The sequence below is a fragment of the Malania oleifera genome, chromosome 5 (genome assembly GCF_029873635.1).
Source record: "Malania oleifera isolate guangnan ecotype guangnan chromosome 5, ASM2987363v1, whole genome shotgun sequence".
Lineage (NCBI taxonomy): Eukaryota > Viridiplantae > Streptophyta > Magnoliopsida > Santalales > Ximeniaceae > Malania > Malania oleifera.
The window spans coordinates 65,659,196-65,803,374 of NC_080421.1; the positions used below are offsets into that span (position 1 = coordinate 65,659,196).

Genomic DNA, 144,179 nt, shown 5'->3' on the forward strand with positions numbered 1-144,179 from the left:
TTAGTTGTGTTTAATGACCTTGCATGTCAGCATGTAGGCCAAACTAAGAGCTTATTCTAATTAGCTCTAAATGCAATTATTGAATGTGGATATGCAAGATGCCTAGAATGCTTCATGTGATAGGCTTAAAAACTTCCATAGTTGGCAACCCTCTTCTTCTTCTTCTTCTTCTTCTTCTTCTTCTTCTACTACCACTACCATTATTACAATTACTAGTATTATTCCAATTTTACGCATGAAGTGCTTTTCAAAAGAGGTGGGGGGGGAGTCTTGTACTAATTATAATGTTAAAGGGAAACACATCCTGAATGGCTTAGGAGTAGTAAAGCTCCGTGCAAGTACCAAGCATTGCTCTTATCCACACCTCACCCTCTTGAGTAAGCATATAGTCGCTAGACTTTCAGAGGAAGAAGGACATAACAAGATACATCCCTATCCTCTTTGAGAATAAAACAAAACATAATATTTCAAAGTGCCATCCACAGCTTCTCGACTTCTTCTGGAAACTCCAAGTTGATTTGTCATCATTATTGCTTGGCCCTAATCACTGCTGTGGTTGCTTAGTGCTTGTTGTGGCACTAGGGTGGTAGGAAGCTCACTAGATGCTATCTTGATAAATTGCTTATACCACCTTTACAAGGAAACATGAAGACATTTTAATTGTTATACTATACTATTCATAAGAATGGCCATCCTACATAATATGAAAATGCCACTTGGTCACATTAGCCACCAAGATTTGTTCAAAACTATTCCTTTACTGAATCCATGATTCATCCTTGTGTGCTCCAATGCCCTCTATGCCATAATATTGGTTTGCAATGCCTATTATGGCTTGTCTTACTAGTCTTCCCAAGTCATGGAAGATGGATGATGGAACATGAGATTGTTGTACGCTTCCTTGCTACATCATCAACACCCTCATTGATTGAAATCATTTACACTCCTAAGTACAAAAGACTGGCCAACTCAAGTCCACCTAACATTATGAGAGAAGGTTTCACAAGTCCACCCTTCTTAACCAAACTCAAACTTGAAATCATTCACTCAAAATCCATCCTCAGATCCTTGGAGTGGATCCAAATTGTGGTGCAAGGCCCTTTGAGCAAATTCAAAACCTTTTAACTAAAACGCACGTTCCTTTTGGAAGCTCAATATGAACATCCTACTCCGAAGAAACTAGCTGAATCTCTTTTAAGAAACTTAACTACAAACATCAAAACTCTTGAATATGGATCCATATTTCTTCCTCACCCGCAAGTATCAAAATTCCCTTTATAAACACAAATGTAACTTCGTGTGCACAAAAACATTTTGACTAAAAAAAGCTAGTGCTTTTCATTTAAAAACTTCAATACACAATTTGATGGTGATCCCCAATTTCTAACTCATGGAAACTCAACTTTGGATTCCCTTAATATGATGGACCTTTTAACAAAAAAAAAAAAAAATTGCTCTTTTACCTGACCCTAGCAACTTGAATGAATAGGCCTCCTCATTCTCCTACAATAGGAACACAATTCTAGGACTATCTTTTATGATATATTGTCTTTGTAATAGTTTCCTTTTTGCCCCTTCACTTTTTGTACATTACTCAATCTTTATCCATAAAATTTGGAAAAAAGATCATACCAATTATTTGATGATGGATCATGCACATTTTAAAATAAAATTAGTGTGCAAAACTCAAACTTGGAGTCCAATAGTTAAGATTAAACTTTAGTGTTCCTTATTCAACTTGAATTTAAGAGCCTTTGAAAAAGTTTTTTCTTGGCTACTTATGAGATCACCTAACACAATATAACACCCTCTGGCAATAGTTTCTAATGCCATCTAGTATGGATAAATCATTGCCATCTTGGAGACACAATATAATGTTTTTTTTTTGGCAACTATTTTGCAATGCCCTTTGTTAAGGATGAGTCAAGGCAGAAGAGATAGAATATCGAGAAATTTCCTTCCATCAATTTCTTAAAATTATGGTCTCACACTGTTATTTTAGTAATTTCTCAACTTGTCTTTCACATCCCTTTAATGGAGGACTTCTCAATTATGCACATCTTGTCTTTGTGAACAACTTCTTCTTCTTCCCTAAGCCCTTCCTAACGAAAATATGCTTGGAAAATGCTTTGATAATGATCCATATTTTGTAGATCAAGGAATTTTACCTTTTGATTATGAAATACAAAAGTTAAGACTATCTCTCTTGACTAAATATTTGATCTCGAATGACAATAAAATAGGAAAAAACTCTTAATATTACCTCATACCCATACCTAAGATCTATGATAGCCTTGAGCTTCTGATTCCCTCATAAAAGCAACAACAAAGGCATTAGTCAACTAAGTTGAAGAAAATTGCAAAACCAATAAAAGTATAGAATGACCAATTGTTGGCTTTTTGAGTCCGATCTTGTTTTGATGCTGACAAAGCATCTGTATCATATGTGTGCACTTAGTGTGTCAACAGGTTTATATTTTTGCATGGACATAAGATACGAGTAAATGGAAACCTAATGGACTTAAAGATTATACATTTCAGGCAAATTTCACGCAAAAGAGTAAAGAAGAAAGAAGACATTTGTTCATTTCGGTTGTAATTACATTTAGTTTTTTATATTATGGTCTGTAATAACTACATCTCATGCATGATAAGTATTAAATGCTCAAGACCATAGGCTGACCATTAGGACCTAAATGCTATAACTTATTCACACATGGTTGAATAAGTGCAAAGACAAAAATAGGGCTTACACAGAAGGTCAACCGACGTTGGATTTTTTGGGCTTAATTAAAAATCTTAGGCCATATAATGACAATAGGAACCATGTCTCTTACACTTGAATGTCACATCCTTTTTCACCAGGGTTGAAATAGCACAAGAGACCAAACAAGACATAAATGCCATTTTTGTGATGTTTCAGGCGATCAAACCTTGGCAATATAAAATGTCTCGATCGACCAAATTGGTTGGAGGTCAACAAGTTGACCAAGCCTTAGCCGATCGAGCGGTTTTTGAACTGACTCTCCTTAGTCGACCGAACATTGGATGTGACCATCCTCACTTTACCCAGCCGACCAAAATGTTAGTTCAATTTGTGCTCGAGCGACTGTAATTCGTAGCTCAGCCTACCGAACCTCTCATCGGGCAATCGAAAGCTCGAAGCTTTGAAAATCGTCTAGCTCAGCCGACCGGCCATTGGCCACGGCCAACCGAAATGGAAAATTGCCTGTGAGCTTTGTGAGTGCTCGTCGGTCGACCGAACCTCTTGGGTTGGCACATTTTTACCTTGGTAATTAGGAGTTAATTTTAATTAAACTTAATCAAACTTTTTCTAAAATTCCCCTTGAGCCCCAAATGGTTATATTTTACAAGAGGTCTATAAATAGCCCCTCATAAATCTTTTTTGAAATGATGCTTTGATTAGAAAATCCTCTCAAACAAAGTTTGTGTTTTTAATCTATCCTTTCTTATTCTTATTGTATTGAAAAAAATTTTAAGAGAGATTTCATTTGGGCATTGATTCTTTATATCCAAGTCATTTCAATTTCTTTCCCATACTCATTTGAAAAATTCCTTTGTGAAAGAAAGCAAATCATTTGTGGGCATTCATTCTTTATGCAAGGCATAATACTCACACTCATATTTATTTATTGAAAATCAATTTTGAGGGTATAGTTAAAGGTTACCCAATATATTTTACTTGATAAATATCTTTGGGGTGATTATGTTCTTAGTGCAAAATTATTTTTGAGCAAGAATCCTAGTTCCCCTAAGCTTTATTTGAAAAACTAGTTTTGGTAAATATTTTTAAGTGAAAATTACACATTCTCACATTGAGCTTTAATTCATATCATCTGTGAGTGCATTGAGCTATATTGTTGTACACATCTACTTAGTTTAGAAGCACATTTGTTTGTACACAAAAATTTATTTGATTATCGGTTGTATTCCCGACGGGTGGTCGAAAGAGGGAGACTTGCCCTGTGAAAAGTCCCAGACTTGCTCAAACCCGGTTAAGAGAGCACCGGATTGGTTTAGACCCGGTTAGGAGAACTACGTGCACCAGCCTGTAAGGTGTTTTAAACGGTGTTGCTCCACCCATAAGCGAGCAATTAGTGGAATCCTCTTGCTTATGAGCTTGAGGCGGGGATGTAGGCAGTATTGGCTAAACCCTGATAACATATTGTGTGTCCGCTGTTTTTATTTTTCCGTACTTTAATTTTCTGCACATATATGTTATTATTTACTACTCTAAATGAATGATATATTGAGACTACTTTAATTGTTATAATATCTGCTCAGTAATTAATCTGTTGAATTGGTATGTGTTTAAACATACTCTAGGTTGTGGTATACTGCTGTTGGATTAGTTGAACTTAGGAAGAAATATTTTAAATTTTCAATTCACCCCCCTCTTGGGAATACACCAATTCCAACACCAATACACCAAATTCATTTCCCCTCAATGTGAACCTTTAAGCTTTAACTGTAATGTTAATGCAACTAGTGTTAATCAAATTTTACTATATCTAATACCTATTATCATGAGTCAATAGGATCCCATAGTCATAAGGATCACCATTACCTAAGTCTGCTAGGACATCACTATGAAAGCACACTTATAAAAAGACAAGATTCCATAAAATGTTGTTTAGACATGCTCATCCAATGTATGAAAATAGTAATGAATCCCATTGCTAATTTTTTCTTGCGTTGAAGTGCTTCCCTAAAGGAACACTTGTTGTAGATATAGTGGTCTTATAGAGGAAACACATCTTAAACAATCTAGGGTTGCACTTTCTTTACACAAGTATTAGTGTTGCTCTATCTTGACAACACACACTCAAGTAAGTACATATGCCACTAAAATTCCATACTTCGAATTGAGGTTTAGTAAAGTTTTTTTGCCATTAGGGGCGTCTTTTCTCCATATTAAATCATTCAATCCTTTCAAATTCAAACCAGTTCTCACATTAACCTTGCCTTAACCTAATTGAAACTCTAAATGTATATCCTAGATAAAATTAAACATAATTGAAACCCTAAGTCACTAACTTAGATCAAGTCAAACAAAATTGAAAATCAAAATTTCCATTTTAAGCCACATCAAACTCGCTAAACCCTAAAGTGCCACATTGAACCTGTTGAGACCCTAAACTGTGCATTGAAACCACTTAAACTCTAAACTACCTTTTCAAATCCATCTAAACTCTAAATTGTCACATCAAACATATTGAAACCCTAACTTTCGGTTGACTTTTTGAGTCTGATTCCTATTTTGATTATGACAAACCACAACATCTCATTTGTGCGTTTAGTCTTTGAACATATATATGATGCAGAAGGCGAAAATAAGGGATGATGGAATTCAAGGAGTACCTAATCGAGCACAAATTTTGACGTATTCCATGGAGTATTAAGGAGTAGAATCATGAAGATTTTATTTATTCTTTAAGTTATAATAGTAATTAGGTTTCAATTTGTATATGCATTATCATATGATTTGAATTGAAGCTTTCACAAAATGATCAAGACCTTAGATTGACCTTAGGGGCATAAACTTCTCATGAAAATATTTTTCCAAAACAAGCTTTTTCAAAAAATAAAAAAAACCCTTCATGTTTCTTCTTTCGCATCGATGAACACTTTTCTCTATCAACAACTTCTTATCTTAAAAAGTGTTCAACATAAAAGTTGTGAGATTTTCTCTTAGTTTTTTGTTGATACTAAGCACTTTTAATTTGGAGTTTTATAGGAAAGGTTATGTTCAAAATACTGAAAGGTGTTCGCAGCATAAAAATTCCCTTCATGTTTCTTTTGTTTCATTGATAAGAAATTTTCTCTATCTAAAACTCCTTATATTAAAAAGTATTCAACATGAAAGTTGTGGGACTTTACCAAGAACGTCCAATTTGGAGTTTTATATAAAAAGTTATATCCAATACACTTAAAGATGTCCGCACAGAAAGCTCCCCAACGGCCGAAAAATGGCTAGTTTTCAAATTAAATTATATTTTAATACCCCAACAGCCATAAAACAGCTAGTTTTGGATTTTGCCTATAAATACAAGCCAAAGAAACTTAAAAAATTGAGGAGAAACATTTTGAGAGGATATCTACACTTTCTTTGTTTCTCCCTCATTTTTCATACCCCATTTGTGCATTAAATTTCATATTTCTCCTACTCTTTCACTTTGAAAATTCTTTTTGGGAGAAACTGTTGTGGGTTATTGAAGGAAGCTTGGAGCATATATATTTCTACTTCAAAGGCTTCTTTTTCTTGAGGTAATTTTGAAAAGGCTTGAGCATATATTCAAGTTTATATATATTGTTTGAAGACCTCTACTTTTTATTCTTGTTGGTTTTCAAAGATCAAATTTCTCCTATGCTTCTTGAAAATATTTTTGGAGAAAAATATTTTGGAGGTTTTATTTAGAAAGGTTAGAGCTTATATTCAAGTTTATATATATAACTTGATAGCCTTTTTATTATCATGTTCTTAAAATATCAAATTTCTCCCATACCTTTTATTTGAAAATATTTTGGAGAAATTTACTTTTAAATTGTCTTGAAGGCTTAAGCATATATTTGAACTCATACATATATTGCTATAAAGCCTTATTGGATTTGTTTTTATAAAGGTCAATCATTTTTAATGAAAACCCTAACTTCTCCTATTCATTTATTTGGAAATATTTTTATTGGAGAAAATATATGGGCTAGTTCAAGAATGCTTTGAGCATATATATATATTCATTGATATATATATATATATATATATATATATATATATATATATTGTGCTTGAGAAGCTTCTTGAAAATGGCTTGAGCTTATATTCACTTTCATATATTTTGCTCGGAAGCCTTATTTAAATTAAATTTTAAAGGTCATTTTTATAAAGAAAATCATTTTGTATACTCTCATTGGTTTACTTGAAAAATATTTTGAGAGGAATACCATGCTCTATTTTAATATCATATGAGAGTGCATTTTAGTTCTTCATTGAGTATATCTTTGCTTAGTTTGAGAAACACTTATTTATACGCAAACTTTTATTATTTTTGTTGTATTCCCTATGTTGGAATTGGTGTATTCCCAAGAGGGGGGTAAATTGAAAATTTAAAATATTTCTTCGTATATTCAATGTCTAGTAGCAGTAAAACACAACCTAGGGTTTATCTATATAATCGTAAACCCAATCAACGCATGTACAACATATAATGAATTAGGCAAACAAAATACATGTGTTGATAATGAAAGTGTAGAAAATAAATTGTGGAAATATAAAGTACACACACAATATATTATCGGGGTTTGGCCAATGCTGCCTACATCCCCGCTTCAGCTCGCAAGCTCGAAGATTACCACTATTGCTCACTTAACAGGTGGAGTGATACTATTACAACCAGCAACACAAAGAGCAACCAGGTCACAAAATGCAGACTCCAAGGTTTAGACTGAAGAAGAAATGCTGCAAGGTTCTACCAAGTGACCCTTAGAGGCAACCAGGTTGAGACATTGAAGCTGATTGAGCCAAAGATACCGAGAGTCTCGACCAACTGCTTGACTAGGGGGACCATGAAGGGCGACCAAGTCGTGTTCCTGAGATTTCCTAAAGATCAAAATCCTGCAAGTCTCGACCATCAACTCGACCAGCAAGACCCAATGGTGCGACTAGGTCAAGAGGATCTTAAGTTGAAATCTTGATTTCCCGCAAGCCTCGACCAGGGCATGACCAAGGGAAAACAGGGGTGCAACCTGGTTGAAAGCAATGTTCTTTTGCACTAAATTTGCTGCAAACTTTCCTATTTTGAAATTCAAACATTGTACTCCTTAATGGGTATAAATACTAGCTTCGAAGAAGTTCTTAAGGTTCCTCTTTGGCCTCTTTTGGGTTAGTGGCAGACCTAAAACGTCATTAAGAACCAAGCTTAGATTTGATTTACTGCTTTCAATTTACTTTTTTGTTATGGTTCTCTATTGTATTCTTGATTGTTAGTGACAAACTCTTGAGTTTGCAATAAGAAGCCATCTTTACTATTTTCCTTTTCATGCTTTCATTTAAATTATTTCATTTTCATGCTTTGATTTAAATACCATGCTTTTACTTTCATGCACTTTTAATGTTTGGATTGTGATGAAGTCTTAGAGATAGGATAGCACTACTATTGATTCAGTCAGATATACGTAGTAGGCTACAAATACTAAAAAGATTTTTTGTGATCGTTGAGATAGGATATACTCCGGTTCCCAATTGTGCTCCAGATGATTGGTGCACTTGCTACCCTATGCCCTCGAACGGCTCCTTTCACTATTTAGCCTAATACGGATAGCTAAATGAACGTAGTTTGCGCACACGACAATATAAGTCAAATTCATAACTGAGCACTGCTTTATAGGAGTAGAGTTAAAGTTAAATTTACATGCTTTCATAAGGTTGTTAGAAAACCCTAACAAAATCTCTCCTTTTCACTTTCTTTTACACAAAGCTTTAATAAACTAGATTGGAAGTGGTTCATAACTGCACTTCAATTCCTGTGGATTGACACCCGACTTTCCCACTTTCTACATAATTTGGGATTAGTTAGGTTTTATAAATTGTATTTTTGGTAGTTGAGGATCTCAGCCTTGGTGAGCCTACCAAATTTTGGCACCGTTGCTGGGTGAAAGCTATGGTGTGATCTCAAGAGGGGGGTGAATTGAGTTTTAAACTTTTTGACTAAATTAAATTTACCATTCCTTACAAATCATATCCCTTTCGAAAATATAAATGTATATGTAAAATGATTTAAGTAATAAGTACAGACATACACATGTGGAGCACATCTCATTTAAATTAAATGTATGAATGCAAAATATTTATAACATTAAATGAACAAGCATACACATACAAAATTAAAAGTTCGGAGATTAAATGAGATAGAGAGAGACACACACAAGATTTGTTATTGAGGTTCGCCCAATCCTGCCTACGTTCCCACCTTAGGCAAACCTCCAAGGATTCCACTAACTTGCTCACTTAAACGAGTAGAGTAGAAGTCTTTTACACTTCTCCTTATGGGACGAAGTCTCCCTATCTCACTTACCGGGCGGAGCCAAACCTGTTCTCCTTACAAGGCGGAGTCTCCCCAGCTCAATTACCAGGGTGAGCCAAACTAGCTCCTCCTTACGGGGCAGAATCTTCCCAGCTCAATTACCATGCTGAGCCAAACTGGTTCCTCCTTATGGTGCGGAGTCTCCCCAACTCAATTAACCGTTACATAAAATAATTTTGTACAAAAAAAATTCTTGTCAATACAAGCAGAATTGTACATGTTAAAAACTAATATGCACTCTCATATAATTTAAAATGAAGCTCGATAGAGTATAGGTTTTTCTCTCAAAAATATTTTTCAAATAAAAACATGAGAGTATAGAAAATGAATTTCTCTTTTGAAATGACCTTTAAAAAAAAAATCAACAAGCCTTTCGAGCAAATATGCATATGATAAAATACATGCTCAAGGCTTTTCTCAAGAACCTTTTCAAGCCAATATATATCAATTAAATATATACTCAAAGTTCTTGAATAACCCAAGAAGTTCTTCTCCAAAAATATTTTTAAATAAAAATAAGAGAACTTGGGTTTTCTTTCTAAATGATTGGCCCTAAAAAATAAGAAGACTTAAGAGCAAAATATATATATGAGATTTAAATATATGCTCAAGTCTTACTTGGATAAAAAAAATATTTCTCCAAAAATAATTTTTACAAAGAAGAGTATAGAAGAAATATTATCTTTGAAAACCATACAAAGGCTATCAAGCAATAGATATATATATATATATATATATATATATATATATATATATATTTATAAACTTGAATATAAATGCTCAAGCTTTTTAAAACAAAACCCCAAAATATTTTTCTCCAAAAAGGATTTTCAAGAAGTGAGTGTAGGAGAACTTAATCTTTGAAAAATACAATAATAAAAGGCCTTCAAGCAATATATTTATGAATGAAATATAAGCTCAAGCCATTATCAAATAAAACCCCAAAAAAATATTTTACACCTAAAAGAAATTTTCAAATGAAGAGTAGAGGAAAAACTTTGATCTTTGGAAAACATGAAAATAAAAAGGCTATTAAGCACAATATATATGAAAGATAATATATGCTCAAGCCTTTTAAAATAAAAATACCTCAAGAAAAAGGTCAATCCTTTTAAAATAAAAATACCTCAAGAAAAATGTGCCTTTGAAGCAAAAACAAATAAGTGGATATATGCTCCAAGCTTCCTTCAATAACCCACAAAATTTTCTCCCAAGAAGAATTTTCAAATTGAAAGGGTAGGAAATATGAATTTTAAGGCATAAGAAGGGTTTAAAAATAAAGGGGAGAATCACAAATATTTTTCTGAGCTTCCCAATGATTCTCCTAGCATTTTCAAGGTATTTAAGGCTTGTATTTATAGGGTTTTCAAAGATATGGCCGTTAACTAGCCGTTGGGGTATTAAAAAATTATTTTATTTGAATTTTTGACCATTTTTTTGGCTGTTGGGACACTTTCCTGAGAAGGTCGGTCGACTGAGGCAAAGCTTCAGTTGATTGAGGCCTGAAATCTGAGAACTTCGGTTGACTAAGGCTTGAAATCCGTGAGCTTCAGTCGACTATAGTGAAGGTTCGGTCAATCAACCTTAGGTTTTCTGCGCGGACACCTTTCAATTTTTTTGCCATAAATTTTTCTATAAAACTCCAATTTGGACGTTCTTGGTATCAATAAAAAGTTAAGAAGAAATCACAAAACTTTTATATTGAACACTTTTTAAGATAAGAAGTTATGGATTGAGAAAAATACCCATCAATGAGACGGAAGAAACATAAAGGGAATTTTTCTGCTACAGATACCTTTCAATGTTCTAACCATAAATTTTTCTATATGACTCAAAATTGGACGTTCTTGGTATCAACAAAAAGTTAAGATAAAATACCACAACTTTCATGTTAAACACTTTTTATAAGAACGAATGGATTGAAAAAATCACCCATCTTTGGTGTTCGATCGATTGGCCGGTTGACCGAACCCTTTGTAAAAATTGGTTTTTGCCTTTTTTTAACTTTAAAATCATTTTAAAACCTTTGTATAAGTTATTTATGAAAAAGGTTTTTCATGTTACTTGGAGGTCTTATGGTCAATCTAAGGTCATTTGAGTTTCAATATAAATCAAATGAACATGCATGCACATACAACTCTAAGTTACTATTATAACCCAAAAAATAAAACAAAGTCTTCATGCTTTACTCATTTGCAATCTTATGAAATATGCTGAGGTATGATCGTTTATGTCCTTTTACATCTTTCATATTGCATCAATCACTTGTGCTTACAAAGATAAAAACATGTTCATACACTAGGCACACAAGTGAGATGTTGTGGTTTGTCATAATCAAAATAGGGATCAAACTCAAAAAGTCAATACCGAGGACTAGGTAATGGTTATAAACCAATTTCTAGTTTAGCGTATTATTGTTTTATTTTCCTTTTATTTTAGTTTTTGTTTTATATATTGAAGTATTGATTCTGTGTGCTATAAGTGTGTATGCTGGGATTGCGTTCTTTGTATCCAGAGTTGGTACCTATAGACCCCGAGATTGAGAGATCTCGTAGGTCCCTTAGGAAACCCACTTCGAATCCCGAGTTTGCTGAGTCATCCAAACCCAAAATAATGGTCCAACGTAATCCGGTTCCCGTTGCTCAAAATTTGGAACCCCAAGTTCCCACCAACCTGTGGTGGTGGAGCAACCAGTTAGGCCTCTTAGGGACTAAGGTTGGTTAAGGGTTGTCATCCGATTTATTTTGTTTAACTCGTGCCCTATTTAATCATCAAGTTTTACTAGCTTACCAAGATTTTTTTATTAAGAAAGGTGAAATTTTGCTCTAGCTTTGGTGCTAAATGCAAACTTGTCTCTAGAATTTAGCCATGTGAAAAGATGACATAAAAAATTGGTGGGTTTGTTGGTGGTGGGAATTGGAAATATGAACATGGAATTGCACATTATGGGTGGAATTTCTTAGTCATAAGGTTGAAGGTACATTCAATTTTTGTTAATTAATACTCGTCTACTATTGGGAGACATCTTTTATAAGATCTGATGTGATTTGTGTATTGTTCTTCAAACTTTCTTAGGATGCAACTTGTGGAAATGCTAATGTTTAATAAGAATTGTACAAAAGAAAAAATACTCCCTAACACAGCTTATTGTCATAAGTTTGAAAAATATAGAATCAGACACTCCAAATATGGAGTTAAGGCTGCCTAACATCCGCCCTTTAGATCTCGTTAATTACATATAGGATCATCTTTGTGCGGTGATGAGTTGCACTTTTTTATGGGACTTACTTTGCATTGCCAATAAATGTATAATCTTGTGCAAGTTTTGGCCCAAAAAAGTAATAATTTTATATGAAACGTGGTTGAGTTGTGCAATTTTATTTTGCATGATTTTGTTTTTGTGACTTTCTAGACTTGCATTTCATAATTTATCTTGTGTGTGTTCATCGTCTTTTATTTCGTTTTCTCAGAGGTTGAATAAATACTTGATAAAGAAGCATATTGACGCATGCTTAATTCTTCTTGTACGTGCATTTCAAGTGCAACTGAGATATGGCTTTTTATGTCTGCCCAAGACACTAGGTCGAGCAAGCCCACTCATGCTTCCGTCCCCTATTGAGTTTCTGCCTAGCAGGTGTATTTTTGGTAAACACCAAATTTCTCGTAGAGTTAATTGTTTGGTTAAGATATGCCTGTAATTATACAGATACACACAGAGTTATAGTATTGGCTACAACTACCTTTTGAAATTAAACTATATGATTAATTATAGAATCAATATTATAATTCAAAAATTTACGTACATAATTTTGTAAAATTTCGAACACCACAGTTTAAATACGTATGTAATTATGCAACTATGAGTGTACGCAATCAATTCAGTTTGATTATGAAAATCAATTAATATGCATGCATGTGTGTATGTAATTATATACGTCTATAATTATACAGATACATTCATATTTATAGTATTAATTATTTTTTGAAATTAAATTATATAATTAATTACAAAATCAGTAGTATGATTTCAAAATCTATATGCATAATTAATTGGTTAAAATATTTTTGAAAACATGTATAGATATATAATTATATTATTGAATACAACTATTATTTTGAAATTAAATTATATAATTAATTATGTAATCAAAACTATAATTTGGAAATTTATACATAATTTTGAAATTATGGACACCTCAATTCAAATATGTACCCAATTGCTCAATTATAAGTATACACAATTGGTTCGAATTGGTTATGCAAACTAATTAAACTGTATGCTTGCATTTACATAATATTTTTTAATCGACCAATAGATCAAATTACCTTCAAAGATGATGGGAAAATATGTCAAAGATAATGTTTGAAAATAATTAAAAGTTATACCTAAAAGTTTCACTCTGCATTTAACAATTGATTTCGCATGCTTTAAAATGAAACGAGTAATTGGGTTGACATGTCTAAATGGGTATGAATCATAAACTGATCAAATATTTTATATATATATATATATATATATATATATATCATAAATAGGTAAATAGATGGCAAATGACCCAACTTATTTGACTCTACCTCTCGAGTCATTTAACATTTTTAATTATGAGTCGGTTATAATTATTGGCAAGTAGAAAAAATAGGGCCCTGCTCTCTTTACTCGATGAGGTGTCAGCCTAGCCTTCCATGAGAAGCAATTTCCTGGTAAGAAAAGATGTTCGTAATGCGCGTTTTTATTTTTATTTTTTGATAATCTGGAAACTTCAGCCACCATCGCGCCACTTTAACACTGTGATGCGGCACCAAATTCGAAAGATAAAAACCACTCGTCCAATGACGCACCCCGATAATCCACCCCCTTAAATGCATTGTGGGGACTGTAGTGGGTCACAATGCATGACTCTAGTGGGTCACAATGCATGTTGCTAGCTTTGTACTTATAAATCTAGCCCAATAATTAGGTAGAGGCAAGAATAAAGGGGAAGGCTAGCTGCATGGAGAATAGTAATCCTGAAGGGGTTGGGACACATAACAATAATGATCATAATAATAAGGAATATTTCCAGAGTCCTTTTGTCTTTTTTTTTTTTTTAATTCAAAACTCTATTTTAGCAAAAGCTCGTCTCTCACAATCATGCGTACCAGAGGCCGGTCCCCAACCCTAAAGATGGTGATATGATGATATTCCTAGCCCTGCTATAATATTTTATGCCGCGCATTAGCATCAGGCTCTAAACGCAATCATAGTCATAGTTGCCCTCGTTATGAACCTTCTTGATTAACATCCATCGCTATATAAGGATTCTCATTTAACAAAGCCATGCGTTGGCATTTAACAACATACAACATTTGCAGAATTAGCCAAAAAACCAAGAGCAGATGTTGAAGAGAGGTGCCGTCGCCGTAGCAATACTGCTCCCGAAGTCCGGTGTAATGGTGGGATGGTGCCGGGATCGCCGGCGACCGAGGCGGCGGAGGTGCGGCACCATAAGATTGGGAAATAAGCGGCGGGGGTTCTGCGTGGTGACGCGCCGGGTGGTGCAGTGGGAGCTCATGCTGGGATCGCTTCGGATGCTAAAGAAGATTGTTATGATGATGTTGTTGAATGGAGGGTTCGCTTGCTCCCCTATTTTCCGTCACCAACTCTTTCCCCTGTGTTGATTCTTCCTTTTTATTTTGTTTGAGACGAGGAGCACTGTGTCAACTGTTAATAACTATTTCTAGTGGGTGCTTTTCTTTTTTCCTTTTATCGTTTAATAAAATATTACTAGAAACTCATATTGTGCACGAAAATTTAAAAAATAATTTTTTAGTCTAACAATAACAGCAAAACAAAAAACTTCATTTTTATTTTATAGGTGTATAAATATGCTTTTACCTTAATTTAAGAATAACAAATTTTATGTCCCCTCAACATCGATATCCCATTAAATAAAAACTAACCATAGGCAGGAGTGGTTCTTCCCAATAGGGGCCCTAGACGAATGATTTAATTAGGTGTCCTTAATATTTTATTTAATTTTTATTTTTATTTAAAATTAATTTTTTTAGTTACATCAAGTAATGTTAGCTGCACTGCATGTGTACTCCACCCCCCAAACACGTGAATTCCATGAAACTAACAGAGATGGAGAATGATGAATGCATGCATGGGGATGGGGTAACAAATTAAAAAATAAACAGTTAAATTAAATCCCAGGGGCTAGAGAGAGAGGTCATGCGCAGGTCTATAATCTATATATACATATAGGTGCATAGACTTTATTATGTGCAGGGTACTGAGTATTGACACAGTAGCTAGTAGCTCTTGAGATTCTTTGTCAAGTCTCCTGGTTTGCAAGTTTCCCCTTAAATAATATTTATATTATTATATTTAAAAAAAGTTGAGAGCCCCAAAAATAGGCAAGCACTTCAATGGCCTTAATGAAGAGCCGGCCCTGACCATACGCACACAACATGTGCATGCTTCATAGCTCTCTATTTTTAAAAAAACTTTTTAAAAATTAAAAAGAACAAAAAATTTAATAGTACTATAAGAACATTTTGGAATAGTTGTAAAAGGTTATAGGGGTATTTTGAAATAATTATAAGTGGATAAATTTGACATTATTATAAGGGTATTTTGGAATAGTTGTGGATAGTTAAAAAGAGTATTTTGAAATAATCATGAGCAATTATAAAGATAAATTTGATAATTTTAAAATATGACGCTGAAGGAAGAATCTCTTTATATTATTAGAGATAGAGATGCATTGGCATAATTTTGAAGCGTCAACTATGGATGTACCTATATCATCTTTTTGATATTTAAGAAACACTATACCTAAAATTACATGCATAGCTCATATTTGGAAACAATGCAAAATAAAAATACTATTATATTTGTCTTATGTTGGTATAATTCAGTATTTAAAATATAAATTTTTAATTTTAATTTTTAATTTTTTAAATTTATATAAAATATAATAAAAATTATATTAATTTTCTTCCCTAATCACACAAATTTAAATCTAAACTTCAAATTTCATATTCTCAAATCATATTCATACATCCTCCTAAAATTACTTTCATGTACAATGTATCAAATGCCCGAAACTGTGACTATTATCTCACAATAATATTTGTCGAAGAGTAAACTTGACGGTGGCAGCAAAATTTGACGACGGCTACCGCACCAACCAGTCGCTTCTGTTGATCAGCGGCCACCAACCTCACCAATCAGCCCACAAACGTTGATTTATGATTTGCTATAAATAGATGTGTGTGTGTGCAATGTAGTGTGTGGTGTTGAGAGGGTGAATAATTAGTGAGCTAGAGAGAGGGAGAGTTGTTTTTGAATCCTTTGTATTTATTTTCCAGATTGAATTAAATTGTTTTTTTCAATTGAGTGCAAATACTCACTAAGTTATTCACACTCTAGAGAGGGAGAGTTATTTTTGAATCCTCTGTATTTATTTTCCAGATTGAATTAAATTGTTTTTTTTCAATTGAGTGCAAATACTCACTGAGTTTCAGTCACAACTAGTGACTGAGCGTCCCCTCCACCCATCAGTGGTATCAGAGCGTCCAGGTACACCGAAATTCGCCAAACAAAGTCGAACAGAGGAGAAATTCAATTTTTTTCTCATATTTGGAGTTGCTCAAAATTTAAAATTGAGCCTACCATTGTGAAATTCGCGTCGGGACGATTTCAACGGTGAAAACTGCGTCTCAAACGGAGTCCGGAAGACTCCACACGCGCTCACACGCGCCTCCAACAAACTCAGCGTCCTCCCCATGCGCCGACGAGGATTCCAACTACTAGCTTCACGTGCCCTATGCACCCACATGCGCCTTCCTCACCCAACTAGTGAGATCCGACCTGACCACTCCATCTGAGACCCGGCCTAGCACCGCGGCTCCAACCCCGCGAGCATGACTTGACCCGCCTTCCGACCTGCGTCCAGTCGCCAAAAACCAAAATCGGTTTCTAAGGTTTTTCGACCTTCTGAACACATTGGTGGCATCATATTTTCCAAAATAAATCCCCATCTCTCTATTTTTTATATATTAAATTCAATGGCAAACGGTGCTATCCAAGTGGTCATTCCAAAGTTGATCCGAGAGAATTATGACAACTAGTCTATTTAAATGAGAGCCCTTCTAAGTACTCAGGATGTTATGGACATCGTTGAATATGGGTACAGAGAAAGCCCATCAAAAGAAGTCGAAACAGTTATGTCCAATGCTCAAAGAATGACCTTGCGAGTCAATCAAAAGAAGGATTGCAAGGTAAAATCCATAATCTACCAAGGCCTTGATGAGGTCACATTTGAAATTATCACCTCCACCAAGACATCCAAAGAAGTTTAAGACTCTCTCCAGCGAACACACAAAGGTGTAGACAAAGTAAAGAAGATTCGTTTTCAAACATTGCGATGTTATTTCGAATCTTTAAAAATGAAATCTACTGAATCTATTGTTGACTACTATACACGAGTTATGGTAGTATCAAATCAATTGAGAATAAATAGAGAGACTCTCAATGACGAGAGCATTTGTGAGAAAATTTTGTGATCTCTGGATCCAAAATATGATTATATAGTTGTGACCATGGAAGAAACAAAAGATTTGGAAACCATGTCCGTAAAAGAACTTGTGGGTTCGCTCCAAGCCCATGAGCAGAAAGTCAACAGAAAGAGTGATGATAAAGCACTGGAGCAAGTCCTCCAAACAAAGTTGTCCCTCACTATAGATAGATACAACAAAGGGGGGACATCACAGCAAGGAAGAAGACGAGGCCGAGGATCTTGTGGAAGAAATTATGGAAATTTTGACTCCAGAGGAGGTGGCAGAGGCGGAAGAGGTCCCATTGGAGAAGAACACAATCAATAGAACTATGTCCCACGAGGCAGAGGACAAGGAAAAAAAAGGAGACACAATAATCGTCCAAACGTAGACAAGAGAAACATTCAATGCTACAACTGCCACAAGTATGGACACTACAGCAATGAGTGCAGAGGAAATCCCCAAAATTATGAAATAAATGAAAATGCTAACTTTGCAAAAAAGGAGAAAGCCGAAGGAGAATCGTTGATGCTGATGGCACATAGTTCAACCAACCAGGACCAAAATGTTTGGTACCTTGACTCTAGAGCCAGCAATCACATGACTGGAAGAAAGAATCTGTTTAATGAACTTGATGAAAAAGTTCAGGGAGAGATATCATTTGGTGATCTCTCTAAAGTCCTAGTTCGAGGAAGGGGAAATGTCCTAATCAAGAGAAAGGATGGAGACCATGCTTATATCTCCAACGTGTACTATGTGTCAGCCATGAAAACTAATATACTTAGTCTTAAACGACTTGTGGAGAAAGGCTACCAAATTAGCCTTAAAGATAAGCAGATTGTGATAACAGACGCTCGAGGTAAGCTTGTTACTCGAGTACAAATCGCAAAGAATCGAATGTTTCTGCTCACCATCCAACATGATATGCCAAGGTGTTTAAGTGCTATCATCAAAGACAAAGACTGGCTATGACATCTAAGGTATGGACATCTAAATTTTGAAAGTTTGAAACAGTTGAAAAGCAAGAAGATGGTGAAAGGCTTACCCAACATCCACCACCCAAATGTGATATGTGAAAGTTGTGTTATGAGCAAGTAACACAGAAACAGCTTTGGAAAGCAAGCCAATTGGAGATCTATCATGCCGCTCCAGTTAGTACACACAAACGTGTGTGGTTCATTGAGACCATTTTCAAAGGATAGAATCGATATTTCCTCACTTTCATCAACGACTACAACAAGAAGACTTGGGTCAACTTCGTGACAAGGAAATTAGAGGTGTTCAACAAGTTCAAAGAGTTCAAAGCTCTCGTGGAGAAACAGAGTGGCTATCACATCAAGTCACTCCTATCAGACCAAGGAGGAGAGTACAAGGACAAAGCTTTCCTGAAATTCCTTAAGTAATGAGGGACTCAAAGACAGTTCACACCGACCTACACTCCCCAGTTGAACAGTGTAGCTGAAAAGAAGAATCGCACAATCCTTAACATGGCCAGGAGCATGTTAAAGGATAAGAATGTGCCCAAGAGTTTTTAGGTAGAAGCAGTGTCATGTGCAGTCTATCTACTCAACCGATGTCCTACAAAGAGTCTTGATACAAAGACACCACATGAAACCTGGAGTACTCACATGCCCAGTGTGAGTCATCTTAGGGTGTTTGGCTCCATAGCCTACGCCAAGATCCCAGAAGCAAGAAGGAAAAAGTAGGAAGATAAAGGAGAGAAGTGTATCCTTGTTGGATACGACGATAGAACCATGGGATATCGACTCTACAATCTCATCAACAAGAAAGTCATTCACAATCGGGATGTCATTTTTGAAGAAAATGAATCCTGAAAATGGGACCAGACTGAATCTTCCAAAGATTCGGAATTGACACTTGAAGGAGAAGAACTTACACAGACAAGACAAGTGGCTATCAAGTCACAAGTTCTCGAGTTGTAGACACTTCCACATGGTTCACTACAGAGGAATGAAACTCCATCACCAACTAAGCATGAAATCTCAAACATGAGACCTAGAGAAGCTCGAAATCTAACTGACCTGTATGAAACTACAAAACCAAAAGAAGAGTATGTTACTCTATACTGTTTGTTGTTGACTAGTTACCCGGTTAGCTTTGAGGAAGCTAACGAAGAAGACAAATGGAGAAAAGTGATGGATGAGGAGATTCAATCCATCGATAAGAACAAGACTTGGGAGTTGACAAATCTCCCGAAGGGCTACAAAACTATTGGTGTGAAATGGGTCTACAAGACCAAGAAGAATGCTCAAAGAGAAGTTCAGAGATACAAAACAAGACTTGTCGTCAAAGGCTACAAGCAGAAAGATGGGATTAATTATGGAGAAATGTTTGCCCTGGTTATTAGGCTTGAAACCATTAGATTACTAATTTTACGACTAGTATAAAATGGGAAGAAGATTTACCAGCTGGACGTGAAATCAACATTTTTGAACGGTTTTCTGGAAGAAGAGATTTATATCGATCAACCACCTGCATATATGAAGAAGGGCAAAAAAGATAGAGTGTACAAGTTGAAAAAAGCAATCTATGGCTTGAAGCAGGCACCTCATGCATGGAACATGAGGATTGATGACTACTTCCAAAAGAATGGATTTGAGAAGTGTCCCTACGAGCATGCGCTATACATGAAAATGGAAACAGATGCATGCTAATTGTCTGCCTATATGTTGATGATCTGATCTTCATTGGCAACAATCCAAAGATGTTTGCCGCTTTCAAAAGGAGCATGGTCAAAGAATTTGAAATAATGAATATTGATCAGATGGCTCATTTTCTTGGCATAGAAGTCATGCAAAGTGAGAAGAGAATCTTCATCTCGCAAAGTCACTATGTAAAAGAAGTACTGAAGAAGTTTACGATAGACAAATACAACCCTATAACAACTCCAGTTAAAACAGGATTGGAATTCAGAAAGAATGAAGAAGGAGATGTTGACTCCACATATTTCAAGAGTCTAATTGGAAGCTTGAGGTATTTGACATGTACTAGACCAAACATTCTCTATGGATTTGGATTTGTCAGCGGATACATGGAGACTCATGACCAGTCCTATCTGAATGTAGCAAAGAGGATATTCCGCTATGTCAAGGGTACCATCACTGATGGTATGTTTTATTCATCAAGAGGTGATTGCAAACTTATCGGCTATTCAGATAGCGATTGGAGAAGAGATCTTGATGAAAGAAAAAGTACGACGGGATTCACATTTTTCATAGGAGATATAGCGTTTACATGGTCATCGAAGAAGCAACTCATCGTAACGCTATCATCATGTGAAGTTGAGTATATTGCTGTCAGTTCAATTGTTTGTCATGGTATATGAATTAGGAATGTACTAAAGTATTTGAGATTTTTTCAAGATAACCTCACAGAAGTCTACATTGACAACTGATCAGCAATTGCACTTGCGAAAAATCCAATTTACCATGAAAGAAGCAAACATATTGATACTCGGTATCATTTTATTAGGGAGCATGTCAAGAATAAAGTAGTGGAGTTGATATCTTGTAGAACATATAATCAGAGTGCTGACATTTTTACAAAGCAACTCAGGAATGATATTTTTACAATACTGAAGACAATACTCGGAATACAAAATTAGGAAAGTCACGTTTAAGGGAAAATGTTGAAAAGTAAAAAAGACGATGATAGCAAAATTTAACGATGGATGTTGTACCAACCAACCGCTTCTATTGATCGATAGCCACCAACCTCACCAATCAGCCCACAAACGTTGATTTATGATTTGCTATAAATAGATATGTGTGTGTGTGTGTGTGTGCAATGTAGTGTGTTGTTGAAAGGGTGAATAACCAATAAGCGAGAGAGAGAGAGAGAGAGAGAGAGAGAGAGAGAGAGTTGTTTTTAAATCCCCAGATTGAATTAAATTGTTTTTTCAATTGAGTGCAAATACTCACTGAGTTTCGATCACAACTAGTGACTGAATATCCCCTCCACCCATCAATATTTTGTTAAATTTTCTTACAAAATTATTAAGATTATAAAATTATATTGTTAAAATAATATGAGCATTTTAATATATTTCAATAAAAATATTAGACCTAAACATGTCATGATAATGATACGAAGTAAATGCTTTAGCTTGTGTCATGGTTATTTCTTAGAATAAGATTGAATAAAATAAGAAATTTGGGATCGAATAGAAAGAAATTTGGGATATTTTATGTGTGTGTGTGTGTGTGTGTCTATATATATATATATATAGTGTTCTTCTTATCCCCCTCGGAAAATCTAGCAACCACATCTACTAATGAAAACAGAAAAATGGAGAGGAACGAGAAGAAAATGATGGTGAAGAAGAGAACCACTCATGGTTGAGGCTTATCCTTCTCACATACTTTATTCTTATGGAAAATACATTGTAGAGATTAGTTCCCACTGGGTTCCTAAGATGCCATGCGCACACTAAAATAAAAGCCTTCCACGTTGGCAGAGGATTGTACAAAATAATGGATATCAGAACAGTATTTGAAGTATAATAACTATAGTAAAATAATTTAAAGCTTACTGTTTTTAATAAACTTGGTCAAAAATTCAATTTATCACAGATGGAAGTTACCCTCAGAGTTGCACTGAACATTTGTATACCGCTACATACTTCAAGTCAATAGTTATATTGTCGATGACATCAATCCTTGAAAACTTAATCACCCATTAGAGTGATTAAGAATGGAACCCACAATATGAAAAGAATGCATAACGAAAAGAAACTAAAAATTGTCATTAAAAGCTAATCTTACATTTGAAACCATGACGTTAAAATTTTGAATTTAAAATCTAAAAACCCAATAGAACTGGACATGAATTTTGAACCTAGCACGTAGTATCGCACCCCAAGCATGAATGAATGCGAATCTAGTGAGAGGGTATGGATGAAATCAGAGTAATTAATTACAAGGCAGTCTGCAGTATGAGGGTTTACGCTCAAACGTAGATTTAAAAAAATATAAAATAAAATACTGTGGTCTGCCATCTTTTACCAAGACTCGTTCAGTTGAACAAGTGGGCTGTGTTAACAGTGGGGGAATATATATATGTTCACCACTTCACCTTCAGGGACTGCAATTGCAAAATATTTTATCATTTTGATCATTTTATGATCATAAAGACACCCCAAAATGATTTAAAAAATCAAAACAATCACCCTAAGAAACGGTGCTCGACTTGCTTACAGGGGAAAAAGTTCAACTTCAAGGATATTCCACTTCTATTCTTTTTTTTTTTTCTTTCTTCCTACAACAAAAGGTTGCTCCTTAAAGCAAGGGTAAGGTTGCTCTTTATGACCAGTTGATCATGGGTTCAAGTCCAAAGATATAGTCTCTCTGCAAAAAAATAGGAGTAAGGCTGCATACACTGCGACTACTCTGTTCCTACCCTCGCAAAGCAGGAGTCTTGCGGCTCAAAGAACCATAGTTGTCAAAATATTCTATATACATACAACACATTCATGATAATGTGTTCTCATGACTAGCGTTTTCCAAAGTAGGAAAACTTCGGCTGTTTATCTCCTGCTCTCTCAAAGTTTCCCTTTTTTCTTGGTGAACACTTATCATTGCAGTTGTAAATAGCAGGATACGAATCAGCTGAAAACTCCTCATAGTCCCGCTTGGGATGAAACAGGAGATCTCTCTCATGGTGAAGTACAGAAACAGTGGATTTCGAATCATCCCCGGCTTCTTCAGCAGAGCATGCAAGTTTTCTGGTGTCTACAGTTTCCACTCTCAAGCTTTTCACCTGATTTGTCCTGACAGATTTTTTAAATGGATCCTCAGCTTGGGTCAACTCTCGTTCATTTTCATTTTCCTTTTTTGGAAAGTATTTTGTTATTGAGTTTTTCTCCTCAGTCTTCAACTGTATCTGCATGCAAGGTGTGACACTAATCAGTACAGAATGCTTTCAGAAATAAATCAGTAGTAGGGTATATCAGGAATAACATAAAATGCATCATCAGCAATTTTTAGCAACACCTTGGTCAAGCAGGTTGGATGATAATCGCTTGCAAACCTAGTTTCAAATAAGGTGTAAAAAATACAGAAATATAATAGAAAATGTACTCTCATAGTATGCATTTCCTCGTTATTGTTATGCACGTTATATTGAACTAAGTTGGCAGTTTCACTAAATCACTGTTGTACATTACTTGGAGCACAATCTTGTTAACAGCAAAGATTGAGCCTGAACTAAAGCCTTTACGGCTGAAAGAAAGAAATTGATTGAAGTACGAGGACGACAACCGTCTCAATTAAAGCAACCAGACACATTTTTCCCATGGTTAAACAGATGTACTCTGATGTAGATGACCTTAGAGGAACAATGAAGATTGGATCCCACACTTTGATACAAATGGCTGGATATTATATCTCAAGACAAAGTACCACAGGCTAATTAATCACCACCTTTGGTGATATTCCTTTTGGCAAATAAATCTTCGGTGAGGCTGTTTCAGATACTTGTTACTCGCTTTGCAGTGCCATGGGAAAATAAAATATAGAGATGGGATAAGGATTGTCACTGCTAATGATTATTTTGTCATTTAGCATTATTAGTATATGTTAGTCATGTTAGTGTGAGTTAGTAAGGGTATTATGGTCATTGGATTTCTACTTGACATATATTATAAATACAGCGGGAAGCCTGTCATTTTTTTATAATAAAAGAAGAATTTCATTAATAGAATAAAACATACAGCTAGGAGAATAAGACATATCTCCTTAACAAAGTCTGGAAAATCCAAATAAAAAACACAAAGAAACAACCTAAAGACTGAAAAACAAGATAAAAACCAGCACAAACTAGCACACTCCAACACACAATGCCTATCGTGCTGAATATCAGAAAAGCTCACCCCCTTAAAATTCCCTTGTCCAACACACCAAAGAGAAGCTAAATAATATATCTTTTCCCAAACCAGCAACTGAGATGATTTTTTCCCTAGAAAAATGTGTGCATTATGCTCCATCCACAACCCCAAAGGACGCATAAGTGCACATTGCTATAGTGCTGCCCTTTCCTTTTTCCGGCCAAAGCCAGCAAAAGACACTGCCAAAAAATCCTCAATTGTCTTGGAACTCACCCAACATTCGCCTAAAGTGCCAAATAACTTATTCCAAACCAACCAAGCATAGTCACAATGAATGTGCAAATGTGACGATGATTCTGAACAATTTATGCAAAGAACACAGATGTCCGGAGATATAGCCTTAAAAGGTCCCCTAATCTGCAGCAATTTATTGGTACTAACTCTATCAAGCGCAACCAACAAAATACAAGTCTTAATTTTAAAGGGGACTTTGGCCTTCCAAATGGAACTATAGAGAGGAAAATATGAATTAGATATATTCAAAAAATCATACAATGGTTTGCACGAGTAAACCCCCGAAGGATCTAGAGACCAAGACCACCTATCCTCCTCCAAAGAAAAACAAAAGTAATTCAACAAGTCTAGCAAAGAGGATAGTTCTACCATCTCCCTATCATTTAACAATCCACGAAAGTGGAAAATCAAAAGGCGGCAAATGACCACATTGGTCAACAACAAAAGAAGAAATGGACCTATCCAACCCAAAGCTTAGGCAAACGAGGCATGGAAAAGAGGTGGACAAAACTACATTCCACAACCAAGGATCTTTCCAAAAACGAATATTACCTCCTCTTCCCACCAAGAATTTAATATGATGAATGAAGGGGGGATAACTCTTAAAAGAGAGCTTTCCACGGACTCTTCGAAAAGCATCTAAATCTCAAATTAGTCTCGCCCATTCTCGTCTAATCCTTACTTCCTTTTAACAACCAAATGCCATGAGGAAGAATTCTCTAGTGGAAATTGCCAAAGCCATTTAGCCAAAAGAGTTGTGTTTTTAGACACCAGGTTTCCAATACCCAAACTAGCAAACCACCCTCTTGTCTAGACCTACCCAACACTCCCCAACCTACTAAATGACCCCCCAAAACCCCCTACCCCCGACCACAAAAAGTCCCTCATCATCATCTCAATCTTATTAGCAACCCTGTTAGAATCTTGAAAATTAGAAGAAAATATAAAGAGATACTAGAAAGGCAAGCTTAGATAAGTGTAATTCTACCACCAAGAGAAAAAAGAGTGTCTTTCCACCCATCCAATCTCTTAGAAACCTTTTCCACAACAAGATCCCAAAAGCTAGTAGATCTAGGATTACCCCCAAATGAACCCCAAATAGGACAGCGGCCAATCCAAAACAATGCACCCCACCTCCGTAGATAACTCCCCAAAATTCTCAATAGATATATTGATAGCCGCAATACTGCTCTTTCCCATATTAATCTTATGCGCAAAAACCTTCTCAGAAACGTGTAGGAGACTCAGAATATTCTTAAATGAGGATTTGTGGTCCTCTAGAAAAAAGATAGTTTCATCGGCAAATTGAAGGTGCAATACCTTGACCCCCTCTCTTCCCACCGCCAAACCTTTCACTAAACCTCTAACCACTGCCCTATCCACCATCCTACTCAAAGTATTAGTCACTAAAACAAACAAAATGGGGAAAAAGGGTCACCTTGCCTAATCACTCTTGTAGCCTTAAGCCAAGATTTAGACTCGCCATTCACTAAAATCGAGTAGCTCACATTATGCAAACAACCTCTAATCGAACGCCACAATCTCTCGCCAAACTCCTTCCTCACAAAAATCTTATCTAGGAACTTCCAGTTCACTCTATCATAAGCGTTCTCAAAATCCAACTTAAAGATGATTCCCTTCCTCTTTCCCCTACGAATATCCTCCACAACCTCATTAGCAACTAGAATGGCATCCACAAGCACCGTACTCAGCCTATTAGCAAACACTTTAGTGATAATTTTATAAATGTTAGAAACTAAGGGCCTGTTTGGTATCATTGTTGTTTTCTATTTTTGTTTCTCCACAATTAAGAAACAAATTACAAAAACGCGTTTGCTTTTGTCCGTTTTCTGTTTCCGTTTGCCAAAAGACTAAAAACTAGATTTTATGGTTTTTAGTTATTTTAACAACCTGTTGCCAAAAATTTTATTATCTAGAAATAGTTTTTTTGGATTAAATTATTCATTTTATATACTTTTAAATTAAAATCAAAATTAAATATCATATGAATTTAAATATAATTAAAATAAAATTATACATAAATTTTAAAAAATAATAATAAAGCCAATCACAAAATATTTTTACTATTTTTTAATTGTCATGTCCAATAAAATTTTTATTGTAAAGTAGTTTTGGAATATAGAACAATTCAGTTTAATAATTATAATAAATTTTATTTTTTTTATAGTACTTTTTTAATGTGTATTATTTGTAATTTTATTATGTTACTCATATTTTTATAATATTATTTGATTTAAAGACGAAAATGAGAATTTTTTAATTAAGTTTCTAATTTGCATTAGCTTTATAAATGTTAACCAAACAAGTAGCAGATTTCTACTTTTTATTTTCTGTTTCTAGTTTTTGGTTTTCGTTTCAAGTTTTCATTTCTCTAATTTTTGGACACTAATACCAAACAACCTCTAAACTAAAAGGTCTAAAGTATGAAATTTTAATGTATTTATTCTTCTTTGGCACTAGATATATGAAAGTGGAATTGATACTCATGTTTAAAATCCCATTCCCATAAAATACATTGAAGACCTCAACCAAATCATTCTTAACCACCTTTCAACAATCTTGGAAGAAAGTCATATTAAAATCGTTAGGTAGAAGGGCGTCCTCAGGCCATGAGACTCCCTGCTTTGCGAGGGTAAGGGGAGGGTTGTCATAGTGTACATAGCCTTACCCCTACTTTTATGTAGAGATGTTGTTTCTTTGGACTCAAAACTCATGACCAACCGGTCACAAAGGAGCAACCTTACAATTGATTCAAGGCCCGCCCTAATATTAAAACCGTTAGCTCTTGGAGCTTTAACCTCTCCACCCCAAAAACTGCAGCCCTCACTTCCTCTTCCTCTTCCTCTTCCTCTTCCTTGAAAGGTATCTCCAACCAAACCACCTCCTCTGTTGGAATTGGTGTGATCCCAAGAGGGGGAGTGAATTGGGTTTTAAAACTGTTCGGCTAATTTAAATATTTGTCAATTCACCACAGTTCATATCTCATTCAATATTGAAAGAGTGTATGTAAAACGATTAAGCTATCAGTGCAAACATACATTTGTATCTCATTTAAAATAAATGTGCATGCAAATAATTATAACTATAAATGAACAAACATACACGTATGGAAATTAAAGTGCAGAAATTAAATGAGATAAGGAGAGAGACACACATAATATTTGTTATCGAGGTTCGGTCAAATCAACCTACGTCCCCACCTTGGGCATACCTCCCAAGGGATTACACTATCCCTACTCACTTAAACAGATGGAGCAGAAGCCGTTACAATATTTCCTTACAAAGCAAGGTAAACCCCAGCTCAATTACAAGGCTAAACCCACCTTGTCTCCCTTACGGGGCAGAAACTCCCCAGTTCAATTTCCAGGCTGAACCCAAACGGTCTCACTTACGGAGTTAAGACTCCCTAGTTCAATTAACAAGCTGAACCCAACCAGACTCACTTACGGGGTTGAGACTCCCTAGTTCAATTTACGAGATGAACTCAACCGGTACATTAAAAACATTTTTCGTACATATAAGCATGCTTCTAAAAATACAAGCAGAGATGTACACATTAATGCTCAAATACATGCACTCTAATATGAACATTCAAAGGTTTTGATCCTAACAAAAATATTCTTCCTTAAATGTTTTTCAAGAAATCATATGGAAAACCAAGATTTACTCTCAAGAATGATTTTAAAACAATGAAAGAAATAATGAGTAAAATACTTTTGATGAAGTAAATGCCCTAAATAAAACCTCTCTTTCAAAAATGATTTTTCAAGTGAATGAATGAGATTTTGAGAGAGTACGAAAAATTTGCCCCAATGAAAGATTTTTGCAATGAAAAATTAGTTTGGAAGAACTTTGATAAAAATTAATCCAAAAGATTAGAGAGAAAAATTTGGCTAATCAAAGTTGCTAATCTGAGGTTTTGAGGGAGTATATATAGACTTTGTGAAAAATATGATTCCCAACCCGTTGGGGGCACGCTTGGTATTTTTCAAATTGTTTAATGAAAAAATTAAGCTTAATTAGCACTGAAAAATAGCCCATTAATAAGTTCGGTCGACCATATTAATAAGTTTAGTCGATCGTGGCAATTTTGAACTATGGATTTTGTCAACCATCTCAGGGCGATTCCGAACCCTTTGTAGGTTCAGTCGACCATGGCTTAGGTTTGGTTGACCATCTTTGAGGTTCGGTCGACCAAGACTATTTTGAACTACATGATTTGGTCAACCAAGTAGTTGGGGTGTCAAACACTTTATGGTTCAGTCGACCGAGGACGGTGCATTCAATAATGGGTCGGTCGACCGAGATAAGTCAAATATTTGACTTTCACCCATTCAGTCGACCGAGGCTTAGTCAAAATTTTGACTTTCTGGCCTACGGTCTGTTTGATCAACTGAGCTAATTTGTGCATAGTGGGTTCGGTCGACCGAGTCATTTAGTACATAAGGGTTCGATCGACCAAGGCTCTTTAACTAAGCCAAAAAACCAACGTCAATCAACCTTTATTTTTGCCCCGATTTTGACCCTAAAGCTATTTCAAAAATCCTTGCTTAATTTTAACCTTCTAGAAAAAGATTTTTGGTGCTATTGTTGGGTCCCCTATGATCAGCCTAAGGTCGTTCTGAGCTTTCAAACATATCATGCAGATGCATGCATTATTATAGACCAGATAATAAAAATTTAAATGCAATTATAATAAAGAATAAACATCTTCTTCTTCTTTTTGCTCTTCTCTTTATGGAATACGCCAAGTTGTTATGTGGGCTTTAAGTTCTATAAGTCCTTCATGCATCCATTTCTCCTTTACCTAATGTGTGTGCTGAATCATAAACCTATTCAAAAACACTAAATACACACATGAGATACGAGTGCTTTGTCAGCATCAAAATCGGGATCGGACTCAAAAAGTCAACATCCTCACCAGATAAAAGATCTCACTCTAATCCTTCAACCATAGGTCTACTAACCATCCTCCTTTGAGATACAAATTAGAATAAAACTCAATGATTTCAGAAGCAATTTGACTCCGATCAAATTTAATGACCCCCTTATCCACTTCCATCTCCATAATCAAATTCTTCCTCATTTTCTCAATTGCTATCCCATGAAAAAATCAAGAGTTACAATCACTATCTCTAATCCATTTAAACTTCATCTTCAGCCTTCAACTTCTTATTTCCTTGAAAATCACCTCCTCTAATTCATTCTTCAAAGATACTCTTCTCATCTCTTCCTCTCCCAACATAATATTATCTTCTTCCTTCCTATCTAACTCAACCAACTCTCCTAAGATACTAGCCTTTCCAAACCTTAAGTCTTTAAACACCTCCCTATCCCAATCTTTCAACTTCTTTTAACCTCTTTAGCTTTTTCATGAATCTAAAGTCTTCCCAACCCCTCTCCACATCCTCATTCCAAGGATTCCTAACTAAGGGCCAAAAGGAATCATGATCCTACCACATATTTTCAAAACTAAAAGAAGTAGGTCCCCAAGCAACCTTTCTCGACTCCAACAAGATGGGAAAGTGGTTAGATGTGGTCCTAGGTAAAATAGATTAAGAGAGATTAGGGAACTCATCCTCCCACTTTGTACAAAAAAGGAATCTATCGAGCCTACTCACCACTACTCCAGCCCCTCCCACCAACCACGTAATATTATCATTATTAAAAAAAAAGGTCTCTCAAACCACTCTCCCTAATAAAAGAGTTAAAGACTCAACATAGTAGTAGTAACTCTATCACCTCCTTTCTTCTCTAGGGGAAACCTCACTGCATTAAAGTCAGCTCCCACTATCAATTAGGACCACAAAATACATACACATAGCAAAGCAGCTCATCCCAAAAAGAGCTCCTAAGGGTTGGTCTAGAGGGGCAATACACTAACGAAACCCACCAATGACCCTGGCCTTTTTTTTCTCCTTGAAAAAAAAAAAAAAAAAAAAAAAGAGAGAGAGAGAGAAAAAAAACCTACTAGACTATCCAATTTAACAATAAAGTGAGTATCCCCCATCACCAAAACACCACCCATTGACCCTTGAGAACGTACAAAGGCCCAATCCTTGTTACGTCATTCCCGAATCGCTTTAACACCCCCCAATCAACATTCTCAAGTTTAGTCTTCTGAATCAAAACCATATTAGGAGAATATACAAGAAGGACCTCCTTTATTAACCCCTCTTTCTAAAATCTTCCAACCCTGACATTCCAACTATAAATTTTCATAATTTCAATTGTTTTCCTCCCTTCCTAACTCCCTTCCCTTAATTTTTTTTACAAATCCATAGATACCCACCAATGTGACTTATCACATTGAATAATTATTTTCTTACAAATCCATGACTATGGATAAACACTTAAACCATTATATATGAGAGAATATATGATATGCATGATATGCTCAACTAATCGGTGGGTATCTATGAGTCATATATAAACACTTAAACCGTAATATATGAGAGAATCTATGATATGCATGATATGCTCAACTAAGATTGGGAAATAAGCGATGGGGGTTTCTGCGAGGTGACGCGCCGAGTGGTGCAGTGGGGAGCTCATGCTGGGATCGCTTTAGATGCTAAAGAAGATTGTTATGAAGATGTTGTTGAACGGAGGGTTCGCTTGCTCCCCTATTTTCCGTCACCAACTCTTTCCCCTGTGTTGATTCTTCCTTGTTTCCTTTTATTTTTCCTTTTGTTTGAGACAACAAGCCTTATGTCAACTGTTAATCACTAACAGGCAATTCTAGTGGATGCTTTTCCCTTTTCCTTTTATCTTTTAATATATTATATTACTAGAAACTCATATTGTGCACCAAAATTTAAAAAAAAAAATTGTAATTTATTAATATTTTAGTCTAACAATAACAGCAAAACAAAAACTTCATTTTTATTTTATAGGTTTACATATGCTTTTACCTTTATTTAAGAATAAAGAATTTTATGGGGACAAAATCCTCCCCTCAACATCGATATCCCATTAAATAAAAACTAGCCATGGGCACACACTATGTGCATGCTCCATGGCTCTCTGTTTTTTAAAAACTTTTAAAAAATTATAAAGAACAAAAAATTTAATAATATAGAGCATTTTGATATAGTTGTAAAAGGTTATATGAGTGTTTTGGAATAATTATTAGTCATAGGGATAAATTTGACATTACCATAAGGATATTTTGGGATAGTTGTAAATAGTTAAAAGAGTATTTTGAAATAATCATGGGTAGCTATAAGGAAAAATTTGACAATTTTAAAAGATGACACAAAGGGAGAATCCCCTTTATATTATTAGAGATAGAGATGCATTGGCATAATTTTGAAGCATCAACTATGGATGTACCTATATCATCATTTTGATATTTAATAAATACTATACCTAAAGTTACATGCATAGCTAATATTTGGAAACAATGCAAACAGTAAATATACGTGGCAAAACAGGTCGAAAGTCAGTAGGTGACCCGTGATTCACCCATTTAAATTGGGTTTGGGTTTAGTAGAAGATGACCCATTTATAAACGGGTCAACCCGAATTTGACCCGTTTAATAACGGTTTAGGCGGGTTTGATTTGGGTACCCACTGGGTGACCCATTAAATTTGATATAAATATAAATAAATATATATATATATATATTACATTAAAAAAATATTAATTAAAGAGATGTACTATTTTCTACATTCTATGTTTTTTTGTTAAGATATTAATAAATAAAATAAAAGAGTGTTGTTTTTAAAATATATATGTTACTTTATATGAAATGTTTTAAAAACTTAAAAGTAAATAAATTATATTTTTAAACGGGTTCTTAACGGGTACTCGTTTATTAAACGGGCAGGATATGGGTTTATATGTTAGTCACCTGTTAGTGAACAGGTCAACCCGAAACCGTTTAACCCCTATCCGTTTACGACCCGCCCAAACCCGACCTGCTAACCCATTTTGCCACCCCTAAGAATAAAGATAAGAATACTATTGTATTTTTCTTAGGTTGGTTTAATTCGGTATTTAAAATATAAATTTTAAATTTTAAATTTGAATTTTTAAAATTTTAAAATATATATATATAATAAAAATTACATTAAATATCTTTCAAATTCACACAAATTTAAATCTAAACTTAAATTTCATATTATCAAGTCATATTCATACATCCTCCTAAAATTACTTTAATGCACAATGCATCATATGCTCGGAAGTGTGACTATTATCTCACAACAATATTTTTTTAGATTTTCTTACAAAATTATTAAGGGTATTAAATTATATTGTTAAAATAATATGAAAATTTTAATATATTTCAATAAATATATTAGACCTAAACATATAATGATAATACTACGAAGTATATGCTTTAGTTTGCGTAATGGTTATTTCTTGGAATAAGATCGAATAAAAAAAGAAATTTGGGATTGAGTAGAGAAAATAGTTATCCTTATATTTTCCTTATCATTTCACCCAACATATAATAAGAAAAAATAGGCATTCTCTATGGTGAAATTTAGAAATAATTATTCCTTATCCATCACTATAAAAAATGGTCTTTTTAGTGATGAAAGTGCTAGTGATGGAGTAAAAATTGTCACTAATAGTTAAGACCTTAGTGACGAAACTACTCACCATCACAAAAAATGCATTATTAGTGACGATTTTAATTTTGTCACTAATACTTTCGTCACTAGATGAAGGTTTTGTGTTCAAACTATTGCGCGAAAATATTAGCAACGATTTATTGACTATTAGTGACGATTTGTATTAGTGACAAAATTAAAATCGTCACTAATAATGCATTTTTTGTGATGGTGAGTAGTTTCGTCATTAATGTCTTAACTATTAGTGATGAATTTTATTTTCGTCAATAATGGCGCAGTGACAATTTTTACTCCATCACTAGCACTTTCGTCACTAAAAAGACCATTTTTTATAGTGATGGATAAGGAATAATGCGCGAAAATATTAGCAACGATTTATTGACTATAAGTGACAAATTTTCGTCACTAATAGTTGTGTTTTAGTGGCGGTTTTTGGAACCATCACTAAAAAATTTGCCCAGGAAACCCTTTCTACTTCCTTTCTTCGTGCAGAATTGAATCCCCAAAAATCCGGACGCAGAATCCCCAAAACTCCCAATTTCCCTCCGCCCTGCGTAAAATCCCCTCCTTCCCATCTACGAGTTGCCGGAGTCTGTCCGCAAGTCGCCGGAGTCTGCCGCAAGCCACCGCCTGCCTACAAGTCGCCAAAACCGTATCTTGTCGAGGCCACAGAAGAAGCTTCAATTGCATACATGTAAGTTCCTTTGTTAGCGTTAGAAGCTACATAATCATAATTGATATATTTTGATGATATCAACCATTTAGTAGTTCCAAGTTAACCTATCTTTGCAGACCAAGTTAGTACAGGTACAAGTGGCAAAGACATAAAGGTACTAGGTCAAATGCAAAGATCGAGTGGACATTCGAGTAGGAAAGATCAAAGTGGACACTCACTCGGAAGAACTCAAGCACATCCAACAAAGTCATAAGGTAATAAGGTGTGTTTGAGGTAGGAACTATTGTAACTCTTGCGGTATTGTTTCATGCAAGTTCATTAAGAAAAAGTTGAGTAAGTGCATTGCATATTAGTTTATAAAGTATTTAGGATATCACCAAATCATAAGTTTTATACTTATGAGTTTTCAAAGAACAAAACTAACGGCTTTATGAAAATATCCTATACTGACTATGTTTTCATAAGGGACAAGTTTTAAATGATCTTAGCATTACAAACTTTTATATACTTGGTCCCGGTTGGGTTAAAACCATGATTAAGCACCTAAATATCAAGTTTGTAAAGAAACAGGGCAAACTTTCAACAGTTTGACCCAGGTGCTTCAACGGTTTTAGGCAAAAAGTTAAATGGAAATTGGCCTAAATGAAACCGTCCACAGTTTGAGCAAACCGTCCATGATTTGGGGGAAACTGTCCACGGTTTGGGGGAAACTGTCCACGTTTGGGGAATCCGTCGACAGTTTGCATCGGGATTCTAAACCCAATGGCCATAAAACGGCTAGTAATTCAATTTGCCTATAAATACAAGGCCAAAGGCTTGTTTATATATTGATTTAGTAATTACATATCATTCACAAGCACTTTGCATTTAGTTCATCATCTCAAGTGCTCAATATCTCTCTTGCTCTATAATCTTGTCGTGATTCATTACTTTGAGAGATTGTGTGAGGTTTTCATTGTATTAGATATCAGCTCATTCAATGAGTATTATTTTTGTAATTCACATTCATCTTGTAAGGGTTCTTTGTGAACCAAGTGTTAAAGGGATAGGTTCCCTTGTTTAAGCGTTGTGTGCGCAAAAGGGATTGGTTCCCTTGTTTAGGCTCTGTGTGAGCAAAGGGGATTTGTTGCCATGTAAAGGCTTTGGGTGAGCATTAAGGGACTTGTTCCCTTAGAAATGCTCTATGTGAGCGTAAAGGGATTTGTTCCCTTATGGTGTAAAGGCTTCTCCGCCGGTGAAGAAGATCGTGATAGTGGATTGAAAATCCTTAAGTGTGTCTCAAGGCATAGACGTAGGCAAGGGGCTGAACAACGTTAATATCATTGTCAAACTTTTCTTCCTTATACTCTTTAATTTATATCTTGTGCATGGTATATGTTCTATATATTTTGATATAATCATTTGTATCTTGCCAAGATTTTATATTTTGTAGAGAAAAGCAAAAATACGCAAAAAGAGTCAATTCACCCCCCCACCCCCCCTCTAGACTTGACTCTAGGGCCAACAATTGGTATTAGAGTAAGGCGCTTATATTATCGGAGTAATTTCTAGAGCGAAAAGATCAATGGAGCATATAGTGAACACTTCTTCCCATTTACAATCCGTGAACAGACCACCAAGGTTCAATGGCACCAACTACCCATCATGGAAGAATAGAATGACCATCTTCATTCAGTCACACGACCTTGATATGTGGGAGGTTATCACAAATGGAGATTTTGTCTTCACCAAGAAAAATGACGAAGACAAGGATATTCCAAATTCAAGAACGGAGCTTTCAATAAGCGAAAAGAGGTTAGTGCAACTCAACTTTAAAACCAAAAATTTTCTTTACTGTGTTTTATGTGATAATGAATATAATCGTATTTGTGGATGTGAAACCATAAAAGAAATATAGGATAAGCTCGAAATCACGTATGAAGGAACGTCCCAAGTTAAGAAGTCTAAAATTTACACGCTAGTAAATGAGTATGAAATGTTTAAATTGGATGAAGGAGAAACAATCACATCCATGTTCACTCGGTGCACACGCATCATAAATGGATTAAAAGCACTCGGTAGAACTTTCTATGAAGGATAATGTACAAAAAGTTCTTTGATCCTTACCCAAGTCATGGCATGCAAAATCAACTGTCATTGAAGAAGCAAAGGATCTAACCAAAGTCTCACTCGATGAGTTAATTGGGTCACTTATGACTGATGAAATTAAGAAAAACATAACTTTGGATCCTGAGAAACCTAAGAAGGATATAGTTATGGCATTAAAATCATCTAGTTCAAATTAAAAAGAAATGCTCGAAGAAGATGAAGATAGTGAGGATGATATAGCATCACTCACAAGAATTCAAGAAATTCCTAGTAAAGAGATGACAGTTTGGTAAGCAAACTGGAAGAGAGGAAGTAAGCAAAAATGATAGCATTAGGTACTACAATTGCAAGAAGGCTGAGCATATAATAACAAATCGTCCCTTGAACAAAAACAAAGTGAAATTTTGACAAGGAGATTATATTGCCATGAATGCTACTATTTGGGATGAAATCGATGGACTTTCCACCGATGATGAAATAGAGGAAGAAACACATTTTTGCTTCATAGCTAACAAAGAAGAGGAAAGTTCCAATGACCATGAACTTACCTATGATGAATTAGAGATCACGTGTACTAAATTATTCGAAGAATTAGTTGTGATCAAAAGAAGGAACAAAAACTTGGAAGAAAAATTGTCAAAATGCAAACAAAAGGAACTTTGTCTCTGTTCCATCTTGAACAAAGAAAATAGTTCTTTTAAGAGGATAAATGAGGAGCATATTGCAAATGCTAAAGATTTGAAAAATCAAATTAAAAATTGTTTAAAAGAAAATACACAATTGAAAAAGAAAATTGTTGATTATAGTAAATTCACCAATAAGAAAGAAGCCTACAAAAGTTTCTGTGAGAACACCACAAAAGTTTGAAGAACCTAGATTTTGTGAGAACACCACAAAAGTTTGGCCTTTGATAAGTTCTTAGTTCATTCAAGAACAAGCAGAGAAAACTGAAAATTCCCTATGAAAAAAACTTCACTCACGTTCAACTTGTGGATAATGCGGCTATAAGTCTTTTTTTAAACCCCTCCATAAAACCTTAGGGCCAACTAAGGCCTATAGCACTTAAAAGACATTGGCTGAAAATATCAAGCCCAAAATACCCTAACACCCCTATAACTAATAAAAGAAGCCCACCTAATAAATTAAATAGGCCCAAACGCCTACAACCATTGAAACATTAAATAGGCCCACACGCCTATTTGCAAACTCGGCCCAAGTGGATTGTACCAATCCTTGCATTGCTTGCTTGATCTTCTTAGCTCTTGACCTTGTGATTGGCCCATCTGGAACTTGCAAGGGATCTTTAAGACTCGGTCCACCATGATGTCCATCAGAAACACAATATGAAAAGAATGCATAATGGAAACAAAACTAAAAATTGTCACTACACCACTCAAATTTAATCATATCCTGATGCACATCAAATTTTGATAAAATTATCATAAAATAGGAAATTTCGCATAAAAGCTAATCTTATATTTGAAACCATGACGTTAAAATTTCAATTTAAAACTCTAAAAATCCAATAGAACTAGACATGAATTTTAAATTCCAACAAAATTTAAACTAAAGTTGAACCAAGCACATAGTATCGCACCCTAAGCATGAATGAATGCGAATCTAGTGAGAGGGCATGGATGAAATCAGAGTATTTAATTACAAGGCAGTCTGCAGAAGGTCTATTGGGATGGGCTACAGTATGAGGGTTTACGCTCAAATGTTGATTGAAAAAAAAAAAAAAAAAACCTGTGGTCTGCCGTCTTTTACCAAGACTTGTTCAGTTGAACAAGTCAACTGTGTTAACAGTATGGAAGTACATATATATGTTCACCTTCAGGGATTTTCCACCTGTTTTTTATCCGTTTTCCTACAACAAAAGAAACCTTACTAAATCTCAACAGTTGACTGCAATTGCAAAATATTTTATCATTTTGATCATTTTAAGATCATAAAAACACCCCAAAATGATTTAAGAAATCAAAACAATAACCCTAAGAAACAGTGCTCGACTTGCTTACAGGGGAAAAAGTTCAACTTCAAGGACATTCCACTTCTATTCTTTCTTTCTTTTTTTCTTCCTACAACAAAAGGTTGCTCCTTGAAGCAACAGTAAGGTTGCTCTTTATGACCAGTTGATCATGGGTTCAAGTCTAAAGAAATAACCTCTCAGCACAAAAATAGGAGTAAGACTGCATACACTGCGACTACCCTCTCCCTACCCTCACAATCACTCTCAAGTTTTTCACCTGATTTGTCCTGACAGGTTTTATAAATGGATCCTCAGCTTGCGTCAACTCTCGTTCATTTTCATTGTCCTTTTTTGAGAAGTATTGTGTGATTGAGTTTTTATCCTCAGTCTTCAACTGTATCTGCATGCAAGGTGTGACACTAATCAGTACAGAATGCTTTCAGAAATAAATCAATAGTAGGATATATCAGGAATAACATAAAATGCATCATCAGCAATTTTTAGCAACACCTTGGTCAAGCAGGTTGGATGATAATCGCTTGCAAATCTAGTTTCAAATAAGGTGTAAAAAATACAGAAACATAATAGAAAATGTAACCTCATAGTATGCATTACCTCGTTATTGTCATGCATGTTATATTGAACTAAGTTGGAAGTTTCATCACTAAATCACTGTTATACACCACTTGGAGTACAATCTTGTTAACAGCAAAGATTGAGCCTGAACTGAAGGCTTTACTGCTGAAAGAAAGAAATTGATTTAAGTATGAGGACCATAGCCGTCCCAATTAAAGCAATCAGACACATTTTCCCATGGTTGAACGGAAGTTCTCTGATGTAGATGATCTATGAGAAAAAAATGAAGATTGGATCCCACACTTTGATACAAATGGCCGAATATAATATCTCAAGACAAAGTAACCATAGGCTATTAAAATTGATCACCTCCTTTGGTGATATTCCTTTCTGCCTAATAAATCTTCGGCGAGGCTGTTTCAGATACTTGTTACTGGCTTTGCAGTGCCATGGGAAAATAAATTATAGAAATGGGATAAGGATTGTCACTGCTAATGATTATTTCATCATTTAGCATTATTAGTATGTGTTAAGAGTTATGTTAGTGTGAGTTAGTAAGGGTATTATGGTAATTGGATTTGTGCTCGACATATATTATAAATACAGGGAGAAACCTGTCATTTTTTTTATAATAAAGGAAGAATTTCATTAATAGAATAAAACATACAGCTAGGAGAATAAGACATATCTCCTTAACAAAATCTGGAAAATCCAAATATAAAACACAAAGAAACAACCTCAAGACTGAAAAACAAGATAAAAACCAGCACAAACTAACACACTCCAACACATAACGCCTATCACGCTGAATATCAGAAAAGCTCACCCCCTTAAAATTCCCTTGTCCAACACACCAAAGAGAAGCTAAATAATATATCTTTTCCCAAACCAGCAACTGAGACGATTTTTTCCCTAGAAAAATGTGTGCATTATGCTCCATCCACAACCCCAAAAGACACATAAGTGCACATTGCTAAAGTGCTGCCCTTTCATTTTTCCTGCCAAAGCCAGCAAAAGACACTGCCAAAAAATCCTCTATTGTCTTGGAACTCGCCTAACATTTGCCTAAAGTGCCAAATTACTTATTCTAAACCCACCAAGCATAGTGACAATGAATGAACAAATGCAATGATGATTCTGAACAATTAAAGCAAAGAACACAGATGTCTGGAGATACAGCCTTCAAAGGTGCCCTAATCTGCAGCAAGTTATTGGTACTAATTCTATCAAACACAACCAACCAGATACAAGTCTTAATTTTAAAGGGGACTTTGGCCTTCCAAATGGAACTATAGAGAGGAAAAGATGAATTAGATATATTCAAAAAATCATACAAAGGTTTGCACAAGTAAACCCCTGATGGATCCAGAGACCAAGGCCACCTATCCTCCTCCAAATAAAAATGACAGTTATTTAACAAGACTAGCAAAGAGGATAGCTCTACCATCTCCCTATCGTTTAATGATCCACGAAAGTTGAAAATCAAAAGGCAGCAAATGACCACCTTGATCAACAACAAAAGAAGAAATGAACCTATCCAACCCAAAGCTTTGGCCAAAAAGGCATGGAAAAGAAGTGGACAAAACTACATTCGTGGACCAAGGATCTTTTAAAAAACGAATATTGTGGAGAATTTAATAACTCTTACGAGATAGCTTTCCATGGGCTCTCAAAAAACATCTAAATCTCAAATTAGTATCTCACCCATTCTCTTCTAATCCTTGCTTCCTTTTAACAACCAAATGTCATAAGAATTCTCTAGTGGAAATTGCCAAAGCCATTTAGGCAAAAGAGTTGTGTTTTTAGACACTAGATTTCCAATACCCAAACCAACCTCCTATCTAGACCTACCCAACACTCCCCAACCTACCAAATGATCCCCAAAACCCCCTACCCCTGACCCCAAAAAACGCTCATCATCTTCTCAATCTTATTAGCAACCCTATCAAAATCTAGAAAATATAAAAGATACTAGAAGGGCAAGCCTAGATAAGTGTAATTCTACCACCAAGAGAAAAAAGAGTGTCTTTCCACCCATCCAATCTCTTAGAAACCTTTTCCACAACAGGATCCCAAAAGCTAGTAGATCTAGGATTACCCCCAACTGAACCCCAAGATGGGACAGCAGCCAATCTGAAACACTGCACCCCACCTCCGCAGATAGCTCCCCAAGACTCTCAATAGACATATTGATAGCTGCAATACCACTCTCTCATATTAATCTTAAGCCCAAAAACCTTCTCAAAATCCAACTTAAAGATGATTCCCTTCCTCTTCGCTCTTCGAATATCCTCCACAACCTCATTAGCAACTAGAATGGCATCCAAAATTTTCCTCCCCCCCGCACCCCTCCCCGCACATATGCACTTTGAGCCTTAGAAATAGTCCCATCAAGCACCGTACTCGGCCTATTACCTAACACTTTAGTGATGATTTCATAAATATGCTAGAAACTAAGGTTTTGTTTGGTATCATTGATGTTTTATGTTTTCTATTTCTATTTCTCCACAATAAAGAAACAAATTACAAAAACACGTTTGCTTGTGTTGTCAGTTTTCTATATCTGTTTGCCAAAAGAATGAAAACCAGATTTTATGGTTTTCAATTATTTTGACAACCTGTTGCCAAAATTTTTAATATCCAGAAATAATTTTTTTAATTTTTTTTAGATTTTATTCATTTTATATACTTTTTAAATTAAAATCAAAATTAAATAATCATATGAATTTAAATATAATTAAAAGAAAATATATACATAAATTTCAAAAAATAATAATAAAACCAATCACAAAATACTTTTACTATTTTTCAATTATCATGTCAAATAAATTTTTTATTGTAAAGTAGATTCGGAAAGTAGAAAAATTAAGTTAAATAATTAGAATAAATTTTATTTTTATTACAGTACCTTTTTTATTGTGTATTATTTGTAATTTTTTTATTTTTTAATCATATTTTTATAATATTATTTTGTTTAAAGATGAAAATGAGAATTTTTTAATTTTCTAATTTGCATTAGCTTTATAAATGACAAAAATAGGAAGCTAGTTTCTAGTTTTTAGTTTCTATTTCTAGTTTTTGGTTTTTGTTTCAAGTATTCATTTCTTTAATTTTTGGACATTGATACCAAACAACCTCTAAACTAATAGGTCTAAATTCCGAAATCTTAATGTATTTATTCTTCTTCGGCACTAAAGATGTGAAAGTGGAATTGATACTCAAGCTTAAAATCCCATTCCCATAAAATACATTGAAGACCTTAACCAAATCATCCTTAACCACCTTTCAACAATCTTGGAAAAAAAAGTTATATTAAAACCATTAGGTAGAAGGGCGTCACCGGGCCATGAGACTCCCCGCTTTGTGAGGGTAAGGGGTGAGTCATCAGTAGCCTTACCCCTAGTTTTATGCAAAGATGTTGTTTCCATAGACTCGAACTATTGACCAACCGGCCACAAAGGAGCAACCATACCATTGATCCAAGGCCCGCCCTAATATTAAAACCGTTAGCTCCTAAAGCTTTGCACTCTCCACCCCAAAAACTGCAGCCCTCACTTCCTCTTCCTCTTCCTCTTCCTCTTCCTTGAAAGGTATCTCCAACCAAACCACCTCCTCACCAGATAAAAGATCCCACTCTAATCCTTCAACCATAGGTCTACTATCATCCTCCTTGAGATACAAATTAGAATAAAACTCAGTGATTTCAGAAGCAATTTGACTCCGATCAAATATAATGACCCCCTTATCCACTTCCATCTCCCTAATCAAATTCTTCCTCATTTTCACAATTGCTATTCTATGAAAAAATCTGGCGTTACAATCACTATCTCTAATCCATTTAAACTTCGCCTTAGCCTTCAACTTCTTATTTCCTTGAAAATCACCTCCTCTAATTCATTCTTCAAAGATACTCTTCTCATCTCTTCCTCTCTCGATAGAATATTATCTTCTTCCTTCCCATCTAACTCAACCAACTCTCCTAAGATACTAGCCTTTCCAAACCTTAAGTCTTTGAACACCTCCCTATTCCAATCTTTCAACTTCTTTTAACCTCTTTAGTTTTTTTCATGAATCTAAAGTCTTCCCAACCCCTCTCCACATCCTCATTCCAAGAATTCCTAACTAAGGGATAGAAGTAGGTCCCTAGGCAACCTTCCTTGACTTCAACAGGATAGGAAAGTGGTTAGATGTGGTCCTGGGTAAAATAGATTAAGAGAGATTAGGGAACTCATCCTCCCACTCTGTACAGAAAAGGAATCTATCAAGCCTACTCGCCACTACTTTGGCCCCTCTCACCAACCACGTAAAATTATCATTATCAAAAAAAAGGTCTCTCAAACCACGCTCCCTAATAAAAGAGTCAAGACTCAACATAGTAGTAGTAACTCTATCACCTCCTTTCTTCTCTAGGGGAAACCTCACTACATTAAAGTCACCTCCCACAATCAATTAGGAGCACAAAATACATACTCATAGCAAAGCTCATCCCAAAAAAGAGCTCCTAAGGGTTGGTCTAGAAGGGCAATACACTAGCGAAACCCACCAATGACCCTAGCCTTTCTTTTCTACTAAAAAAAAAAAAAAATAGAGAGAAAAAAACCACTAGACTATCCAATTTAACAATAAATTGAGTATCCCCCATCACCAAAATACCACCCACTAACCCTTGAGAAGGTACAAAGGCCCAATCCTTGTTACGTCCTTCCTAATCCAATAAACACCCCCCCCCCCCCCCAAATCAACATTCTCAAGTTTAGTCTTCTTAATCAAAACCATATCAGGAGAATATCTAAGAAGGACCTCTTTTATTAACCCCTCTTTCTAAAATCTTCCAGCTCTGACATTCCAACCGGAAATTTTCATATTTTCACTTGTTTTCCTCCCTTCCTAACTCCCTTCCCTCTGCTATAGTTAATAGATGAAACCAAGTTCTTAAGTTCTTCTGCAGCTTTCTTTGCTGTTCACAAGTTCTACGGCTTACTAGCAATTTCACCTCGACCCCTATAGGACTAACTAATTTTAGACCCAAGTACTCAATGAGTTTATTTGGATCTGAAATGTTTGTTTGACTACTCCCCAGGCCAGTGCTACCCCAGAAGAACCCTCCCTATAGCATAAAGTGTCACGAGAAACAACATATTGAACAAGAAGGGGGAAAATACGTTTTCTAGATTTGTACGAATTCAGACGGACCATATAAATAGTTGCCTCTTCATCAATACCCCCCCCCCCCCCTTTGGTGGAATATCAACAAAGTCCACCATATTAGGGTTAAGCTTAGAGGCAAGGGACGGAGACCCCTTATCTATCAATTCTTTCATTTTGGTTTAAATTGTGTTAATATCATTAGTAGCCCCTTGTGTAGTTTCAAAGAACAAATGAATACACCATTCCCCATACATCTATGTGCTTTGTGTAAGGTCATCACTCTACCCCAAGGCTTCCACTCCCTCTCCTGCGAGCTTTCCTTTGTAAGTTATGCCAAGGCTTCTTCTTCATACAAGGATACATCAGCTCTTAATTGATCCACCAACTACACCTTCTTAGATTCACAGAAGTTGCTCCAGTCATCTTCCATATTGGATACCTCCTCTTTCCCTTACCCCCACTGGTCAGATTATTTCTCGCTCTGAGCCTATCATCTCCTTTGACTGTTTTGCCTTTCCCTCTCCCTAAGTAAGATGTGAGATCTACATCCCCTCTACTCTCAAGAATCTCCAACTCCGTTTCTGATGTCCCACCGGATGAATAGAAAGATACTCATGGGGTCGATATCAAGCAGTCCTTTCCTCAAATTCTCGCCAATCACCTTCAAATCTTCCAATATTGCGTCTTTGAGACCTCTCTATTCAATATACCTTGAGAGCTTTGCCCGCTTTGTGATAATCATACCCTTGAGGCCATGGTAAAGTTAAACTACTTTGATAAATTAGCATGACTTGCTTTGTGTTGCATTAAACAAGTTCATACTAGTCATGTTATTCATCACATGAATTGTGCTAACTAATATTGGAAATTCCATTTGACTTATTAGTGGTAGGAGGGGCTTAGATGAAAACAAATTATGAAGGTTAAGCTAGTACATAGATAGCATCGGAGTTGGGGCAAAGAGAGAGACACACAAAAAAAAAAAAAAGGATAGGCCATGCTGAAACCAAGTGTGACACCTAGCAACAGTACAGACCAGCAGCAGCCACCTGGCAGTTCTGCAAGACCCTTGTTGTCACCAGCTGTTGCAGTCCTACCATGTTTCCAACCTTGAAAGAAACACTTGGCAAGCAATTGGCAGCAACTAGCTACTATCTTGACCATTCCAGCCCTACAAAGCAGCTACAACAACAACAATAACACACAACAAAACCAAGCCTTAGTCCCACTAAGTGGGGTTGGCTATATGAATCCTTTTTTGCTAATTTATGTTATCATGGACCATTTCTTTTGATAGATTCAACGATATTAAATCTTTACTCACTATCTCCTCCCAAGTTATTTTAGGTCTACCCCTACCCCTTCTACTTCCCCCCACAGTAACTAAGTCACTCGTCCTCACAGGTGCACTATAAGGTCTACGTTGCAAGTGTCCATACCATCTAAGTCGTCCCTCCCTTATCTTATCTTCTATACGAGCTACACCTAACTTACCACAAATATGTTCATTCCTTAATTTATCTTTCAATGTTATACCACTCATCCATCTAAGCATTCTCATCTCGGCAAAGCCCTACAAAGCAGCTCCAACACAAAAAATAATACCACACTCTTTCTGTAAACCCTAGTTCTAGAGGGAGAGAGAGAGAGAGAGAGAGAGAGAGAAATAACTTTGCAGAAAATCAAGGAAATTCAAAGAAAATAAAGAGAAAATACAAGAAATTCAGAGGAAACTTAAACTAAGTTTCATTTATTCACATAGGGATTTTGGGTATTCAAAGGAAATGAGGTTAGAAACTTGCATAGAATTGAATCCTAACAAAGGAGACCTAAGCTTCTTGTTTCTAATTACTTGATATGGTTACATGCATATTTTATTTGGTTATCATAGCTGCCTATCTTGTTTAGTTGGAAATTATCATGTGGTAGATATTCATCTTGCGAAGAAGAATGTTTTGCTTGCTATGGAAAAGCTTGTGTATGCATATGTTGAATTGTTATTGTGTGAAATAGCTAGCACCATGTCTTGTTGTGGCTTTGATATTATGGAATTTGAGCAAGTAAGGATTGTGTCTCCCTTGGGTGAAAGGCCCTAAACCTCTAGAGGGTATTTCCACGTTAATCGATGGTTGGCCAAGCTGAAATTTGGCACTTGTTGGTATTTCTGCATTAAGCAGTGGTTGGCCAAGCTGGAATTTGGCACTTATTTGAGATAAAATGTGCACTTAGTTCGGGCAATGTTGCTATTTTGGGAAAAAATGTGTAAATGCATTCTATTGCATGTTTTGCAATGGTAAATTTAGATGAACATATTGCTTACAATAAAGAATGTGTTCAATCATATTACTTTGAATAAAGAGTGTTCATGCACCTTCCGATTTTGCATGCATGTGAAAAATCATGTGTTAAGTTGAAATTATTATTTGAATAAGGGGGAATTAAGAATGTCCATTGAGCTTGGGGCGCTCACCCTATTCCTTAATAATTTCAGGTTCGAACTAAAGGAGAGCTCCACTTGTTAACTTCTCCAAGAGACTTGCCATTTCTGACATGTATTACAGGTTGGTAGGAAGACAATAGGGGTACTAAGCATGTGAACTCGGTTGACGGTTAGGTATGTAGACTAGGAGGTGTGAACAATATGTAAAGTACAGCCCAATGTAAAGAGCTTGTCACTGAAAGTAAAACTTTTTCAGTTGCTTTATGAAATATGTATGTATCTTGTGTTTTCAACAAATATTCACTTTTAATTGGTTTCTAAATTGTTTTCAAATGATTTTTTTGTAAAACAAATTCTTTCTTAGGCCTAGTGATTCCATTGGGATGGAGTCACGACCGGTCACGTGCCAAAAATAGGGACATGACAAAGTGGCATTAGAGATTTGGATACATTGGGGCCTTAAAGAAAGAGAGGGCAAGACAATATTAATTTGAGTAGCACATGAGTGAGTCCTTTGACTTGCATGTGGTTAGGTCATCCATAGATTGTGTTAAGTAAATTTAGGCTTATACATTAGTATAATGAGTACGACTACTTGTGTATCTTAGTTAATGACTACATGTCCAGTGGTAGCATTTCATGATTGCATGAAAGCACTTGATTTTTTATTTTTTTGTCCTTCAAGGAGAATGAGACAAAGGGGCGGTCCAACTTCTTCAACCCCATCAGAACAAGGCATCAATTCAGAGCATAATGTTCCAAGAGAATATGAGGGTTTTGCAAGAATTTACGCAGCCTTACAGAGTATTAATCAAGCTATAGCTACGATGACTCAAAATAATCAGTCAACTCAGCAAATAACCATGAAAGTCGGCTGAATCAACAACCAACTGTGGGGCAAGAGCTAGAAGAGACAGTTGCCAAAAAACGAATGAATATGCCGAAGGAGTCTAAGAAATTAAACCCTCTCAGCTTTTTAGGGAATTTAGAACCTTTGGAGCCAAAAGAACTGGCTATGGAAGGTCAGAAAACTTTTTGATATGCTTAGAATGCTAGATGAGTATAGCCATCATTGCATGTTCTCTATTTGAAGGTGAGGCTAACCATTAGTGGGAATCTATGCAACGGGTGAGAGATGTTAAGGCTATGAACTGGCTTGACTTTAAAACAATTTGTAATGAGAAATATTTCTAAAAGGTATTCCGGGAAGCCAAATTACAAGAATTTATATAGTTGACTCAAAGGAACTTGTCTGTTAGTCAATATGAAAGCAAATTCGCTGAATTATCACGGTTTGGACAAAAACTAGTCAGTATTGAGGAATTGAAGGTTCGAAAGTTTGAAAGGCGACTAAGAACTGCTGTTAGGTCTAAACTTAAGAATTGAGAGTTTTGGAGAAACAGTAGAAAGGGCAACCATGGTAAAGCAAGACATTGAAGACACCCAAAAAATTTATGACCAAAAGAAGAGGTCTTCATTTAGCCAATTCGGGTCAACTGGAAAGAAGCCAAAAGTCTCTCCAACACCATAGCAAGGTGCTCAAAGCAATGGCCCCTTCTATAGGGTTATAAAGTGTTATAGGGGTGGGCAAGAGGGGAATATAAGGAAGGGATTACCTACCTCTCAATCTCCTGTGATACCACAAAGACAACAACAGCCAGTAACACAATTCTCTCGTCCTTGACCTTATCAACCATATCCTTCTCCAAGTTTGAGTTTTCCTTAATCTTCAATGCAACCAACCCAGCTGAATGCTTTTGTAAATCCATCTAAAGCTCAAGCTTCATATAAGGGAAAGGGGAAGGAATTAGAGAATAAGGTGCAAGGAAGATTTTATGCCATAACACCATCCCAACATGGGCATCATGGACAACAAACAAACAAGGAGGCAAGTAACGCTATGGTGGAAGGTATGATTCTTTTTACACAATACTTGGGCAATAATTTTGCTTGATTCTCTACCTACTCTTACATCGCTACATCCTTTTCTAATATGTTGTGTTTAAAATCTGAACATTTAGTGACCTATGTGTTGCTTCACCAGTGGGGAAAACTATAGATGTGAACAATGTCGAAATCACACTTTACATATTGATGAACATGACTCCCCAATTGACTTATTAATCATGGATATTATGGATTATGACGTAATCCAAGGAATGGAGAGGTTAACCATTCATCATGCACCTTGTTGACTGTTTCCAAAAGAAAGTAGTACTCAAAGATCCAAATGGAGTGATAGTTTCCCTCCATGGAGACCAAACTAAGAAGCTCTCATGTTTAATATCTGGTTCCCTCCATGGAGACCAAACTAAGAAGCTCTCATGTTTAATATCTAGTCTACTTGTGAAAGGATTAAATTTTGGCAAATGTCTAGGGTTTGTAGTAGCAATGAAAGAAAGCACACAAGTTAATGAAACCAAAACTTCTTTACCAGTAGTTGATGAATTTCCAAATATAGTTCCATATGATTTACCAAGACTACCACCAAAATGAGAGATTGAACTTACTATTGATTGGTGTGTCAGGGATGGAACCTATATTAACTGCTCCATATAAAATAGCTCTAGTTGACCTAAGGGAACTTAAGGTGCAACTACGAGATCTCCTCGACAAGAGATTTATTCGACCTAATCTATCACCATGGGGTGCACCTCATTATTTTAAATAACGGTCATGACCGTTTTTTGGTTATTGATACCGTTACACACTGCAAAATCGGTAGGAAGAAAAATCACAGTCATAATGGCCGTTACGGATTGCGACCGTTACGTAAAGCTGCTACAGCCATTACATAACCACTACAGGACTATTGCGCCAAAAATTATTTTATTTTTTACTCTTTCTTCTCACTTCTTCCCCCTCTTTCATAAATCATTCTCAATATACTATGTGACAAGAGGAAAAGATTATAATAAGGACGAGAATAATGCAAAATTTACTATTTTTTTAAATACTCACAAGAGATGCATTAATTAACAACTTGAAAATACCAACTTGTTAGGAAAATATTTTATTTTGATAATATTAGTAATTTGATATTTATGTACTAAATTTATCAACTTCAACCATCTTTCTTTTCTAGTTATTTTATATTTGTATTATTCATGTCTTATATGTCTAATAGATTAATGGAGTGCATAATTTATTTTGTTTTACTAATTAATTTAGAACACATAATAATTTATCACACATAAGAAAAATGAGAAGTATAAATTCTATCAATGGTGGTTTAAAACGAATGTAAACTTCTTGCCTTTACCAAATAACTTAGTTGAACTAAAGGATTCAAAATACACTACAACTCTTTCTAAGAAGGGTTAAAAACTTAAAACATGCAAGTAAGCTAATATGCACAAGGTTGTGCGTGCTTGAAAAAATTCACAACTGTTACACCCGCCTCCTCCATGTAATATCCGCTACTCCCACTTCCCATTACACCTGTTACCGTTACATTACACTACCCATTACCGTGATTTAAAACCATGGCACCTATAGTATTCACTAAGAAACATGATGAGTCCTTGAGGCTATGCATTGATTATAGGAAGTTGAATTGGGTTACTATCAAGAATCGATATCCACTTCCAAGAATAGATGAACTATTTGTTCAATTGGTAGGATCCCAATATTTTTTGAAGATTGACTTGCAATTGGCTTACAAACATTATAGGAGCATCAGTTATATGCTAAACGGAAGAAGTGTGAATTCTGGAAAACTAGTGTGAAATTTTTGGGTCATGTCATAACCAAAAATTGGCTATCTGTTAATCCTTCTAAAGTTGAGAGTTGAGAAACCCCTTAAAATGTGACCAAAATTTGTAGTTTCCTGGGTTTGGCAAGGCATTATTGCAATTTTGTACAAAATGTTTCCCAAATAGCTATGCCATTGATTAAGCATACAAGAAAAGGAAAGAAATTTGTGAGGAGTGAAAACATCGATTAACAACAGCCCCAATACTAACTCTTCCGAATAAAGAGGATCGCTACGTAGTCTACATAGATGCTTCCTTCAATGGAGATGCTTCCTTGAGTGGACTTGGATGTGTGTTGATGCAAAAGGAAAAGGTGGTTGCGTATGGATCACAAAAATTAAAATTGCATGAGCGCAATTATCCAAACCATGACTTGGAATTAGCCATTATTGTGTTTGCATTAAAATTGTGGCATTCATACTTGTATGGAAACAAACTTAAAGTGTATTTAGACCATAAAAGTCTTGAATATCTCTTTACTCAAAAGGAATTAATCTTAATTCTTAAGGCAAAGGCAGTGAGTGCAGTATTTGGAAGATTATGATTTTGAACTCCATTATCATCCAGATAAAGCAAATGTCGTGGAAGGTGCATTAAGCAGGAAGTCCCAACATATATTGGAAAACTTGGAAATTCAAAAGTGGAAAATGTTGGAGACAATAGATTCTTTTAGCTTACAGACAAACTTTCAAGGAGACAAAGTTTGAATATATAACTTAAGGATAAAGCCAACTTTATTGGAGCAAATTATCAAAGGGCAAGAGCAGGACCCTCAATTTCATAAAATATTAAGAAGTATAGAAGCGGATACACACTCTGCAGGGTGGACAAAATCTTCTGGTGGAGGACTTTGTTGTTTGGATAGGCCTTGTGTTCCACATGACTAGAAAAAGAAAGTCTTAGGGGAAGCACGTTGTTCTAGATATATTATCCATCCTAGCAGGACTAAGATGTATAGAGATCTAGAAACGCAATTTTGGTTGACAGCTTGGACATGAGAGAATTTGTGACATGTCTTACTTGTCAACAAGTGAAAGTTAAACATCAAAAGTCTAGCCATTACCAATAGCACAATGGAAGTACGATGAGATAACAATGGATTTTGTTTCAGAGTTGCCAAGGACTACACTTGGCCATGATACTATGTGGGTTATTGTGGATAGATTGACAAAATCAACTCACTTTTTACCCATCAAGATTTCATATTCACTTGGACGGCTAAGTCGTTTGTATATAAAGGAAATTGTACGGCCACATGGGATTCCATTATCTATCATCTTAGATAGAGATCCATGGTTTACTACTTAATTTTGGCAAAGTTTCTAAAAGGCTACGCGCACATAATTAAAATTCATCATTGCGCATCATCTTGAAATAGATGAACAAATCAAAAGGGTAATTCAAATCTTAGAAGATATGTTAAAGGCTTGCATTCTAGACTTCAAAGGGAGTTGGAATGAGCATCTAACCTTAGTAGAATTTTCCTATGAAAACAGTTTCCAATCAAGTATGAATGAGCACCTTATGAAGCTCTATAAGGGAGACCTTGTAGATCACCAGTGCATTAGGGCACGATAGGGGAAAATCAAATTCCTGGTCCAATTTACTTGAAGAAACTACTAAGAAGATTAAGCAAGTGAGAAATCATCTCCTCAACGAACAATATGCTGATAAAAAGAAGGCCACTGGAATTTGAAGTTGGAGATTTTGTATTCCTAAGGGCGTCACCTCGAAATGGGATTTTTAGATTTGGGAAGAGAGGTAAAAGCTGTAACATTGTCATGTTGGGCAATTTCAAATTGTCAAACGAGTTGGAAAAGGAGCATATAAATTGAGGTTGTCATCAGAATTAGCTCATGATCATGATGTTTTCCATGTATTGATGCTTCGAAAGTATGAACTAGATCCGAGTCATGTTCTTGAATGGTCCAATATTTCATTGAGGGAGGTTGTCAATTATGCAGAAAATCCTATCTAGATTCTTGAAAAGAAGGAAAGGGTCTTGAGCAAAAAAGTTATTCCATTGATCAAGGTATTACACCATGGCATCAAAGAAGCAACCTGGGAATCAGAAATTGACACGACTGAAAGATATCCTCATTTATTTGCAACCTAAGGTCAAATGAAATTTCAAGGACGAAATTTGTAGAGGACGGAGTTGTGATGACCATACCCATTAGGCCATGGTAAATTTAAACTACTTCGATAAAGTAGCATGATTTGCTTTGTTTTGTATTGAACAAGTTCATACTAGCCATGTCATTCATTAATTGAGTTGTGTTAACTGATATTGAAAATTCCATTTGACTTATAGACGTTGGAGGGGTTTAGATCAAAGCAAATTATGAGGGTTATGCTAAAACATAAATAGCATAGGAGTTTGGGGAAAAAGCGGGGAAAAAATTGGATGGCATGCTGAAACCAGGTGTAACACTTGGCAGCACTACAAACCACCAGCAGCCACCAGACAGCTCTAAAAACCAGCAGTCGACACCTAGCTCAAAGATAGCAGAACTGCAGGGCCCTTGTTGCCATCACCTGCTACAGTCCTGCCATGTTTCCAGCCTAGATGGAGACACTTGACAAGCAGCTGGCAGCAAGAAGCTGCTATCTTGACCTTCCAGCCATGCAAAGCAGGCCTAAAACAGAAAAGAATACCTCAAACTCTTGCTGTAAACCCTAGTTGTAAAGAGAGAGAGAGAGAGAGAGAGAGAGAGAGAGAGAGAGAGAGAGAGAGAGAGAGAGAGAGATAACTCTGCAGAAAATCAAGGAAATTCAGAGAAAATCAGGAGAAAAGACAAAAAATTCATAGCGAAACTTAAACTAAGTTTGAAGAAGTTTAAAATCAAAGTAGGTGTTCTTAATTTTCATTTATTCACCTAGGCATTTTGGGTATTAAAGGAAATAAGAGTAGAAACTTGCATAGAGTTGAATCCTAATAAGGGGGATTTAGGCTTGTTATTTCTAATTACTTCATATGGCCACTTATATGTTTTCTTTGGTTATCATAGCTGTATATCTGGTTTAGATGGAAATTTTCATTTCGTAGATATTTATCTTGTGAGGATGATTGTTTTACTCACTACGAACAAGCTAGTGTATGCATATGTTGAAATGCAGTTGTGTGAAATAGCTGACACCATGTGTTGTGGCTGTGAAATTGTGGAATTTAAGTAGGTATTGTGTCTCCCTTGGGTGAAAGACCCTAAACATCCAGAGGGTGTTTCTGCGTTAAGCGATGGTTGGCAAAGCTGTAATTTGGCACTTGTTGGTATTTCCACATTAAGTAGTGGTTCGCCAAGCTGGAATTTGGCACTGGTTGAAATGTGCACTTAATTGGGGCAATGCTGCTATGTTGGAAAAAATGTGTAAATGCATGCTATTAGAACGTTGTGTGATGGTAACTTTAGAATAAAGAGTGCTCATGCACCTTATGATTATGCATGCATGTAAGCAATCATGTGCTAAGTACTGAAATCCTTATTTGAATAAGGGGGAATTAAGAATGTCTACTGAGCTCATAGTTGTTAAAACCTGAGGAACACCTAGTTCTTCCTCTTCAGTTTTTTTCATTTCTTCTTCTTTTTCACTTCTTCTCCTTCTTCTTCTTTTTCACTTCTTCTTCTTCTTCTTCTTCTTCTTCTCTCTGCAGCCTGCTGCTTCTTCTTATAATATTATATGTAATTAAATATGTAGTTTAATGCAAGTTTATAACTAATACATAATACTTTTTTTACTGAATTTAGTTACTGTTTTGTAATTTTTTTTTTTTTTTTTTTTTGTGCTCTTTTATTTTGATGTTGAACTATGTTGCATTGTTGATGCTTTTGGCCTTGGCAATTTCATTAAATTTCCAATTTTGCTATTGAATGTTTTGGCATTTTAAATTCTAATATTACTAGATATTCGTATGTGTTTATATCAATTAGCCCAAATAGGCATTTTACAGCATCTTAATAGTTGTGTGCCTCACCTTCGTGAGGCACGCACCTTCGCCTCGCACCTCGGCTTCAAATACCCTTTGCGCCTCGGCTCGCCTTGCACCTCTGACTACTATGACTGAGCCTGTGGTTGCTCGCCCTATTCCTTAATAATTCCAGGTTCAAACTGAAAAAGAACTCCACTTGTTAAATTCTCCAAGAGACTGCCATTTTTTAAATGTGTTACAGGTGGACAGGAAGACAATAGGGGTACTAAGCATGTATTGGCACATGATTGGCTGTGACTCCATCTGAAATCCAATGGAGTCACTAGGCCTTGGCAAGAATTTGTTTTACAAAACTGTCATTTGAAAACAAGTTAGAAACCAATTACGAGTGAATATTTTTTCAAAATACAAGACACATATATTTCATAAAACAACTGAAAACATTTTACTTTCAGGGACAAGCTCTTTACATTTTGGGTTGTACTTTACATGTAGCATTTTTCACAATTCAATTTTGAACTGATGAAGAACTCCACTTGTTAAGTTCTTAGAGAGACTGCCATTTTTTACATGTATTACAGATGGGCAAGAAGACAATAGGGGTACTAAGCATGTATTCGGTTGGCAGTTACATATGCAGACTAGAAGTGTGAAAAATGTTGCATGTGAAGTACAGCCCGAAATGTAAAGAGCTTGTCACTGAAAGTAAAATGTTTTCAGTTTTTTTATGAAATCTATGTATGTATCTTGTATTTTGAACAAATATTCACTCTTAATTATTTTCTAACTTGTTTTCATATGACAGTTTTGTAAAACAAATTCTTGTCTATGCCTCATGACTCCATTGGATTTTAGATGAGAAACAGCCGATCACGTGCCAAAAATAGGGACGTGAGCCCGCCTTCTCTAACTCCCACCCCCCCCCCCCCCCTCCAACTCCAGTCCACCAAGCTTACCTATCTAACAGCTATATGGGATACTCGCATCATTAAGTCTCATTATCTTACAGCCGAAAGGTCTTGGATCCTCCTCCTTAATCAAATCTTACACCACGTCAATTTAAACTTATTCAACCCACTACTAACAGCCCTTCTTGGCCCATTATTTATATGCCCACGTTTTTTGTCCCCAATACTACCTTTAGGGAAGGAGTTAATCCCAAATTGCCCATTAATTCTCCTTCCCTTTATGAGGTGCACTTTAGCAACTTCGAAGAATGACCGGTTATCCAAGAGCCTCATAAAAATATTCTGATTCTCCAACTTCTATTCACCATGGACTATGTTTATGGAACCACAATCTACACAACTCAAATAGTGGTATTCTTCAAGGTCAATAGACAGCTTCATCATGGCTTCTATAAACTTGTGCCATCCCTCATTCTAATTCCCTTTTGGGACAAGGAATGCTTGCCTTCGACCACCAGAAGACCACTTCTCAATAGAGATAAACCTACCCCTCTCATTACTCCTGATCTCTATACGAATTTTGCCTCCCTCTCTACAAAAAAAGAGCATCACCTGCTTGCCCATTTGCTGCTGCTAATGGATCCAAACATATCACCCCTAAGGATCTCAAGATCCATAAAAACTCCTCATTTTTAGTAAAAGATATAAGAAAAGAATTCCCTCGCAAATTCAAATAACCTAAAAGATGAACCGTCCAAGCAGTTAGCATTGAAAATTTTCCTATACTGACAACCCACCGAACCCCCAAGTCAGTGTTCTCTCTTCTAAAAGTCTTAGATCTCTGATAAATTCAAAAGAGCAAGATTGACTAAAATAGGCTCTACAAGATTAGAAAGGACTCCTCATTGGTCCGAAGATGAGAAATTCTCTCAAAAGCCTTTTGGTCAGTGGGAACAAGAGCCTCTCGAGTGATTTGTATGGTAGAAGGCTCGCCAAGCCCAAGTGATGATTAGCGTGGATCTCTGATAAATTCAAAAGGGCAAGACTGACTAAAGGCTCTATAAGATTAGAAAGGACTCCTCTTTGGTCTGAAGATGAGAAATTCTCTCAAAAGCCTTCTGGTCAGAGGGAACGAGAGCCTCTCGAGTGATCCGTATGGTAGAAGACTCGCCAAGCCCAAGTGATGATTGGTGTGAGAGTCGATGATAGTGGGATCCCAGAAGCATCTCTAATGTTGAAGAAGTCCCATCATTCACTGTCAAAGGGAACAACTCTGTTGGGATTGCAAAAGAAATCCTAGTCGCAGAGGAGGAGAGTCTGTCGCAGATGGGTACACCGGAAGAGTGTCAAAGTAGAGACGACTCTGCTTCAAAGCAGTCTTAGTCAAGCGAGAGTCGTTGAAGATGAGAGTCACTAAAGATAAGAGTCCCTAAAGGCAAGAGTCAAAGCAATCTTTGTCAAACAAGACGACTCTAAAGTTTGTGCAATCTCAGTCACTGGAAATGTCAGTCACACTCTCTCTGCCATCGATGGATTCGAGAGAACCCCAAAGATCAAGGATGACTTGCCAGAGAATACGCAAAAGTTTGTGCAAAGGAATATTGGGAAAAGGATAGGGTTCAACTCATGGTTTTAAATAACGATTGCAACCATTACATAACGTCGTTACGTAAAAGTTTTTGGGTTACTGATCCCATTACACACCGCAAAATCGGTGGGAAGAAAAATCACAGCCATAGTGGCTGTTACGAACCATGACCGTTACATAACCGCTATAGGGGTTTTGAAAAAACTTTTTTTTTTTTTTAACTCTTTCTTCTCACTTTTTTTCTCCCCTTTCATAAATCATTCTCAATATACTATGTGGCAAGAGAGGGAAAGATTATAATAAGGATGATAATGATACAAAATTTACAATTTTTTTAAAATACTCATAAGAGATGCATTAATTAACAATTTGAAAATACTAACTGGTTAGAAAAATATTTTATTTTGATAATTTTAGTAATTTGATATTTATGTTCTATTTTTTCAACTTCAACTTTCTTTATTTTATAATAATTTTATATTTGTATTATTCATGTCTTATGTGTCTAATAGATTAATGAAGTGTATAATATATTTTGTTTTATTAATTATTTTAGCACATGTAAGAATTTCTCACATAAGAATAATAAGAAGTATAAATATGCACACGTAATTTTTCTGTCAATGGCAATTTAAAACAAATGTAAACTTCTTGCCCCTACCAAACAACTTAGTTAGTTGAACTAAAGGATCCAAAATACACTAAAACTCTTTCAAAGAAGGGTTAAAAGCTTAAAACATGCAAGTACACTAATATGCACAAGGTATTGTACTTGACATATATTATAAATAGAGGGAGAGACTATCACTAATGTTAGGTCTTCCATTTTACCCAATTATTCAACAGCCACATCCTATTAATATGAATTCCAGTGTGCGAATTCTCAAATTCCATCACAACGGAACCTCAAATGAGTGTCATCAATGGCAAAGACCCAACAAAGAGTTCTTGAATATCTTTTCTATCCTATCATACCTAACTAGTATAACCCAAATTTTATCCAAAGAAACAAAGTACATAAGCATTTCTTTCCAAATATTGGTACAAAGTACTCCTTAATTATATTACAAATAAGAATTCTCAGTCCCTGACTTATGAATATAAAATTTATTTAATAGAAAACAGTAGATGTACCTCCTTGATGCACTCCGGTCCATCAAAAGATGGATTACCCACTGCAGGTGTCACTGGGTACCAACCCTGGGCATTATAATTTCAAATTAGACTGCTTAAATTGGATCAATCAAAGATGTGATACACCAATGTCCATTTCTTGTTTCAACTCTTACCAAATCTGGCTCTTCATATGGTTTAAGCAACATATCAAACTTAGAAGAAGAGCTGCCATATAGCCATGCAGCAGCTGACCCCTTGTCACCAAATATAACAGGCATCCTATCTACAATAACAGAAAATTTTAAAGAAATTAATATAAAACTAAAAACTGGGCAAGGGTGGAAGAGCTGGGGAGGGGGGGGGGGATGGGATGGCATTACATCACCATGCAAATCTGAAGTACTCTAAACTAACAGTTCAAAATTACGACATTGAACATGCATAAGAAATTACTAGCCAGACAACTGAAAACATTTTCTACAGAAATATTTAAAATTTTCAAAATTTATTGCACAATTGCATTAACAATCCATAGCAGCATCTTAACCCAAGCACCAGGCTTACTGTACAGAGCTTGCCCCTCTTGTCTGTAGAAAGCCAGAATTCAGAAGAATAATTCTTTCATTCGAGAAATTACTAACTGTAATTGTTTTAAGCATGCTTTTAATAGAAAAACTAACTTCTAACTTCTCTACCTATTAATTCCAATAAGTCATTCTGAGTGCTTATTGGCATGAAAGTAAACTATGCAGACACAAATAATTCCCAACACATGAAAAATAAATTTCTTTGGTTTTTTGAAATATGAGATGCCCTATTCTAACCCTTCACAGATCAATGAGCACAGGCATACACTTTCATCTAATGCTGTGCAGAGATTAACTGGATAAAGAAACAGAAACCCAGTTTTACCTGTGAAAAAAATTCCAACCTTTAAGGAGCGATTATCCATCCCCAATCTCACCTCATCCGCGTTTAGATTATAGTCATTTCAATAATATGGCACTTCTTGTATGTTTCTCACGAAATTTATTTCCATTTATTTTTTAATAATAATTATCCTTTAAGACAAGTCAAGATCTAATAGTAAGGGTGTTACACACACACTGATTCAAATCGCAGAATTAGCCTTTCCAAATGTGATGGTAAGGCTGCATACATCGTGCCTCCACAGACCTGCAATCATGGTCTTAAATTTCCACGAAATTGTCGAAATTTCCAGTTTCCGTCACCCTCGAAATTGAAATGGCAGTTGATTTCCATCTTGCATAATTTCAGTCGAAATCTCAACGAATCATCCGAAATTTATCGAAATCTCGAAATTTTAGCAAAACTTGTCGAAATTTGAACTATGCAATGGAATTTCCTCGAAATTCAAACGAGAGATTTAGGAGTGAATTGAAACTTCTCTCTTAATTTGTTTTATTTATTTTTATCAAAACAAAAAATTATGACAAATGCTTTTGAAATTATATGAAAAAATAAACTTACAACAACATTTTATTTAACCATTCATGCCTAAATTATCATTATTTGTATAATAAATAATATTTAAATAATTTATGAATTTCATAAGTATAATAAATAATATTTAAATAATTAATGAATTTCATTTGTATTAATTGATTCACTAAATATATTTAATGTACATTATCTTACAAATATGTTTGATGCAAATATTATATTACAACTTCTCCACCTCATACATAACATAGATGTATTTACTTGTAATATATTAGTCCTAAAACTTACATTATTATGTCTATTAATCATTTCTAAAGTTTCATGAAAGAATTCCATGCCTTACTACTGATTTCCATTTATTTTTCAAATCGAAATCGAAATTGACATTAAAATTGAAATTTCCGTCGAAATTTCCATAAACTTTTGGAGCTTCAAAATTTGAGTCGAAATCGAAATTTAAGACCTTGCCCTCAATATATAGCGCAGGAGCCTCATGCATCGATTATGAGGGTCACAAGTTCAACCTACCAAAAAAGTCTCTCAAAATGTACATCATTCCCCCAGAGACTAAAAAAAGAACTATATAAAAATCCAAATTGGAAACAAAATCAAACTCCGAAATCTCAAACCTGTTTTCCAACAAAATTTATATTAGTCTTAAAAATACCATAATTTGAAGTTTAAATGTCTAATTATCTAGGTCAACAATAATGTTTTCAAATCTCATCCAATTGGATCCCCATTCTAAGAACCTTTGGTGCGATGTTATTGTGGTGGATGTTGGTCGTGTAGTTATAGGTTTCAATTTTGTTGAAAGAAATACTTGTCTAGCTTACAGTGGGAACAAGATCATATTAAATTCCAAAATTCCAATCAAGAATATGCGTTGAACCTAGTCAACCCTCAAGAACACTACCCCAATGATTATTGCAATGAATGTAACCCAAAAAGAGGAACTCAGGAATATCAACAACTTAAAAGTCTCTAGACATGAAGACACTCCAAACATGGACATCATGTTAATGGTTTCAGCCCAACTCCAAAGAGAGAATGTTTAATTTGGCTCCTTAATCCTAACATTTGTATCCAACAAAAAGCACCTCAAACGAGTCGTCATGGCAAAAATTTTCCTAGTACATGACTAATGTGGGATCATTACAAGCTCTGTTGTTGATCATTGACACGCTCATCTGAGTGCCCAATGCCTTTGTGCTGGCCCACATGATAGTATAAACCATATACTAAACATAGAAGTCTTGGTTCAACTCAAGTGGCATATTGTGGCCCATTCGACCTTAAAAACTTGCCCCATTAAAGGCAAATCACAAAGTTAAGACCTAGAACAGCTTATATGATACATTTGTAAGGTACATATGCTAGGATTGTAATCAATGATTTAGACTTATGAATTGAATTTGAGTTGTGTTTTCCTAAGGGCATATTCCTCTTTCCCAATGTTACCTAGAATGTGGAACATCTTGAAAAGGATCATGGCATGACACAATAAAAAACTTAACTCTAATTGAATAATATGATTCCAAAAAAATATATATACAAAAGGTTTACAATGTTTATTAGATGGATGCTTCCTAAAAATTAAAAAGATGTAGCTGCTATAATAAATAAACAAAAATCAAAACAAACCAAAAAAACTCAAATTAAAATCATTTTCCTGAATGAGCCATAGGGCTTTTGAGTTGGCCCCCTTCTCCATAACGATCAATCACCTATGTCAACATTCTTTCTTGCCTTTAAAAGGATAGAGCTCAAATGTTGGTTAGGTGAAGGACTCAACAAATAGAAGGGGGCCAATGAAGATGTGATGCACTCAAGTGATCCTGACATCTGTGAAAAAGGTTAAGAGTGTAGCTCAAAATTCAACATTGACACTCAACATTCTCACTAACACCATAAATCATATGACAATCAAATTGCCATGATCTCCTATAACACAACAAACACATGCAAATCACAAACATAACTAGAAAGTTATTTCTAGAAGCATCATTTCACATCCACACAAGAAACCATCTACAAACCCTCTCGATAACCAAATACACATCACACAAGTTTAAATGGATCCAAACCCAATAAGCGGACAACAAAAGTTGATATCAAATTTATTTTAGCCCAATGCCCACAAGGACATGTCTTGAGTATTGAGCTCCTTATTGGAGATCCAACAAGCCAGAAGAGCTTGTGTAGCTTACGCATTGGTTTCTGTTAGATTACCACTTTACCCAAAAGCTTAAGTTGTTAAGGTTGTGAGCCAACAATGTATGTCAAGCATTAGCACTCCCCTGCACGTGCAGCCCAACAGCATGTGGAGAGATAAAGACATGATAGATTACACCTATTGCAAGGGATACAATAATTTTTTAAACACAACAATAAAAGTGGGAAACAACACTAGAACCCAAAACCTCCTTCTTGGCAACTAGCTCCGACACCATGTCAAATTACAACTTTACCCAAAAGATTAAGTTAAATTGTGGACCAACAATGTAACAAGCTTTAACAATCTCAAGCTAAGTTTCCTAACACGTTGGAGAAGAATAATGCAAACTTCAACAAGACGTGATTGCTCACTATCTAATGCCTCTTCTTCATTACTCATAGGATCCAACGGCTCGTGACAAATTAGTCTCTTTCTATTGAGTCTTCCCTTCCATCACATGCAAATACTTCTTTTTTGGGGAATTGATGGCATGGATGACTCTTATTATTACATTCTTAGAGAAAGAAAATGCAAAGATTAAGGTTATGTAAAATGTATAAAGGGCAAGAATGATAATGTCTTAATTAGAGAAGAAAACATAAACGTGAGATGACGAAGATACTTTGATAAGTTGTTTAACAAAAACCAAAATGAAATATTGAACTTGGAAGTGAGAAATGAGAAGAAGACTAAAAAGAGGAGATTTATTCACAAAATTAAAGTACTTGAAGTTAAGATGGCATTAAAAACGATGAAAAGTGAAAAATCTATAAGACCAGATAACATGACAATTAAAGTGTGGAAATGTTTAGGAGACAAAGAAATATTTGGTTAACTAATATATTCAACATTTTTATAAAAACCAAGAAAATGTTGGAGGAATGGAGGAAACGCACGTTAATGCCTTCATACAAAAACAAAGGCGATATTCAAACTGTAATAATTATCATGGAATTAAGATTGTGAGGCATACGATGAGATTATGACAAAGGGTAATTGAACAAAGAGTAAGACTAGAAAAAAGGATTTCATAAGAACAATTAGGTTTTATGCCTAGGAGATCAACAGAAACTATTTATCTTTTAAAATGTTTAATAGAAAAGTTTAGGGAAAAGGTGAGGGACTTTGCATTTGTTTTTTATTGACCTAGAGAAAGCATATGATAAGAGTACCTAGCAATGTTCTTAGGTAGATCTTAGAAAAGAAAGGGGTATGCAGGAGATATACTGAGGTTATTAAGGATGTATGATAGAGTAGTGACTAGCGTTAGGATAGTAGGAGTAGAATCTAGAGATTTTCCAATCAAAATAGTAGTTCTATTTTGAGTCCTTGTCCTTTTAGTTCAAAGATTGATGAACTTAGTAGAATATCCAAAACGAGATCCCTTGGTGTACGTTGTTTGAAGATGATATTTTATCAATTGATGAAAGTAGGAGCTAAGTGGAATCTAAGTTAGCATTTTGGAGAACCGCATTATAACCTAAAGGTTTAAGGATAAGTAGGAATAAGATAGAATATAAGAAATGTAATTTTAGTGATATTAAATAGTAGGAGTGAGCAAAGATTAAACTTGATAATCAAGAAACTAATAGCACTATTGGAATTCAATATCTTGGATCTATTACGCAAGCAAAAGGGAAAGTTGAAGAAGATGTTTTACATAGAATTAAAGCAGGTTAGGTAAAATGGAAGAGTATATCATATGTGTTATGTGATCGTAGAAAACCCTAAAAATTAAAAGTGAAGTTTTATAAGATAGTTATAACGCCAACTATGCTTTATGGTTCCAAGTATTGGGCAACTAAGTAATAACATGTACAAAAAGTAAAAGTTGCTAAAATGCAAATGTTAATGTGAATGAGTGGTACAGCATTAAATGATAAGCTAAAAAATGGGCATATGCACAATAATTTAGGTATAGCACCGATCAAAGACAAGATAAAGGAGAACTAGATTAGATGGTTTGGGCATTTGAAACGCAAGTCTAAAAGAGCACCTATAAGGAAGAGTGATCTAGTTACTGTTTCTAGCATGAAAAGTTGCTAAAAGGCTTCTTCTTGTTGTTGTTATACAAATTTAAAGATATGATATGATATTATACTAATTATATATATTATATTATATTATATTATATCATTGTTGCCCAAAAATCAAATAATGAGGGCAATTTGGAATGAGATTCCCATAAAAATTACCCATGGGGGAGGTGGGAATAAGATGACCATGTTTCATAGGAATCCTTTCATTTCCAAGAATGTGAACATTCCCACCACGTCAAATTGCCATGCTCAAAAAAATTTGGGAATGCCATGGGCATCACATTTCCAAAATCTTGAAAGATGCCACCAACCAAATGCCCCTATACTACTATTTACATCATGTTAACCCATTCCATACACACAAGATAAGTGGCCTTCGGCAAGAATAATGTCCTAAACAAGCTTGGCTCATGACATTCTCCCCCGCTTATGCAGTTGACACCCTCATAGACTTTGACACTAAGAACTCTTCAACTTTGTCCACAAATGGTAGCAAGCCTTCCACAGACATCTAGCTAATTTTTTGTCTCCAAGGACTTTCCACTTCACTAAGAACTTGTGTTGCTTCTTCCTTGATGATGTGAGCTCTCTATCTCCAAGGATGTATTCAACTTCTCTTCTGTCAAGTTGTGTTGTCGTGTTCATTGATGCTCTAATTGATTGACTTCTACTTAATCTCCAGTGTGGGCGTTGAGTGGCTTAAGGCAGCTAACATGAAACAAAGGATGCATTTTCACCCAAGTCAGAGGACCAACCTAGTCCTCCAAATTTGAAAAGTAGTCTCCTATCTCAACCTCGTAGTGACTTGACCTTTTTTGTATGGAGCATGACAAATGTGAAGTCGCCCCCATTGAAGTTCAACAGCCTTCTACCCTAATCTGCCCACTTCATCATCCGCTTTGAAGCTTTATCAAGGTATGCTCAAATGATTTCTGCGTTATATCTCCATTTTTGGTGAAGATGTATGCTCTTGGACTCTTTCCTCCAATAGCCCGTTAATCTCTTTGCCTATCCATCTGTTAGTGGGCTGTAGCTCGACGAGAAGTCATGATGTGAACCAAGGATTCAGAGAAGTTCTATTTAGAAGTGCTGGTGGATCTCGAGTCTCGGTCACTAACAATGTCTTAGGGAATAACCCAATATTTAACTAGATGTTTGAAAAACAAGGGGGTTGTTTCCTTTGCTAAACAGTACTTCGTTGTGGGGAATAAATGTACTACAATTCGAGAAAATATATCTATAACCACGATTATTGGCCCAGCTTCTCCAACGCTCAGCAAGTTGGTGATGAAGTCAAGCAAGACACTCTCCCACGGGCTCGTTGGTACTGGAAGGAGCTCTAGTAAACCTACAATCTTCTTTCATTCTGCCTTGGTTTGCTAGCAACTGAGATGTTCTTGGGTATACTCTCACGTCAAGGTGACACTCTACCGCTGAGTTATATCCCTCCCCTAAACCCATCAAGATAATCACTTTGTCACACACTTGTGGCCAATAATACCTTTGCTTCAACAATGCCAAAGTGCGATGTCATCCTAATGGCCTGCCCACATGCTCTCATGACACTCTCTCAGAGTGTTGGCAGTGTCTCCCTCATGTCACCAGCTCAAGGCACAAAAAGTCAGTTACCATGTGTCATAAGCAATCCATCTTCTAACCAAAACTGGTGCACTTTGCCATCTTTTGGATGTTTTTTGTTGAGTTGTGTACTCCCGCTATACTTCATTAAGCTTATGGATCTTGTACACAACTAGATACCCATCATGCAACAAGAATCCACCAAGGGCATAATTTGATCCATCTGTCTATACCTCAAAGGGCTTCATGATGTCCAAAAAAGCAAATACCGGATCTTGTGTAATGGGCTCCCTCAAGTTGTTAAAGGCTCCCTAGCACTTCTTTGTCTAGTTCCACCCATGACCCATCTTTAGCAGTTCTTCCAATAGGGTAGTTCTCCTCAAGTACCCCTCCAAAAACTTGTGATAATTGTTGGCAGGGCCAAGAAAGGAACACAATTCCTTCAATATCCTTAGGATCCTCCAATCTTGAATACCTCTCACCTTCTCCATATCCATCTGAATACAACCTTGCTTGATCACATAACCAAGGAATTTCATGCTCCTCTATGCAAAAGAGCACTTTACAAAAGAGCACTTTACTTTCTTCAAATAAAGGTTGTTCTCTTACAACCTATCAAACACCTTCTATAGACGCTCTTCATGTTTCCCCAAAGTGGAACTATAGACAACAATGTCATCCGAATATACCACCACAAACTTGTCTTGTACACATGAAATACCTGGTTCATCAAAGTGCAAAAGGCCATCACCAAGAATTCATACGCCCCTTACCACACCACACAAGTAATTTCAGCTCATTACCATATGCTATCCTCACATGATAGTAGTCAAATTACAAGTCAAGTTTGGTGAAGTACTTGGCACAACTTAGCTAGTCAAACAAATCAGAAATCAATGGAATCCAATATTTGTTGTGCATAGCCACCTTGTTGGGTGTCTGGTAGTCCACACAAATCCACATGCTCCCATTATGCTTACTCTGAAACAACACCAGCACTCCAAACAGTGCTTGGACATAAATAGCCCGCTTCCAATAAGTCATCATGTTGCACCCCTAGTATCAACTCAATCTCATGCTCCACACCTCGTCATGGAAACAGGTTGTGAGGTAGCTTGTTTGACATCACAACTTTGTACTCGTCCAACATAGCTTGAATGGCAGTAGGCTCCTGCTCTTGACCTAACTCTTCATTCACAACCAACATGACAAGATATGTTTGTTCACCCCACCTCAATTCCTTCTTGAGTTCCAAGGCAAATAGTATCATGTCATTCCTTTGCAATAGCTTGCACCATGCAAGGGGGATCTCCCATCTCACAAAGGGAACTAACAAATACCATCGGTACAATCTTAGTCTCCCTCAAGAATTTAATTCCAAATATCACTTGGAAATCACCCATCCGTACAGTTGTGGAATTCATATGTCTTGCCCATTATTCAAGTTCTGCTGTCATTTGCTTGGTTACTTCCAAATAGAAATAGGTTGGAAGCTCTAGAACTGAGTTGTTAAGAAAAAACCATAGCACATAGTAGTAGGAACCCAAAGAACAAGACTCAATTCATAAAGCTCAAGCTCAGCACACAAGGGGGATCACGACTCGTTGATGAACTCAAAGTAGAATCATCCAAGGAAGACCTTGCACAATAGAAATAAGTTGTCCCAAAAAAAAAAAGGGTGACATATGCCCTATTGTGAGCTTGAGGATCATAACATCTACAACCTTTGTGAGTTCTTGAGTATCCAACAAAAACACATAACAGCACCAAGAGAGAACTTGCCAAACCAATATGCGGAACATAAACAAAACATGCACACCCAAATACACAAGGCATGAGAAAGAACATGGATGTTTCTAGGTACATGACGGAGAAGGGAATTTGTCCCCCTACAACACTGGAGGGCACCCTATTAAGCAGAAAATAGGCTATAAGAAGAGTGCCAAAAAGGTTTTGGAACATGCATATGAAGGAGGAGAGACTGTCACTTTGTGGGAAACATGAAGAGCGTCTATAGAAGGTGTTTGACAGGCTGTAAAAGAACAACCTTTATGTGAAGAAAGTAAAGTGTTATTTTGCATAGAGGAGCATGAAATTCCTTGGTTATGTGATCGAGCAAGGTCGTATTCGGATGGATATGGAAAAGGTGAGAGTTATTCAAGATTGGAGGATCCTAAGGGTATTGAAGGAATTGTGTTCCTTTCTTGGCCCTGCCAACTATTATCACAAGTTTGTGGAGGGGTACTTGAGGAGAACTACCCTATTGGCAAAACTGCTAAAGATGGGTCATAGATGGAACTAGACAAAGAAGTGCTAAGGAGCCTTTAACAACTTGAGGGAGCCATTACGCAAGATCCGGTACTTGCTTTTTTGGACATCATGAAGCCCTTTGAGGTATAAACAAATACATCAAATTATGCCCTTGGTGGATTCTTGTTACATTATGGGTATCTAGTTGCGTACAAGATCCATAAGCTTAATGAAGTAGAGCAGGAGTACACAACTCAAGAGGTAGTAGGAGCCCAAAGAACAAGACTCGATTCATAAAGCTCAAGCTTAATCAGCACACAAGGGCGATCACAAATCGTTGATGGACTCAAAGTAGAATCATCCAAGGAAGACCTTGCACAATAGAAATAAGTTGGTCCCGAAAAAAAAGGTGACATCTGCACTACTGCGAGCTTGAGGATCATAACATCTACAACCTTTGTGAGTTCTTGAGTATCCAACAAAAACACATAACAACACTACGAGAGAACTTGCCAAACCAATATGCGGAACATGAACAAAACAAGCGCACCTAAATACACAAGGCATGAGAAAGAACATGGATGTTTCTAGGTACATGACGGAGAAGGGAAGGAATTTGTCCCCCTACAACACCAGAGGGCACCCTATTAAGCAGAAAATGGGCTGTAAGAAGAGTGCCCAAAAGGTTTTGGAACATGCATATGAAGAAGGAGAGACTGTGCTATGTCAAGTAAATGTCTATTTTTGCTTTTAGCTACTCCATTGGGATATACATGATGTTTAATGAATAATCCTTTTGGCCACGTAAAAAGACTAAAGCTCATTCTGAACAAATTTAAGTGCATTACCAGGTCGGAAAATTGGAATACCTAAGCTCTTATTTCCAAGTAGAAGTGAGTAAATACGTTCAAAAAAATTCAGACCTAACTTTTAACAAGAAGATCCAAGACATATATGAAAAATAATCTACATAGGACACAAAATATTGATGACCAATCAAGTTCTTTACTCTACGCAAACCCCAAATATATGAATAAAAAAACAATGATTTACTACAAGAGTTGATTCTAGACAAAAAAAAGATGTTCTAACAAGCTTTCCAGCAACAATACACTGAAAACAAGAAAAAGACTTGAACATAGAAAACACTTGAAGTTTTTGAAGGGTGGATAACCCATATGAGCATAACATTGATCAAGAGAAGCACCATGAGGAGAAGTGACCTAAGAAGGATGTTGTTCATGAAGCAACAATTCTTTTGTGAAGTGAAAAAGGCATTCTCCATGTTTACAAATACATAAGATGCTTAGAAACAATTACGGAGTTTCTCCTCAGTGGACAATCAACTGGATCCAATGAATAGCTTTTGAAGCAAGGCACGAAGGGTGAAGATCTTGTTAGGTACAAAAATTGGGGATAGTCTGGTTGAAGATAGTGCTTCTAATAGCATATTGTGAAACCTTATTAATGGACGAACTTCAAGCTTGGCTGCAATTTTATGGGGACACGGACTGATGTTTTAGAACCCCTATTTAAAAAGGCTTCCACTTTTTAATGATGCAGTAATAATTTACTCGTTGTCATTGATTAGGGGACAAAGAAGTAAAATAGTGATTTCAACAGGGCTGAATTTATCAAGCCTCATTTCCCATAAAGCAAGGGCCAATGATAAGGAAGAAAAATGCAAATACTTACAAATGGAATGAGAGTGAGACTGACAGGTCCTCGAGGCAAGGAAATTAGTTCAAAGTGGCAAAATAAAAGGAAGGGTGGAAAGGCGTTGGAGTACTTGAAATTTTCCATTAATTACGAGGATGGATTTTGTTTGTGCCAAGGGAGTCTTCATGGGTGCTTGATACAAATGGGTGAGCACCAATTTGTCCTAAAAGCTTAAGCCTACTAGATCTTGGGCCCAACCATATATATATATGTAAGTACCCATAATCTACTTAGTTTTTCTGATGTGGGACAAACTCACAAATGGAATTCTCAACAATCTCCCCCTCATTGGTCTGAGTCCCAACCACTCCTACTTGAATGGAAGCCAATCTTGATCACTTGATGTCATGCAACCAATTAGGAGCCATTACTCAACCACGGAAAAGGACACAAAACCATGGGAATCCACTTATTAGCGCTCCTCCTCCAAGTGTGTACATATGCATGAACATTCAAGCCCAAGCCCAATTCGAACTCAATTCTAACACTCCCCGTTGAGCGAAAACCATCTCTCTCATGGGAGAAAGCCTAATTCTCCAACAGATGCTCAAGTGGGCCTTACCCCTATGCCTTACGTGCCCCGAATTGCATTCCACATGCCTCCAACCAATCCTACCTCCTACATCCTTACCCTATTTGAATCCATCTAACAGGCCTAGATGATCCTTATTGGCCTTAGTCACACCTAGTCCTACAACTACATTAAGAGAATTAGTTTCACATCTCGACTTTATGATGTCCCTCAACCAGAGTTACAAACCATCGGCTCTAATACCACTTGTTGGCACGGGGGGAGAGTCTACATGGGGGCTTGGTACACATGGATGAGTCCCAACTTGACCCAAAAACTTAAGCCTGTTGGATCTTCGGCCCAACCATGCATATAAATACCCATAATCTACTTTGTTTTTCCAATGTGAGACAAACTCATAAGTGTAACTCTCAACATATTTGAAGAAGGGTTATTTGAATCAAATGTCTAAATATATTCCTGTCACTTTTATTTTTTGTTTTGCTTGCCTTAGTATCTTTCAGAACAGCTGTCATCCAATAGTTTGATTTTCTCCTTTTCCCCATAATAATTTCTTTTGGCGCATATAATTATACATATATATGTGTCTGTATACATACATATATTATTATATACACACATATATGCCCATAACTCTAAAGAGCTTCCCACCCCCCCACCCCCCAAACGAAAAAAAATAATACTAATCTCCTCCCAGTAAAATGACCATATGATATCATCATAAGGCATGTCAAGGATTAAAGAACATTAAAGAACTCACGTGGCTTACAAAATTAGAACAAACTATGAAGAAACTAAAACAAACAAGGCCTACCATGCAGCCACTGTAAAGCTGATGATGACGAAGTAGTCAGAATTGTCAAAGTATAAAGAACCTCTCCTGCCAAAAACTATGAATTAGCATGATTACCAATGTGATATAATATGAGTACTGATTTTAAATTTCAATTGACACAAGTTGAATGAAAATTATTCCAAAGGGAGAAATTAGCAGCCTTATGTATTAAATTATTTAAAACAAACTTCAGGGCAGAATATATTGTCACTCAGAATGTTAACGCATGATACAGACTTTTGGGCCACAACCAAATAGCTCAAGTTTTCACTTCATGTTTTAACCCATAATTACAATCAAAACGTAAACTACATAACTCATAGTCCATTGTGTCATGGCACCAATGCATAAGCACAAACATTTAGTCAAAGGGTTAACAAAGGCACCATCCATCATCAACTTAAATCAACTTTAAACTTTAACGACATAATTTAACATTAAATGTTGTGCACTTATAAAAGGAATATAATTTTGCAAATCAATTAGAAATTTAGAACTAAGAAAATTTTTTACTGAATATCAAAAAATAAATTAGTAAAAATATTTTCATTTTCCATCTTCCAAGAAAGAAATGGCTTTGACCTTCAATAATTGTAACCTCAATTTTGGTTTTTGGCTAGAAAATTTGACAAATTTGGGTTAGTAATTTCTTTAAATTTTAAAAACTACAAGTTTTGAAAATAAAAACATCAACTAAGTCTTTATAAATATAAAAATAAAAAAAAACAAAGTCAAAAAAAATAAAATAGTCACCAAATTACCACTCTACCTAAAAGCTCAAGTTGTTAGGTTGTGGGCCAACAATGTATATCAAGTCATTCTAACTTATCAAAGCAGTTTAAATTTACCATGGCCTAAAGGGTAAGGTTATCACAAGTCAGATTATGGAAAATCCCAAACAACCACATTTGAAAGCTGTTTATAGGACTTTGCGCTATCTTAAAGGCGGGTCCGACAAATGTTTGATGTACAAGTGTAATAAAAATTGTACTCTAATGCTGAATTGCTTCTGTCGATGATTGAAGGTCTAATACTGGATACTTTACATTTATGGGAGGTAATCTTGTTACATGTTGTAACAAGATCTAGTGCTAACAAAATACCAAGCTAAGGCTTATATTGTGAGCAAGCATATGTGGCTGAAGCCTCTTTTATCATAGATGAGATTTTTGGTAACAAAGGAGATCTTGGGCATATAAGGATGGTTTGTACTCCAATTATGGGAGGCACCTTTTATAGGGCAAATTCGTGAGGCTAGTGGGCCGAAGCGGACAATACCTCACTGGAGTTGGGTCCAGGAGCATTACATTTGGTATTAGAGCTACCCTAAGAATACTATCATGTGAGTGGATCCTATACAAAGGTGTAAGCCACTCTGACAAGGGCATCAGAGATTGGAAGGGAGCGCCTGTCACAGTCCCACATTGGATGTGTACTAGGGAGATCGTGGGCTAATAAGGATGGTTTGTACTCCAACTATGGCAGGTGCCTTTTATAGGAGAAATCCGTGAGGCTAACGGACCAAAGCGGACAATACCTCACCGGAGTTGGGTCCAGGACCATTTTGTGATAATCAAAATGCCATTTACATCACTAGCAATCTGGTATTTCATAAAAGGACAAAGCACATGTTGTAAGGGATGCTGTGTTGAAGAATGTCGTGAGGACTCCCTTTGTGAAATCTGCGGATCAGTTAAGCAATGTTTTCATAAAGCCTTTATTGCCTGCATAGTCTAATGGTTGTCACATACACCCCCAATTTGAGGGGGAGTAATAGAAGAGAATATGCTATTTCAGAAAATATGTTGTGTGAGTGGAGGTATTTTTGTCCTTTAAAACTTTTTATTACATAAGAGAGCAAACTTGGACCTGCAATTAAGGCTCCATGAAATTGCCACCTCTTTTTCTTTTGCTTTCATCCTCTTTTATTCTCTTTTTGTCTTCTTCTCTTCTTCCCTGCTCTATCTCTAACTTCACAACTAAAAGAATTTGACCTTGAATTTTAAAAACCCAAAGGAAGTAGAGTCCACATCGTGACCATGCTTGAAGGATGCCAATGTAATTGGCTAGCTTTAGATCGAATTATAACCCTATGAATGAGGGAAAGAAAGTCATGAAGAAGTTACAAGACTTTGTCAATTGACCACTAGATGACAAATTCAAGGAAAATTTAGACACATATAATATAGATGAAAAAGGAATAAAAGGAAAAAAGAAAATAATGCCACAACAAAAATAAGGGTAACCAAACCATCAGCAACTATAACTTGAGAGTACAAATACAGGTTTTCAAGGGTTGAAATAACCATGTCAACCATATGGGATGAGGCATCCAATTCAAGGAGAGGATGACGAAGAGGCAAGAAAACTACCTGACTAAATTCATTAGGTAAAATCAGTTTCCATGGAGATATCAATAGGGATTTTTCCTTTATGGAATGAGTGCAAACACGAGTATTATTTAGACACATATAATATAGATGAAAAAGGAATAAAAGGAAAAAAGAAAATAATGCCACAACAAAAATAAGGGTAACCAAACCATCAGCAACTGTAACTTGAGAGTACAAATACAGGTTTTCAGGGGTTGAAATAACCATGTCAACCATATGGGATGAGGCATCCAATTCAAGGAGAGGATGACGAAGAGGCAAGAAAACTACTTGACTAAATTCATTAGGTAAAATCAGTTTCCATGGAGATATCAATAAGGATTTTTCCTTTATGGAATGAGTGCAAACACGAGTATTGACATAGCAAATATCTACTTTGGAATGACCACTTGTCCAATGACCTCCCCCCAAACCTCAAACTCTCCCTTCAACACTAACTCTATCACAGTTAGAGGCAGTACCAAACTCTCTCTAAGAGAATCTAGGGAAGAGGAGTGAGACCCATATTTGGTGATTCGATGAATTCTAGCATATGCTTCATTCATAGATGGAATGGATTCTTGTGCAAGAATCTGATCTTGATTCATTCAAGCTAAGGACTCAACTCAAAAATTTGTTAGCGAGGATGAAAGCAAAGTGATCCTTTCTCTTCATTACTATTTATCATGGTAATGGAAGTTTTCAGCCTTCTACTACAAAAAGCCAATGAAGGAGGTCTTTTAAAGGACTTGGTGTTGGGAGAGATGACAGGGAAATAGAAGTCTCTTATCGCTATTTCATGATGACACTAGAGTCATCTATCAAGCAGAACCCCAACAAAATCTCAGTTTAAGATGTGTTCTCCTTTGTTTTGAAGATATCTCAGGTTGAGTGTGCTTTTAGTGCTCTTGCAGGCCTTGCCTTTAATTTATTTGGGTCTCTCTCCGTCTCTTGAAGCTAAATTTAAAGAGAAAAAAAAAAAACCGGAACCCCATTATTGAGAGGTACTTGCTGGATGGAGTAGAATTATGTCTCAAGAGGAGGAAGACTTACCCTCGTCAGGAGTAGTCTCTCAAATCTCCTCGTGTGTTAAAAGTCCCTATCCCTTACTCCTTACTCGATAGCTAAAAAATGGAGGACATTCAAATTTTTTCCTATGTGAAACATGGTACAGGAATTTAAATACCAGGTAGTCAAATGAGATCCCTCTCTATTTTCAACAAAGCACTCCCAGCCTCCACTATAGACGGAATTTGAGGTTTATCAATGAAAAAAGGATATATTTTGAAGAAAGATCATTGCATACAAAAATGGCCTTGACCAACAGAAGGCTCAATTTGTGCATCTTCAACACACCCAAGACGCTAATGAACGAGGAAAGTCGGCTGCGGGTGCTCACCATTGTTGCCAAGAGAATGAACTACCTCCACCATGAGGGTGACCAAGTGGTGGATTACAAAACCATTCAATTGGGCAGCATATTGGTGGATTCAGTGATGGGAGGAAGTGTTGGCCTAACTAGGCTTTTCAATTTTTTTTTTATGATAACAAATAAAGATGTGTTAACATGTGTTGTTGAGTGACTTTATTTCAGGAATACATAACTCAACACTCACGTTTGTCATGGAAGCAAGCTGGAAATCAAAGTCAAATCAAGTGAAAGCTTCACCGAGTATTTAAGCATTAAAAGACAAATGAAAAAGCTTAAAGACCAAGAGGGACTCGAAGTCAAGAGGAACATCAAGAGACTTGAAGATTTAGTACTTAAAAGTCATATTCAATAAAGTTGTTTGTAAGTACTCCATATCAAATATAATTTAGAAATATGAAGCTCTTTAGGGGAAATAAATGGACTTGGAGACCTATTTTAAAACCCCAGAAAATGTTTTATGAAAGATCAAAACAAGAGAGTAAAACTAAATTTGAAAACCAAAAATGAAAAACCAAAAAGAGGACTGGCCAGCCAACTGACCAGAAATACTCTAGGTCTACTCAGCCGACTAATAGAAAAACAACAGCTAAGTAAACTGCCCAGCCGACTGACACAATGAACTGAAATCACCCAGCCGACTAACCCGTTTTGAACTGTGTCAAGCCAGCCGAATGACAATTTCCTGATTTTAATTTCTGGTAGACAGAAGGGTGTCAGCCGCCTGTCCAGCCAACTAACCCTGTGGAAATATACTACCCAGTCGCCTGTCCAGCCGACTGACTCCAAGGGATTTGATTTTTTAAACTCCAACAGGAAAATTTAAAAAATTGATTTTTCAATTATAAACGTTATAAAAACTTGATGGACACTCCAAGTCACTTGGGGAACAAGCAAACTAATCCTAAAATGCTTATAAATACTCTTTTAATCCCAAAAATTCAATTAGCCAAGTAATCACACAGCACTTTTGCATTCAAGCTCACAATCTCTCTTTAAGTTCTCTATTGCTTACACTCCATCAAGGAGATAACTTCTGAAATCGCTGCTGAATCATCAAACTACGGTTCTTACACTGAGTTTTCTCAATCACTTAACGAACCTTTGATGATCTCTATACTTGAGCTTTATACTTTATAATTATTTGATTGAAGTATATTTTGTGCTCTAACGTGTACAACTCTACTTTGTTTTGAGAGTTTCTTTGTACTCAGATTATAGTAGCCTTCTCATTGTATTATTGACGGTTCAAAGCTGATTTGGATCGTTGTACCAAGCGCGGATTGATCACTTGGAGAGGTTTCTCTTCCTAAAAAAGATGGAATATTGTAAAAGGCTTACTCTGCCCGGAAAGGAGCATACTTAGTGGAATCCTTTGGTGGAATTGACCAAAGGCGAGAACGTAGGCTAGGGATAAGCCAAACCTCATAAATCTCGGTGTTCTTTTCATCCCTACTCTTTTTATTTTCTGCACCATATATTCTTGTGTATGCTAAGTGCAAGTTGCAAGGCTTAAAAAAAAATTCAAAGAAGACTCTTGATTTTAGAAGGTACATTTCAATTAACCGTTTGCGAAAACCAACAAGGGAATACGTTGGTTAATTTGCAGAAATCTTGATTAAGAGAAACGCAATAAAATTCCATCCAAAGCAGGGTTTGCAAACAACTATAGGGCTGCTACCAAAAAGCATAAAATTCTTGAATGAATTGATTGTTTTTCATATTTTGGTTGGTTGGATTGTGTTTTTAATTTTTCAGTACTTTGTGGTGTGATTTGGTTGTGATCATAAGTTGATTGATTTACTTTCTTATTGTTGCATTAAAACAAGTAAGAAGCTGAAAAGAAATTAAATTTTTAATTAATCCAATTCACCCCCCCCCCCCTCCTGGGAACACTATTCTAATTTCAATTGGTATCAGAGACTAGTTATAGTAAATCATAATAAGAAGCTATAAAAAGATCTAATGACACATATAGGAGTAGCTCCCTTTGGAGAGGGCCAATCCTCAACCCAATCACCAATCTTTTGTGGACATAACTATACTTTTTGGAAAAAACAAATGCAAATTTATCTTCAACATATGGATTGGAAAGCTTGGGAAGTAGTCATGGATGGAGATCTAATTCCTACAAAAATAGTGGATGGAAAACAAATTCCTAAAGAGAAAAAGGATATGACCGATATAGACTACAAAATGCTTCAAATAAATTCAAGTGCCATAAATGTCTTATATTGTGCTCTAGACGCTAATGAATTCAATAGAGTCATGGCTTGCAAAACAGCCAAAGAAATTTGGGACAAGTTAGAAGTAATATATGAAGGAACGGTAGATGTTAGAGACAATAGGATTGACATGCTAACCAATGAGTATGAAGCTTTCAAAATGAATTCAAATGAAACAATCACTAGTATGTATACTAGATTTACTCACATAATAAATTCTCTAAGTGCCTTAGGAAAGACCTACACCACCTATGAAATGATTCGGAAAATACTAAGATGTCTTCCCTCCATATGGGAACCAAAGGCCACTGCAACAATAGAAGGTAGGAACCTTAAGACTACCTCACTAGATGAACTTACAGGTTCACTACTCACTTATGAAATGGCATTAAAAGAAAGAAACCTTGAACCTAAGCTTAAGAAGTCCATTGCCTTAAAAGCAGCTAGTAAAAGCTCAAGTGAAGATGAAAGTGAATCAAGTGACCTAGATCAAGATGAATTAGCATTCATCACTAAAAGACTTGGCAAGTTCTATAGGAGAAATAAAAGGTTCCCTAGAAATTTTAGTAAAAAGAAATCTGAAAAAGGGGAAACAAGTAGGAAAGAAAACAAAAGTAAAAATGACCATCCTATATGTTATCATTGCAAGAAACCAAGACACATCAAGTCGGACTGCCCTTTACTCAAGAAGGATAAAAAGAAGAAGAAGGAAACCATGAAAACTACATGGGATGATTCAAGCTCAAGCTAAACGGAGAACGAGTCAAGCGGACAAGAGATAGCTAATACGTGCTTCATGGCAAATGATGAAGAGGTAAATTCTTACTACTCCTCATCAACAGAATCTAGTAATGAATCTTGTGATGAATCTTGTGATAGCATGCCCTCCTATAAAGAACTACAAGCTGAGTTATTTGCCTTATATAAAAGGTTTATCAAAGTCTCCAAAAGAAACATAACTTTGAAAGAACAAAATGAAAAACTAATGAAACAACTTGAATCTTCTAAATCCATTGAAAAGGAGAAAGAATCTCGTATTGAAAAGTTAGAAGAGAAAATAAAAGATATGACTCAAGAAATAGGCAAAATACAAGTAGATCAAAATAAGAAAGATTTAGAAATAACTAAACTTAAGAAGTCAATAGAGGATAAAGAGAAAATCATTTATAGCTTAACCAAAGGTAAAGAAAATTTTGAAAAAATGATTGGACAACAAAGATTACATGGAAATAGAGAAGGAATCGGATATAATGGAAAAACAAATAAAAGGAGTAAGAAGTTATTCATGGGATATTTTGTTAAAGAAGCAAAGTACTATGCTAGTACTTCCTCAACCAATATACATGAACATACTACTTGCCACATGTGCAAAAATAAAGGACATGTGATGTTTAATTGCCCACTCAAAAGGAAATATGTTAAAGTTCAAGGTGAATGGAAAGTAAACAATGGAACTAGAGATAATTCAAAGAATGTTAAGAAAATTTGGGTTCCAAAAACTAACACCATGAATCCTTCATTATAAGTGTGCTTTAAAACAACACCATCAAGAGAAAAGTGCTACTTGGACAGCGGGTATTCAAGACACATGACCGGAGATAGGACCAAGTTCACCACACTAAAACAAAAAGATGGGGGATACATGACCTTCGGTGACAATGCCAAAGGTAAAACTGTTGCCATTGGTAAAATAGGCAAAGAACTCTCCCTTACAATTGATGATGTGTTGTTGGTAGATGGTTTAAAACATAATCTTTTGAGTATTAGTCAATTAAGTGACAAAAGTTTTGAAATCATTTTTAAGAAAGACAAATGCATTATTCAAAATCCTAAGAATGATGAAACCTTATTCACAGCTCATAGGGTAAATAATGTATATTGTATAAATCTTGATAACCTAGTTAATAAAAATGTGACTTGTTTGGCTGCCATGAATGAAACTAGTTGGCTTTGGCATAAGAAACTAGGACATGCAAGCATGGATCTATTATCTAAAACTATCCAAGAAAAATTTAGTAAAAGGATTACCAAATACAAAATTTATAAAAGATAAGATTTGTGATGCATGCCAAAAAGGAAAACAAGTCAAGACAAGTTTCAAAAAGAAGAAGTACATCGCAACTAGTAGACCCTTAGAACTCTTGCACCTAGACTTATTTGATCCTACTAGAACACAAAGCTTAGGAGGCAAATAATATGTCTTTGTGATTGTAGATGATTATTCAAGATATACTTGGGTATTGTTCTTAGCAAATAAAGATGAAGCTTGTAACATGTTAATCACTCTATGCAAGAAACTACAAAATGAAAAAGGCTATAACGTAACTAACTTTAGGAGTGATCAAGGTAGAGAGTTCAAAAACAAAGATGTTGATAAATTTTGTGATGATCATGGTATAAACCATAACTTTTCAGTACCTAGGACTCCACAACAAAATGGAGTTGTTGAAAGAAAAAATAGAGCCCTTCAAGAAATGGCAAGAACCATGTTAAATGAAAATAATTTACCTAAGTACTTTTGGGCGGAAGCCGTAAATACAGCTTGTTATGTTATAAATAGGGTATCTATTAGATCAAGTCTAAATAAAACACCTTATGAACTATGGAAAGGTAGAAGACCCAACATAGTACTTCCATGTATTTGGATGTAAATGCTTTGTTCTCAATAATAAAATGATTTAGGTAAATTTGATGCAAAATCAGATGAAGGCATTTTCTTAGGATATTCAACAAATAGTAAAGCTTATAGGGTTTATAATAAAAGAACACTTACTGTCGTTGAATCTATGCATATAACTTTTGATGAATCAAATAAAGAAATTAAGAATGATGAAAGAGAAGATATCTCACAAAAAGAAGAACATCTTGAAATAAAAGAGGAAAACCATGATGAAACTTCAAATGAAAACCCCACAGAAAACCAAGAACTACCAAAAGAGTGGAAATATGTTAAAAGTCATCCAAAAGATCAAATTCTTGGATAACCATCAAAAGAAGAACCACTAGAGCATCATTGAAAAATATATGCAACCATTATGCATTTTTATCTCAAGATGAACCCAAGAATATTGAAGAAGCCTTAAATGACGATTCTTGGATTATGGCTATGCAAGAAGAACTAAATCAGTTTGAAAAAAGCCAAGTATGGCAACTAGTACCTAAACCCAAAGAACATTCAATCATAAGAACTAAATGGGTCTTTAGAAAATAAGAAGGATGAAAATGGGGTACTTGTTAGAAACAAGGTTAGGCTAGTAGTTCAAGGATACAATCAAGAAGAAGGCATTGACTACGATGAAACCTTTGCCCCCGTAGCAAGAATGGAAGCAATTAGAATGCTTCTAGCCTATGCAGCCTATAAGGAATTCAAGTTATATCAAATGGATGTAAAAAGTGCGTTCTTAAATGGGTATATAAATGAAGAGGTTTATGTCAAACAACCACCAGGTTTTGAAAATCTAAAACATACCGATCACGTATTTAGATTAACCAAAAGCCTTATATGGATTACAACAAGCTCCTAGAGCTTGGTATGAGAGACTAAGTAAATTCTTACTCAAAAATGACTTTTCAAGAGGAATGGTAGACAGCACTCTATTCATTAAGACTAAAAACAAGGAAATGCTAATTGTTCAAATATATGTGGATGAGATCATATTCGGTGCTACAAATGAAGAACTATATAAAGACTTTGCCACATGTATGCAAAAAGAGTTTGAAATGAGTATGATGGGGAGTTAAATTATTTCGTAGGGTTACAAATTAAACAAACCAAGAATGGAACATTCATAAATCAAACTAAATATATTAAAGATATGCTTAAAAAGTTTGATATGGAACAAAGTAAACCCATAGGAACCCCTATGAGTACCTCAACAAGCCTTGATAGAGATGAAAAGGGAAAACCACTAGACACAAAACATTATCGAAGAATGATAGCTAGTTTACTATTTTTAACTGCTAGTAGACCCGATATCATGTTTAGTGTATGCATGTGCGCTAGATTTCAATCAGCACCTAAGGAATCTCATCAAGTTGTAGTCAAAAGAATTCTAAGATATTTGATAGGAACCCTTGATCTAGGCTTGTGGTATCCAAAGGACACTGATTTTGAAATGATAAGCTATTCAGATGCTTATTATGCCGGATGTAAAATTGATAGAAAGAGTACAAGTGGCACATGTCACTTCTTAAGACGATCCTTAGTATCTTGGTTCTCAAAGAAACAAAACTCCGTGGCCTTATCAACCACCAAGGCCGAATATGTAGCGGCAGGGAGTTGTTGTGCGCAAATACTATACATGAAACAACAATTAAAAGACTTCAACCTAGATTATCTAACAATACCAATTAAGTGTGACAACACAAGTGCGATAAACATATCTAAAAATCCCATTTCACACTCAAAAACCAAGCATATTGACATAAGACATCATTTTCTAAGAGATCATGCTCAAAAAGATGACATAACTCTCGAATTTATTAATACAAATGATCAATGGGCCGATATCTTCACCAAACCTCTCTCAGATATAGATTTATAAACATTAGAAGAGAGCTTGGCCTATTGCACAGCAGAGAAATTGAGTAAAAAGTCAATTTAGGAAAGATTGAACAGTCAGCCGACTGACTACAGGCCCAGCTGACTGACTGAACAAAGAAATAAAAAGAAGCATTGCAGTCAACCGCCTGACCCAAGACCCAGCCGACTGACTGAGTTGTGGTCTCTGAAACAGAGAGCAATCAGTCAACTGACCTTGCAGTCAGCCGACTGACTAACGGAAAAACCCTAGCTTCGTTTATAAAAATACGAGTCATTCGAGTTGTCAGCCAACTAACCTAGGGTTTCTACTTTTCCTTGCTTTCATCCTCTTCCCTTCCTCAGTTCCTTCTCCTCAAAAAACACCAAACCCTATCTTCCATTTCCGAAATCCATCACTACCACCTTAGTTTTTCCATAGAGAAACTTCACAATGTTGAGGATCAAATCTGTTGGTAGTAAGAAACCTTCCACCTCTTCTCAACCCATTGAAGATCCATCCATTGAGCAATGGCTTGTAGCCCCACACGCCAAAAGTTTCTATCGCAATCATCTAAGTATGACGGAACCAATCCTAGGTAAAGTCCTTGATACTTCCTTTTTCACATCTGATTTCCCGCACATTATTTCTTTATTCGAAGCCCTGGGATGGAAAAATTTTGTACTCTATCAAGCTAAGGGACACTTCCCGAACCTTGTCAAAATTTTCTACGTCAATCTTGTTAGAGAAGAACACGAGGCTTTTGACCAAAATGATGGGAAAATCTATTTCTCTCACTCCCGAATCCTTGCCAAAATTTTTAAAATTATCAATGGAGATTTTGAATGTCCTACTTTTGGTACGTCTTGGATTCTCGAACAGGACTTCACTCTGGAAGAATTTCTTCCTTTGATATTAGACCATGAGCCCGTTTCTTTTGATAATCCTCCACTATATAAACATTTGAATCTTCAAGCTCAAATTTTGCAAAAAATCATTACAAATAATATACTCCCTCAAGTTGGATCCCATGCATATATCTTTTATGCCGATTGCTTCGTCCTCTGGTGCTTGCTCAAAGGCAAGAAACTAGACCTACCAAGCCTTATGCTTAAATGGATGCTATCACGTGTAGAGGCACGGCAAGTTACCCTTCCCTATGGAGGCATCCTAAATATGTTTTTTACAAAACTTCAAATACCCTCCTCCTCTGATTTCTTTGTAAAACGCACCCATTATGACATTTTCAATTCTACAACTCTTAAATTAATGGGGTATGAAAAGTATGATGATGGATGGATTCTTAAGAGAAGCGGAGGACAAGTCCGTCCACCTCCTGTTACAGGCCCTCCTGCATGGTTTAATCCATTTTACCAGCAATTCACCAACTTCAACCAAAACATGCAAACAGGGCTCCAATCCCTTCAAACCAACTTCTCATCTCTTCAAGCTAATTATTCCTTCCTTGATGACCGTTTGGGTCGCATCGAGAAACACTTAGCCAGTTCCTCTCGTCCCACTGATCCTATGGATATTATTTCCGCTCCTGTTAGTGATGATGGAAGGGACGAAGAGGATTCCAAAAATGGCAATGATGATGATAAGGAAGACACTGAAGAGAAGCATGGTTCTGAAGAAGGCGAAGATGATGAATCGGGAGAAGAAGAAGATGAAGCTAAAGAAAAACATCATTCTGATGATGCACACTGATGTGTTTCTTAAAAATCTGACATTTGTAACTTTTTGATTCTATTTTGGCACGTTGTCTGATAAAAAACTTAGCTTGGTAGTTTTGCTTGTTTATTTCCCCTTATTTTTGATTGATGTCCAAAGGGGGAGAGGTTGTGAAAAGCAAAGATGGAAGTGTTATATGGAATATTTATGATGATGCATGCATGGAATATGGAATATTTATGATGATGTGTGTATGGAATACGGAATATTTATGACTTTGAGCATATTGATATCTTTGACTTTGAGCAAATTAAACATTTCCACATGCTATACATAATTGATGTCACATGTGAAAAAATGCATATAGTAAGGGGGAGTTTGTTTTATCCTCATCTTTGCTTCTCGTTTGTCATCGACAAAAAAGGGGAGATTGTTGGCCTAAGTAGGCTTTTCAATCTTGTTTTGATGATAACAAATGAAGATGTTCTAACATGTGTTGTTGAGTGACTTTATTTCAGGAATACATAACTCAACACTCACGTTTGTCATGGAAGCAAGCTGGAAATCAAAGTCAAATCAAGTGAAAGCTTCACCGAGTATTTAAGCATTAAAAGACAAATGAAAAAGCTTAAAGACCAAGAGAGACTCGAAGTCAAAAGGAACATCAACGGACTTGAAGATTTAGCACTTAAAAGTCATATTCAGTAAAGCAGTTTGTAAGTACTCCATATCAAATATAATTTAGAAATATGAAGCTCTTTAGGAGAAATACATGGACTTAGAGACCTATTTTAAAACCCCGGAAAATGTTTTATGAAAGATCAAAACAAGAGAGAAAAACTAAATTTGAAAACCAAAAATGAAAAACCAGAAAGAGGACTGGTCAGCCGACTGACCAGAAATACTCTGGGTTTACTCAGCCGACTAACAGAAAAACAACAACTAAGTAAACTGCCCAGCCGACTGACACAATGAACTGAAATCACCCAGCTGACTGACCCATTTTGAACTGTGTTGAGCCAGCCGACTGACAATTTCCTAATTTTAATTTCTGACAGACAGAAGGGTGTCAGCCGCTTGTCCAGCAGACTGACCCTGTGGAAATATACTACCCAGTCGCCTGTCCAGCCAACTGACTCCACGGGATTTGATTTTTTAAACTCCACAAGAAAATTTCAAAAATTAGTTTTTCAATTATGAACGTTATAAAAACTTGATGGACACTCCAAGTCACTTGGGGAACAAGCAAACTAATCCTAAAATGCTTATAAATACTCTTTTAATCCCAAAAATTCAATTAGCCAAGTAATCACACAGCCCTTTTGCATTCAAGCTCACAATCTCTCTTTAAGTTCTCTATTGCTTACACTCCATCTAGGAGATAACTTCTGAAATCGCTGCTAAATCATCAAACTACGGTTCTTACACTGAGTTTTCTCAATCACTTAACGAACCTTTGGTGATCTCTATACTTGAGCTTCATACTTTATTATTATTTGATTGAAGTATATTCTGTAATCTAACGTGTACAACTCTACTCTGTTTTGAGAGTTTCTTTGTACTCAATTTATAGTAGCCTTCTCATTGTATTATTGACGGTTCAAAGCTGATTTTGATCGTTGGACCAAGCATATATTGATCGCTTGGAGAGGTTTCTCTTCCTGAAAGAGAGAGAATATTGTAAAAGGCTTGCTCCGCCCGAAAAGGAGCATACTTAGTGGAATCCTTTGATGGAATTGACCAAAGGTGAGGATGTAGGTTAGGGATAAGCCGAAGCTCGTAAATCTTGGTGTTCTTCTCATCGCTACTCTTTTTATTTTCTGCACCATATATTCTGGTGTATGCTAAATGCAGGTTGCAAGGCTTAAAAGCAAAATTCAAAGAAGACTCTTGATTTTAGAAAGTACGTTTCAATTAACCATTTGCGAAAACCAACAAAGGAGTACGTTGGTTAATTTGTGGAAATCTTGATTAAGAGAAACGCAATAAAATTCCATCCAAAGCAAGGTTTACAAACAACTACAGGGCTGCTACCAAAAAGCATAAAATTCTTGAATGATTGATTGTTTTTCATATTTTGGTTGGTTGGATTGTGTTTTTAATTTTTCAGTACGTTGTGGTGTGATTTGGTTATGTATTCTCCTCTTAGTTGAGCTATGCATGTAGCATTCTCTTCATATAAAATTGTTGGAATATCCTTGATTGATTGAAGCCCACAATTTGCTTGGATATGAAAAATCATTGATATGAGTCACACGCATACTTTACTAGCTTCATGGATAGCTAGTATTTTAGAATGATTGGAGGATGTTGCAGTAATCGTCTGTTTTACTGATTTCCAAGATATAGCAGTTTTTCCGTAAAGAAATACATATCTAGTTTGAGATTTAGCATTATGAGGATCAAATAGATATCCAGCATCTGCATATCCTGCTAATTGAAATTTGGAATCAAATGAGTAGAATAGACCCAAATCAGATGTACCTCTCAAATAACACAGAATGCTCTTAATTACATTCCAGTGCCGCCGAGTAGGAGTAGAGTTGTATCTTACTAGTAGATTTACAGCAAATGCAATATCGGGTCTTGTACAATTGGCCAGATACATTAGAGAGCCGACAGCACTTAAATATGGTACTTCAGGACCAAGTAATTCCTTCCCCTCATCATGAGGTCGAAATGGATTCTTCTTAACATCAAGTGATCGCACCATCATTGGAGATCCCAAAGGATGAACTTTGTCCATATAGAATTGCCTTAATACCTTTTCGGTATATTTAGATTGATGAACAAGAATTCCGCCATTTATATGTTCAATCTATAAGCCAAGACAATATTTTGTCATTCCTAAATCTTTCATCTCAATTCCGCCATTAAATAATTAGCAGCTTTAGTGAGCACTTCAAGAGTTCCAACTAAATTTAAATCATCAACATAAATAGCAATTATAGCAAATTCTGATTCTGATCTTTTAATAAAAACGCATGGACAAATTAGATCATTTATGAATCCCTCTTTAACAAGGTACTCACTTAATCGATTGTACCACATGCGTCCAGATTGCTATAGTCCATTTAAAGAACGTTGGAGTTTAATTGAATATAAATTTCTACGTTTTGCTTCAGGAAATTTAAATCCTCAGGGGATTTTCATATAATTTTCATTATCTAACGATCCATATAAGTATGTTGTTACTACGTCCATAAGACGCATGCTCAGTCATTCAGTAACTATCGTTCAATTAAGAATCTGAAAGTGATTCCATCCATTACGAGAGAATATGTCTCCTCATAATCAATTCTAGGTTTCTGCCAGAAACCTTGTGCCACAAGCCTTGCTTTATATCGAGTAATTCCATTATTTTCATTTTGCTTTTGCACAAATACTAATTTGTATCCAACGGATTGGACATCTTCTGTTGTCTAGACTACATGTCCAAAAACTTCTCTTTTTGATCATAGTAGTTAAAAGCGCGCCTCAGGCGCAAGGCGCAGTGAGGCGATGAGTTCGCCGCCTCATATCAGGTGAGGCGAGGCGACCTGCAAGAAGCGAGACGAGGCGAGACGAGGCGCAGTGAAGCGCGAGGCGCAGTGAGGCGCGCCTTGTGTATTTTTAAGCCATTTAAAGGAGACAAACGAACAAAGCCCTAGCCCCTTTCGACCCTTCGAAGCCCTTCGTGAGTTCGTTTGCGAGCCTTTGAACCAGCCGGAAGCCTTCGCGACTTCGTCTTCGAGCTTCGACCAGGATCGTGAGTTCATCTTCGACATTTTGAAGAAGCACGACCTGCGCAACTTCGTTTCGAACCAGCCGGAGCCCTCGCGAGTTCGTCTGCCTGCCTTCGAAGCAGTCGTGAGTTCGTCTGACTGCCTTCGAGCACGACGTGAGTTCGTCACGTCGCCTTCAACACTTCGAACCTTTGTAAGTCTTCTTCTTCTTCTTCTTCTTCTTCTTCTTCTTCTTCTTCTTCTGCTGCTGCTGTTGCTTGCGTCCCGCTGCCTGCTGCTTCTCTTCTCTTCTTCTTCTTCTTCTTCTTCTTCTGTTGCTGCTTCTCTTCTTCTTCTTCTTCTTCTTCTTCCTGCTGCATGCTTGCTGCGTGCTGCTGACTGCTGACGGCTGCCTGCTTTTTTTCTTCTTCTTCTTCTTTATATGTAAGCTTACTGTTTTTTAATTTATAATATTTAGTTTAATTAATGTAAGCTTATAAATTATAACTAATAACATAATATTTATTTTTTTCACAGAAATTTAGCTACTGTTTTTTAATTTATAATATTAACTTCAATTAATGTAAGCTTACAATTTATAACTAATACATAATATGTATATTTTTTACAGAAATTTAGCTACTGTTTTTTAATTTATAATATTAAATTTAATTAATGTAAGCTTACAAATTATAACTAATACATAATATTTATTTTTTTTACAGAAATTTAGCTACTGTTTTTTAATTTATAATATTTAGTTTAATTAATGTAAGTTTATAAATTATAACTAATACATAATATTTATTCTTTTTATTGAAATTTAGGTACTGTTTTTTAATTTATTTGGAAATGCATTATGTAAGTCTTAAATTATAAATATATGATGCATTGTTTTTTCAGTTAGGATACGGGATACCAAGTCTAAAATCTTAAATGGATTCTAGTTCTGGATGTGAGGCCTCGTCAAAGAAAGATCCCGCATGGAAGTATGCACATTTGGAGGATCAAAAAAATAGAAATAATTTGACTTGCAATTTTTGTGCTAAAGTCACAAGGGGAGGAATATTTCGAGCAAAACAACACATTGTCGGAGGATTTCGAAATGTGAAAGAATGCTCTAAGTGCCCTACTCATGTACGTGAGGAGATTAAAGAGTATATGTTGAAGAAAGATATGGAAAAGGAGGAAAATGAGTTATTGCCCGACTTTGATGATATAGATCATTACGGTGAAGATGAAGAAGATGAAGTTCAAGAAATTGACATTCGTGGCAAGAGAGTGTTTACTAGTGATGGAAGTAAAAGATCATACCAATCCAACTTGAAGAAACCAAAACAGAAGGGGCCTATAGACTTGTTTTTTACTCCCGATCCAAAGAAAGCGATTCAAGCTAGGAAAGAAGGGAAGATGAAGCAAACATCAATAAATGAAGCGTGCAAAAAAGAACTTAGAAAAAAGGCAATGGGAGATTTTGCTAGGTGGATGTATGATGCTGGGATACCATTTAATGCTGTACGTTTGAGCAGCTTTGCAGTGGCACTTGAATCGATTGGACAATATGGTCCTGGAATAAAGCCACTTAGCTATCATGAAGTGAGAGTTCCTTACCTAAAGGAGGAAGTCAGTCGAATGAAAGAGTTGTTGAAGGTCCATAAGGAGGAATGGACAAAATATGGCTGCTCAATTATGTCTGATGGTTGGAGAGATTCAGTTGCTAATAAAGACATAATCAACTTTTTAGTGAACTCTCCAAGGGGATCAGTATTCATCAAGTCTATTGATGCTTCTAATATTGTCAAGAATGCAGATAGAATGTATAGATTACTTGATGAGATGGTCGAAGAAATTGGAGAATCAAATGTGATTCAAGTGGTAACTGACAATGCGTCAAACTATGTTGCAGCAGGTAAGAACTTATTTTTAGAACTACTTTCTATAGTGTATATATTGTTTATTTTAATATTTTAATGGCTTCATTCCTTGATTTTTCAATAGGGAGATTGTTGGAAGCAAAGAGGCCACATTTATATTGGACACCGTGTGCTGCTCATTGCATTGATTTAATTTTGGAGGATATTGGGAAGATGCCTTCAATTCATGCAACTTTGAAAAGGGCAATTTTTTTGAATGGCTATATCTATAATCGTGTTGGCGTTGTCAACTTGATGAGACAATTCACTGGAGGAAAGGAGTTGCTAAGACCTGCAGTTACAAGATTTGCAACTGCCTTCATCACTCTTCGTTCAATCCATCTTCAAAAGAATAACTTGAGGAAGATGTTTACTTCTGAAGATTGGAATACTACTAAATGGGCAAAGGAGGCGGCTGGCAAAAGAGCAGCTACTATTGTTTTGATGCCTACTTTTTGGAATACCATCGTTTATGCTCTTAAGTTAACAGGTCCACTTGTTCGTGTACTCCGTTTGGTTGATGGGGAAAAGAAGCCTGCAATGGGATATATTTATGAAGCAATGGATAGGGCTAAGGAAGCCATAGCTAAGGCTTTTGGTGAGAGAGAGGATAAATTCAAGGAGGCATTTGAAATTATTGATACGAGGTGGGGATGCCAACTCCATCAACCGTTGCATGCAGCTGCACACTACTTGAATCCAGAATTTTTCTATTCAAACCCCAACATTTTGCAAGATGAAGAAATTATGTCGGGTTTGTACAAATGTGTTGGAAGGTTACTGCCAACTATTGAAATGCAAGATAAAGTTTCAAATGAGTTGGAAAAATACAATGCCGCTAGTGGCGTCTTTGGAATTAGTTTGGCAGTGAGACAAAGGAAGACAAAAGCACCAGGTAAAGTGGCATTTGTACTACCTCTTCATTTTTGAAAATTATTTTTGCTATTTACCTAGTAGGTATTCATTTAAAATTTATTTTATAACAGCGCAATGGTGGATGGCATATGGATCAACAACTCCAAACTTGCAAAAGTTTGCTGTGAAAATTCTTAGCCTCACGTGTAGTGCTACTGGTTGCGAAAGAAATTGGAGCATATTCCAACATGTAAGTCATTAGTATATCATGGATTAATTATTAAAGAACAAGAACTACCAATCTACTACTTTTTAGAATCATTATTAACCATATTACTGTAAACTTTTTGCAGCTTCATAGCAAAAGGAGAAATAGGCTATCCCAGCAACGCTTGAATGATTTGGTATTTGTGAAATATAATCGAACTCTGAGGCGTCGATACGACAAACGTGACACCATTGATCCCATCCTCCTGAAGGACATTGATGATAGTAATGAGTGGTTGATTGGTAGGATGGATGGTGATTCTGATGAGGATGATGAACTTGTGTTTGAAGATGATAATTTGACTTGGGATTCTGTTGCTAGAGCCGCTGGACTAAATAACCCCCCGCATCACACTAGATCAAGAATAAGTACAAATATGCCATCATCGTCTAAAGGAAGAGGAAGAGCTTCATCTAGTAGTGCAACCACTGCTAGGGGTCGGACCACAATGTTGGAACTTGTAGATGAGGATGAAATCCAAGTGGATAATGCAGAGGAGACGGAAGAGGAAAAAGATGTTGGAGAAAACAGTTCTAATGATGAAGAGGAAGATGATGATATCTTCACCGACCTAGTTGATGATGAGTGATGAGTGATGATTGAGGAGGATTTTTAGATTTTATATTTTGAAATCTTTTATTGTACTCTTTTCTTTTGATGTTGAACTATGTTGAATTGTTGAGGCTTTTGGGCTTTGTCTTGGCAATTTTATTAAATTTCCAATTTTTTTATTGAATGTTTTGACATTTTAAATTCTAATATGACTAGATATTCATATGTTCATATATAAATTACCCCAAATAGATATTTTACACCATTTTAATAATTGTGCACCTCACCTTCGTGAGGCGCGCGCCTTCGCCTCGCGCCTCGCGCCTCGGCTTCAAAGACCCTTTGCGCCTCGGCTCGCCTCGCACCTCTGACTACTATGTTTTTGATAGAGTTTAATTCTGATGTGATAGCCTTTTTTCCATTTTAGTCAATCACTTCTATATCGACATCCATTAACAGATTTAGCTTCAGAATCCTCACTACTTCCGATAATGTCAGTAGCTACTGCATATGCAAATGTGTTGTTGACAACAACTTTATTTCTATCTCACATTTCTCCTGTGTAATGAATTGAGATCTCATTTTTATTTACAGGTACCTATCCCTTTTCAAGGGATATCTCTTCAAAAGTTTTCTCTTCATGAGGCTTTATAATAGGGATTTCAGTTTCAGGAGAAATAGGTTTGTAAATGTCAAATGGATTATCCACCTCTATAACCTCTTCTAGAGTGTTTACAGATTTCAATCTTCTCCTTATGGGAGTTTTATGTTTTGCACCAACAGGCCTTCCATGTTTAACTTGTGATTTAGGTTCATTAGTCGTCTGTTGCCCTTTAGGGACATCAATACGTGCTGGAATATTTGCAGCAGGTATATGAGATTTTAGTATAGCCTTGGTATCTGCAAAAGAATCTGGTAATTAATTTCAATCCCCTGCAAATGGATAATCTTCTGAACTTCAAGTACACTTTGATTTGTGCAAGAATCTAAATGAGATAAACTCATGGCATTCCACGTGATTTCATGTTGTGTTTCAGGCACTGATTTAGCTCCCCATAATGTAGGGAAAACTGCTTTATCAAAAAGATAATCTTGAAATCGTGCTTTAAACAAATCACCTGTTGAAGGTTCAAGATATCTAATAATAGAAGGGGAATCAAAACCAACATAGATACCAAACTTATGTTGAGAACCCATTTCAGTTCTTTGAAGAGGGGCAATAGGAACATATACTGTACAACCAAAAATTCTTAAATAAGAAATATCAGGTTGTTACCCAGAAACTAATTGCATGGGTGAAAAATCATTATAAATAGTTGGCCTTATACGAACTAAACATGCAACATGAAGAATAGCATGTCCCCAAACAGATAAAGGCAATTTGGTTCTCATGATCATGGGTCTAGCAATGAGTTGAAGTCTCTTAATTAAATATTCAGCTAAACCATTTTGTGTATGAGTATGAGCAACGGGGATGTTCAACATCTATTCTAAGTGACATGCAATAGTTATCAAAAGTTTGGGATGTAAATTCACCAGCATTATCCAAACGAATTGATTTAATTGGATAATTGGGAAAATGAGCTCGTAATCTAATCAGTTGAGAAAGAAGTCTAGCAAATGCAATATTACGAGTAGAAAGTAGAGAAACATGTGACCATCTAGTAGATGCATCAATTAAGACCATAAAATATCTAAATGATCCAGATGGTGGATGTATTGGTCCGCATATATCACCATGAATTCTTTATAAGAAACTAGGTGATTCAAGACTTACTTTTGAAACATATGGTTTGATAATTAATTTCCCTTGAGAGCAAGTAGTACACATGAAATCATTTGATAAAAGAATCTTTTGGTTCTATAGTGGATGACCATGTGAATTCTCAATGATTCTACGCATCATTACATCTCCAAGATGTCCAAGATGATCATGCCAAAGTGTAAATAACTTTGGGTCATTGCACTTATGGTGCAAGACATTATATGATTCAACTGCTTTAATATTTGTATAATACAATCCAGAAGATAAAGTTGGCAGTTTTTCTAAAATTTGTTTTTTTCCAGAAGCAATAGAAGTAATATAAAGGAATTTTTTACTGCCTTCATTTGTAATTTCAATGTGATATCCATTAAATCCTAAATCTTTAAAGCTTAACAAATTTCTTCTGAATCTGCTAGAATATAAAGTTTCATCAATTTATAATAAAGTATCATTGGGTATGATCATAACAGCAATTTATTTATAATCAAAATACAATATCACTTACTATCTATCTTAAAATATTACATCATTATTTTCATTTGGATTTACAAGGAAAGCAGCAACATCAAAATAAACAGAGTTGGATGGTCCAATATTAAGATCTATTGGAACAACATTATTAGCAAAATTTGTTTCAACCTCTTCACTCTTTTCTTTTTCTTTTATAGATGCTTGGTATAGATCTACCAAGTGTCTGGGCGTACGACAAGTATGCGACTAATGACCTTTTCCTCCGCATCTGTAACATTCAGTTTCATGCTGCCTAGGTCGCTAATTTTGATCATTTATCCACTTCTGGGGGCCATCCCTCTTCTGGGGGTTATCCCTCTTCTGAGGGATTACAGCCTCACGTTGATGTCAGTGATTATTTCGACCACGGCCACAGCCATGCCCACGTCCATGACTGCGACCTTGTCCTCAACCACGGGATGTATTCATATTCACTTCAGGGAATGGGGTCAAACCAGTTGGACGAGTTCGGTGATTTTTCATCAAAAGCTCGTTATTTTGCTCAACGACAAGTAGATAAGATATTAGTTCAGAAAATTTAGTAAATTTCCTCTCCCAATATTGCTACTATAGGAGCACATTAGTGGGATGGAAAGTAGTAAAAGTTTTTTCTAGCATGTCTTCATCAGTAATATTTTCACCACATAATTTTAGCTTTTAGCTAATCTTATGCAAGGCTGAGTTATATTCACCGACTATTTTAAAATCTTGCAACCTCAGGTGCAACCATTCAGTTTTCTGGTGGTCAAATCTATCCTTTAAATTTTTCCATAAGATAAGTGAGTCTTTAACAGTGAGGTATTCAGTCTTTAATTCTTCATCTAAATGAAGACGGAAGCATATCATAACTTTTACGCAATCCTGCAAGGATGCAGTATTTCCATCTAAAATAGTGTTTCCCAAGTTCATTGCATTTAGATGGATATCAACATCAAGAATTCATGATAAATAATTGTTGTCTTTGATATCAAGGGGAAGAAATTTAACTTTGCACAGATTCGACATCTAAATAAATTAACAATAATAAGGCAATTTAGAAAACAAAATACAAAAACTAAAATAAAACTAAGATAATAATATAATATTATTTCTACCATTCTGGGGCACTTAAATATGTTTCTTTAGAAACATTATTTTATTTTTCTCAATTTGTACTCTTCAAAAGTATGATTCTAGCTTTTTAATATTAAATTGGGTAATAATTTACCACCTCTTTCGAAGGTTAAATATACTACCTCATCAGGAGGATAAATGTTTCCACCTCTTTAGGAGGTCAAATTTAACATCTATTCGGGAGGTTCAAAAAAATAACCTTTTTCAAGAGGTAAATATTTATCATCTCTTTTGGAGATTAGATACATAGCCTCTTTAGGAGGACTATCCCTTCAGAAGATATATATACGAAATATTTAAATATATATAACCTCTTCAGGAAGACTATTTTACCAACTCTTCTAGAAATTGGTAGTTCAAATATATATGTATACAGGCGGTGCAGAAATAAAATCGGCCATTAAGGCGGTATAAATATACAGAAATATATCAGTCAGTTAGAGTCCCGTAAATTAAATAAGAATTAAATAAATATGTCAGTTGGTTAGAATCTTGTGCTAATAACGTGTTATAAAAGATGCAGAAAATAAATAGAAAATAAATAGAGACGAGACAGAAATATTACGTGGTTCGGCTATTATGCCTACTCCACGGGCAAATGGGATCAAAACTTCACTATCACGGGAGGAATTACAATATGATATGGAACCAGCCTTGTACAAGATATCTCTATCTTCTCTTTATCCCTTCTTCACTTTATCTCTCCTCTTCTTTTATCCTCACTATATGTCTACTTACATGGAAGCATCAAATGTGTGTCCCAAATGAGAAGGGGAAGGTGCCCTTTTATAGGACAATATGGATAGCCAAGCATTTATTGGGAGGAAAATCTAAGGGGTGGAAGATGGGGTGACATACACTTTATTAGTACAAACATATGGGGCAGGTTGACATAGGACATGAATTACTGCAGATATATGGGGCAGGTTCATAGTTGACATGGGAGACATCCACCTATATTTCTTAACATTTAACATAATTTCATTTAATACAAATGTTATAAAAATATGATGGGATACTTTAATGGATATTTCTTTTTATTGTCTAGAAGGGAAAATCCATATAGGACTTGCCTTCCTTCTTTTACTTTTTTTTTTTTTTTCCTCTTTAGTATTTGTTACAAGATTTTGGAGCATGTAAGGTGATTGCCCAAATTCTTTTTGTTCCTTGGAGGAGTCAAATAATCTAACCTTAGACATTGAGACCCAAACTCACCATACCATTGTTCTACAAAATAAAAAAATAAAAAAAGAGAGCATAATATATTGAACAAGCAAAGGGCTTGATAGTACACATGGTCTTAAATTTCCACAAAATTGTCAAAATTATTGTCAAAATTTTCAATTTCCGTTACCCTCAAAATTGAAATGGCAGTTGATTCCCGTCTTGCATAATTTCAGTCGAGATCTCAACGAATCATCCGAAATTTATCGAAATATTGAAATTGTAGCGAAACAGGTCAAAATTTAAACTATGCGGTGAAATTTCCTCAAAATTCAAACGAGAGATTTAGGAGTAAAGTGAAATTTCACTCTTAATTTATTTTATTTATTTTTATCGAAACAAAAGATTATTACAAATTCTTTTGAAATTATATGAAAAATTAAATTTACAACAACATTTTATTTAACCATTAATGTCTAAATTATCATTATTTTTATAATAAATAATATTTAAATAATTTATGAATTTCATTTGTATTAACTGATTCACTAACTATACATTATCTTACAAATATATTTGATGCACATATTATATTACAACTTCTCCACCTCATACACAACATAGATGTATTTACTCGTAATATATTAGTCCTAAAACTTACACTATTATGTCTATTAATCATTTCTAAAGCTTCATAAAAGAATTCCATGCTTTACTACTGATTTCCGTCATTTTTTCAAATCGAAATCAAAATCGACAACGAAATCAAAATTTCTGTCAAAAAATCTGTATTTTTGGAGCTTCTAAATTTGAGTCGAAATCAAAATTTAAGATCTTGATCGTACATATCCTTAATGATATCAGTATGTCTGCTATATATGCTTTTTTTTCTTACTAAAACCCAACATAAAACTTCCCTAAGTACTCCACCAAAAACTTTCTCTGAGTAAATAGAAACTCTCTGCAAGTCCCTCTTCTTTTCCCTAAACTTCTCCATTAATCTTCATAAAAGATTGGGTAAAAGCTACTGACTTCCCATGGGTTTTCAAAAATCCGAAAAACCTCCCATGACATTTAATTTTCAAGATACTTTACCTTTCAAAAAGTTTGTCTTTTTTGCTAAATATAAAGGGGGTATGTGTCTTTTAGGTAAACCTAAGGAAGTGTGTAAAATTTTGAAATCTCAAGAAAATTCTATAGGATTTTTAAAACTTTAGGGGAGGTCCATATCTTTTTGTCAAACCTTATAGGAGGTCAATGTTTTTTACCTTTGATAGATTACTAATTTCCCTATAAGTTTAAGTTGTTAGGTTGTGGGCCAACAATGCATATCAAGCTTTAACACTCCCCACGCACATGCAGCCCAACGGCATGTGGAAAAAAAAACATATAATAGATAACACCCATTATAGGGAATAGAATAATTTTTTTAATACAACATAATAGGCATGGATAACGAGACTAGAACCCAAGAACCAGCTCTAAAACCATGATAGATTACCACTTTATCTAAAAGCTTAAGTTGTTAGGTGGTGGGCCAACAATATATATCAAGCTTTAACAACCCTATAGCTTCTATAGTAGATCTCCCAAGCATAAAACCAAATTGATTTTCCAAGACCCTCATTTCTAACCTTAATCTTTGTTCAACTACCCTTTACCATAGTATCGATGCATGACTCATTAGTAGTTTAATTCCACCATAATTATTACACTTTCGAACATCTTCTTTATTCTTTTATACAAGAATTAAAGTGTTTTCCTCCATTCATCTACCTTTTCTTAGTTTTTTACAATAGTGCTAAATAAATTAGTCATAACCACATAATTATGTTATCACCTAGGCATTTCCAAATGCAAATTGGGATGTTATTTTGACCCTATAGCTTTTCCATTTTTGATTTTTTTAATGCAAACTTAACTTCATTAACTCTAATATTGCAAATAAATCTCGCATTTTTAGCCTTTTCCTCATTTGTCAATTCTACGTTTAGCCTTCCACTTGGTTTTCATTAAACAACTGAATAAAGCAACTTTGCCATTTTCTTTTACTTCTTCCTCTTTGTCCAAGACATTATCAACCCCGCTTTTTATACATTTTACATTACCTACGTCCTTGCACTTTCTTTCTCTAGGTCAAACAAGTTTCAATGTCTCTTTGCCCTTTTTTGTGTATAATCTAGAATACAAATTATTATATGATCTATGTTTAGCTTCATTGACAATCTTTTTTTGCATCTTTTCTCACCTCTTTATACTTTTCAAAGTTTTCCATGTTTTTTCATTGTTGTCATTTTTTATACCAAATTCTTTTTGTCGTTATAGATTTTTGGACGTCTTGACCCCACCACCAACTTTCTTTACTATCTAAGAATCTTCCTCTTAATTCACCTAAAATCTATTTTTCTATCTTTTTAATAGAGCTATCCTACTCCAAAGAGTGTTTGCATCTACACCATCACTTGTCCAATCACCATCTTTGATCATTTTATCTTTAAATTTTGTTATATTTTCTTCCTTTAAGTTCCACCACCTAGTTCTCTTGCACTAATTTATATTACCCTTTCTCTTCCATCTTTTAATACATATACCTGCGACTAGAACTCTAGGTTGTGTACTTAAGCTTTGACCTAGGATAACTTTACAACCCTCACATGATAAATGATCTACCCTCCTAGTTTAGAAAAAATTTATTTGACTTTTATTTTGTCCACTCTTGAAAGTTGTTAAGTGTTCTTCTCTCCTCTTAAAGCAAGTATTCATTGTAAGAAGTTCACATGACATGATGAAGTCTAGGATCATATCCCTAGACTCATTTTTATCTCCATATTCATGTCCTCCATGTATCCTCTCATAACCTATATCATACTTTCCAATGTTTCCATTCAAATTAGCTCCTATGAATATTTTCTTAGTCCCTAATATCCATCGTATAAATACTATCCATATGCTCCCCAAAATTGTCTCTTAAGGTTTTCTACCAAGCCTATTTAAGGAGCATAAGCACTAATGACATTTATTATATTTCGGCCTAAGACCATCTTGAATTTTATGATCCCATCCCTTGCTTTTTGACATCTACAACACTATTTTTAAGTCTTTATTTACAATGATTCCTACCCCATTCTTATGTTTTTATTTTCCATTGTATCAAAGTTTGAATCCTGATTTTTCTATTTCTCTAGCATTCTCCCCTACCCACTTACTTTCTTTAAGGCAAATTACATTAATTTTTTCCCTAATCATTATGCCCACTATTTTCATGCTTTTACCTATAACTACCCCTATATTACAAATTGCTAATTTAACCCTAATCTCCTTAACTAACTCCCTTACTCGCCCACTTCCAAAATGATGCAGGAACTCTTGCATATTTGACACCATACCCAGGCGTAAACACGAAGTACCTCTTTGGGGTGATGACCTATCCCACCCTCACCCATTTTTCACTACAAAAGTGTTATAAGTGCAGTGTGACACAAGGGAACGCCCCAGTCAATAATCCGAAAGGATTCAAATCATAGAGATCTGACAAGTTTTATGCAAGTTGTTGGCTACCTAGTACAACCCTCCTTCACCTAGGCTTGTGAACAGCTGCGTGCGAAAAGATTAGGACGTTGAGTGCATCACAAGTGGAGTTGGAAATTTGCAATAAAGCATGGAACTCTTTGATGAAGATTTAGAAATGATTAATAGAAATAAGAATGCAAGTTTTAGAATTAATATACAATGACATGTATCTTATCTATAAGGAGCAACAATAATAATGTAATATTTGTATTAAACATATTCAATTAATACAAAACTTATTAATCACTTAAATATTATATATTTATACAAATAAAGATAATCTAGACATACACGGATAAATAAAATGTTATCACTAATATCTAAGTTTAGTTTATCATATAATTTCAAAAGCCCTTGTAATAATATTTTTTTCAATAAAAAAATTAAACTAAGAGAACAATTTCACTTTGCATTTAAATCTCACATTTGAATTCCAAGAAAATTTCATTCTATAGTCAAAAATTTCAACAAATTTCGCTTAAATTTTCAATATTTTGATAAATTTCGGATGATTCATTGAAAGTTTGTCCAAAATTTTGTAAGACGGAAATCGACTGCCATATTGATTTCAAGGGTGATGGAAAGCAGAAATTTCAACAAAAAATTTGATAATTTCGTAGAAATTTAAGACCATGATTTCAAGTGATATGCTTGCATGCATGACATCCACCACTTTGTGATTCATTTTGCAATCTTCATAACATGGATGTGAGAATGGTAACTAACCTTCAAAGTTTTCCCATGAATCATAAAGAGCAGCAAACACAAGAGGTCGACCATCCTTAAAATGAATGTAGTAAGGCTGCTTTTTCGACCCATCCTTCTTCCATTCATAAAATCTGAAATAGACATGATTAAATGCCATTACGTCATCAAATTTATAAAGGAATGCATGGCTTGAGCAGAAGACAACGCCTGATCAACATATGCAACAAATTGAACCTTCCACCAGAATGTGTGTGTGTGTGTGTGTGTGTGTATTTGTGTGTGTGTGTGTATAATCTACATAGTAGCTGCAACTTGAAAAAAATTTGGATAATATTTTGCCCCTTCTAATTGTCCAATTAACTAAAATGCCCAAACTCAGGAGTTACCCATGCAGTATACACGCACAAACTATGTTTGTCATTTTGAAAGCAGCAGATAATAGTTTTCATCCTTTCAAATCTTGCCTCATTCGGTTAAGGATCCATTGATCTCTATTCTTCCATTTACTTCCCTATTTTCCCCTCACTCTTCTTGTCTTTCCTTCTTCTTCCCCCTCCTGTATTCTTCTTCCTTCTTATTCCTTCTTCCCCCCATCTCTGTTCTGCCTTCTCTTTCTTTGTTCTCTCTGTGGTCCAGGAGCCCCTTCCCTCTATTTTCTGCTCTGCCTCTAACCTACTGCTCTGCCTGCCGAAGGTTTTTTTTTTTTTTTTTTTGGTTGATAGCAAACCAAACCCATTAGATAGAGAAGGATTGTATAATCAGGAGAACAGACATCTCCTAAAAAATCTGGGAACCCCGAGAACAGCACAAGAAAATCAGCACACCCTAAGAAGAGAATGCCAATCACGCTGAATGTCTGAAAAACACATCCCCTTGAAGTTTCCATTACCCACACACCATAAAGAAGCCAGAAAATGTATCTTTTCACACACCAAAAAATATGATAACTTCTTGCCTGAAAATATATGCAGGTTACGTTCCTTTCACAAACCCCAAAAACCTGCACATAAAGCACAATTCCATAATGCAATTCCTTCCTTCTTCCTACAAACCCAACAAAAGGTATTGCCAGAAACTACTCCACTGTCCTTGGACAAACACAACTTTGTCCAAAATAATTGAATTTTCTTTCCTTCTCCCTTCTTCTTCTTTCTTCTTCTTCTTCTTCTTCTTCTTCTTCTTCTTGTCTCCTCCTCTCCTCATATTCTGCATTCTGAAATTCTCCAAGTTCTTCCATCTTCCATTCTCTCAACGAATCACTCTCCCTCTCTGATAATCTTACATCTCATGATTCTCATCATCTCTGTTCTGAAATTTCAGTTTAAGAAAAATACACCACTGAAAAGCAGTTCCAGAACAAATTCCAAAAATCCATTAGTCTCCAAATTTTCAAACATCACTTTTCAGCGACCATTCTGCAACACCACCCACACCCTCAAAGACAACATCCCGACGCCCCTTCCCCTACAATTTCATTGACGTATAATCACTGGAAAAGTCCCACTCGCAGGCAAAAGGTTGACCAGCCAACGGCTCTTCGAAAACCCTAATATTTTTTTTTTTTTTCCCTCACACCACCAACGCATTGAACTCCTCATCCCCTGATTTTCCCTTGACCAAAATTTCATCGCAAGAGTCTCGCCGCTGTTAACCCACGCACTGGTGACCTGCGAGTGGCCCTTTGCCTGAGTCTTCTCCTAACAGTTTCACGAGAATTTGCTCCAGCCATTGTCCTTTATTTCAGTAATTCAGTCCTAGAGAGTCACATGAATAGCATGTAACTTTTTTTTCCGGCCAAGTCAAGTAGGGGAGGGGAAAAACTCACACACGCAGCACATCAGTACAGGTGAATAGGAGCAAAGAGGGCTGCAACAAATAAATGTGACATGTTAAATAAATGGAGGGCAGAGAGTAAATACTTTCAAAAGTAGGGCTTTTTGCAGCAGCTTGTAAATCTCCTTATGGAAGGTCGGGCCTTAGTCGAAACCCTAGGAACTCATTTATCCTTGTTCCCACTTTAATTTCTTCATGTTCTTCAGCTGTTCTCTGATTTATTCATGCTAGCAATTTGCATCCAGTTGCCAGGTAGCAATTTTTATTGCCCAGCACTGCATTAGTTGGAATAAGAGCAAGTATTGGTCTGGCAGGTTTAAGTGGGGAATTAGGAGATTTATTTCTAAGGTTTACAAGATGCTGTCAAGGGGAAGGAATCCACCTCACAGACCAGCCATTCAACATGATCAGAATGTTGTACTAGATTAACAATGGGTGATGATGTAAGAAGCCAGCACATTAAAAACTCCTGGTGAAGATTGGCAGTGGATGATGGAATCAAAATATAGATAAATTTTCTGCTGATCCTAGTGAAGATGGAATTTCTCCATGGAATGTTATTCTTGACAAATTTACAACATTCTACTCTGATGAAGATGAGACCATGAAGGTGACTTGATGAAAACTTCCTACTCAATTAACAGAGATTAGCCCATGTGTGTTTCTTGGAATGCCATGCACAAGTTCACGAGATTATGCATAGAATTTTTTGACAGTCTCAAATTTATTTATTTATTTCTTAAATAGTAAAGGAAGAATTTCATTAATAGAATAAGAATATACAGCTAGGAGAATAAGACATCTCCTTAACAAAGTCTGGAAAATCCAGATAGAAAACACAAAGAAACAACTTGAAAACTAAAAAACAAAAGAGAGAAAAAACAACACGAACTAACATTCCAACACATAACGCCAATCGCGCTGAATATCAGAAAAACTCACCCCCTTAAAATTCCCCTGCCAAACACCAAAGAGAAGCCAAATACTGTATCTTTTCCCAAACCAGCAAAAGAGATGACTTCTTCCCTAGGAAAATGTGCACCACACTCCATCCACAGCCCCCAAAAAACTGCAAAAAAAAAAAAAAAAGGCACATTTCCAGAGCACTGCCCTTTCTTTTTTCCTGCCAAAACCAGTGAAAGACACTGCCAAAAAGTCCTTCACTGACTCAGAACTCAGCAACATTCGCCAAAAATACCAAATAACTTGTTCCAAACCCTCCAAGCATAGTCACAATGAATGAAAAAATGCAAAGAAAATTCTGAACAAATAAAACAAAGAATACAGATGTCTCGAGAAATAGCCTTCAAAGGTCTCCTAACCTATAGCAAGTTATTGGTATTAATTCTATCAAGAGCAACCAACCAGATAAAAGCCTGATTTTAAAGGGGATTTTGGCCTTTCAAATTGAACTATAGAGAGGAAATGGTAAATTAGACCTATTCAAAAAATCACAAAAAGATTTGCATGAGCATACCAACAAAGGATCCCAAGACCAAGACCGCCAATGAAAAACAACAGTTATTCAACAAGACTAGCAAAGAGGATAGCTCTACCATCTCCCTATCGTTTAACGATCTACAAAGGCCGAAATCACAAGGAAAAGGACCACCTAGATCAACAACAAAAGAAGAAATGGAACCATCCTGCCTTGAGCTCAGGCGAAGAAGATGTGGAAAAAAGGTGGACAAAACAACATTCCCCAACCAATGGTCCTTCCGAAAACAGATTTTACTATCTCTACCTACCAGGAATTTAATATGAGGAATGAAGAGTGGATAACTCTGAGAGATAGCTCTCCACAGACTCTCCGAAGAACATCTAAATCTCAAATTAGTATCCCACCCATTGATGATCTCAAATTTTCATCGATACATGTTAAGAATTTGAGGTGAAAAGGTATGTTTGTTCCCACAATAAGGAGTTGGATATATGCCTTATTTAAATGAACAGACATGTGATTAAAGGATTTTTAACCACATGAATTGGTGGGGAGGAAAAGTAGGAATGGTTGACCCTGATCCAATTTCAGAAGATAAATGTGAGATGTTTACAAATGGGTCCATCAATATGCATAGCAATCATGAAAGCTGGGTTTTGCTTTCTTCAGGTGCCGCCATGCGACGCCTTTATGCTCATTCACTTGACCCAAACAAGTTTGGGACAAGTTTGGGTCAGGTGGACGGGTTCGGATAGGTGAGGATTTTTTCAGGGGGACAGGTTTGGATAGGTGAGGATATTTTCTTTATTTGATTAAATTGCATATTTTTAAGCCAGGTTTGCGGCAGGCTTAGATCACTGAGGCTTTTTTTGTTATTAGATCATATTGCATGTACTTTTTGGCTTAAATTGACCACAGGCCCTTTTCTAGTTTCTTTCAAAGCCAAGTGCTTCAGAAGCCAACTGAAGCTAATCAACAGAAAAATCAAGCTTCTATATGCAAGAATTTTCTTAAAACACATTGAAGCAAGGGAGCCAAATGTTCTTTTTTGCAAACATCATTGAAAGAGTGGTTGGAAAGCATTGTTTGGGATTTCAATATATCACAAGTGATGGCTTCATTGCAGGAGTGAGTTTTTTTTCTCTCACATGGAGGAGACTAATGGAGAGCTAACCCAATTATGCAATCTTTGATATGTTTTGAGAAAGCTGGTTGTCCTAAGCCCGGATTTTTTCCGTTTAGAGGTCCACTTTCATTTGTCAATCTTTTAAGCCCTATTAGGGGTAATTTGGTAAATAGACATTTATTTTAAAGGTTATGTGAGTTTTAATCAAGTCATGTAATTTTTTGTGTTTTGGTCTTTGTCATGTTTCAATTTCTTCTGCTGGACAGATTCACAATCCAAGATTAGTTATAAATGAAGGACTAAGGTGGTTTCTCTGCTAGGGCAGCCATAGAATCTTCTAGAAGGGCCATTCCAAGTTGTATTGAGCAGTCTTTTGATGAATCCAAGTAATGCTACTGCCTGACAGAAAACAGACATTCAATGACAGCACTATACACATATCCACCACGCACCAACACCCCAACTCCAAAAAAAACTAAATTTAAAAAATTATGAAAATTTGATAAAGTTCAAAAGCATGTCCTGCAAAAATAGGAAAGAATGCAAAAATCCAAGAAAGCATTGTATTAAACATACCCTTCTACTGCCACAAGGCATCTGCTGTTGGGAACCAAACGACGGAAAGAAGACTTTTCATGTATTGACTCAGACCGAGCATTGAACTGCAATACGCAAAACATATCAGGATCTTATAACTGATGTCACCACTACACATAACTACTATTAGATCAGGTTATTGATAAGCCATGAGAAAACTTCATTTAATTCCTTGTTTCAGCTATGATAATAAAGATAAAAAGGTGAGTGGGGGCACAAAAGACCTTAAGGTTTCAAAAATGCCATGTACCCCTTGACATTTGATTTATCCCCCCTCCATCAATTTACCATTAAGTAGCACAGCAAATTGCAAAAGCAATTAACAGTTTTTGCCCTTTTTTGCCCTTAACAGACATGAAATAGCTTAAATATGGTTCAAATATTCAAACATTGCATAGTCACCCCTTCAAAAGTGAAAACCCAATCACTTGGAGATTAATTGTTATCAAATATCCAAAATGCTGTTTAGAACCTCAAAAAAAGAAAAAGGGCAAATTCCATCACTAGTTATGAATTTTTAGCCATTGTTATGCCAATTTATATATAACCAGGGGGAAAAGGGCAAAATACTAAAGAAATTTTAACTGGTTATTCTGTGGTAAATTAATGGCGAATGTAAGTGTCTCAAAAATTAGATCTCAAGGGAGGTCCATAGGATTTTTGAAACTTCAAGGGAGGTTCGTGTCTTTCTGCTGAAGCTCAGAGATAGTGTCTTTCTCCATAAAATAAAATAACATTAATAAGCATCAATCAAGATCCCTTATTATCAATTTTGACTTTCATTGAATCTAACACCAAAGGAAAGCATAATAGATGTTCTATAACTAGTAAGTGACAATACAATTTCCAAAGTAGTGTGTCAGCTAAGATCAGAGGCAGCACTCAAATCCAATAATTTTTAGTACCTTGGCACCATCCTCATCCCCTAGAAAACATTTACACTGTTCAATTGGCCATAAGAAAGTAGTATTGGATGAGAATATGATGTACAAAGTGGAAAAGTAAAGGCAAGGGAGAATGAAGAAATAAAAAGAGTAGAATGAGGAAGAAGAAGAAAAATGAAGAAAGAAAAAGAAATGTTGTATTGTGTAAAAAGAGAGAGATAAATATAGGAGGGAAATTATACTAGATTCAAATGCCAATTAATAATTGTTCCATATATAACTCGCATATATCCTTTAGTTAATTAAAATAAATATTCACACATCAACCCCTAAATAACAAAACAACAATGGCTCTATGCTTAAAGTACGTATTCCAAATAGACAGCCTAAATGGCGATGACAATCATCTATCATACTCCCCAACCCAAAGGAACCTAAATCTAGACAAAGTGTCTGCAGGTGCAACTCTAATAGCTTTAAAGCACTCTTCCAAATGTCAACCTCGGTAATCCAAGAAGCATCTAAAGCAAAGCTACCTCTCCAACCAACTATCTTTGAAAAGCACTCTGAGGTAAATCAACGAATATGACACCAAGAATAGCCTCAATTGCATGTTATGGATGAGAAATAGGAGATGCCCAAGGGACTACAAAACCTAGACAAGGTAGGACGCTCAAAAAGGCCTGACCAAGGTGTTGGGTCCTCCACATTGAAAACAAGACTAATGTTCATAGGTGTTGAAGTATTTGCTAAATTGGAAACCTAAAAATGATAGCTCTCTCCCTCTATTTATAATATATATCAAGTACATAACAATAACCACAATACCCTTACTTTACTAACTCCCACCTACTAACATAGCAATAACGCACCAAAATAACAAGTAACACTCTCCTTCAAGCTGGAGCATAGAATACATACGCTCCTAGCTTGTAACAAATGAATTCAACACAACTGACCCCCCCCCCCCCCCCCAAAAGGGGTTTGTGAGTAAATCCGCAAGTTGGGATTCAAACTTCAAATGAATAGTTCTAGTGAGCTTTTGTGCAAGTTTTTTTCCTCAAATAGAGTGGCAATCAACTTCAATGTTTTCTGTGCACTCATGGGGACTAGGTTGGAACCTTGGAGGCAATATAGATAGCAACTCGATTTAACACACATCAACTCCATAGCCCGACAATATGGAAACCTAGTTCTTCCAGCATGTTCTTTAACCAAACAAGTTCACATGTAATGTGAGCTACAGAGTTCTTGAGTGCATCTTTCCCCTTTCCATTAGTAAGGTTGTCAAGAGGCAAAACTTTAGCCCCCATTCAATCGTGGAAAACATTTTCCCATTTCAATTTTTCAGTTCACCAAAGAATTGTAAACATTTTTTAGTATGTTTGGTATCGATGCTATTTTCTATTTCCTATTTTTTTGTTTTTGTACAACGAAGAGATAGATAATAAAAACACGTTTGTTTATGTTGCTAGTTTTTTTGTTTCTATTGTCGATTTTCTATTGCTTGCGAAAAAACTGGAAAACCAGATTTTGAAGTTTTCCGTTGTTTTGGCAACCTATTGCAAGAAATTTTAATATCCCGAAATGGTTCTTTTCGATTAAATCATTTATTTTATACACTTTTAAAATTAAAATTAAATGATCATATGAATTTGAAATAAACATAGACATAAAGTTTAAAAAAAATAATAAAGTCAATTACCAACTATTTTTACTATTTTTCAATTGTCATGTTCAATAAAATTTTTATTGTAAAGTAAATTTCGAAATTATAATTAAGTAAAATAATTATAACAATTTTTATTTTTATTATAGTATTTTTTCAATATGTATTCTTTTGAAATTTTATTATTTTAATCATTTTTTTATAAGATTTAAAGAAGAAAATGAACATTTTTTAATCCAGTTTTTAATTTAATTTAGTTTTATAAATATTAACCATACAAGTTGTTGGTTTCTAGGTTTTAGTTTCTATTTATGGTTTTTGATTTTGTTTCTAATTTTTGTTTCCGTAATTTTTGACAGTGGTACCAAATGGCCCCTTAGCCTTTTTTTAGTTTTTCAAAATTCGTATTAAAAAAGTAGAATATAAAGAGTTTGTTTACATGTGTAGAATAATTATTCATTTTTTTTTGTTTTTAGATTTCAAAATAATTACAAAAAAAAAAATGACAACTTGTTTTTCAATTTTTCAAAAATTATATAAGGTAATATTTGACATCATGGATTTTAAGACTTGAATTTGGATTTTTGTGGATTTAGAAGAAACTCTATGCATAAAAACAACGAGAAGAAGAAGAAGACTAAGTCCCACTAGATGGGGTCGGCTACATGAATCTTTTTCTGCCAATTCACCCGATCGAGAGCAATTTCCTCTAGCATAAGAGCTATTAAATCCTTCCTCACAACCTCATTCCATGTTTATTTTAGGTCTACTCCTACCTCTTTAATACCAAAAACAATAACTCCTCGTCACAAGAGCGCTACTAGGTCTACATTTCAAATGCCCAAATCATCTAAGTTGCCCCTCCCTTATCTTGTCTTCAACCAATGATATGCATAGTTTATTGATTATATGTTTGTTCCTTAATTTATCTTTTAATGTTACACCACTCATCCACCTCAACATTAGCATTTCTGCAATTTTTACTTTTTGTACATGTTGTTTCTTAGTTTCCCAACATTATCCATAAAGCGTGGCTGGTCTTCTAGTAATCTTATAGAGTTTTCCTTCTAATTTTATGGGTATTCTGCAATCACATAACACGCCTGACGCACTCCTCCATTTTACCCAACTCTATGTATTACATCCTCTTCAATTTCCCCTTCTTCTTGCATAATAGATCCAAGATATCGAAATCTATTAGTGTTGTTATTTTCTTGATTATAAAGTTTATTCTTCTCTCCAATACCCCACCTTGAGCTACTAAATAGAATTTCATATCTTTTGCCTTATTCCTACTTATCCTAAAACCTTTAAACCCTAAAACGGTTCTCCAAAGTTCAAACTTAGATTCCAAACTGCTCATACTTTCAATCAAGACAATATCCTTTCCAAACAACATACACCAAGGGATCTCATTGTGGATATTCCTAGTGAGTTCATCAATCACTAAAGCAAAAAAATAAGGACTCAAAATAGAACCTTGACATACAACTATTCTGACTGGAAATTCTCTAAAATTTCTTTTTATAGTCCTAACGCTAGTCGTTACTCTATCATACATATACTTAATGAGCTTAGTATATCTACTACAGATTCCTTTCTTTTTTAAAACCAACCAGATAACTTCCTTTGGTAGTATATCATAGGCTTTCTCTAGGTCAATAAAAACCACATGAAAGTCACTCTTCTTTTCCCTAAACTTTTCCATTAATCTTCTTAAAAGATAAATAGCTTCTGTTGTCGATCTCCTAAACATAAAACCAAATTGATTCCCTGAAATTGTCATTTCTACTCCTATTATTTGTTCAATTACCCTTTCCCATAGTTTCATTGTATGACTCATAATCTTAATTCCGCAATAGTTATTAAAATTTTGAATGTCACCTTTGTTTTTGTATAAAGGTATGAATGTGTTTTTCCTACATTCCTCCAGCATTTTCTTGATTTTTATAATAGTGTTGAATAGATTAGTTAATCATATACTTTCATTTCTAAACTTCAATTGGTATGTTATCTAGTCTAATACATTTCCCACTTTTCATATTTTTTCAAGTCATCTTAACTTCAAGGACTCTAATTCTACAAATAAATCTTCTACTTTTAGTTTTTTTCCTCATTTGTCACTTCCAAGCTCAAGCTTTTAGTCTTGATTTTCATTAAACAACTTATTAAAGTATCTCCACCATGTCTCTTTTATGTCTTCTTCTTTGATTAATACATTATCATTCTCGTCCTGTATACATTATTACCTAAATCTTTACATTTTCTTTCTCTAACTCTAGCAAGTTCATAAATGTCTATTTTTCCTTCTTTTGTACCTAGTCTAATATATAAAGTATCATTAGCTCAATGTTTAGCTTCACTGATAGTCTTTTTTGCATTTTTTTCTAGCTTTTTTATTCTTTTCAAGATTTTCTATATTTTTTCAACTTTGTCATGTTTTATACTAGTTTCTTTTTGTCTTTACAGCTTTGTGGACATACTGATCCCACCACAAACTTTATTTACTGCCAAAGTATTTTCCTCTGGATTCAACTAAGACCTCTTTTGCTATCTTTATGATAGAGTTAGCCATTCTATTCCTCATAGTGTTTGTATCTACCTTATCCTTTATTGTTTAATCACTCTCTTTAATCATTTTATCTTTGAATTTTACAACATTTTCTCCCTTCAAGCTCCATCGCCTAGTCCTCTTGCATTGATTTATGTTGCTCTCTCTTCCATTTTTTAGTATATATATCTAGTACTATGACTCTATGTTATCACCTAGGATAACTTTACAATTTTTACATGATAGACAATCCTCCTTTTAGTTAGAAGAAATCTATTTGGCTTTCATTTTGCCCATTCCTAAAAGTCATTAAATGTTCTCTTTTCATAAAGCAGGTATTCTATATGATCAAATTGTAGGGCATGGCAAAATCTAAAATTGCAGCACTGGCTTCATTTTTATCTCCATATCCTTGGCCTCCACGTATCCTCTTATAACCTACATTGTCCTTTCCAATGTATCCACTCAAATCAGCTCCAACAAATGTCTTTTTCAAACGTTGGTATCCCTTGTATAATACTATCTATACCTTTCTTTAAAGGTATTTTGCTAAGCCTATTTGGGTTTCTATGTGCACTAATGACATTTACTATCTCTGGGCCTAGAGCTATCTTGATTTTTATGACTATCTGAGGAGATGATCTTAGACTTCGCTATGTCATATGATTTTAGTATAATGAATACTTACTTTAAGAAGAGAGAAGAACACTTAATAGTCTTTAAAAGTGGATAAAATAGAAGTCAAATAGATTTTTTTTAACTAGGAGGGCAGATCGTTTATCATGCAAAGATTGTAAAGTTATTTCAGGTGAAAGCCTAACCACACAACATAGAGTCTTAGTGCTAGATATATGTATTAAAAAATGGAAGAAAAATGATAAAATAAACCAGTGTAAGAAAACTAGATGGTGGAACCTAAAAGGAGAAAATATAATAAAATTTAAAGATAAAATGATCAAAGATAGGGATTGGACCATAGAGGATGGGATAGATACAAATACTCTTCGGAATAGATTAGCTAGCTCTATTAAAAAGAAAGCAATAGAGATTTTAGGTGAATCAAGGGAAAGATTCTCAAATAGCAAAGAGAGTTGGTGGTGGGATAAAGATGTACAAAAAATCATAAAGACAAAAAAAATTTGGTATAAAACGGGGCAAAAATGTAGAAACAGAGATAACTTTGAAAAATAAAAGGAGGCAAGAAAATATGCAAAAAAGGCCGTTAGTGAAGCTAAATATAGATCATTTAATAGTTTGTATGATAGATTAGGTACAAAAGAAGGGGAAAGAGATATTTAAACTTGCTAAAGCTAAAGAAAGGAAGAGCAAGGACTTGGGAAATGTAAAATGTATAAAAAGTGAGGATGATATGGTCTTGGTTAAGGACGAAGACATTAAAGAAAGATGGCGAAGTTACTTTAGTAAGTTGCGTAATGAAAACCAAATAGAAGGCTTAAACTTAGAATTGTCATATGAGGAAAAGACTAAAAATATAAGATTTATTCACGAAATTAGAGTTAACGAAGTTAAGTTTGCACTAAAAAAGATGAAAAATGGGAAAGTTATGGGACCAGATAACATCCCAATTGAAGTTTGGAAATGCTTAGGTGATAACGGAATTATTTGGTTAACTAATTTATTTAATACAATTGTAAAAACTAAGAAAATGTCAGATGAATGGAGGAAAAGCACTTACCTATATACAAAAATAAAGGAGATATTCAAAATTGTAATAACTATCGTGGAATTATACTTATGAGTCATACGATGAAACTATGGGAAAGTGTAGTTGAACAAAGGTTAAGGTTAGAAATGAAGATCTCAGAAAATCAATTTGGTTTTATGCCTGTGAGATCTACCACAGAAGCTATTTATCTTTTAAGAAGATTAATGGAAAAGTTTAGGAAAAAGAAGAGGAACTTGCATATGATATTTATTGACCTTGAGAAAGCATATAATAAGATACCTAGGGAAGTTCTATGGTGGGCTTTAGAAAAAAAAAAAAATGGTGTATGTAGTAGGTACCGATGTCATTATGGACATGTACGATGGAGTAATGACTAGTGTAAGGACTATAACTGGAGAAACTAGAGAATTTCCAATCACCATAGGTGTACATCAATTATCTGCTTTGAGTCCTTATCTTTTTGCTTTAGTGATGGACTAATTGACTAAAAGTATTCAAAAGGAGGTTCCATGGTGTATGTTGTTTGCAGATGATATTATATTAATTGACGAAACTAAGGACGAAGTAGAGGCTAAGTTAGAATTATGAAGAGAAGCTTTGGAATCTAGAGGCTTTAGGATAAGTAGAAATAAGAAAGAATATATGAAATGCAATTTTAGTAATGATAGGAGGAATATTTGAGACAAAGTTAAACTTGGTGATGAAGAAATAAATAGCACTTGTAGATTTCGATACCTTGGATCTATTATGCAAGCTGAAGGAGAAATTGAAGATGATGTAATGCATAGAGTTAAAGCAAGTTGGGTAAAATGGAGAAGTGCTTCAAGTGTGCTCTGTGATCATACAATACCCTTAAAATTGAAAGGGAAGTTTTATAGGACAGCTATAAGACCAGTTATGCTATATGGATTGGAATGTTGGGCGACGAAGAAACGGAATATCCAAAAAGTAAAAGTTGCCGAGATGAGAATGCTTAGATGGATGAGTGGTATAACATTGAAAGATAAATTAAGGAATGAACATATTCGTGATAAGTTAGGTGTAGCTCCTATAGAAGATAAGATAAGGGAGGGACAACCCAGATGGTATGGACACCTGCAACGTAGGCCACATAATGCACCTGTGAGGAAGAGTGACTTAGTTACTGTGTAGGGTAGTGGAAGAGGTAGTGGTAGACCTAAAATAACTTGGAAGGAGATAGTAAGTAAGGATAAGGAGATAGTGAGTAAGGATTTAATATCCTTGAATCTATCAAAAGAAATGGTCCATGATCGCATAAATTGGCGGAAAAGGATTCATATAGCCGACCCCACTTAGTCGACTAAGGCTTGGTTTTGTTGTTGTTGTTGTTTACCTATTCTTTTAACATCTACGACATTATCTTTTTGGTCTTTCTCTACAATGATTCACACCTAGTTTTTATGTTTCTTTTTTCCAGAGCATCAAAGTTTATATCTTGATTTCTCAATTTCTGTAGCTTTCTCCCCTACCCAGCTTATCTCTTGAAGGCAGACTAAGTTAATTTTCATTTTAATCATTGTATCCACTATCTCCATGCTTTTGCCCACAACTGTCCTACCTTCCAAGTTACTAATCTAATCCAAATTTCTTGTGCTAACTCCTTAGCCCTCTCTCATCTAGATTGACCCAGTCTACTCCACACTTGTCCATTTCTCACTGCAACCAAGTTGTATAAGTGCAAAGCGTCGCTTGTAGGGACCACCCTAGTGAATATTTGTTAAGGATTCATGTCATAAAGATCTAACAAGTTTAAAGTTGACTATTAGCTACTAAGCTGCCTAATGCAACCTTGTTCTTTTATCTGGGCTTGGGATTAGCTATGCGTACAAGGCTAGAAATCTAGAAAATCAAAAAAAAAAAATTTAAGATTGATATACATTGGTAGCCCACAACATAATAGCTTAAACTTTTGGGTTAAGGGGTAATCTACCAACAACAAAAAAAGACGTTTTCCAAATTTTCTATAAAAATTTAGAAATGGAAAACAATGTAGCATTTTTGTAATTATTTGAAAAATTAGAAATGGAAAATAAACTAATTCCACGAATAAATAGTGCCAAAATTATTTTTTGTTGTTCATTTATTTCCTATAATTGTTGTAAAAATGAAAATTTTGCTAACTTCTTTTGTAATTTTTCATAAAACTAAAAACAGAAAATGAAAATTGTTTCCCACAACTAAACAGGCCTTTAGTTTTCACTAAAGGGCAACAAGTGATAAAGTAGGATGCGCAATAGTGAACACCTTTCGTGCAGCTCATGGATTTCCCTTGTGAGGGCTTTACTAATAACATAGGAAAGACTTTATTGCTTGTAAAATGCTTTTTTATTTTTCAATCGTGGATTGTGAAGGTGACCGGGCCCAATTTGCATATGTATATCCATAAATATAAGTATAACCTTGATCCTGATATAAAAGACCTCGCAAGTGCATTTTTAAGGTATCTCAAAATGTGAATCACGACATTACAGTGACTTATTCATGGAGAATCAAGAAACTAGCTCACAAGTCACAACACTAGTTGCAAAAGATATATGACTACTAACTATGAGATAGCTCAACTTTCCAATAAGTCTTTGATACCATCCAGGGTTGGCCAACAAATCACTCATATCTAGCACTAACTTGCTTTTAGTAACCATAGTTGTATTGACTGGTTCGGATTCTAACAATCTAATCTCATCCAAAAGGTCAAGAACATACTTCCTCTATGACAACAAGTTCCCGTGCAAGATTTAGATATCCAATAAGTATTTTAATGGTCCTAAATCTTTGATTTGAAATTTAGTTGTAAAAATGCTTGGGCACTGGATACCTTGATCAACACCAATAGTCACAATATCATACACAACAAGCAAAATCCTACTAGATGCAGTATAACAAATGTAGAGTGATCTACTGAGAACTATTGAAGGCCAACAAGTATACAACACAGAATTGTCCAAACCACTCTCCAGGAGATTGCTATAGACCTATACAATGATATATTGATCCAACACATTAAACCTGACTCCCTTTAAGAATTAAACCCTGATGGTTGCTCTATATAGACCTTCGTGTGAAGATCATGAATGCATTCTTCACATCTAATAGATGCATGGGTGAAAGACAAGTGTTGGCTAAGGAGATACACAAACAAATTGAGGAAACTTTGACAACTTGGGAGAATGTGTCTCAGTAATCCAAAACATACACCAAGTATATCCCTTAAAAACAAGGTGGGCCTTCAAATGAGCCATGGAACCATCAAGATAGACTTTCATAGAGTGCATCCAACGACGACCAACCACAAACTTATCAAGAGGTGCAAGTAACAAAATCCTGAACATGGCTGCAACTAAAGGGAAATTAAAGTACCACCCCTGATGCAAGAAAATTGGGCTTACTAATCTTTGCTTTGACGATGATCTCATGTTTGCTTATGGTGATGGGAATTCAGCAGGGAGCACAAAATTCTCCTTGAACTTGATTCCTTAACTGGTTTGCAAGTCAATCTGTCCAAGTCCTCCTTCTTCCATGCCGGTATTGATGAGGAGACAATTCTGAATATCCAGATTCTTTTGAACATCTCAAAGGGATTTATCCCCGTAAGATTTTTAGGGCTTCCTTAGTCTCTAAAAGGGTCAGCAAAGAGGATAGCCATAGTTTAGTAGACAAAATCTCTAGTAGAATCATCAACTAGGCCAATAGGAGTCTTTCTTACGAGGGAAGAGTAAGAAGAGTCCAGCTCATCAAATCTGCTCAGATGATCATTCATAATTTATGAGATTCCTCCCTTGTCTCGCCTAAATCTATTATTAGATGTTTCAAGAAATTCAAGGCATTTTTAAGGAAAGGATGTGAGTCTTCTAGGAGTTTGGGATAAGGTTTGCAAGCCCCTTTCCAAAGGAGGGCTGGCCTTACAAAACTTGGAGAGCAAAGGGATGAGTTTGCAGTCCAGCAACTTTGGCTTATATGTTCTTTCTTCACAATTCTTATGGATCAAATGACTGAATTCTTACAAAATCAAGAACAGAAGTGTCAGGGCTGTAAAACCCCCTCCAACAACTCTTGTGCTTGGAGAAGAGTTTGTAAAATAAAAGATAAGGTCTACTGTGATTTTAAGAGCATTACTGTGATAGAAGGCATCTCTCTCTCTATTTTACAACAATTGGCATCCCTTTGGCCCTATCCTTGAGAAATATAATATAGCCCAAGCATCCAAAGGTATCTGCCACTTCCTTTAGAGTCCAAACTCTCCACAATTATCAAGAAGAGGACCTTATGTTGGCCTAGGAGGGCTGGGGGCAGGACCTTGTCTTGGCCTAGGAGACACTCAGTCAAAGCTGAAGAAATAAGAGATGCAACCCCTTCCTTCCAAATCCCTCAAATCCTAATGTGATTATTTTTCAGGGAAAGATATCTCCCTGTTTTCTTTTAACTCAGTTTGGGAGATTATAAGAAAAATAGTTGCCGATGTTCCCTGGTTTAAGGTCGTTTGGTTAAAGAACCAAATTCTCACATGTGCTGTGATTATGTGCTAGCTGCCTGGACTGTAGACAAGATGTCAAAGTGGAAGGATCTTCCCTCCCTCATCTGTATTTTCTGTGGAAAGAGAAAGTGAAAGCAGAGATCATCTTTTCTTGTCTTGCAGTCGTACAAGACAAATCAAAAATAGAGCTGGAATTGTTAAAATCCCTTCTCCTTCTTGCACCCAGGAGGAGATAGGATGCTGGCTGGTCTTCTAGGCCCTTTGTCTTATCTAAGCACACTAATCACGGTTCAGTTTATCATGTTTGGATGTGCAGAAATAAAGCTATATTTGAAGGCACCTGCACTGTGAACGATGTTGTTAATAGCATTTGTAGAGACATGATAGTTACATTCCCCAAGTCAAGATTTTTGTTAAACATTGCCTGCCCTCTTTCAGAAAATGTCTTGATTTTCAACTCATCGAGAATGTCCTGTCAAGTGCATAGGCTACAGGCAGTATGGAATTTGTTTACTTTCCATCCCCATTATCATGACTATAACTCATTATCTAACAATATGCATGATAAATACACACGTTAATGAAACAAGAAGGTAAACAATATGCATATCTCACAAATTAGGCCCCTTTGAGACCTAAGCTGTGCCAAGAATAAATTACAGGAGTTACAAAGCATATTGATAATCTGCACTTTGAGATGAATACAACCGTTGAAGCAATGACAATTCAGTTCAAGTACATACAAAGTCAATTGTGCAAAGAAGAACAGCTATACCATCCTATAGTGATTTGGTTTTTCAGTTTTCTTGGTGAAACTAGGAACGAGTCCCCATCTCATGCAATGAACAACAGCACCTTGACCATCAGAACCATCTCCTATCCGAACCACTGGCAGATATGATCCAGGTGGAACATTACTTGACGGGCGATACCTTTTATTACACACACAACCAAAAAAAAAAAAAAAGGAAAAATGTAGTGCTCAGTGATAAAGCATAGGTACCTCAAAAGATCATAAATTCAAATGCCACACCTGGTTACTAGGAAGAAAGGGGGAAAAGAAATATGAAACGGAATTTATAAATTAGCTTTTGATTTTTCATTATTTAGATTGCAGAAAACATAAATCTGCCTGCACTCAGCAAGGCCAACCACAATTATTTAACTCAGTTAAGGTGAAATTTGCATGTTCAAGATAGTAATAAAGCACCATTTGGGCTTTGGACAGCACCATCGACGAAATACTTCCAGATGCCAACCCAACAATTCCTACGTCGACGTCTGGTTGGACAACAAAGTACTTTCCTGCTTTCGTCAAAACCACATCAATTTTGGATCTTAAAAGCATGGAAATTACTTCCACAACGCCTATCAAACAGTGCGCATGCCACAATAAGATGCAAAATAGGATGCAGGTTTCATTTTCTTTCGGTTCCCTGGACATTCTCAACAACCCAAACGTAGGGGATAAGTCCAACTCCATCTTTGCAACAAACATAAAAGGTGAACAAGAAAACATCCGCACAAAAGGTGAACTCATGCACAGTATTCATAATTTCAGGAAGTTTAACGGTCTTTGATGTTCAAATAATAATAATAATAATAATAATTTCATAATACACATACATACAAACAAATACTCCAAGAAAAAAATAGGCGCAGACCGGTCCATGTGTACTGTACGGACAGAGTTCGTGTTGAGGTAACAAGCCCTAGGAATGTCGTCGGCTCTGAGAGTACAGCGAGCTCTCCCGCACATTCTCTCTCTCTCTCTCTCTCCCCCGGCTACCACCTCTCTTTCAGTTCCGTTCTTCGCTCTCCTCTACTCCTCTTCTTCGCTGCCCACTGTCAACTCAAACGCAAGTGGACTTTATGATGGTCGTTCAAGTGCCACTCTGCGCCCACTTCCGGGGAGTTTTTTTCCCATTTTATTATTAAATTAAAATAAAATATTAACTAATACCCTGTTTGGGAAAAAAATTTTCAATTTAATGCTAACGTAATCTCGCAGCTTGATACTACAAGACAAGATTTAAATGTCTAGCGCTTCTGATGGTGATATGTGGGATGGTGGCTAAACAAGTTTCGTAAGACCAAGTCGCGAGATTTGCTGCGCAGAAAATACGTGAGTTGATGCATGGCAAATCTCGCAAGTTGATCCTGCGAGATTTGTTTCGACCATTCTTCTGCCCTTTCTCCTTCAATTTTTTTCGCGTTGTAGAACAAGCAGCATAGACTAGTAGAGACCAGTGGAGCAGAGACCAGTGCAGCAAGCAGAAGGGGTCAAACGCTTTGCAGGCTATCGTTGCTGGCTTACCGTTTCTACTCGTGAATGTTGCTGGCAGCAAGTTGCTTAAAGAGGAAGCTTATAAAAAGGGGAGATGGGGTAAGTTCTTTGAAAATCCTAAGCTCATTATTTTTTGAATTGAAAATACGTATTTTTTGATTGATAAATTTGTTAGTATGACTCATAAGATCGTGAGTGTGTGCATAAATTAGTCTGTATCACCTTCAATTTGCTAATTGAAGGTTTTATTTGGAAACGTCCAAATTTGAGGAGGTATGTATTTTAATTTCGTTTAGTTTTCCATTTAATTTTTCTATTGTAATATTTATTATAAGTGTATTGGAAATTTAAATATATATATATATATATATAATTTTTTATACTCAATTTAGTTATTTAATCCTATAGTAGATTAAATTCAATTCGAGTTTTTATTTTGATTAATTGAAAAAATATTAAATTTATGATACATAAAAGAGATAATTTGAATCACTTCCTATCCCATAAAAATATTGGTAGGTTTTGATAATTAAAATTAACTTAATTAAGTGAAACTTGAATCTTAAAAACATACCGTATAATTGAATTTTTATCAAATAATTATATGATAAATTGAAATCAAGTTAAATTTTGAATGTAAAATTTATATAATTCAGTGAAATTTGAATACAAATTTATATATATATATATATATGCTGGATATTTTCATAATATTTTTTTTTCTAAAAAACTTATTTATTGTATTTATTCATAATTTTGATCATATTGTGCACAGTGATAATAATAAATTATATATAATTATGGTACCTGTGGGGGGATAGGACAATAAGAAGCATGCATTGAGCTAATAATTTTTCATGCATTGAGCTAATAATTTTTTAAACTCAATTGAGTTATTTAATCCTATGGTAGATTAAAAGACGTAGAAAATCATCATTATTATGCGAAAATGTTAATATTTTAATATTTAAAAGTAATATATTTGAAAATGCTTAATGCATATTGCTTAAAAATTTAAATTATGCTTCACCCAAAGGACAAAATAATTAGACGAGTAATTAACTATTTAATTGATGCAGCCTTCAAAATTGTACAAGTAAAAATTACCTTCAAAGTAAAAATAAATACATTTTATATTATATACTAATATTAACAGTTTGTTGAATTAATAAATTTTTCATTAAAAATTAATGAAATGTTATATTCTATCGTGTCACTAGCGATAAATTCAAACATAATAGCAGTGTAACGCCCCGAACCCTTAAACTTGGGTTCGGCGCGTTATACCTGATAAAATCTCAGATAATCCATAATCCATGATATACGCAACAGAAAATATAAACATAATCTTCATATAAAATAAAAATCATAATCAATAATGCCAGAGTTTACTACCCCTATATAACATCCATACTATCCATCCAACACCTGCATTACCATAAATATATACCTCTCCAAACATTCCAGTATTTTCATAATCATTCATTTTATAACTGACTTAAAACATAACGACATAAAACATTAAATATATACATCCCCAAGTATTAACAAACCCATACTCTTTCTCTTTATGTTCCCCAAAAATGTTAAATTCCCTCGAGCTCCCTAAGCTCGACCTCGAGAATGTTTTGAAAAAAAAATAATCATATTCTGGTGAGACACATCTCAGTAAGGAAATAAACAATATATTAAAAACAGCGTGTGGCTAACATGACGTATATAAATATCATTTTAATAACATTTTCAAATCATTATCATAACACTGAAATCATTCTCTGAATCTAATCAATCACATGCAGAGATTTACACCACGAGATTACCTAAGAATAGGGGAGATTACCTAAGGATAAGGATGATTACCCGCCCATACAAGTAGCACCCCTCTACTCTGATACTTAGGTAACCTGAAGGTCACTACTGAAGCATACCAGAGCACTCACATTACTCAGTAAGCCCTCAAGTGTTAGATTGATCTCGTACTCACACCGTTCAACAATAGCTTACCGGCAAAGGCCCTAAAGATAGGGAAATATACCAGCCCATACAAGTAGGTTCCCTCTGCCCTAATACGTTATGCAGCTACTGCCACATCTGAAACTACTAGTGCACTTGCCTTTCTCAGCAAGCTCTCAGGCGAAGAGTACGCCTCGCCCAATCATAACACGTTCTACGTACATAGGTACTTCTAGTGTGACGACCTGCTTAATTTTCACATTGTTTTTATTTTACAAAATCACAAAACTCAACTCAACAGATCATAATTCGCCTGGACCCGTGGGTACTAGGGATACATCAGAACACGTAACGGAAGCCTAAGTAGTAGGAAACATACAATCACAATATTATAAATACGAAAACATCCATCACATTACCGTAAATACCAGAGTCACTATATCCACTGTATTTCAGTATATACATCCCAAAACAAAATCTAGGGATATTTCTCACAAAATCCAACTATCCCTATTAAAACTTACCCTTCAAAGAGGGCAGACAAATAGCACTAGATCAGCGGGGCTTTTCCCGCTCTCCTATCTGGGGCTCCTGAAAAGTTTATAAAATTTTGGGGTGAGACACCTCTCAGTAAGGGAAATAAGCTAATATCAGTGTGTGACAACATGAGTATTCCGTGTTATACATATACCATACAGAACATATTCAGTAACTGTTTTGTTAAATCTAGGAAAACATATATATCATCAAAACATGGCAGAACATGCTGCATTTTCATAAACATATTTCATCTCATATAATAATAATACAAAAACATTTCTGGTAAGTTAGCTGGTTGTTGTCATGTATTACCCCCACATGACTGGGTTGTGTGGCCCGAAGGCGGGACTTGACAATGGTTGGCCGACCACTGCCAAGTCAAAAGTATAGTTTGTAAGTATGATGGGTCTGTCAGACTTGGTCCTACACTAGGGGCGCTCACACACTTCTTAAAAACCACATCGACCATCCAATCTCACACTACTCCGTACAGCGGCGTTAGCACAAATATCATGATCACAAAAACCATAGACACATAGCAACGGTACCATGCAAGTGTTAGCCTATACCAAGTCAACCAGGTTCTTATATCATATAACATATACTGAAACTGTGATACATGGATATCTCATATCATTAATTATCAGATCAATCATATCATTTTGCATATATATGTATATCATGAAAAATCATCGGCCCATACGCTGGTATTTCACATTTTACCATAGCTCGGCCCATGCGCCGGCAATTCATAGCACAGCCCATACTTTGGCAAATCATTTCTATAGCTCGACTCGTACGCCGGCACACATATCCATAGCACAACTTGTACGCTGGCAAATCATACACATAGCTCGGTCCGTAAGCCAGCAAATCATACATATAGCTCAGCCCGTACGTCGGCAAATATATCAAAATCTCGGCTTATACGCCGATTTTTCATTATAAAAATCCATATCATTAACACATTCCCAGAAAAACAGTATTTCATATTAATTTCTACTCATGCCACACTAAACAAATTTTTCGTATATTTAACATATCATCACTTTCTACAGCATTTTCTCAAATATAAATCATATATAAATATATTTATTTTCCTGAAATCAAATGCTATGACAATATACATATTTCTCATAAAATACTAACTTAGTTTATCCCCTTACCTGATTCATGAAAAACTCTTAAGAAAATTTGTCCCACACCCGTAGGGTTTCCAACTCAACACCCTGGAAACAACATTCCCAAACCTAAAGTTCAGTATTTCTACACATATATCACTTCCTACAACTGTCAATTAATCAAATACTGAGTAGAAAGTCTTACCCTGGATTTGGGATGGTTTCCAACTCAGCCCCACCAAAAATCCGCTCCAGTAGACTTGCAGAGAACTCTCTCAGGAGCGTCGTGGTGGCTTCAGATCGTCGAATTGGCGGAAATTTTAGTGAGAAGAAGGAGAAACCATATGAGGAGAGAGAGAGATATTTGGCGTAGGAAAATGACTGAAAATTGTAGTTTAACCCTATTTATACTGCAGGATTCATCGACAAGTCTTATAGAAAGTTCGTCCACGAACTTCAACCCTCGTCGACGAATTTCAAGTTTCCACAAATTCTCTCTCGGTATCTTCTCGTCGACGAATCCTGTCCTCTTCGACGAGCTCCTCCTATACCCTCATTGACGAGTCCCCTGTGTTCGTCGACGAGGAGCTGAAAAATTCTTTGGGATTATGCCATCCAAAAATGCGTGTTCATCGACAAAGTCGACTGCCTCCTTTTGTTCCTATTTCCATTTCCCTTTCTTTTATTATCTAAATACCATTATTCTTCAGGTCGTTACATCTAGTATCATAATACATTATCCTTTTTGTCATTATTCAATCATACACATCTATTCATGTTCATAACGTATACATTTCATTGCATTTCACTTTACGTGATATTCAACATTTTATCATTCACATTTTTCATTTTATATCATGGTCATTTCATAGTCATTGCATAACATTTTCATTTCATTTCCTTCATACTACAGCTGGTCTTTAGTCATCATCGGTTAGTATACAGCTCCTTTTAGCTGTCATCAGTCAATCTACATAGAAGTGTACTAGATCTGCTAACATGGTTGTCTTTCAGCTATCTTACGTTTATATGGTTACATTTAACATACACAAGGAACATAATCCATTTCATATTTTATTCTCAATGCTTTACTTACTTAGCCAGCATCTCATACATTTAACATATATTTGCATATAATCTCATGTCACACAATTTAACAATAAAATTCATACATATTCTTGTAAAATAGGTCAACCCACATTTAACATTTATATGCTGAAAATAAAATTTTCATTATTTTTTACATAATTATCCAAAATTTTTTTTTTACTTTCTTCAATTCATTTCCACAAATACATAACTAAATAAGTGGTCTTAGGCTCAGAAATTATAGTTTTACATGATCGGCATTTTAATAATTCACACCAAAACATACATATAATATAACGTAAATTATTAGCTTTAATTTCATAAATTCTGATTTAATATATAATTTCTCTTTACCTGAATTCTCGATCTACATCGACAGGAATCCCACACAGATGCCCGCGGCACTCACCTGGACCCTGATTCAAAAACCCTAGTTCCATTAAATTATTTCTAAATAAAATACTATTTAAATATTTCATAGGGCCATAATTTCCAAATAAATAATTATACTCGCAAATATAACCAATTTGCCAAATTTCTCAAATCTCACTCTCGCTTTGGAGTGGGGCATAGAAAACCCCAATTAGAAATTTACCCTCGTCAAAATGACGACAATCGCGACTAAGACCACGTAGTGGTGCCCGATCGTCGATTTAATGGCAGATTTAAAGCAAAATTGAGAAATTAGGAAAAAATTATCTTACCCCAAGAATGGTACCCACGCCACTCCCACGACAAATCTGTTTTAGTAGAAATGTTGGTAGCGGAACTAGAAATCCAATGACACCTTCCATTTTCTAATTCGCCACAAATCCGTCAAGAAATTGAGAGAGAAAGAGACGGAGACGAAGTGAGCGCGGCAGGAGCAGGAAGAACTTTCTGGCGTGAAACTCTCTTTGTTCTGCAAATTCTAATTCAATCTAGATGATAAGCATACAAATTGATATACAGTATATAATATAATATATTATATTATAACATTATAATATTATATCTTTTTTTATAAACATATATATATATTATATAATAACTTACATGTATATATACATATATATCTTATTTCAATTAGTTTTTTTTTCATACTATTTATTTTTATTTATTTATTTAATACATCAATTTAATAATGTTTAACTAATTAATTGATTAATATTTTTAATTAATTAATTAATTTTATTTATTATTTTATTTATTATTTTTCCCTAATTATTTTAATCATTTTAATTTTTCGAGTCTTTACAAGTAGGGCGAGAAAACAATTTAAAAAATAACCAAAAAAAATTGCTTGGATATTCTATCTTATGACACAATATTAAGTTACATATCAAGATTGTTGGTACTTAGGTGATAAAGTGAAGGGGTGAAAATTAGTTATTTAGTTTAGAGCTTTAATTTAAAAATTAAAAATCAAGCAACTTATTTTTAATATAACTTATTTAATTCTTAATCCAAGAAAAAATTAATAATAAATTTGAGAAAGAAAAACCAAAATTTTTTTAAAAATAAATTTTAATAATTGTATGTTATGTGTCCAAATAATTGTAAATCGAGTGACAATTTGATCTGAATGCCTCCTGTATGGTTGATGTAATGATGTGAATTGCATGTTGGTAGATATTATCGGTTCCCGCATGCTCAGATTGGATTATTATATTGCATGCAAAAATATTTTTGAAGAGACGAGTGAAACATTAAGGGAAGATTGGGCACTCATGAATGTAGTGAAATTAATTCTTGATTATTATTGACTTAGCATATCACTTATACATACAATTCTTGTTTTGTGTAGGTCTTTTTTTCTTTTCCGAGCGTCGATCTAAATGGCAAGGAGCTCAAGCAGTACTCCGGTGGTGGTATTGTTGTATATAGGGGGGAACATTATAACCGAACCAGCTGGTGTTAGTTATAGTGTTCCATCAGTTCGACCAATTCGAATTGGTCATAGGTGTAAATTAACTAAATTGTATACGAAAATATACAAATATTTGCATATCGATTATCAATATGCATTGCGGGTGACCGCAAGATACCCTATGCGAGGACATAATGATACAGTCCTCCATGAGGCTGTTCCCATAACTGACAATTACGGTTTGCACATTGTGTTGGATGCACACTGCGTAGGCACGATATATTTAACTGTGCAGTTATATGTCAAAATCATTCCTTACATGGGTGTCGCCGCGGATAGGTAGACGAGAACGTCTGTTGAGCATGTGGTTGAAGCGGAGGAAGAAGGTATTGAACCATACAAGAGTGCGGATGTTGGTGGGATGCCTGTTGTAGATTTGAACGAATGTCCGAGATCGTCGTTCGATCCGTAGACGTATGAAATACCTATTCTTCATAGGGATGATCATGTAGTTTGCGAACAAGTTTAAATAGAACGTCCAGTGAGTCCCATCTCCTCGCCAGTGGTTGTAAAAGTGGAGTACGTGTTCGGTCCTTCAGCACAGTATGCGCCTTCCACTACAATTGATATTGTGGGACCGTCCAGTAGACCGAATGACGCCCCATCTGACTCTGCTGCCAACCCATCAATGTCATTTTTATTAGACGACATTTTCGATGGGGAGGAGGTCGATGCACCCGCTATGCCGCGTCGTTCTCATCCAGAGATATCATATCAATTCTCACCGCGTGCGCTTTGCATGGATGATAATTACACAGTACCTCTTGACAGAGATGATCCACATCCAGGACGATAGGACATGACACTTAATGCAGATGACCAGCAGGGAGAGGGCAGACGCAGACGACAGCCACCACGACCCCGGAGACGACCTCGCTGCGGCACCGAGTAGTTTAGCATTATTTTCATTACATTTGTATGTATATAATTGATTATTTTTATTTCATTTGTATAGTATTGATTATTTTTATTTCATTTGTATATCATTGATTATTTTCATTTTACTTGTATAGCATTTGATTATTTTCATTTCATTTGTATAGCCATGTGTCTTGTACACACTTCATACTCTTGAATTTGGTCTTTGAGTTTATTTATTTTATTTGTCTGCTTAGTTGTTTGTTTGTTTTTGTGTGACTAGTTTTTATTTTGGTCCAATAAAAAAATTTGTTTGGCAGGATATTTAACTTAGCATTTTCTCTAACCAACTACCGTACAAATTAATGGATTTCAAAATTAACTCAAGTGAATATAAAAATCAAATTACATTGAGATGAATAAAATAACTTTTATTTAACTAAACAGTGAAAGATTAGACCTTTGCTCCAAAGAATTAAATACTGCCAAATGTAAAAAATGACACATAACAATTATATATATGTTGCAACATGCAAAGTGCGGAAGCCTTAACCCAAAATGACAATAGATAGAAATTTTTTGTTATTTTAAGTTTGAATGGTATCACAACATCTAGAAGTGTCTAAAATTGCTGGAGGTGATAATATTAACTTTGCTTTCATAAAGTCGGTACCAACCTATTATTTTCCTAAGTGTATTTAGATCACTTAATTACTACTTGTTGATTGGTTTGTAGACTAATTATGAATTCGATTTTAATTTATGTTGATAATATAAAACAAATAATAATGTGAACTTTTTATGAGTTTATGACAAATAATAGATAAAAAATTATTCTCAAAATAATAGGACTGTGGGCTATATATGTGCATATATACTAGATCGAGCGAAGTATGGTTTTTAAGGATTTTGTCCACTCAGATAAGTAGAAATAAATTTTTTTTATTTTTATTTAACTAGGGGCCAATTTTTAAGTAAGTAAAATTAGATTCGTAAAAATCTATCAATATCTTCTAAATTTTTTTAAAAATGTTTGTAAATATCAAGTTCTTTTGATTAATACTCAAATTTTATGATAATAGTTTATAATTATGAATAAATAATTCTAAAAATTTAAACTTTATAAATTAAAAAGGAATATTTTAAAAAATTAACTCGTTCTTGAGATTTAAATAATTTAGTCTTCAACAAAAAGAACTTTTTACAAAAAAAAAAAAACTTATCTAGAAAAATATTTATCTAAAAATAATTTTATTTATTATAAGTATTTTTAGTATATTTATTTAAAAATATACTTATTTTTTCAATTTTTTTTCAAATAATTACTAATTCAATTGTCGAAAAAATTGAGAAGTATATTCAAAAGCCTTCCTTGGAAAAATATTTTATAATTTTTTTTACAATTATAAATTAAAATACATTTTGAGTTATTAACTTCGAATTAAAATATTTTGTTTCTCGCAGGAAGAACCATTGAGATTTAATTGGATAAGAAAGGACAACTCAATGGGGAAACAAATCTCGCAACTTGGTTCTGCGAAATTTGCTTAACCACCTTGCCACGCGTCGCCACCGGAAAGCACTGCACCTTTAAATCTCACAGCACCAAGCTGCGAGATTACGTGAGCATTAGTTTGAGAAATTTTTTCCCATTAGAGTATTATTTAATATTTTATTTTAATTTAATAATAAAAAGGGAAAAAACTCATTTTGAGCCATCCATACACATTTCTATAGATTATAATATAATATTTTATTTAATATAATATATTATATCTTACATAAAATTAAAAAGATAACATTAATATTATAATATACATTAATATTATAATAGCATTGTTAATATTTTAAATATAATAATAATTTTTTTTACTGTATAACATATAAAAAGTAATAGAATACTATTAAATATTAAAATATTATGACATATTTGTGGTATAATTAAAATAGTATTAAGGTCTGTCGTTTAGATTATTGACTTGACCTTGATAAAGGCTTTTGATGTATCTTGTTGATTTGTTTTGCATCTTGGATGGGGAGTTGGGTCCCCTCTACCTGGGTATGTCCAATGTATTCTATACATATCCATTTTGATCAATATAGTTTTACCCTTACTGATAAAAAAAAATAATATTAATATTATGACATCATTGTTAATATTTAAAATATAATAATATATTTTAAAACAAATATTAAACCATAATTATTACTATTTTTTACTATATATAATAATATTTTAACATATAAAATTAATAAAATAGCATAAAAGGTTAAAATATTATGATATACTTGTGGTATGATTATTGATTTATTATCTTCTTATTTATGATCTTAAAATAAAATAAAATATTTACTATTATCATCATTTATAGATATATATAATAATAAAATTTAATAATGATATACTATACGAAAAAAATATATAATACTACTATACAATAAATATATGCGGGCGCACATATATGTTATAATATAACATTATATTGCAATATCATACAATATATACTACATAAATTTAAAAATAAAAAAAATATTGAAATGATGGTGTCTGAAACTCTTTAGACACTCAACTAATCCACTAGGATAATGGATTTGCCCCTCTACCTTTCTACACTTAAATACCAAGAATTTATCTCAAATGAAAAGTTGTAACCCTCAAGGCTGAAATCATAGTCATTAGTCAAGACAGTCTTCAATTAACTTACCTAAGCTACTCTTATGGAGCAATCTTTAAAAAAAAAATTATTAATATAATACTACACATAAATATTACATAAATATAAAATAATATTCATACAATGGCATTATTAAATATAAATATATAATAATATTTTGAATATAAAATATTTTAACCATTATTATTAATATTTATACTATACATAATAATATTATAACACATAAAAAATAATAGAATGATATTAAATTATAAAATACCATTATATAATTGTGGTATGATTTTTTATTTATATCATTATATATAACCTTAAAATAAGATAAAATATTAATTATTAATATCATTAATATGAATATATAATAGTAAATTTTAATAATGATATAATATACAAAAGAATATAATACTATTGTGTAATAATATAAAATGATATGGTAGTTGAAAAATATTATACTAATATATAATAAATATCTCGTGCACATATATTGTCACGCCCCGAAGCCGCCAAGTGTGGCCCGAGGTGTGATGTGATCCAACCACCTGTATCTCATACCATAACCTCAATCACGCAGCGGAAAAAAATAAATAAACATCCTCAATAAAGTACCAGGATTCTATATAATCATCCCAAAAATTTCCCAACATCCATTATCCATGTAAATATTCATCTCAGAAAACTAAAAACATAAACCCAAAAAAATACATCCAAAATTTGTACCATCTCACAAAAATGCTATGCCAACAAATCTAGTTCCGAGCTCGCTAAGTTCGATCACGCGGAGGTCTTGAAAAGGATGAATTGTATAACGGGTGAGACACATCTCAATAAGACGTAATAGATTAATACCAATGTGTGGCTATCATGAGTTTAATGTATACAAAATATTATCAGTTGTTAATTAACCACAGTTATAAAATCATTCTTAGCTTATACTCACACACACAAACAAAATTATTTATAAGTGAAAGTTCACAATGATAAGGAAGATTACACGCTCATATATATACTTTCCCTCTGCTCTAATATCATTATAACTATCGGGGCACTCACCTTACTTAGTAAGCCCTCAGGGTTATGTTTATAAGTGAAGTATCCGAGAATAGGGAATATTACATGCCCATACATATAACTTCCCTCTCCTCTGGTACTAGACTATAATTACCAGGACACTCGCCTTTCTCAACAAGCCCTCGGGCGAAGAGTTTACTTGTGATGCCCCAATTTTTCATACCATTTTTTAAAATCATCAATAATAATTAAATCATACACATCAAACATCACATCAGCCATGTCAACAACTCTGATACCACTCACATGACCTGATCCGCATTGGGTACCAAGTAAACAGACATTTTATTTATATTAGCCTAACAGTGGAAGACATGATGTACATACCAATCAGAATACAGTATCTAGAGTTTCAACATGCATATACACACATTTCTATCATACCCAAAAACAATACAACCCTAGGGAAATTATACCTCTTTAGTCCAAACTCACCTTGTATATCAGGGTATCTGTTTCACACTATCTCGAAGCTCTATCCCCTGTTCTGTCTCTGTTCCTTAAAAAGCTTAGATAATTTGGGTGAGACACTTCTCAGTAAGACGAAATAAATTATTTACAGTGTGTGGCAATAGGAGTTCAATTATAGCACTTTTTACTTTTCAAATCATCAATTCATTTGAGAAAATATACTGATATATATATATATATATATATATATACTTATAATCATATAGATATAACACATAAGCTTTTATAAGCTTTAAAAATTATTTCTCGAGTTCATTCATATATAACCCATGTTTATCTATGAAGTTCCCGAGAATAGGAAAGCTTACCCGCTCATACAAGTAGTTTCCCTCTGCCCTGATATCGTTTGTAACCTTACCTGATTAACTCGGGTTTGGTTACAACTGATATTTATCAAAGCACTCACCTTACTCAGTAAGCCCTTAGGCGAAGAGTTTACTCGCTTAATTATTTAGGTTATTAAACTCGCACTCATTCATTTCACTTTTCATCACTCTTTCTTTTTTCTATTTCCATTTCCATTTCCATTTCACTATCCAGCACATAAGTATCCTTGGTATTCAGTACCAACATTGCGTTTGTAACTCATGGCTATCCTGAGGATTTTTCTCCACGTCATGCTTCCCCCCATGAATAAGGTTGTGCGACCCGAAGGCTGGATCTAATTGCGATTGGCCTACTCGGTTAGATCAAAATGGAAATTCATCCATGCATCAGTAGTACAACTGGCTGGCCTATAGCCCTGATTTGGACTTAGTGAGCACAACAACTCTACTAAACGGCTCAGTCGACTGCCCACACCACACTCTTCACGAGACCGTGTGGTTGCACTAACACCTCACTAGCAATGCTACCGTGCTCAATATCACAACCCATCATTAGGGTTTCCATATCCATCAATTAGGTTATCATTACCACATACCCGCAATCTTTATGCGGTATTGAAATTTCATCAATCATACTTCAATGATCTCATTGCAGGTTTCGCACTTTGCAATGTTCACATTTCCCTAGTATTCACAATCAGTATTCTCATTTCAATAATTACATTTCAATTTCCATATTGCATTATTCACGTTGCAATATTCTCATTATCTCATTTTCAACTCAGCATTTATTTTGTCATATTCACATTTTAGTATACTCATTTCAATATTTACATTTCAATATTCATATCTCAATTTCCACATTTCAATGTTCTCATATCAATGCTCATTTCATTCACATACCAGCATATATCATAATTCACGTGTTTCAATATTTCTCAAAATACCCATATTAGTAATTCACACATTCTCATTTTCATAGAAATTGTTTCTATTCACATATAAATACCACATTTTATTATTTTCCACTAACATATCAATAATTCTTATATCATTATTTTCTCAAAAATTACTCATCATTATATTTCACATTTTCAATATACATCATATGCCACACAACTTTTGTTTAATACTCATAATATACTAATTTTTTAGGTAACACATCATATTCTGTTTTCACAAAATAATTGATTCAGTATTCTTTAAAATAATTGCTATAATTTATTCCTTTTACTTGATTTCTTGAACTACGCTTGTAGGGATTTCAAAATTATACCAGCGGCGCTCACTCGAATCCTAAATTCTAAAAACCCTACTTACTTAGTTCAACCCCAGAATGTCCAATATTTTAACATTTCCAAATCTATATTAATTAAATAACAATTAATCCCTAAATAACCCCCTTATCCTAATTTTGGGGCTATGCCTACAACGACCCCACGAGAAATTCGCTCTACTAGACTTGTAGAGAATCATTCATAGATTCTCGTGATGGTGTCCGATCATCAATTCGACTTAAGATTTAAGAAAAACTGAGGTAAGAGTGAAAATTTACCTTACCCCAGGGAATATGCCTACGTTGTTCGTACGACAAATCCGCTCTAGTAGAAATGTCGGTGGCGGAGAATGAAGCCCATTAGTATTTTTTGATCTTTGATTAACTGAATATCAGCCAAGAAATTGAGGAGAGTGGGAGAAAGAACGAAGAGAGGGACGAAGCTCAGGGGGGGCGTTCTGCTTCTTCTTTTAAAAAAAATTTAGTTCCTTCCTGAAGCAAAGACTTCAGGAAGGTTAGTATATATTTATATATATTAATACTATATTATATTATAATATTATTATATTAATATATTATATTACTTAATTAATATTAATAATAATTAATTAATTATTTTTAATTAATTAATTATTTATTTATTTTATTTTTTTATAATCACTACATCCTCTTATAATAATTATTTTTGGGGCGTTGCTTTACTTCACCCCAAATACATATAATATTACAATGTTTAATACATTTAATACGTTATTACTTTACTTTGTATACTGTTATCTCTATAAAACCCAACTCTTCATAATCTCTGTCTTTCATATATTACCCAACTCTTCATATGCTCTGTTTTCATATACTCTGCTTTGTTCTCTTATCACATACTCTGTTTTCACATTTCACATCCCCTGTCTTCATATATTCTATATTCACATACACTATTATGTATTTACATGCATTGTTCTATTATACTCGGGTTAAATCTACAATTATGAATTTAGAACTCACTGCTAGATGAATAAAAACTGACATGCTTCCCCAGGCTAAACTTAACCTTGGTTGGCCTACCAGAGTTAAATCAATTCCCAACTCTTTAGTCTACTAGTCCGATTGGCTTTCCCATGCTGGTCTAGACTCCATGGGGAACACTACCCTTCACAGCTCTCTAAGGCGTGTGGTTGCACTAAACTCTCCATAACTCTTGTAACGGTATCGTGCGTACTATGATCCATCGGAGTTCTCAAACCATACATTATAATTTAACATTAATATTCTGCTCTGAATAAACAATTCCAAATATAGTATAATCCCAACACATTTCAGTATTTTCACATATTATACATATTTCATAACTCAACACAGTATTTTCATTTTTCCTCATGCCACACAATTTGAATAATAAATAATAAGTCAATCTATGTTCATTATCTGGTTTATTGAAAATATAGATTAAATTATCTTCACAATTTGTCATGTACTCAAAATGAGCATTAATAAGTAAAACGGAGATAATAAGCCCTACTCACTTTGATCAATTTTTAGAAAATGTAAAACAATTCCAACCAATCATTTCAACCAGTTAATTAATCTAGAAAATCCATTACTTAAATCTTATAGCCTTTTTCTTTATTTTAATCGGTTCATTTTTTTAACAAAATAATAGTTATTAACACAACCCTAAGCTCAAAAACCTCAGTTTAAACTGTCGGCTTTCAAAATTTGCATGATAATCATATACATACACATATAATTTCCATCTTAATCGGTAGAATTTATAAAACAACTGGTTTAATTTATTCCCCTTACCTTATTCACGGAGATTGTGCCTGTAAGATTCCTAAACCGACGCCTACGGTGTTTAAAGCACACATCTTGTAATCACATATTTTAGTATAATCACTTAAGTCCTGGAATAATAATTATGTTAATATTCCTAGGCTCACACACTCCCGTTAACTAATTAAATTCTAAAAACGGGGGTATGATCCACTTCCCATATTTAAATTTAATATCTAACATATTAAAAAAAATATCAATATGATCAAATCCCCGTAGTTTAATCTAATTCCAAAATATTTCCAAAATTCTAACTTAATCCAACCCCTACAATTTAACTTAAGTCCAAAATGTTTCCCAAAAATTCTATTTAATCAAATTCATGTAGTTTAATTTAATCATAGGAATATCTCCAAAAATCCAGTATAATCCATTACCTACAATTTAACTTATTCCCAAAACACTCCCAAAAATAAGATATAATTAAAAACTACAATTTAATAGGTTAATTTTTAAAACAACTCACATAATTTGTACTCTTCACCTTAGCCTCAGATTGGTACTTAGAAAGTCCAGTTCAAAAATATACTCCGCTAGACTTGTAGAGAAATGCTCCTAGATCATTGTGGTGGTTTCCGAGTTTGGTTAAAAATTGGGGGGAGAAATTGAAGAGAGAGTGTGTGTTTACTTTACCCCAAGAGTGGTGTCTACAACGCTACTACGAAAAATCCATTCCGATTAAATTGATGATGGCAGAGAATGGAACCCAATGGTATTTTTCGTTTTCTGATCGGTCAAGTATTTGCCGAGAAAATATAGGGAGAGAGAGAGTGGAGGCAAGGAGAGAGAATGATGAGAGAAATGGAGAGAGAGAGAGAGAGAGAGAGAGAGAGAGAGAGAGAGAGAGAGAGAGAGAGAGAGCGTGAAACCTCTCTATACTTCAATTTCTTGAGGAAATTACTTCCTTAGGAAACTAGTTTCTTTAGATATATATACATATATATATATATATTATATTATATTAATATATTATATCATGTTATTTAATTAATAATTGTTAATTAATTAATTAATTAAATTTTCTTTTGGATCACTACATTCTTCCCTTTTTATAAAAATTTTGTCTTCAATATTTGCTAATCAATCATTTTACTTAACCCTAAAATTACTTGACCATTATCATACCACAAATTCATATATACTCCAATTTAAATATCAAATTCCCAATTTGACCTCAAACCGTCAAATCACAACACCTAAATTATCAAGATTATCCTTCAAAGACTTTTCTCCACAAATCAACCAACCTAACCCTCGAGTTCTAATTTCAAGTTATAGTCTCTCTACTCAGAAACATCACCGTTGATGAATTTACTGTGGTTTTCTGAAAATCGCGGCTGAATAAGAAAATCACAGAAGTCCGTCAAGGGATTTTTGTCTCCAAGCTACGAAAAATAACTCATAATTCCTAACAGTCTCTTAATCTACCCATTCCTATTCTCATCCTAACTCGATCCTATACTCTGGTATTAATCCATCATAGAATCTACAGGACCTAACAATCTAATGCTCTGATACCACTCTATCACACCCCGAACCAGCCAAGTGGGGCTCGGGGTGTGATGTGATCCAATCACTTGTGTCTGATACCATAACCTCATTCACGCAGTAGAAAAAAATAAATAAACATCCTCAATAATATACCAGAGTTCTATATAATCATCCCAAAAATTTCCTAACATCCAGTATCCATATATATATATATTCATCTCGGAAAATTAAAAACATAAACACAAAAAAATACATCTAATATTTGTACCATCTTACAAAAATGTTATGCCAACAAACTCAGTCCTAAGCTCGCTAAGCTCGATCACGCAGAAGTCCTGAAAAAGATGAATTGTATAACAGGTAAGACACATCTCAGTAAGACGGAATAAATCAATACCAATATGTGACTATCATGTGTAACACCCAAAAAATTCTGCTATATATATATATATATATATATATATTTTTTCCACATAACTCTGGTACCATAAAACATAAACTAAATCAACCCGGACTCCAAAGGAAACTGGGGATATACCTGTCCATACATACATGACAACTATGCAGTGGAAACCATGATTTCTTCAACCTTATATACAATACTAGAGTGTTACTGTAACCAAAGTATACAAATACATCCCAAAAAAGGCCATATATATACCATAGGGTCATATGCTCAAAAATTCATCCTGATTTCAACTTAACTACTTACCTTTTAGTCAAGGTAGTGCAATCAGCCTCCTCTATCTCGGAGCTCAGTCCGACCGTCCATCTAGGTTTCTTGAAATATTTGTATTGTTGGGGTGAGAAACCTCTCAATAAGGGACATAGACTAATATCGATGTGTGACAATATGAGTATTATTGTGTTATATACATATACTATTCATGATAAACTATATCCGATAAGTAAGGAAAATCTGTACATAGTTTAACTACATTTGTCAAATCTAGTAAAACTGTTTTGTATAAATTTGAATAAATTGTAAATCAACATAACATACTATATCATACTAAATTTCTGTATACATATAAATTATCTGCTATATATTTATATATTATTGAATTTATACCCTAGATGGAAGGCTAAATCATGAATTAACCCAACATGATCGGGTTGTGCGGCCCGAGGGTTGGACTTAACCATGGTAGGCCTACCAGGTTAAGTCAATCATAACATAACTACGCACGATTGCCCACCCAATCTGGTCCGCCCATCCTACTCGCTGCAACATTTCTCAGGTCGGCACACATTGGGTATCCTACTCGCCGCAACACTTCGGGGCTAATCGGCCTCCGACCCAACACTTTCTGAATAGTGTGGTTGCATTGTCGGCTAAACATCCAACCTGGTCCACCCATCCTACTTGCCGCAACACTTATCAGGTCGGCACACAGGGGTTACACTATCTAATCTGGCTAGCTAACTACGGTACCATGCTCATAACATACGAAAAACCAAGGTGTAGTCCTAAGAGGGGGGTGAATTGGGTTTAAATTTTTTTTTTTGAATTCCTTTTAAGAATCCTTAACCTCTTTTACTTCTTTTAATGAATTCTTGACTTCTGTTGATTTATCCAATACACAACAAATACTTAAGTCTTTATACAATTCACAACCACACAATTATTTAATCAATCAAGTAACCAATCAATCAATCAAACCAATCAATTATCCAATCAACCACAATATCCAAACCAAGATATAAGTTTTAGCTTTTTAAAAAAATTCTGCTTTTGTTTGTTTGCAACCCAGTATATATGATTTTGATTCAAGCTCTTAAAGTAAAGATTGATAATGTAAGCTTGCTGATATAAAACCCAGTATTAATGGATTTGCTTTCTCAAAATGAAGTGCAATATAAAATCCAACACTCTTTCCAAAAGCTTAGACTTTAAATAAACTTTCAGTTAAAGAGTCTTTGGGTGTTAACCAATCAACGTACTTCCTTACGGTTTCCGCAAAGTATTGATCAACCAACGTACTCCCTTTCGGTTTTCGCAAGGCCAAAAACAATTTAAACTTCAATTTATTTAATTTCCAAACTTCGTAGTATTTATGATTAAGAATTTAAAACATCCACGCAGTTTATATGTATGCTGAAAATTAAAGAGAGTTAGGGAAAAAGAGTGACACTGGGTTTTTACGAGGTTCGGCTTATCATTAGCCTACGTCCTTGCCTTTGGCAAACTACCAAAGGATTCACTAAACCAGTTCCTTTCCAGACAGAGCAAAACCGTTACACACTCTTTTAGTAGGCTAGAGCCTGCCTCTCAAAGTGATACCCCTCACTTGGTCACTCCTTCAATAGGCTAGAGTTACACCTCTCCAAGCGATACCCCACGCTTGGTCAACGATCCAAACACCTTGAATCATCCAAGAGGTACAAAAAATATGAAGTAAATACTGCGTACAAGAACACTCTTAAACAGAGCAGATTAGTACAAATTCAACACTTTGTACTTCAAGAATTTAAATATCTATATGAAATAGAATTAAAGCTCAAGTAAAGAGATGACCAAGGGTTCTTTTGTGATTGAGAAAACTCAATATTAGAACCGTAAGCTTGTGATTCAGCAACAATTCAGATGAATTCTCCTAGCAAGAGTATGAGCAATAGAGAACTTTGAGAGAGATTGAGAGTTTGAATACAAGAATGTTGTGTGATTGCTTGGTTATAAATTTCTTGAGGTTAAGGGAATATTTATAGACTTATTAGGATTGGTTTCCTTGTTCCCCAAGTTACTTGGAGTGTCCACCGAGTTTTTATAACGTTCATATTTGAAAAACTAATTTTTAGAATTTTCTCGTTGAGGTTCAAAATTTAAAATCTCGTGGAGTTAGTCAGCTGGATAGGCGACTGGGTAGTTCATTTCATAGAGTCAGTCGGCTGGACGAAAGACTGAGACCTTTCTGTCTGCCAGAAATAAGTTCCATTAATTTGTCAGTCGGATGGATCAACCACGTTCAAAATTATCAGTCGACCGGACTTTGTCAGTCGGCTGAGTGATCTCCGTTCAAAATGTCAGTTGGCTGAGCATGTTTATTCATTCTTGGTGTTTATTAGTCGGCTAGCCAATTGTAGCATGTTTCGGTCAACATTTTCTGAAAAACTTTCATTTTTTTTTTTATATTTTTAAACCATTTTGTTATTTGAAAGATTTAAATGTGACTTGTCAAAAAAAATTTCTAAGGTTTTAAAAAACTGGTCTCTAAGTTCATATTCAACCTTAAAAGAGCTTCAAAAATATTTCAAAAGATGTTTAAAATATGAAGCACTTATAGAAAGACTTCTAGGGCTTTGAACATTCTTGGCGCTTGAGTCTTCATGCTTGTCTTTTCTTTGAGCTCTCTTGCTTTGTTTTCTTTTGCCTCTCTTGTTGTTCTTCAAGCTTTGATATATTTTTAAGCTTTCTCTCATATTCTTCAAGCTTTAAAATATCATATTGAAATCTATGCTTTAAGTTTCATATGATCATTCTTCTTTGAAGTATAAGCTTGCAATGGATCCCTGACCTTGCACTTACATGCTTGATCCTTGTGAGTCATCAAATATCATTACTCAACCAAATATGTTAAGTTTCTCTTGTTTGTTAGCATCAAAACAAGATGTTAAGTCTTGTATAGCCAACAACTCCCTCTTTTTGATGATGACAAATAAGGAGCAAAAATTTGAGTAAGACTTAAAAAACTCCCCTTTACAATAAGCATCATCTCAACAAACTTAACAATATCAAGATCAATTTCAAAAACTCTTTTACTATGATCATCATTCAATATCAAATGCTTCTCCCCCTTTTGGTACATATATCATGTTATCATTTTTCAATACCATGCTCAATTTTTACTCAAAACTTCTCCCCCTTTTGACTTCAATAAAAAAGTGTAGATATAAAAAATGATCAGGTTCAAATAAAATCATATTTTGAGCATATGATCATCAAACATGCATATCAAACATATGTATACACTCAATTCATTGTTTTTCAATATGACATGAGTAGTGTACTTCAATAATCAAATAGTTATGATACTAACTTAAAATTTCATATTTGTAATTCATATGTGTTGTAATATCTTTACTAACAACATTATCCTTCTTTGAAAATTTCATTAATTCATGATACCTATTGAACTTTTGAATTTGTGATACCAATTGAAACATTAAAGAATAATACTAATTAACCATTTCATTAATTCATGATACCGATAAAAAAAAATAATTCATGATATCAATTAAAAAATTAGGGAGAAACAAAACATAGTATAAGCAAAGAGTCATATGGCTCCCCCTGAATTTAATACATTCAGATTTGATACCAATTATGTTTTTAAAATTATCATCCCATGTTTCAAATATTGATTCAAATTATGTATGTGCTCATGGATACTAATATCAAATACCAATATCATATCAATGTCATAACATGTTCATGGATTATGCTTGTCATGCTAAAATATTAATTGAAATATTCATGGATACCAATATACTTTATAAATACCAATGTTAATGTCATATTATGTATTGCTCATGGATACTAAATAATTTAGATGCAAATTTTTCCATTTATCCATTTGATCCATCATAAGCATACATGGTTAAGAATTAATTTCATATTCATATATTAATATCATATCAAAATTTATGCTTCTTAATCATGCTTAATAACTTTATGCTCAGATTTTCAAAATATAGTGAGCCATAAATCATCAATATTTTCATTGTCTTTAGAGTTTTCAAGATACCAATTTCAAGATATACACATGTAGCATATTGCATATCATATAAGCATGGAGTATATCATTATCATGTGCATTGTACTACACTTTTGCTTAGATTGTTCTTATGTTGCTTAAGTATCTTTTATTCTCAAATATATTTCATATTAAAAATGTTTTTAAAAATTTTACCTTCAGTCAGTCGGCTGAGCTTATGGTCAGTCGACTGACCTATCCTCTCTTTCACAATTTTTCTGCCAAGCTTTTTTCTTTATCAATAAGCTCTATTTGCTTCAAATTTTATTTTCTTTTGATTTCATATAAACATCCATATATCTTAATACTTTCTAATTTATGCCTTGTATGATTCATTCATTAATTGAGGCCAACAATTTTCATTAGTTTCAATAAGATAAGCATGCATTGATAAATTTGAATAATTTTATCCTTATTCTCTATTTCAATTTGTTCAATATCTTTTTATGGTTTTCCATAGATTGATATCAATTGAAGTAAAAGGATTTAGTCATGGAATTTTATCTTGATACTCATACTTTCTTGGATGGTTTAACAAGTGATGCTTCTTTAATTTTCCAAACTTGTTTTGTTTTCACAACTTTCCTCTTTAATGAACATTCGAACTTAACATGCCCCTTTTTCTTACATAGAAAACATGTGGTATGTGTGTAGGCATTTGAGGAGGTGCTAGCATAATCTTTAGATGTTTTTGTAAAGTATCCCATGTAAAGATTCTTTTTCCTTTTATTTTCAATTTCATTGAATCCTACGCCTTCTTTATTTAAAGACATTTTTTGTGAGCCAATCATTTTGTCAAAATTTTCTTTTCCTTTTGTGAAATTGTAAATGATTTTGACTTGATCCTCAATTTCTTTCTTAAGATCATAAATTTTTGAATTTTGTATACTTTTGCCCTTTTCTTGATTTTGAGATATTTTGCTGATTTTATTCTCTAATTCTGAAATATATAAGTCTTTCTCATTTTCCATAGAGGATTGAGATTTTTAATCTTCTACTTCCTTCATCAACTTTTCATTTTTGCTCCCTAATTTCTTAATTTTCAATTCTTTTTCTTTTTCAGCAAGATTTTTAGACTCTAATTCATTCATCACAACTTCATTTTTATTTTCTATTTTCTTGATTTTTAAGTCCTTTTCTTTTTCAGCAAGTTTGAGGGATTCTAACTCTTTCATAACTCATTCATTCTTGTTTTTCAATGATGTGTGTTTAGTTACATTAACTAACATCTTATGCACTTTGAATAAATCATTTTGTAACCCTTCATAAGATGACATACACTCATCATTGGATTCATTTGCTAAATTATCATAAGAACTATTAAAGGATTTGGATGAGGAGCTTTCCTTATCGTCCTAAGCCATATAACAAGTATAAGCAACCTCTTGGTCACTTGTTTCATTATCAGAACTACTGTACTCATGTTGTCCCAAGTAGTGGTTTTCATTACTTTTTCCTTTTTCTTCTTAGAATCTTTCTTAAGTAGTAGACATTCCGCAATTATAACATGTGGGGATTTTATACTTTGATTTCTTTGTATTGGTTTCTTCTTCATCTGATTCCGAGTTTTGGATTCTTCTTTTGAATTTATTTTTCCTTCTTAGTATTCTTACAAGTTTCTTAGATATAAAGGCCAGTTCATCCTCTTTATCTTCACTACTAGAGTTTTCTTTTGAAGCTTTGAAGGCTATAGATTCTTGGGCTTTAGATTTTCCACTCCTTTCGTTTATTGTCATTTCATATGTGAGGAGAGAACCTAAAAGTTCATCTAAGGAGGTATTTTTCAAATTTCTTCCTTCGGTTATTGTAGTGGCTTTTGGTTCCCATATAGGTGGCAACCCTCTAAGTATTTTTCGGATCATTTCATAGGTGGTGTATATTTTTTTTAATGCATTTAGGGAGTTTATTATGTGGGTGAACCTAGTGTACATACTAGTGATGGATTCTTCTGGTTTCATCCTAAAAGCTTCATACTCGCTAGTGAGCATATCGATTCGATTGTCCCTTACATCAATAGTACCTTCATAGGTTACTTCCGATTTATCCCATATTTCCTTGGCTGATTTGCAAGCCATGACCCTATTAAATTCATTTATGTCTAGAGCACAATGTAAAACATTTATAGCACTAGAATTTATTTGTAACATCTTACGGTCTTGGTCGGTCCATTCTTTTTCTACTTTGGGTATTTCCTTGCTATCTGCTATTTTAGTAGGAATTAAGTCACCATGTGTGACAACCTTCCAAGCTTTCCAATCCATGGTTTGTAGATAGATTCTCATGCGTTATTTCCAAGATGTGTAGTTTAAACCACAAAAGATAGGAGGATTAGTTGAGGATTGTCCTTCTCCAAAGGGAGCTAAGCCCAAATGCGCCATCCAGATTTTTGTATAGCTACTAATTAAGATTTGCTATAACCCCACTCTGATACCAATTTAAAACTAAGGTGTCGTCCCAATAGGGGGGTGAATTGGGTTTAAAAATTTTCGTTTAATTTCTTTTAAGAATTCTTAACCTATTTTACTTCTTTTAATGAATTCTTGATTTTTTATTTATTTATCCCATACACAACAAATACTTTAGTATTTATACAATTCACAACCACACAATTATTTAATGAATCAAGTAACCAATCAATCAACCAAACCAATCAATTATCCAATCAACCACAATATCCAAACCAAGATATAAGTTTCAGCTTTTTAAAAAAATTTAGCTTTTGTTTGTTTGCAGCCCTGTATATATGATTTTGATTCAAGCTCTTAAAGTAAAGATTGATAATGTAAGCTTGCTGATATAAAACCCTGTATTAATGGATTTGCTTTCTCAAAATGAAGTGTAATATAAAATCCAACACTCTTTCCAAAAGTTTAGACTTTAAATAAACTTTTAGTTAAAGAGTCTTTGGGTGTTAACCAATCAACGTACTTCCTTATAGTTTCCGCAAAGTATTGATCAACCAACGTACTCCCTTACGGTTTTCGCAAGCCTCAAAACAATTTAAACTTCAATTTATTTAATTTTCAAACTTCGTAGTATTTATGATTAAGAATTTAAAACATCCACGCATTTTATATGTATGCTAGAAATTTAAGAGAGTAAGGGAAAAAGAGTGACACTGGGTTTTTACGAGGTTCGACTTATCCCCAGCCTACATCCTCGCCTTTGGCAAACCACCAAAGGAGTCACTAAACATTTCCTTTTCGAGCGGAATAAAACTATTACACACTCCTTCAGTAGGCTAGAGCCCGCCTTTCAAAGTGATACCCCTCACTCGGTCATTCCTTCAATAGGCTAGAGCTGTACCTCTCCAAGTGATACCCCACGCTTGGTCAACGATCCAAACACCTTGAATCGTCCAAGAAGTATAAAAAATATGAAGTAAACACTGCGTACAAGAACACTCTCAAACAGAGCAGATTAGTACAAATTCAACACTATGTACTTCAAGAATTTAAATATTAATATGACATAGAATTAAAGCTCAAGTAAAGAGATCACTAAGGGTTCTTTTGTGATTGAGAAAACTCAGTATTAGAACCGTAAGCTTGTGATTCAACAACAATTCAGATGAATTCTTCCAGCAAGAGTATGAGCAATAGAGAACTTTGAGAGAGATTGAGAGTTTGAATACAAGATTGTTGTGTGATTGCTTGGTTATAAATTTATTGAGGTTAAGGGAATATTTATAGACTTATTAGGATTGGTTTCCTTGTTCCCCAAGTTACTTGGAGTGTCCACCAAGTTTTTATAATGTTCACATTTGAAAAACTAATTTTTAGAATTTTCTCGTTGAGGTTCAAAATTTAAAATCTCGTGGAGTCAGTCGGCTGGACAGGCAACTAGGTAGTTCATTTCACAGAGTCAGTCGGTGGACAGGCGGCTGAGATCTTTTTGTCTTCCAGAAATAAGTTCCATTAATTTTTTAGTTGGCTGGCTCAACCACTTTCAAAATGATCAGTCAGCTGGCCTTTGTCAGTCGGCTGACTGATCTCAGTTCAAAATGTTTGTCAGCTGAGTAGGTTTATTCATTCTTAGTGTTTGTCAGTCGGCTGGCCAATCTTAGTGTGTTCTGGTGAGTCGGCTGACTAGTTTCATTTTTTGAAAAACTTTCATTTTTTTTTATTTTTAAACCATTTTGTTATTTGAAAGACTTAAATGTGATTTGTCATAAATATTTTCCAGGATTTTAAAAAACAGGTCTCTAAGTTCATATTCAACCTTAAAAGAGCTTCAAAAATATTTCAAAAGATGTTTAAAATATGAAGCACTTATAGAAAGACTTCTAGGGCTTTGAACATTCTTGGCGCTTAAGTCTTCATGCTTGTCTTTTCTTTGAGCTCTCTTGCTTTGTTTTCTTTTGCCTCTCTTATTGTTCTTCAAGCTTTGATATATTTTTAAGCTTTCTCTCATATTCTTCAAGCTTTAAAATATCATATTGAAATCTATGCTTTAAGTTTCATATGATCATTCTTCTTTGAAGTATAAGCTTGCAATGGATCCCTAACCTTGCATTTACATGCTTGATCCTTGTGAGTTCTGAAATATCATTACTCAACCAAATATGTTAAGTTTCTCTTGTTTGTTAGCATCAAAATAAGATGTTAAGTGTTGTAAGGCTAACACATACTTAGTCCATCAGGGTTGTGCTATCATTAATAACTATAATAATACTATTTCGTGATTCATTGTAAAATCACTCATAATAATAATATTTCTTAATATCTATTATAAATATATCTAGTCATGGCATTTAGGCTGGCTGAAATATCACGGCATCTACGCCGGCTGAATATCGTAATATACTAAAAATACAATTTCTCTGCTGTTTATAGTTTTTCTAAAAATTGACGTCAAATTATGGTTGTTTTGTGAAAATAAAAAATATTCTGACATACCATTATTTACAATAAAATTTATACTCATGCCACACACAAGTGAGTATTACTCTGTAATATATTATCTGGCCTGGGAAAAACATATTTTGCTGACAAAATAATATTACATCTGTTTTCAAAGTTTTCTCAATTCAACATCAGTATTCCCAAAACTATACTAAATCATATATAAATTTTTGAATCAAATACTCTATATTCAGTAATTAATTTTTTGAAAATACCTGACTTAATCTACCCCCTTACCCGTTTCTTAAGAGGCCTGCTAAAAACCCTAAATCCATGCCCGTGGCATTTGGAGCTCCAAACCCTCAAATCACATTTTCTCAATTTAATCAGCTCAACCCCAGAATTACTGTAACGACCTGTCTATTTTACGATAATTTTTTTTCTATAATAATAATATTAATAATTCTAATATTCTTCTAAACTGTCATAATCATAGTCAACCTAGAACCATGTATACCAAGGATATACCTATCATACAACTCTGATACCTAAGCAGCGGAAAACATAAAATCATGTACATGCCATAATACACCAGAAAACATACCAGAGATCTGCTGAATATCTCATAAATACATATACAGTCATCCACAGAAGACCAAAAGAATATTCCTAGGATCTCAACCCAAAAATCCATCTGACCTTAGCTCGTCCACTTACCCTACTGATAGGGTAGCTCAATCCACTCCTATTGTTGCGGGGCTCTATCTGCCCTCCTACCTGGATTTCCTGAAATTGTTTGTAAATGCTGGGCTGAGACACTTCTCAGTAAGAGAAATAAAATAACACCAGTG

At 34.9% G+C, this 144,179-nt stretch overlaps 2 protein-coding genes across 9 annotated transcripts; one reads left to right on the forward strand and one right to left on the reverse strand.

The window, feature by feature from the left end:
- Nucleotides 1–22,754: 22,754 nt before the first annotated feature.
- Nucleotides 22,755–116,748, reverse strand: LOC131155375 (uncharacterized). 8 transcript variants are annotated; one of them, XM_058108453.1, is made up of 10 exons: nucleotides 116,504–116,620; nucleotides 115,843–115,879; nucleotides 115,615–115,727; nucleotides 103,536–103,621; nucleotides 98,578–98,690; nucleotides 70,197–70,262; nucleotides 57,756–57,865; nucleotides 57,601–57,666; nucleotides 38,401–38,523; nucleotides 22,755–23,546 (listed from the first exon to the last, which is right to left on the reverse strand). In XM_058108453.1, exons 3-10 carry the CDS (start codon nucleotides 115,675–115,677, stop codon nucleotides 23,157–23,159), a joined length of 1,017 nt encoding a protein of 338 aa, XP_057964436.1. In that variant the 5' UTR covers nucleotides 115,678–115,727; nucleotides 115,843–115,879; nucleotides 116,504–116,620; the 3' UTR covers nucleotides 22,755–23,156. The 8 variants fall into 8 exon arrangements, with proteins under 8 accessions (XP_057964436.1, XP_057964431.1, XP_057964432.1 ...); XM_058108448.1 differs by lacking the exon at nucleotides 115,843–115,879 and having other exon boundaries at nucleotides 115,615–115,771; nucleotides 116,504–116,747; XM_058108449.1 differs by lacking the exon at nucleotides 115,843–115,879 and having other exon boundaries at nucleotides 22,755–23,540; nucleotides 115,615–115,771; nucleotides 116,504–116,722.
- On the forward strand, nucleotides 86,698–89,908 carry LOC131155374 (uncharacterized). The gene is made up of 4 exons (XM_058108447.1): nucleotides 86,698–88,050; nucleotides 88,140–88,949; nucleotides 89,041–89,159; nucleotides 89,263–89,908. Exons 1-4 carry the CDS (start codon nucleotides 87,078–87,080, stop codon nucleotides 89,764–89,766), a joined length of 2,406 nt encoding a protein of 801 aa, XP_057964430.1. The 5' UTR covers nucleotides 86,698–87,077; the 3' UTR covers nucleotides 89,767–89,908.
- Nucleotides 116,749–144,179: the final 27,431 nt, after the last annotated feature.

Coding starts and splice junctions, on each gene's coding strand:
- LOC131155374 (XM_058108447.1), top strand. CDS start 87,078: ATGGATTCTAGTTCTGGATGTGAGGCCTCGTCAAAGAAAGATCCCGCA. Junction 88,051..88,139: donor GTCAAACTATGTTGCAGCAG/GTAAGAACTTAT, acceptor ATTTTTCAATAG/GGAGATTGTTGGAAGCAAAG. Junction 89,160..89,262: donor ATTGGAGCATATTCCAACAT/GTAAGTCATTAG, acceptor AACTTTTTGCAG/CTTCATAGCAAAAGGAGAAA.
- LOC131155375 (XM_058108448.1), bottom strand. CDS start 116,598: ATGTGCGGGAGAGCTCGCTGTACTCTCAGAGCCGACGACATTCCTAGG. Junction 57,866..70,196: donor AGCTTTACAGTGGCTGCATG/GTAGGCCTTGTT, acceptor CTGTTATTGTAG/ATAGGATGCCTGTTATATTT. Junction 38,524..57,600: donor GACCGGAGTGCATCAAGGAG/GTACATCTACTG, acceptor CCTTGCATGCAG/ATACAGTTGAAGACTGAGGA.